This window comes from Hyla sarda, chromosome 12 (genome assembly GCF_029499605.1).
Source record: "Hyla sarda isolate aHylSar1 chromosome 12, aHylSar1.hap1, whole genome shotgun sequence".
NCBI classification, from domain to species: Eukaryota; Metazoa; Chordata; class Amphibia; order Anura; family Hylidae; genus Hyla; species Hyla sarda.
The window spans coordinates 66570955-66693841 of record NC_079200.1 but is presented as its reverse complement, the minus strand read 5'-3'; the positions used below and the strand labels follow the sequence as shown (position 1 = coordinate 66693841).

The window sequence follows — 122887 nt, the reverse complement described above, 5'->3', positions numbered from 1 at the left end:
CTCCTGTCCTGTCCTCATGAGATGTCCTGCTCTTTGCACTGCTGTCCTGTCCTCATGAGATGTTCTGCTCTTTGCACTGCTGTCCTGTCCTCATGAGATGATGTTCTGCTCTTTGCACTGCTGTCCTGTCCTCATGAGATAGTCTGCTTCTTCTCTTACAAATGTCATCTGTTCCTGAGATGCTCTGCAGTTTACAGAAGTGTGATCCTGTGCAGCTGGGTGCGATGCTCTGCTGTCAGAACCTCAGTATTACTCTGGCTGTCACACACTTAGTTGTTTTATGGTGTGGTGTGATGCTTTGTCAGGACATGTTGTGTGTGGGTGACACCTTCCGTCTGTAGACATGTTGTGTCTCCACATAAGGGGCAGTCTCTGTGCTGACAGTGATAGCCAAGTGTCTCCTGAAGAGACATGCTGGATTAGGATCACCAGACTTACTGACGACATGAATTGTCCCTCTTAGCTATGAGCAGTCTCTTCTATAATAGTGCTGTTAGTGGCATGAGTCTCTTTTATAGATGAGACTCCTCTTTTGTTAAAGGGCTATGGGTGGCATGTACTCTCTGAGAGATATGTATATTTGTTTGTACAATAGAACTATTAAAGGGATTTGCTGGTCTAAAAAGGTCCATGACATCTCCACACATTACATGACATCTCCACACATTACATGTCATCTCTATACATTACATGTCATCTCCACACATTACATGTCATCTCCATAGATTACATGACATCTCCACACATTACATGACATCTCCATACATTACATGTCATCTCCATACATTACATGTCATCTCCACACATTACATGTCATCTCCATACATTACAAGACATCTCCACACATTACATGTCATCTCCATACATTACATGTCATCTCCACACATTACACGACATCTCCACACATTACACGACATCTCCATACATTACATGTCATCTCCACACATTACACGACATCTCCACACATTACATGACATCTCCATACATTACATGACATCTCCACACATTACACGACATCTCCACACATTACATGTCATCTCCACACATTACACAACATCTCCACACATTACATGACATCTCCATACATTACATGACATCTCCACACATTACACGACATCTCCACACATTACATGTCATCTCCACACATTACATGTCATCTCCACACATTACATGTCATCTCCACACATTACATGTCAACTCCATACGTTACTTGACATCATCTCCATACATTACATGACATCTCCACACATTACACGACATCTCCACACATTACATGACATCTCCATACATTACATGACATCTCCACACATTACACGACATCTCCACACATTACATGTCATCTCCACACATTACATGTCATCTCCACACATTACATGTCAACTCCATACGTTACTTGACATCATCTCCATACATTACATGTCATCTCCATATATTACATGTCATCTCCATACATTACATGTCATCTCCACACATTACAAGACATCTCCATACATTACATGACATCATCTCCATACATTACACGTCATCTCCATACTTTACATGTCATCTCCATATATTACATGTCATCTCCATACATTACATGTCATCTCCACACATTACAAGACATCTCCATACATTACATGACATCATCTCCATACGTTACATGTCATCTCCATATATTACATGTCATCTCCATACATTACATGTCATCTCCACACATTACAAGACATCTCCATACATTACATGACATCATCTCCATACGTTACATGTCATCTCCATACATTACATGACATCATCTCCTTACATTACGTGTCGTCTCCATAGTCTCCTGCCTTGTTCTGTGACTGGTTTAAAAGCGAATAACCATAAGGAATAGGCCAACTGTTGTGTCAGTCATGACCACCTATCCATTTATCCCAATACATCGGCTTATCCACAGATATCTTCAAACTCTTTGCACCAATATAAACTGGTCTAAATCTGCATTTGTGGCCATCACTAGAATTTCTGTAACTGAAGACCTCTTGTTGGGTTATCCTTTCACATTTTATAGATATTTGTGCCATATTTGCATAAAGGTGACCATACACATTAAATAAAACATGGGTGTTTTTTTCTTCATAATATCCGTCTAATTTTTCCATAAGGTGGTTATACCGTGACTTACATGTGGCCTAAATGTATATATACTTACTCTAGTCTATAGTTTGGCAAGATGGTCAATAAAAAAGGACTGTTTTGTTTTTTTGTCAGAGGGTCATGGTTTGGTGATAACCAAGGTTCAATCATAAGGTCAATGGTATGGTAAGATGGAAACGTGGTGAGAGTGTTTGTGGTTTGGTTAGATGGTTTGCAGTTTAACCCCTTAAGGACCAAGCCCATTTTAACCTTAAGGACCAGGCCAATTTTATTTTTGCGTTTTTGTTTTTTCCTCCTCGCCTTCTAAAATCCATAACTCCTTTATATTTCCATCTAAAGACCCATATAAGGGCTTATTTTTTGCGTGACCAATTGTACTTTGTAATGAAACCTCTCATTTTACCATAAAATGTATGGCGAACCCCCCAAAAAGTTTTTTTAGGGAGGAAATTTAAATGAAAACCACAATTTTGCACATTTTGGAGGGTTTTGTTTTCACACTATACACTTTACGGTAAAAATGACGTGTTCTTTATTCTGTGGGTCAATACGATTAAAATGATAAATGATAAAAAAAAGCTGCATTTTTGGACTTTTTTTTTTTTTTTTACATTTACATCATTCACTGTACGGGATAATTAACATTATATTTTGATAGTACGGACATTTACGCACGCATCGATACCAAATATGTTTATAAAAAAAACGCTTTTTGGGGGTAAATGTCACGATGCCGGCTGGCAGGAGGTGGATCCTCTGTGCCAGAGAGGGATTGGCGTGGACCGTGCTAGTGGACCGGTTCTAGGTCACTACAGGTTTTCACCAGAGCCCGCCGCAAAGCGGGATGGTCTTGCTGCGGCGGTAGTGACCAGGTCGTATCCACTAGCAACGGCTCAACCTCTCTGGCTGCTGAAGATAGGCGCGGTACAAGGGAGTAGACAGAAGCAAGGTCGGACGTAGCAGAAGGTCGGGGCAGGCAGCAAGGATCGTAGTCAGGGGCAACGGCAGGAGGTCAGGAACACGGGCTAGGAACAAACAAGGGAACGCTTTCACTAGGCACAAGGGCAACAAGATCCGGCAAGGGAGTGCATGGGAAGTGAGGTATAAGTAGGGAGTGCACAGGTGGAAACTAATCAAGGTAATTGGAAGATTGGACCAGGCACCATCATTGGTGCACTGGCCCTTTAAATCGCAGAGACCCGGCGCGCGCGCGCCCTAGGGAGCGGGGCCGCGCGTGCCGGGACAGGACCGACGGAGAGCGAGTCAGGTACGGGAGCCGGGGTGCGCATCGCGAGCGGGCGCCACCCGCATCGCGAATCGCATCCCGGCTGGAGGCGGTACCGCAGCGCACCCGGTCAGGAGATCTGACCGGGGCGCTGCAGCAACGAGGATGAGGCGAGCGCTCCGGGGAGGAACGGGGACCCGGAGCGCTCGGCGTAACAGTACCCCCCCCCCTTGGGTCTCCCCCTCTTCTTGGGTCCAAAGAACCTGAAGAACAAAAACTCAATTCTTTCGTGATGAGGTCCGATGCACATTAGGAGGGGTTCCGTGCGGTAACGCACGGCACAGTCCAAACTTTCATTGTTAACACAATTGATGTAGAGGGGTCTGGCGAGACTGGTCACAGGGATGTTGAACCTGTTGATAAGAGAGGCCAAAAAAATTTTTCCTGCAGATCCGGAATCCAAGAAGGCCATAGTAGAGAAGGAGAAGGTAGAGGCAGATATCCGCACAGGCACAGTAAGGCGTGGAGAAGCAGAGTTGACATCAAGAACTGTGTCACCTTTGTGCGGAACCAGCGTACGTCTTTCCAGGCGGGGAGGACGGATAGGACAATCCTTCAGGAAGTGTTCGGTACCGGCATAGTACAGGCAAAGATCCTCCATGCGGCGTCGTGTCCTCTCTTGAGGTGTCAAGCGAGACCGGTCAACTTGCATAGCCTCCACGGCGGGAGGCACAGGAACAGATTGCAGAGGACCAGAGGAGAGAGGAGCCGGGGAGAAAAAACGCCTCGTGCGAACAAAGTCCATATCCAGGCGGAGCTCCAGACGCCATCCGGAAAAACGCATGTCAATGCGAGTGGCAAGATGAATGAGTTCATGTAGGTTAGCAGGAGTTTCTCGTGCGGCCAGAACATCTTTAATGTTGCTGGATAGGCCTTTTTTAAAGGTCGCGCAGAGAGCCTCACTATTCCAGGACAACTCGGAAGCAAGAGCACGGAACTGAATGGCGTACTCGCCAACGGAAGAAACACCCTGGGCCAGGTTCAGCAGGGCAGTCTCGGCAGAAGAAGCTCGGGCAGGCTCCTCGAAGACACCACGGACCTCAACGAAGAAGGACTGGACTGTGGCTGTGGCAGGATCATTGCGGTCCCAGAGTGGTGTGGCCCCAGACAAGGCCTTTCCAGAAAGGAGACCACGGCAGAGTCTAGAGTCCTCATCAAATTTGTCCGGCAGGGACAAGCAGGGGTTAGGAGCGGCCGGTTGCTGCGGAGGAGTTGCAGGAGCCGGCGGAGGAGAAGGTTGTTGCAGCTGCTGTGTCTGTGACTGAAGTTGCTGTATCTGCGGCAGCAGCTGCTGTATCTGTGACTGAAGTTGCAGTGTCACGGAGGTCAAGTATGCCAGCTGGTGATTTCGTTGGGCGATCTTTAGGGCTTGCTGGGCGACCAGTGTGGGGAGGTCGGCGACAGCTGGCAGAGGAACTTCAGCGGGATCCATGGCCGGATCTACTGTCACGATGCCGGCTGGCAGGAGGTGGATCCTCTGTGCCAGAGAGGGATTGGCGTGGACCGTGCTAGTGGACCGGTTCTAGGTCACTACAGGTTTTCACCAGAGCCCGCCGCAAAGCGGGATGGTCTTGCTGCGGCGGTAGTGACCAGGTCGTATCCACTAGCAATGGCTCAACCTCTCTGGCTGCTGAAGATAGGCGCGGTACAAGGGAGTAGACAGAAGCAAGGTCGGACGTAGCAGAAGGTCGGGGCAGGCAGCAAGGATCGTAGTCAGGGGCAACGGCAGGAGGTCAGGAACACGGGCTAGGAACAAACAAGGGAACGCTTTCACTAGGCACAAGGGCAACAAGATCCGGCAAGGGAGTGCATGGGAAGTGAGGTATAAGTAGGGAGTGCACAGGTGGAAACTAATCAAGGTAATTGGAAGATTGGACCAGGCACCATCATTGGTGCACTGGCCCTTTAAATCGCAGAGACCCGGCGCGCGCGCGCCCTAGGGAGCGGGGCCGCGCGTGCCGGGACAGGACCGACGGAGAGCGAGTCAGGTACGGGAGCCGGGGTGCGCATCGCGAGCGGGCGCCACCCGCATCGCGAATCGCATCCCGGCTGGAGGCGGTACCGCAGCGCACCCGGTCAGGAGATCTGACCGGGGCGCTGCAGCAACGAGGATGAGGCGAGCGCTCCGGGGAGGAACGGGGACCCGGAGCGCTCGGCGTAACAGTAAAATGGGAAAAACAGACAATTTTTATTTTTATTGGGGGAGGGGATTTTTCACTTTTTTTTTACTATTTATTTTTACATTTTTCAACTTTTATTTTACACTTTTTATGTCCCCATAGGGTACTATCTATAGCAGGGGTTCTTAACCTGGATTCGATCGAACCCCAGGGGTTTGGTGAGTCAGTCCAGGGGGTTCAGCGGGGGAGGTCGCAACAGGAAAGGCAAACCAAGCAATTGCTTGGGGCCCCAAGCTGGCCCGGGGCCCCGAGCAGAGTCGGTGTTTGCCCATCCTGTAGCGACGGGGCAATTCCCCCCATCACTATTAACTCCCTGCGGCCCCGCATTAAGTTTAAAAACGCAGGGCCGCCGGGACATAGCGCACTCCGGGACGTCACTGACACAGAGGACTGGAGGAAAGAGAAGGAGGAAGACGCGCGCTGGCCAGCTTGGTAAGTGACCAGCGGCACGTCATCTTCGGTGCTCCGACCACCGATCCCGAAACCAGCTGCTAGAGCGTACTGAAGTGGGCAGTACACAGGCATACAGCCTCCAGCCATACACTGTATATGGCTGGAGGCTATATGTCTGTGGGGAACACTGCCTACATCAGTGGTCTTCAACCAGTGGACCTCCAGATGTTGCAAAACTACAACTCCCAGCATGCCTGGACAGCTGTTTGAAGACCACTGGCCTACATAATGTGGGGAAACACTGCCTGCCTAATGTGGGGGAACACTGTCTGCCTTATGTGGGGGAACACTGTCTGCCTAATGTGGGGGAACACTGTCTGCCTAATGTGGGGGAACTCCGTCTGCCTAATGTGGGGGAACACTGTCTGCCTAATGTGGGGGAACACTGCCTGCCTAATGTGGGAGAACTCTGTCTGCCTAATGTGGGGGAACACTGCCTGCCTAATGTGGGGGAACTCTGTCTGCCTAATGTGGGGGAACACTGCCTGCCTAACGTGGGGGAACTCTGCCTGCCTAATGTGGGGGAACTCTGTCTGCCTAATGTGGGGAACTCTGTCTGCCTAATGTGGGGGAACACTGCCTGCCTAATGTGGGGGAACACTGCCTGCCTAATGTGGGGGAACACTGCCTGCCTAATGTGGGGGAACTCTGTCTGCCTAATGTGGGGGAACTCTGTCTGCCTAATATGGGGGTACACTGCCTGCCTAATGTGGGGGAACTCTGTCTGCCTAATGTGGGGGAACACTGCCTGCCTAATGTGGGGGAACACTGCATGCCTAATATGGGGGAACACTGCCTGCCTAATGTGGAGGAACACTGCCTGCCTAATGTGGGGGAACTCTCTCTGCCTAATGTGGGGGAACACTGCCTGCCTAATGTGGGGGAACTCTGCCTGCCTAATGTGGGGGAACACTGCCTGCCTAATGTGGGGGAACACTGCGTGCCTAATGTGGGGGAACACTGCCTGCCTAATGTGGAGGAACACTGCCTGCCTAATGTGGGGGAACTCTCTCTGCCTAATGTGGGGGAACACTGCCTGCCTAATGTGGGGGAACTCGGCCTGCCTAATGTGGGTGAACTCTGCCTGCCTAATGTGGGGAAACTCTGCCTGCCTAATGGGGGGGAACTCTGCAATTTTTTGCGAAAATGACATGAGAGTGGCACTTGCCAAGGTAAAGCCATGCATTTCTGAACTGGTCTCTGAAAGACAACAGCAGAAGTCACACTGATTTGCAGTAAATATTCATTACGTTTTTGTGTGAAAATCATGTTTTCATGGTTTTGTTCTTTGTTCTTAATGGTTTTGTTCATTTTGTGCACCTATGTATAAATATATACTTAAATATATACCTCCTATATTTTGAATTTGCAAAAATCTTATTTTATTTTTCCAATTAAGAAAGGTTCAGTGAATGCACATATGAAACTGGTGGGGTTCAGTACCTCCAACAAGGTTAAGAACCACTGATCTATATCAATCCTTTGATTGCTAATACTGTGCAGTGCTATGCATAGGACACAGCACTGCTCAGTATTATCGGTGATCTTCTGCTCTGGTCTGCTTGATCTCAGACCAGAGCAGAAGACCCCGGGAGACGGCCGGAGCAAGGTGAGGGGGACCTCCGGCCGCCATGCTGGATGAGCGGATCGCCGCGGCAGCGCTGCGAGTGATCCGATCATCCATTCTAAGTGCCGCACTGCCGCAGATGCAGTCATCTGTATTGATCACGGCATCTGAGGGGTTAATGGCGGACATCCGCGTGATCGCGGATGTGGGCCATTACCAGCGGGTCCCCGGCTGCTGCTAGCAGCCGGAACCTGCCGTGTATGACGCTAGCACCATTCCGATGCTCGCAGTCATACACAGGATGTGAATGTACGTCCTGGTGCGGGAAGTCCCGCCAAACCAGGACGTACATGGTCGTCCGTGGTCGTTAAGGGGTTAAGGACATGATGTATAGTTGTTGAGATGATCTATGGTTCTATGAGCAGAAATTGGTCAGAATTTTAAAGGTTTCGTTGGATGATCTTTGATTAGATGATAATTGGTTTGGTTAAAATCTAACCACCTCTTATACCATTCTCATTCATTGTCTTTGCAACCCTCTTATTTCACCCTTCATTTCCAATAAGAAAAAGACCTGGGTATTACTATATAAGAGGATCAGTGGCTTTTTATATTTTCTCAGCCATTTAAAGTACTTTATTGTAGTACTCAGAGTCATCATGTAAATTGCTATATTGTTGGTTTTTCACACAAGCCCACCTGGCTTGTATGTTGCCACTCACTTTACCCACCTGTTGGAGGTGTCATTAACATACGTTAACCTTCCTACACATTTGGTGTGAATCTATACGTTTTGCGAGCAGATTACACTCCGATTACACTGGTTATTAAGTGTACCTTACCATGGGGACCAGCAGTTTCTCTATTATCACTGAACCTTAATACACTACATTCTGATCATATCACAGTAGTGTTTTTTCCCATATTGACCATTGTGCATATTATGATTGCGTTCTTGCAAAGTTGTCCGAGACTCCAGATATTTTTGCTGTCATAGCTGAATGTCGGTAGTGATTTGGTTAGTATAGGCCAACTTTAACAAGGCCCGTGTTACCGGCTGAGTATTACAAATTTTTTGTACTGTGACGTTTATTTGCACCTCTGCTGGTACTACCTGACAAATGTTGCTGTATGTCATGACACTTATGAACACTTATGGTAGCCATGTTTGTTATTCCTTTATTCTTTTTTTATTTTAGTCTGTATTTCTTTAAATGTTTTCATACTTTACGTAAACTGTTTGTATTATATATGCTATTTGAAACTTTTAATTTTAAACTTTTAATAAAAAGACCTGAAAAATGAAAAAAAAAATATATAAAAATATAATCTAACCACTTCTCCATGTATGCCAGTGACTGTACCCAACATGATCAGTGTTTCAGGTCCACGTAGGATTAATCACATATATCTAACTGTGGCCGATGTTCACACTGCTACCATCAATAGAAACAGATCTAAATTTGTGGCCACCTAATATATCTCTAGAGTTTGTTGAATTCTTCTGAAGAGCTCTTGTGATCTTGTGTTGGTTTATTTTTTCAAACTGGTCTACATCTGCATTTGTGGCCATGTAATATATCACTAGTGTTTCTGTAACCGATAACTTCTTTTTTGGATTATCCTTTCCTATTTTATAGATATTCATGCCATGAAAGCTAATATGACCATACACATTAGACAAAACTTGGGCACACCTGCCAGTTTATTGCATGCATGTTTACATGGAAATCAGGAAACATAGCTTCTGGACAAATGATTTCAGGTAAAAATCTCATAGTATATTTGGTAAGAAGGTTCAAAACTTGGTAATCTAACTGTTACATGATTTTGTGGTTAAAGAGTACATGTCACCAAATAAAACTTTTAATATAGTGTTCCTTATGTAACTAGCAGACACTTTCTCATTCTCTTGCTTTTAAAATTATCAACATAGATATGTTTAAAATATAATAGGAAAAAATGGCCTTTTCTGTTCCCTGCCACAATTAATACAGTGAGTTTGGTCTCCTCCAGGCCTGGCAGGAGACCAAATTCAGGAAGTGTTTCTCTGCACTGAGCTTGTGTAACACTCACGTTTCTGAAGACAGGAACACCGGTGGATGTGGATCCGCTGAACCTGTGTGGCAGATAACCCAGATCATACCAGGGAGCAGAGTCTAAGGGATACCAGGTCGCTATCCCTGGCACGGCTCAACCACACATGCGGTGGCACAGGCACAGGAGGGATAGATGCGAGGCACAGGAGGGATAAGGTAACTTGTAGTCTGGATAGCAGAAGGTCAGGGCAGGCAGCACCAGGGCCGGCGTTAGGGTGGGGCAAACCAGGCAATTGCCTAGGGCCCCCATCTCCCAGGGGGCACCCTGCCGGCTGCTCAGTAAAGGGGGCAACTGTTTTAAAGTGGCCGCAGCGTTGGCTGCTTGTTAAAGATTAGCAGCCCGGCCGCGGCCACTTTAAAACAGTGACCAGCTCCAGGCCCCGTGCCCGCAGGGGGCCCCGTCACATTCATTACATCCCTGTGTCCCGAAAAATGTTTTCAGGACACAAGGATGCCCCGTTTACCTCATAGCAGCCCTGCGTTAACTTTAAAAACGCAGGGGCCGCTGGGAGGAAGCGCACGCAGGGATGTCACTGACATCCCGTACGTGTGCCCATTGCAACAGTACAGCGGAGCGGAGCAGTTGGGAGGACGCACGGGTATGGTAAGTGACCAGCGGTCATCTTCAGTGTTCCGACCACCACTCTAGCAGTAGATCGTGGCCCCGGAGCGGAGGTCGTAACACTGAAGTGGTAAACAGGCATACAGCCTGCAGCCATACACTGTATATGGCTGAAGGCTGTATGTCTGTGGGGGAACATACTGCACCTAATGTGGGGGGACTACTGTATACTGCACCTAATGTGGGGAACTACTTTATACTGCACATAATGTGGGGAACTACTTTATACTGCACCTAATGTGGGGGACTACTGTATACTGCACCTAATGTGTGGGGACTACTGTATACTGCACCTAATGTGGGGGGACTACTGCATACTGCACCTAATGTGGGGGGAGTATTGTATACTGCACCTAATGTGGGGGGACTACTGTATACTGCACCTAATGTGGGGGGACTATTGTATACTCCACGTAATGGGGGGGAACTACTGTATACCGCACCTAATGGGGGGGACTACTGTATACTGCACCTAATGGGGGGAACTACTGTATACTGCACCTAATGGGGGGAAATACTGTATATTGCACCTAATGTGGGGGGACTACTGTATACTGCCCCTAATGTGGGGGGACTATACTGCCCCTAATGTGGGGGAACTATACTGCCCCTAATGTGGGGGAACTATACTGCCCCTAATGTGGAGAACTATACTGCCCCTAATGTGGGGAACTATACTGCACCTAATGTGGGGGACTACTGTAAACTGCACCTAATGTGGGGGACTACTGTATACTGCACCTAATGTGGGGAACTATACTGCACCTAATGTGGGGGACTACTGTATACTGCACCTAATGTGGGGGACTACTGTATACTGCACCTAAAGTGGGGAACTATACTGCACCTAATGTGGGGAACTATACTGCACCTAATGTGGGGGACTATACTGCACCTAATGTGGGGGACTATACTGCACCTAATGCGGGGAACTATACTGCACCTAATGTTGGGAGCTATACTGCACCTAATGTGGGGGAACTATACTGCCAACCTAATGTGAGGGAGCTATACTCTTTACCTAATGTGGGGGGTACTATACTGTCTACCTAATGTGGGGGATCATACTGCCTACCTAATGTGGGGGGACTATATAAAAATTTAAAATTGTACTATTCTGATCCCTATAACTCTTTTATCTTTCTGTATATGGGGATGTGAGGGTCATTTTTTGCGCTGTGATTTGTAGTTTTTATCGGTACCATTTTTGTTTTGATGGGACTTTTCAATTGCTTTTTAGATATTTTTTATAGGGGAACTATACTGCCCCTAATGTGGAGAACTATACTGCCCCTAATGTGGGGAACTATACTGCACCTAATGTGGGGGACTACTGTAAACTGCACCTAATGTGGGGGACTACTGTATACTGCACCTAATGTGGGGAACTATACTGCACCTTATGTGGGGGACTACTGTATACTGCACTTAATGTGGGGGACTACTGTATACTGCACCTAAAGTGGGGAACTATACTGCACCTAATGTGGGGAACTATACTGCACCTAATGTGGGGGACTATACTGCACCTAATGTGGGGGACTATACTGCACCTAATGCGGGGAACTATACTGCACCTAATGTTGGGAGCTATACTGCACCTAATGTGGGGGAACTATACTGCCAACCTAATGTGGGGGAGCTATACTCTTTACCTAATGTGGGGGGTACTATACTGTCTACCTAATGTGGGGGATCATACTGCCTACCTAATGTGGGGGGACTATATAAAAATTTAAAATTGTACTATTCTGATCCCTATAACTCTTTTATCTTTCTGTATATGGAGATGTGAGGGTCATTTTTTGCGCTGTGATTTGTAGTTTTTATCGGTACCATTTTTGTTTTGATGGGACTTTTCAATTGCTTTTTAGATATTTTTTTATAGGGGGAACTATACTGCCCCTAATGTGGAGAACTATACTGCCCCTAATGTGGGGAACTATACTGTACCTAATGTGGGGGACTACTGTAAACTGCACCTAATGTGGGGGACTACTGTATACTGCACCTAATGTGGGGGACTACTGTATACTGCACCTAAAGTGGGGAACTATACTGCACCTAATGTGGGGAACTATACTGCACCTAATGTGGGGGACTAAACTGCACCTAATATGGGGAACTATACTGCACCTAATGCGGAGACCTATACTGCACCTAATGTTGGGAGCTAGACTGCACCTAATGTGGGGGAACTATACTGCCAACCTAATGTGGGGGAGCTATACTCTTTACCTAATGTGGGGGGTACTATACTGTCTACCTAATGTGGGGGATCATACTGCCTACCTAATGTGAGGGGACTATATAAAAATTTAAAATTGAACTATTCTGATCCCTATAACTCTTTTATCTTTCTGTATATGGGGATGTGAGGGTCATTTTTTGCACTGTGATTTGTAGTTTTTATCGGTACCATTTTTGTTTTGATGGGACTTTTCAATTGCTTTTTAGATATTTTTTATAGTATTTGAAGTGACCAAAAATTTTCAAATCTGGTTAGTGCACTATTACGACTTTTGGGGCTCCACTTTAGATTTTGCCTAGGGCCACGCTAAGCCTAAAACCGGCCCTGGGCAGCACAGTAGCGTAGTCAAAGCGAAGCAGGAGTTGAGTAGGCAGGCGGCAGAGGAGCAAGGTCAAGTCACAAGAGCAAGAGATCTGATACATGGCAAGGCAATACAGAGGAACGCTTTCTCAAAGGCACAAGGCAACAAAGATCTGGCAGGGAACTGAGGTGGGTGGAGGAATTTATAAATGAGCCACAGGTGGATTACACTAATGAGCGTACTGGCCCTTTAAATCTTAAAGCTCCATAGTGCGCACGCGCTCTAGGGGACGGAGACACGCTCGCCAGAGCAGAGAGGCAGAGGCAGGTGAAACATCTGGAGAGTGATGGACTGGGCCTCGCATGCGGGCGCGTCCCCGTGATGCGAGTCTCAGCCTTGTCAGCAGCAGAAGGTAAGGGGACCATGCGCTCACGGCCAGCGTGTGGCCAGAGCACATAATGTAACAGTACCTCCCCCCCTTTGGTCTCCCTCTCCTTTTACGAGAGAGAAAACTCCTGAAAGGTCATGGTCCAGGATATTCTCCTCAGGCTCCCAAGATCTCTCCTCAGGACCGTAACGCTCCCAGTCGACCAAAAAAAATTGTTTACCTCACAGTTTTTGCAGCAAGAATCTGTTTAACTTTGAATACATCAGATGAGCCGGAGACAAGTGTGGGGACAAGATTCTTCTGAGAGAACCAGTTTAAGACAAGAGGCTTGAGGAGAGAGACGTGGAAGGAATTGGGAATACGTAAAGTAGCAAGTAGGCAGAGTTTGTAAGAGACAGGATTGATATTTTGTAGAATCTGGAAGGGATCAAGGTAGCGGGGACCGAGCTTGTAACAGGTGATCTTGAAGCGGATGTGCTTGAATGAAAGCCATACCATGTCACCAGGAGAGAAGGATGGAGGAGGTCTTCTACCTTTATTCGCTTGCGCCTTCATGCGTGAAGAAGCCTGGGACAACGACTGTCGGGTCTGTTGCCAGATGGTGGAGAAATCACGGACCAGCTCATCAACAGCAGGCACACCAGAGGAGAATGGGAGAGGAAGAGGAGAACGGAGAGGGAGTCCGTAGACAACAAAAAAGGGGGACGACCTTGTGGACTCCGAATCCTTATGATTATATCAGAATTCAACCCAGGGGAGAAGGTCGACCCAATCATCTTGGCGAGCTGAAACAAAATGCCGAAGTCTCAAGGATTTGATTAACCCTCTCTACCTGACCATTGGACTGAGGGTGGTAGGCCAAGGAGAAGTCCAGATTGATGTCCAGATGGTTACAAAGGGCTCGCCAGAACTTAGAGACAAACTGCATACCTTGATCTGAAACGATATGCTGAGGAAAACCATGTAAACGAAAGATATGCAACAAGAAGTACTTCGCCAGCTGCGGGGCAGAAGGAAGACCTGGTAGAGGAATGAAATGAGCCATCTTGGAAAACCGATCTACAACAACCCAGATTACAGTGTTATTATGAGAAGGTGGCAAATCGGTGAGGAAATCCATGGCGATATGGGACCAGGGAGTCTCTGGAATGGGTAAAGGCTGTAAGAGTCCTGCAGGTCTTTGTCGAGGAGTTTTGTCACGGGCGCATGTTACACTGGACCGAAAAAAATCAGAAACATCACGTTCAAGATGGGGCCACCAGTAGTGCCGGGAAATAAGAAGTAGAGTCTTGCGTATTCCAGGATGTCCTGCTGTCATGGAAGAATGACCCCATTTCAGGACCTTGCGTCTCAATCTGGCAGGCACAAAGGATTTTCCTGGAGGAACTTGCTGAATCTCGCCAGGAGTGGCAGGAATCAAACGGTCAGGAGGAATAATATGCCTAGGCGTGGAGTCCAAACCAATGACGTCAGACGACCTGGAGAGGGCATAAGCCCTGATGTTCTTGTCTGCTGGACGGAAGTGGAAGAAGTTGAACCTAGAAAAGAACAGTGACCATTTTGCCTTGCGGGGGTTCAAACGCTGAGCAGACTGAAGGTATAGAAGATTCTTATGATCGGAGTAGATGCCGACCGGACGAGAAGAACCTTCCGATAAATGTCACCATTCCTCCAAAGCTAGCTTGATAGCGAGGAGTTCACAATCTCCAATGGATTAATTCCTCTCAGCAGGAGAAGAACCCACAAGTGACACTCTTGCCTTTGGCGTTTTTCTGAGTGAGAACGGCAACCGCTCCAATAGATAAGGCATCAACCTCCAAAGCAAAGGGCCTCTCCGGATCAGGTCTTGTAAGCACAGGAGCAGAGGCAAATGCAGACTTTAAACGGGAGAAGGCCTCTTCAGCATCTTGAGGCCAAGATTTAGGATTAGATGCCTTTTTAGTGAAGCCACAATAGGATCAAACAAGGATGAAAAATTTGGGATAAACTGGCGATAATAGTTAGTGAATCCCAAAAAGCGTTGAACAGCACATAGGCCCGACGGACGAGGCCAATCCAATACTGCAGACAACTTATTGTCACGAAGTCTCTGAAGAACCATACGGACATGCTGGCGGTGTTCTTCTAGATTGGCAGAAAAAATCAGGATATCGTCCAGATATACAACAACACAGGAGTATAAGAGATCACGAAAAATTTTATTAACAAAGTCTTGGAAGACGGCAGGGGCGTTGCACAGGCCAAAGGGCATGACCAGATACTCAAAGTGTCCATCTCTAGTGTTAAATGCCGTTTTCCATTCATCCCCCTCTCTGATGCGGATGAGATTATAAGCACCTCTTAAGTCCAGTTTGGTAAAGATGTGGGCACCTTGGAGGCGATCAAAGAGTTCAGAGATGAGGGGTAGGGGGTAGCGGTTCTTTACCGTGATTTTATTAAGACCGCGGTAGTCAATGCAAGGACGTAGAGAGCCATCTTTTTTGGACACAAAGAAAAATCCGGCTCCGGCAGGAGAGGAGGATTTACGGATAAAGCCTTTTTTTAAATTTTCCTGGATGTACTCCGACATAGCAAGAGTCTCTAGGGCGGACAGAGGATAGATTCTGCCCCGGGGTGGAGTAGTGCCCGGGAGGAGGTCAATAGGACAATCATAAGGCCTGTGAGGAGGTAGAGTCTCAGCTTGTTTTTTGCAAAAAACATCCGCAAAGTCCATATAGGTGTCACGATGCCGGCTGGCAGGTAGTGGATCCTCTGTGCCAGAGAGGGATTGGCGTGGACCGTGCTAGTGGACCGGTTCTAAGCCACTACTGGTTTTCACCAGAGCCCGCCGCAAAGCGGGATGGTCTTGCTGCGGCGGTAGTGACCAGGTCGTATCCACTAGCAACGGCTCACCTCTCTGGCTGCTGAAGATAGGCGCGGTACAAGGGAGTAGGCAGAAGCAAGGTCGGACGTAGCAGAAGGTCGGGGCAGGCAGCAAGGATCGTAGTCAGGGGCAACGGCAGAAGGTCTGGAAACACAGGCAAGGAACACACAAGGAACGCTTTCACTGGCACTAAGGCAACAAGATCCGGCAAGGGAGTGCAAGGGAAGTGAGGTAATATAGGGAAGTGCACAGGTGATTACCCTAATTGGAACCACTGCGCCAATCAGCGGCGCAGTGGCCCTTTAAATCGCAGAGACCCGGCGCGCGCGCGCCCTAGGGAGCGGGGCCGCGCGCGCCGGGACAGAACAGACGGGGAGCGAGTCAGGTAGGGGAGCCGGGGTGCGCATCGCGAGCGGGCGCTACCCGCATCGCGAATCGCATCCCGGCTGGCAGCGGGATCGCAGCGCCCCGGGTCAGAGGACGTGACCGGAGCGCTGCAGCGGAGAGAGTGAAGCGAGCGCTCCGGGGAGGAGCGGGGACCCGGAGCGCTCGGCGTAACAGTACCCCCCCCCTTGGGTCTCCCCCTCTTCTTGGAGCCTGAGAACCTGAGGAGCAGACTTTTGTCAAGGATGTTGTCCTCAGGTTCCCAGGATCTCTCTTCAGGACCACAACCCTCCCAGTCTACTAAAAAAAAATTTTTCCCTCTGACCTTTTTGGCAGCCAAAATTTCCTTGACCGAGAAGACGTCCGAGGAGCCGGAAACAGGAGTGGGAGGAACAGATTTGGGAGAAAAACGGTTGAGGATGAGTGGTTTGAGAAGAGAGACGTGAAAGGCATTAGGGATACGAAGAGAAGGAGGAAGAAGAAGTTTGTAAGAGACAGGATTAATTTGACACAAAATTTTGAAAGGACCAAGATAGCGTGGTCCCAACTTGTAGCTAGGGACACGGAAGCGGACATATTTAGCGGAGAGCCATACCTTGTCTCCAGGGGAAAAAACGGGGGGAGCTCTTCTTTTCTTATCCGCGAACCTCTTCATGCGTGAAGAAGCCTGTAAGAGAGAATTTTGGGTCTCTCTCCATATAATGGAAAGGTCACGAGAAATTTCATCCACAGCGGGCAGACCAGAGGGCAAGGGGGTAGGGAGGGGGGGAAGAGGGTGACGGCCGTACACCACGAAAAATGGGGATTTAGAGGAAGACTCAGAGACCCTGAAGTTATACGAGAATTCGGCCCATGGAAGGAGATCTGCCCAGTCATCCTGGCGGGAGGAAACAAAATGTCGCAAATAATCACCCAAGATCTGGTTAATTCTTTCTACTTGTCCATTGGACTGGGGATGATATGCAGAGGAAAAATTTAATTTAATCTTGAGTTGTTTACAGAGAGCCCTCCAGAATTTAGACACGAATTGGACACCTCTATCCGAGACAATCTGCGTAGGCAACCCGTGAAGACGAAAAATGTGTACAAAAAATTGTTTAGCCAACTGAGGCGCAGAAGGAAGACCAGGAAGAGGGATGAAATGTGCCATTTTGGAGAATCGATCAACGACCACCCAAATAACAGTGTTGCCACGGGAAGGGGGTAAATCAGTAATAAAATCCATACCAATCAGAGACCAAGGCTGTTCGGGGACAGGCAGAGGATGAAGAAAACCAGCGGGCTTCTGGCGAGGAGTCTTATCCCGGGCACAGATAGTGCAGGCTCGCACAAAGTCCACAACATCCGTCTCCAGAGTCGGCCACCAATAGAAGCGGGAGATGAGTTGCACAGATTTCTTGATGCCCGCATGACCTGCGAGATGGGAGGAGTGACCCCATTTGAGGATTCCGAGGCGTTGGCGTGGAGAAACAAAGGTCTTTCCTGGAGGAGTCTGCCTGATGGAGGCAGGAGAAGTGGAGATCAGGCAGTCAGGTGGAATGATGTGTTGCGGAGGGAGATCAACTTCTGAGGCATCCGAGGAACGAGAGAGAGCATCGGCCCTAATGTTCTTATCGGCAGGACGAAAGTGAATCTCAAAATTAAATCGGGCAAAGAACAGAGACCACCGGGCCTGGCGAGGATTCAGCCGTTGGGCAGACTGGAGGTAGGAGAGGTTCTTGTGGTCGGTGTAGATAATAACAGGAAATCTTGATCCCTCCAGCAGATGCCTCCATTCCTCAAGTGCTAATTTAATGGCTAGAAGCTCTCGATCCCCGATGGAGTAGTTCCTCTCCGCTGGAGAGAAGGTCCTAGAGAAAAAACCACAAGTGACAGCATGCCCGGAAGAATTTTTTTGTAGAAGAACAGCTCCAGCTCCCACTGAGGAGGCGTCAACCTCCAATAGGAAGGGTTTGGAAGGGTCAGGTCTGGAGAGCACGGGAGCCGAAGAAAAGGCAGACTTGAGTCGTTTAAAGGCGTCTTCTGCTTGAGGAGGCCAGGACTTGGGATCAGCATCTTTTTTGGTTAAAGCCACGATAGGAGCCACAATGGTAGAAAAATGTGGAATAAATTGCCTGTAATAATTGGCGAACCCCAAAAAGCGTTGGATAGCACGGAGTCCGGAGGGGCGTGGCCAATCTAAGACGGCAGAGAGTTTGTCTGGATCCATCTGTAGTCCCTGGCCAGAGACCAAATATCCTAGAAAAGGAAGAGATTGGCATTCAAACAGACATTTCTCAATTTTGGCATAGAGTTGGTTGTCACGAAGTCTCTGAAGAACCATACGGACATGCTGGCGGTGTTCTTCTAGATTGGCAGAAAAAATTAGGATATCGTCCAGATATACAATAACACAGGAGTATAACAGATCACGAAAAATTTCATTGACAAAGTCTTGGAAGACGGCAGGGGCATTGCACAGTCCAAAGGGCATGACCAGATACTCAAAGTGTCCATCTCTGGTGTTAAATGCCGTTTTCCACTCGTCCCCCTCTCTGATGCGGATGAGGTTATAGGCGCCTCTTAAGTCCAATTTAGTGAAGATGTGGGCACCTTGGAGGCGATCAAAGAGTTCAGAGATGAGGGGTAAGGGGTAGCGGTTCTTAACCGTGATTTCATTAAGACCGCGGTAGTCAATGCAAGGACGTAGGGAGCCATCTTTTTTGGACACAAAGAAAAATCCGGCTCCGGCAGGAGAGAAGGATTTACGGATAAAGCCCTTTTTTAGATTCTCCTGGACGTATTCGGACATGGCAAGAGTCTCTGGGGCAGAGAGAGGATAAATTCTGCCCCGGGGTGGAGTAGTGCCCGGGAGGAGGTCGATAGGGCAATCATAAGGCCTGTGAGGAGGTAGAGTCTCAGCTTGTTTTTTGCAGAAAACATCCGCGAAGTCCATATAGGCCTTAGGGAGACCGGTTACTGGAGGAACCACAGAGTTACGGCAAGGGTTACTGGGAACCGGTTTTAGACAGTTCTTGGAACAAGAGGACCCCCAACTCTTGATCTCCCCAGTGGACCAATCCAGGGTTGGGGAATGAAGTTGAAGCCAGGGAAGTCCAAGGAGAATTTCTGAGGTGCAATTGGGGAGGACCAAAAGTTCAATCCTCTCATGATGAGATCCGATGCTCATAAGAAGGGGCTCCGTGCAGAAACGTATGGTACAGTCCAATCTTTCATTATTTACACAATTGATGTAGAGGGGTCTGGCGAGACTGGTCACCGGGATGTTGAACCTGTAGACGAGAGAGGCCAAAATAAAATTTCCTGCAGATCCAGAGTCCAAGAAGGCCACCGTAGAGAAGGAGAAGGCAGAGGCAGACATCCGCACAGGCACAGTAAGACGTGGAGAAGCAGAGAAGACATCAAGGACTGTCTCACCTTTGTGCGGAGTTAGCGTACGTCTTTCCAGGCGGGGAGGACGGATAGGACAATCCCTCAGGAAGTGTTCGGTACTAGCACAGTACAGGCAGAGGTTCTCCATACGGCGTCGTGTCCTCTCTTGAGGTGTCAGGCGAGACCGGTCGACCTGCATAGCCTCCACGGCGGGAGGCACAGGAACAGATTGCAGGGGACCAGAGGAGAGAGGAGCCGAGGAGACGAAACGCCTCGTGCGAACAGAGTCCATATCTTGGCGGAGTTCCTGACGCCTTTCAGAAAAACGCATGTCAATGCGAGTGGCTAGGTGAATAAGTTCATGTAGATTAGCAGGAATTTCTCGTGCGGCCAGAACATCTTTAATGTTGCTGGATAGGCCTTTTTTGAAGGTCGCGCAGAGGGCCTCATTATTCCAGGACAATTCTGAAGCAAGTGTACGGAACTGTACGGCATACTCGCCAACGGAAGAATTACCCTGGACCAGGTTCAACAGGGCAGTCTCAGCAGAAGAGGCTCGGGCAGGTTCCTCAAAGACACTTCGGATTTCCGAGAAGAAGGAGTGTACAGAGGCAGTGACGGGGTCATTGCGGTCCCAGAGCGGTGTGGCCCATGACAGGGCTTTTCCGGACAGAAGACTGACTACGAAAGCCACCTTAGACCTTTCAGTAGGAAACAGGTCCGACATCATCTCCAGATGCAGGGAACATTGGGAAAGAAAGCCACGGCAAAACTTAGAGTCCCCATCAAATTTATCCGGTAAGGATAAGCGTATCCCAGGAGCGGCCACTCGCTGCGGAGGAGGTGCAGGAGCTGGCGGAGGAGATGACTGCTGAAGCTGTGGTAGTAACTGTTGTAGCATAACGGTCAGTTGAGACAGCTGTTGGCCTTGTTGCGCTATCTGTTGTGACTGCTGGGCGACCACCGTGGTGAGGTCAGCGACAACTGGCAGAGGAACTTCAGCGGGATCCATGGCCGGATCTACTGTCACGATGCCGGCTGGCAGGTAGTGGATCCTCTGTGCCAGAGAGGGATTGGCGTGGACCGTGCTAGTGGACCGGTTCTAAGCCACTACTGGTTTTCACCAGAGCCCGCCGCAAAGCGGGATGGTCTTGCTGCGGCGGTAGTGACCAGGTCGTATCCACTAGCAACGGCTCACCTCTCTGGCTGCTGAAGATAGGCGCGGTACAAGGGAGTAGGCAGAAGCAAGGTCGGACGTAGCAGAAGGTCGGGGCAGGCAGCAAGGATCGTAGTCAGGGGCAACGGCAGAAGGTCTGGAAACACAGGCAAGGAACACACAAGGAACGCTTTCACTGGCACTAAGGCAACAAGATCCGGCAAGGGAGTGCAAGGGAAGTGAGGTAATATAGGGAAGTGCACAGGTGATTACCCTAATTGGAACCACTGCGCCAATCAGCGGCGCAGTGGCCCTTTAAATCGCAGAGACCCGGCGCGCGCGCGCCCTAGGGAGCGGGGCCGCGCGCGCCGGGACAGAACAGACGGGGAGCGAGTCAGGTAGGGGAGCCGGGGTGCGCATCGCGAGCGGGCGCTACCCGCATCGCGAATCGCATCCCGGCTGGCAGCGGGATCGCAGCGCCCCGGGTCAGAGGACGTGACCGGAGCGCTGCAGCGGAGAGAGTGAAGCGAGCGCTCCGGGGAGGAGCGGGGACCCGGAGCGCTCGGCGTAACAATAGGCCTTAGGGAGACCGGTTACAGGGGGAACCACAGAGTCACGGCAAGGGGTACTGGGAACCGGTTTTAGGCAGTCCTTGAAACAAGAGGGCCCCCAACTCTTGATCTCCCCAGTGGACCAATCCAGGGTTGGGGAATGGAGTTGAAGCCAGGGTAGTCCAAGGAGGATTTCGGAAGTGCAATTGGGGAGGACCAAAAATTCAATCTTCTCGTGATGAGGTCCGATGCACATTAGAAGGGGCTCCGTGCGGAGACGTATGGTACAGTCCAATCTTTCATTGTTTACACAATTGATGTAGAGGGGTCTGGCGAGACTGGTCACTGGGATGTTGAACCTGTTGACGAGAGAGGCCAAAATAAAATTTCCTGCAGATCCGGAATCCAAGAAGGCCATAGTAGAGAAGGAGAAGGCAGAGGCAGATATCCGCACAGGCACAGTAAGACGTGGAGAAGCAGAGTAGACATCAAGGACTGTCTCACCTTTGTGCGGAGTCAGCGTACGTCTTTCCAGGCGGGGAAGACGGATAGGACAATCCTTCAGGAAGTGTTCGGTACTGGCACAGTACAGGCAGAGATTCTCCATGCGGCGTCGTGTCCTCTCTTGAGGTGTCAGGCGAGACCGGTCGACCTGCATAGCCTCCACGGCGGGAGGCACAGGAACGGATTGCAGGGGACCAGAGGAGAGAGGAGCCGGGGAGAAAAAACGCCTTGTGCGAACAAAGTCCATATCCTGGCGGAGCTCCTGACGCCTTTCGGAAAAACGCATGTCAATGCGAGTGGCAAGATGGATGAGTTCATGTAGGTTAGCAGGGATTTCTCGTGCGGCCAGAACATCTTTAATGTTGCTGGATAGGCCTTTTTTAAAGGTCGCGCAGAGGGCCTCATTATTCCAGGATAATTCTGAAGCAAGAGTACGGAATTGTACGGCGTACTCGCCAACGGAAGAATTACCCTGGACCAGGTTCAACAGGGCAGTCTCAGCAGAAGAGGCTCGGGCAGGTTCCTCAAAGACACTTCGAATTTCCGAGAAGAAGGAGTGTATAGAGGCAGTGACGGGGTCATTGCGGTCCCAGAGCGGTGTGGCCCATGACAGAGCTTTTCCAGACAAAAGGCTGACTACGAAAGCCACCTTAGACCTTTCAGTAGGAAACTGGTCCGACATCATCTCCAAGTGCAGGGAACATTGGGAAAGAAAGCCACGGCAGAATTTAGAGTCCCCATCAAATTTATCCGGCAAGGATAGTCGTAGACCAGAAGCGGCCACTCGCTGCGGAGGAGGTGCAGGAGCTGGCGGAGGAGATGATTGCTGAAGCTGTGGTAGTAGCTGCTGTAGCATCACGGTCAGTTGAGACAGCTGTTGGCCTTGTTGCGCTATCTGTTGTGACTGCTGGGCGACCACCGTGGTGAGGTCGGCGACAACTGGCAGAGGAACTTCAGCGGGATCCATGGCCGGATCTACTGTCACGATGCCGGCTGGCAGGTAGTGGATCCTCTGTGCCAGAGAGGGATTGGCGTGGACCGTGCTAGTGGATCGGTTCTAAGTCACTACTGGTTTTCACCAGAGCCCGCCGCAAAGCGGGATGGTCTTGCTGCGGCGGTAGTGACCAGGTCGTATCCACTAGCAACGGCTCAACCTCTCTGACTGCTGAAGATAGGCGCGGTACAAGGGAGTAGACAGAAGCAAGGTCGGACGTAGCAGAAGGTCGGGGCAGGCAGCAAGGATCGTAGTCAGGGGCAACGGCAGGAGGTCTGGAACACAGGCTAGGAACACACAAGGAAACGCTTTCACTGGCACAATGGCAACAAGATCCGGCGAGGGAGTGAAGGGGAAGTGAGGTATAAATAGGGAGTGCACAGGTGAACACACTAATTGGAACCACTGCGCCAATCAGCGGCGCAGTGGCCCTTTAAATCGCAGAGACCCGGCGCGCGCGCGCCCTAGGGAGCGGGGCCACGCGCGCCGGGACAGGACAGACGGAGAGCGAGTCAGGTACGGGAGCCGGGATGCGCATCGCGATGCGGGTAGCGCCCGCTCGCGATGCGCATCCCGGCTCCCGTACCTGACTCGCTCTCCGTCTGTCCTGTCCCGGCGCGCGCGGCCCCGCTCCCTAGGGCGCGCGCGAGCCGGGTCTCTGCGATTTAAAGGGCCACTGCGCCGCTGATTGGCGCAGTGGTTCCAATTAGTGTGTTCACCTGTGCACTCCCTATTTATACCTCACTTCCCCTTCACTCCCTCGCCGGATCTTGTTGCCATTGTGCCAGTGAAAGCGTTTCCTTGTGTGTTCCTAGCCTGTGTTCCAGACCTCCTGCCGTTGCCCCTGACTACGATCCTTGCTGCCTGCCCCGACCTTCTGCTACGTCCGACCTTGCTTCTGTCTACTCCCTTGTACCGCGCCTATCTTCAGCAGTCAGAGAGGTTGAGCCGTTGCTAGTGGATACAACCTGGTCACTACCGCCGCAGCAAGACCATCCCGCTTTGCGGCGGGCTCTGGTGAAAACCAGTAGTGACTTAGAACCGATCCACTAGCACGGTCCACGCCAATCCCTCTCTGGCACAGAGGATCCACTACCTGCCAGCGGGCATCGTGACACTTATCTGGATCCATCAGCAGGCCCTGATGAGAGACAATGTAGCCAAGAAACGGAAGACTAGATTGCTCGAACAGGCATTTCTCCAGTTTGGCGTAGAGATGATTCTTCCGAAGTTGCTAAAGAACCAGATGAACATGAGTACGATGCTCCTCTAGGTTGGAAAAGAAGATCAAGATGTTATCTAGGTATATGACAACACAGGTGTAGAGAAGATCACGGAAGATATCATTGACGAACTCTTGAAAAACGGCTGGAGCATTGCAGAGACCAAAAGGCATTTTACAAGATACTCAAAATGTCCGTCACGAGTATTGAAGGACATTTTCTATTCATCTCCCTTGGGGATACGAATAAGGTTATACGCACCACGTAAGTCCAACTTGGAGAAGACCTTGGCACCACGTAGACGGTCAAAAAGTTCTGAGATAAGAGGTAGAGGGTAACGGTTCTTGACCGTGATTTTGTTAAGTCCCCTGTAGTCAATGCGTGGACGGAGTTAGCCATCCTTCTTTCCTACAAAGAAGAAACCTGCTCCAGCAGGAGAAGAGGACTTATGGATAAATCCCTTTTGGAGATTCTCCGGGATATACTCAGCCATGGCTTTGGTCTCAGGAACTGATAGAGGGTATATCCTCCCATGAGGAGGAGTGGTACCAGGCAGAAGATCAATAAGGCAGTCGTAAGGACGATGTGGATGCAGAGATTCAGCCTGTTTCTTGCAGAAAACGTCAGAGAAATCTTGGTAAGGTGGCGGCAGGCCAGGTAAAGGAGGAAGATGGGAAACAACTTTACGCAGAACAGGTTGGAGGCAAAAAATTTGACAGGATTGTCCCCAGCAAATTATTTCTCCAGTTCTCCAGTCCAGTTGCGGGAAATGGCGTTGCAGCCAAGGAAGGCCAAGAAGAATCACAGAAGTACAGTGTGGCAGAACATAGAATTCAATCTTGTCTTTATGTGATACTCCCACTTGCATGATGAGAGATTCAGTATGGAAGTGAACCTTACAGTCCAGATTTTGTCCATTAACAGAGGAGATGGACAAGGGCTTGGCAAGCTGAGTAAGGGGAAGATGATACTTGTGGACTAAATCCACATCAATAAAGTCACCTGCTGATCCAGAATCCAAAAATGCATTAACGCTGAAGGGAGACCTGGCTGAAGCGAAGACTTGTACAGGAATAGTTAAGTGTGGAGAGGTAGCATTTACACCCAGGGACGCCTCTCCCACGTACCCTAGGTGCGGGCGAACTGTACAGTCATTGAGAAAGTGCTCCGGGCTAGCACAATACAAACACAAATTCTCATTGCGTCATCGTGACCTCTCCTGTTGCGTAAGACGAGAACGATCTCCTTGTATAACCTCTTCGGCAAGAGGCTCAAGAAACTGAAGAGATGGACAATGAAACACAGGTGTCAGGGGGGCAGGTTCCCTCTAGTCGCAATTCCTCCTGTCTCTCGGCAAAGTGCACATCAATGCGTGTGGCCAAGTGGATACGTTCCGTCAAAGAAGATGGAGGATCACGTGCTGCAAGGGCATCTTTAATCCTGCTTGACAGTCCTTTTTTTGAATGTGGCACACAAGGCCTCATCATTCCATGCAAGTTCAGAGGCTAGAATGCAGAACTGAACCGCGTAGTCACCAACAGTAGAATTCCCTTGACAGAGGTTCAGCAACGCCATCACAGCTGAATATGCACGTGCGGATTCTTCAAAGACACTGCGAAATTCTGCCAAGAATGCTGACAAATTGGAGGATACTGGATCACCACGGCCCCAAAGGGGTGTAGCCCAAGCCAGGGCTTTTACGGACAGTAGACTAATGACAAAGGCCACCCTACTACGTTCTGTCAGAAACAGTTCAGACATGAGCTCCAAGTGCATGGAGCACTGTGTAACAAAGCCTCTGCATGACCTGGAATCCCCATCATCATGGAAGGCAAAGGCAGGCTCAGCTGGGAGCCAGAAGACACTGCAGGAGCTGGAGGTGGGAGTGGGACAGATTGTGGAACCTGCTGCTGTTGCAAGGCCAAAAGCTGTTGCATCATTGCTGAAAGTCGGGCAAACTGCTGCGACTGATGTACCACAACGGAGGGAAGATCCGCGACTTCAGGCAGGGGTACCTCAGTGGGATCCGTGGCCGGATCTTACTGAAATACTCACGTTTCTGAAGAAAGGAACCGCGGAGGATGTGGATCAGCTGGACCTGTGTGGCAGATGACTCAGACCATACCAGGGAGCGGAGTTTAAGGTGCCGCTGGTTTTAACCAGAGCCCGCCGCAAAGTGGGATGGACTTGCTGCTGCAGGCGGCACCCAGGTCGCTACCCCTGGTATGGCTCAACCACACAGGCGGCTGAGGAGATGCGAGGCACAGGAGGGATAAGGCAACTCATAGTCTGGATAGCAGAAGGTCAGGGCAGGCAGCACAGTAGCGTAGTCAAAGCGAAGAAGGAGTTCAGTAGGCAGGCGGCAGAGGAGCAAGGTCAAGTCACAAGAGCAAGAGATCTGATACACGGCAAGGCAATACTGAGGAACGCTTTCTCAAACGCACAAGGGAACAAAGATCCGGCAGGGAACTGAGGAGGGTGGAGGAATTTATAAATGAGCCACAGGTGGATTACACTAATGAGCGTACTGGCCATTTAAATCTTAAAACTCCGGGGCGCGTGCGTACCCTAGGGGACGGGGACACGTGTTCCGGAGCAGAGAGGCAGAGGCAGGAGAAACACCCGGAGAGTAACGGACTGAATATTTTTTTAAGGGCTGGAGGGGTGTTAGAGTAGTTAGGGAACATATCCTGAGTTAGTTTAGAACAGTTTGTTTGGTGACAGGTACTTTTTAAGGTACAGTGCATAGTGAAACTTTTCGACCTTTTGCCACATTTCAGGCTTCAAACATAAAGATATAAAACTGTAATTTTTTGAGAAGAATCAACAACAAATGGGATACAATCATAAAGTGGAACGAAATTTATTGGATATTTCAAACTTTTTTAACAAATAAAAAACTGAAAAATTGGGCGTGCAAAATTATTCAGCCACTTTACTTTCAGTGCAGCAAAATCTCCAGAAGTTCAGTGAGGATCTCTGAATGATCCAATATTGACCTAAATGACTAATTATGATAAATAGAATCCACCTGTGTGTAATCAAGTCTCCGTATAAATGCACCTGCACTGTGATCAATGCACCTGTCACAGTCTCAGAGGTCCGTTTTAAAGCGCATCATGAAGAGCATCATGAAGAACAAGGAACACACCAGGCAGGTTCGAGATACTGTTGTGGAGAAGTTTAAAGCCGGATTTGGATAAAAAAAGATTTCCCAAGCTTTAAACATCCCAAGGAGCACTGTGCAAGCGATAATATTGAAATGGAAGACCACTGCAAATCTACGAAGACCTGGCCATCCCTCTAAACTTTACATACAAGGAGAAGACTGATCAGAGATGCAGCCAAGAGGCCCATGATCACTCTGGATGAACTGCAGAGATCTACAGCTGAGGTGGGAGACTCTGTCCATAGGACAACAATCAGGTGCTCTGGTCAGATGAAACCAAAATCGAACTTTTTGGCAACAATACAAAACGTTATGTTTGGCATAAAAGCAACACAGCTCATCACCCTGAACACACCATCCCCACTGTCAAACATGGTGGTGGCAGCATCATGGTTTGGGCCTGCTTTTCTTCAGCAGGGACAGGGAAGATGGTTAAAATTGATGGGAAGATGGATGGAGCCAAATACAGGACCATTCTGGAAGAAAACCTGATGGAGTCTGCAAAAGACCTGAGACTGGGACGGAGATTTGTCTTCCAACAAGACAATGATCCAAAACATAAAGCAAAATCTACAATGGAATGGTTCACAAATAAACATATCCAGGTGTTAGAATGGCCAAGTCAAAGTCCAGACCTGAATCCAATCGAGAATCTGTGGAAAGAACTGAAAACTGCTGTTCAAAAACGCTCTCCATCCAACCTCACTGAGCTCCAGCTGTTTTGCAAGGAGGAATGGACAAAAATTTCTGTCTCTCGATGTGCAAAACTGATAGAGACATAGCCCAAGTGACTTACAGCTGTAATCGCAGCAAAAGGTGGTGCTACAAAGTATTAACTTAACCCCTTAAGGACCACAGGTTTTTCCGTTTTTTGCAGTTTCGTTTTTTCCTTCTTTTAAAAATCATAACCCTTTCAATACTGCACCTAAAAATCCATATGATGGCTTATTTTTTGCGCCACCAATTCTACTTTGCAGTGACATTAGTCATTTTACCCAAAAATCTACGGCGACACGGAAAAAAAAATCATTGTGCGACGAAATTGAAGAAAAAATGCCATTTTGTAAATTTTGGGGGCTTCCGTTTCTACGCAGTACATTTTTTCCTTAAAAATGACACCTTATCTTTATTCTGTAGGTCCATACGGTTAAAATTATACCCTACTTATATAGGTTTGATTTTGTTGTACTTCTGTAAAAAATCATAACTACATGCAGAAAAATGTATACATTTAAAATTGGCATCTTCTGACCCCTATAACTTTTTTATTTTTCCACATATGGGGCGGTATGGGGCTCATATTTTGTGCCGTGATCTGAAGTTTTAGCGGTACCATTTTTGTATTGATCGGACTTTTTGATCGCTTTTTATTCATTTTTTCATGATGTAAAAAGCGACCAAAAATACGTTATTTTGGACTTTGGAATTTTTTTGCGCGCACGCCATTATATATGATATATTTTTATAGTTCTGACATTTACGCACGCGGCGATACCACATATGTTTATATTTATTTTTATTTACATGATGTTTTTTTTATGGGAAAAGGGGGGTGATTTGAACTTTTATTAAGGAAAGGGTTAAATCACATTTATTAACTTTTTTTTACACTTTTTTTTGCAGTGTTATAGGTCCCATAGGGACCTATAACACTGCACACACTGATCTTTTACCCTGATCCCTGCAAAGCCATAGCTTTGCAGTGATCAGGGTTATCGGCGGTCGATTGCTCAAGCCTGAATCTCAGGCTTGGAGCAATCAATCGCCAAGGGGACACGCCGGAGGCAGGTAAGAAGACCTCCGCTCGTGTCCCAGCTGATCAGGACACCGCATTTTCACTGCGGTGGTTCCGATCAGCACCACTGAGCAGCCGGGATGGTTTTACTTTCGGTTTAGACGCGGCATTCAACTTTGAACGCCGCGTCTAAAGGGTTAATAGCGCGCGGCACCGCGTGCCCCGGGTCCCGGCATCAGATACATGCCGGGACCGACGTGATATGACGTGGGGTCACCACGTGACCCTGCGTTATATTGCGGGAGCCGGCCAAGTACGTAAATATACGTCCTTGGTCGTTAAGGGGTTAAGGGGGCTGAATAATTTTGCACGCCCAATTTTTCCGTTTTTTATTTGTTAAAAAAGTTTTAAATATCCAATAAATTTAGTTCCACCTCATGATTGTGTCCCACTTGTTGATTCTTCACAAAATATTACAGTTTTATATCTTTATGTTTGAAGCCTGAAATGTGGCAAAAGGTCAAAATGTTCAAGGGGGCCGAATACTTTCAATATGCACTGTATACGCTCTATAGTTTGCTGTGGAAGTCAAATCATTTCATGTGTTTCTATAAATTGTCTATAGCTTAGTTAGATGTGGATGATCAAATGTTTGGTATAAAGGTCTAGGACATGTTAGATGATTTGTAGCAAGATGATTTATGTCCTTGGTATGGGAATAGATGGAGATTAGCTGTTTGGTGTGAAGGCCTATGGTCTAGTGAAAATGTCTATCTGTATGTTTGAACTGAATAGTTTCATGGTCGCTTTGAACATTTTAACCCCTTAAGGACACATGACGTACTGGAACATCATGTGTCCGCTCCCGATCTATAATGCGGGGCCACGGCGTGGCCCAGCGTCATAGCGGGTCGGGCCTGGCCTCTAACAACAGCTGGGACCCGTGGCTAATAGCGCGCAGCTAAAGTGAAACCATGCCGGTTAGCTCAGGGAGCTGTTTGGCATGAAATCGCGGCATCCCAACAGCTTACAGGACAGCCGGAGGATCCCTACCTGCCTCCTCGCTGTCCGATCGCCAAATGACTGCTCAGTGCCTGAGATCCAGGCATGAGCACTCAACCGGCAGAATTATCGATCACTGGTTTCCTATGAGAAACCAGTGATCAATGTAAAAGATCAGTGTGTGCAGTGTTATAGGTCCCTATGGGAGCTATAACACTGCAAAAAAAAAGTGAAAAAAAAGTGAATAAAGATCATTTAACCCCTTCCCTATTAAAAGTTTGAATCACCCCCCTTTTCCCATAAAAAAAACACAGTGTAAATAAAAATAAACATATATGGTATCGCCGCGTGCGGAAATGTCCGAATTATAAAAATATATCGTTAATTAAACCACACGGTCAATGGCGTACGCGCAAAAAAAATTCCAAAGTCCAAAATAGTGCATTTTTGGTCACTTTTTATATCATGATCAATGTCCTATCAATGCAAAAATGGTACCGTTAAAAACTTCAGATCATGGCGCAAAAAATGAGCCCTCATACCGCCCCATACGCGGAAAAATTAAAAAGTTATAGGGGTCAGAAGATGACAATTTTAAACGTATTAATTTTCCTGCATGTAGTTATGATTTTTTCCAGAAGTACGACAAAATCAAACCTATATAAGTAGGGTATCATTTTCAATTTTGTCTCACAATGATTTTTTTTTCCGTTTCACCATAGATTTTTGGGCAAAATGACTGATGTCATTACAAAGTAGAATTGGTGGCGCAAAAAATAAGCAATAATATGGATTTTTAGGTGCAAAATTGAAAGCGTTATGATTTTTTAAAGGCAAAGAGCAAAAAACGAAAATGCAAAAACGGAAAACCCCCCGGTCCTTCACGGGTTAAAATAATTCTCTAAGGATGAGGAACAATGATTTTTCCTGTCAGTGAGGTCACTAGTAAGCATGTAAACCTGCAGTCGCCTCCCTCTTCACCTCATCTGATCCCCTCCCTTCATCCCTTTCCTTGTCTTTCCAATTGGCTCAGATCCTCAGAATCTTTTGTTCTCTGCGTCCTCATTGATCCTACCATATTCTTCTCTCTGACAGGTAAATCTTACAATGGGCTTCACAAATCTGCTATCACCGAGTATCAATATTCACACAAACCCCAAACACTCATTACCCCTCTAACACCCCCTATACTCATATGAATCACCTTTAACTCACAGCATCATGTAGGGTGTGTTCACATGTTCCGGTTTTTATGGTTTTTATTGCAATTATTGAAAAAAGCAAACAAACAAGGACAGATCATATATGTAGAACTACGTTACAATTAAAGACCAGGGCTTCTCCTCTTCTTAGATCCATTCTTGGCTTTGTATTCAAAAATTGCAATAAAAAACCTGAACGTGTGAATACACCATTTAGACACCAGCTTTCTTCTTCATTTGCGGGATGTGCACACATATAGGGAAGTCAGACCATGTCTATAAATGAGTCACATATCCCACAATATCAAGCAAAATCTGTAGGATTCCTTCGAACCAAAGAGAGGATGTCCTTTTCAGTCTTAAGATAGGCAACTAGGAGCTACAAAAACCGGTCTTTAGGAGGCGCTGCTCGCATAAGTGAAAGAATGGAGAGACTCAGGCCAGCACAGGACAAACTTGTTTATTTGGTAAAAAAGAGGACAACGCATTTTGACACATACAAAGTGCCTTCCTCAGGTCCAAAACGTACAATGCAAACTTCTTGGATAGTATGCAGAGATACTGGAGATGATCCTGTGTGCAGAGGTGCTGGCGTGGCCCTGCCTGATTCTCTACTGGCTTTTGCATAAGAGCCCAGCCCCGGTCTGAGCGCAGCAGCTCCCACTTTACTACTCCAAACTACATTCTGTGAGCAACTAGCAAAATCTGACACAAGATTCAGCATTGCATTCCATTCTGGGAGCGCCCCCTATTTTTGTCCTTCTCTTCATATATCCACTTTTCAGTCTTACAATCTTGCTCTCATGCACCTGCTGCAAAAGAAAAAAAAATGAAAGATTGGATATGGAGGGACTTAGATCTGTTTGGGATTTTAGAAAATTACAGAAACTGTTCAAGATATTATGGGATTCAATCATTTATAATGTCTTTGACAGCTCCTGGACAGGTTTGATCACTGGGTGACCACTCTTCATCTCCATGTTAATGGAGCTGTGGTCTACAGCCAGTGGCCAGGATCACAGTGACGGGATGTAACATGAAATTAGCTCTGTGGGCCCTTTATTCTCAAGATTGGCAGAGGTCCCAGAGCAAGGTCCTAGTAATATGTTATCACTTTCTACAATGGAAAAGTTGAGCTAATAGAGAGAGCACCCCACATCCCTTTATCCCAGTGCAGACTTTGGCTGCAGAGAGAACTGATTTAAAGGGGTACTCCAGTGGAAAACTTTTTTTTTTTGTCAGAAAGTTAAACAGATTTGTAAATTACTTCCATTAAAAAAATCTTAATCCTTCCAGTACTTATTAGCTGCTGAATACTACAGAGGAAATTGTTTTCTTTTTGGAACACAGTGCTCTCTGCTGAATCACGAGTACAGTGCTCTCTGCTGACATCTCTGTCCATTTTAGGAACTGTCCAGAGCAGCATATGTTTGCTATGGGGATTTTCTCCTACTCTGGATAGTTCTTAAAATGGACAGAGATGTCAGCAGAGAGCACTGTTTTCCAAAAAGAAAACCATTTCCTCTGTAGTATTCAGCAGCTAATAAGTACTGGAAGGATTAAGATTTTTTAATAGAAGCAATTTACTAATCTGTTTAATTTTCTGGCACCAGTTGATAAAAAAAAAAAAAAATCCACTGGAGTACCCCTTTAACCCCTTAAGGACGCAGGACGTAAATGTACGTCCTGGTGAGGTGGTACTTAACGCACCAGGACGTACATTTACGTCCTAAGCATAACCGCGGGCATCGGAGCGATGCCCGTGTCGTGCGCGGCTGATCCTGGCTGCTGATCGCAGCCAGGGACCCGCCGGCAATGGCCGACGCCCGCGATCTCGCGGGCGTCCGCCATTAACCCCTCAGGTGCCGGGATCAATACAGATCCCAGCATCTGCGGCAGTTCGCGATTTAAATGAACGATCGGATCGCCCGCAGCGCTGCTGCGGGGATCCGATCATTCATAACGCCGCACGGAGGTCCCCTCTCCTTCCTCCGTGCGGCTCCCGGCATCTCCTGCTCTGGTCTGAGATCGAGCAGACCAGAGCAGGAGATGACCGATAATACTGATCTGTTCTATGTCCTATACATAGAACAGATCAGTATTAGCAATCATGGTATTGCTATGAATAGTCCCCTATGGGGACTATTCAAGTGTAAAAAAAAATGTAAAAAAATGTAAAAGTAAAAGTAAAAAAAAAGGGAAAAATCCCCTCCCCCAATAAAAAAGTAAAACGTCCGTTTTTTCCTATTTTACCCCCAAAAAGCGTAAAAAACATTTTTTTATAGACATATTTGGTATCGCCGCGTGCGTAAATGTCCGAACTATTAAAATAAAATGTTAATGATCCCGTACGGTGAACGGCGTGAACGAAAAAAAAAAAAGTCCAAAATTCCTACTTTTTTAATACATTTTATTTAAAAAAAAATTATAAAAAATGTATTAAAAGTTTTTTATACGCAAATGTGGTATCAAAAAAAAGTACAGATCATGGCGCAAAAAATGAGCCCCCATACCGCCACTTATACAGAAAAATAAAAAAGTTAGAGGTCATCAAAATAAAGGGATTATAAACGTACTAATTTGGTTAAAAAGTTTGTGATTTTTTTTAAGCGCAACAATAATATAAAAGTATGTAATAATGGGTATCATTTTAATCGTATTGACCCTCAGAATAAAGAACACATGTCATTTTTACCATAAATTGTACGGCGTGAAAACAAAACCTTCCAAAATTAGCAAAATTGCGTTTTTCGTTTTAATTTCCCCACAATAAGTGTTTTTTGGTTGCGCCATACATTTTATGATATAATGAGTGATGTCATTACAAAGGACAACTGGTCGCGCAAAAAACAAGCCCTCATACTAGTCTGTGGATGAAAATATAAAAGAGTTATGATTTTTAGAAGGCGAGGAGGAAAAAATGAAAACGTAAAAATTAAATTGTCTGAGTCCTTAAGGCCAAAATGGGCTGAGTCCTTAAGGGGTTAAAACAATAGTCAGCCATTGAATGTATTTGTCTTTGCTGCTGTGTGGCTTCTCAGCAGAATGACCCTCATCATTATATCGTCAGATGGAGAACTACATTCTGAAATGGGGTCGAAACCAGAACTTTAAAAAGGTTTGAATGCACTCTTTAATAAACTGTACATAGTTGCAAGGAACCCCTTTAAAACACAGCATCAGATATATTATTAAGGATTTAATATTTCAGTCTTTATTATTACGTTGTATTCCTTACCCTGCTGGTATAACACAAGCAGCGAGCTGTTCTCCCATTACTATATCACGCTCCATTCCCTTCAGCAGAGGAGGGGGATCAGTTTCTGGAGTGGGGAGGCAGGATTAGCTTGTGAGTGTACAGCTCTGTGCCCTGCAGGCTGAGTGGGGATGTGTGTCAGGGACAAGCTGGGGGATCCTATTGGGATAATGGAAAGAGACAGACATCTAGAGCACTCTATACATATACTTGTATATCAGTATTTACATACAAAACATCTACATAGCTACCTTGCCACAGGTGTATTTAAAGGGACAGGCCCTTTTAAATTAATGTATCTTTAAGACCCCTTAATAAAAAAAAATACTTCACCCACTGAATGGCGCCCAAAGTGGCATCTGAAGACAGGAAGGTTATAAACTAAGCCCAACATGCTAATGTGCTGTGTCTCAATGAGATCTCCTGGCTCTTTAAACTACTTGGAAACCATTAAGGTCCTTTGGTGGCATTTCTCGTAAGCCCCCTTGATGTTGGCAACTCACCACATAAGCTTATATGGTGCAGGATATTAGAGAATTATATGGGGGATTATTGCATGTATTATCCCCTATTCACTAGGGCTTCTTTGCCTCCCCAACTACGTGGTCTTGAAATTGAAATGAAATTGAATCTTTACCAATAGATGGTACTACAGAAGGGTTAAGACGGTCTGGTGCCCAGATCCAACATCTCATTGGTATCTGAATGTGTCTGTGTAGAGAGTGACTTTGTTGCGACTACAGAGCCTGGCAGGAACCCCAAAACCCAGTGACCTCTGATCTGAGCCTTTCAAAGTGAGCACAGTCCTGGCATTGTCTCATTTTCCTGCGCCTGTGTCCTGGGCACATTCTCCAGGCTCATTGCTTGGTGAATTCTAATGCTACAGACATAATGTGAAGCAGGAGGAAGAGATGAGAGCATCATACCCCCCCCCCCCCCCCACACACACACACACTCACTGCATTCTTATGCATGGCAAGTCTCCCATGCTAACCCTTTACTTCTTCTGCCAAGGAGTACAACATGGGGTGAACAAGTTCCTCTTGTGAAGGATCTCGTAGATCTACAGTACATGACTAAACTTCACCTTCCTCGAATCCGAGAACTTGCTCCTAGCAGAGATGTGGCTGCACATGAATAAAATCTTTGGTGGATAATAAAGCAGCACCCAGTTCTTAGGATTTGTGAGGATCCCACTGGTTGGGGAACATGTGATAAAAATCTATGACAGAAATACAGATCTCGTTTTCTAGTTGGTGATGGAAAATTGACAAAGGTGGTTCTGAGCCATGAGTATACTCACCCACTAGATCTCCCAGGCTACATAGAGGATACTAAGAGTCATTGTCATGAATTTAGGAACTATGATGAGAAAACCCTTTAAATGGATGTGCAAACATTATACAATGGTCCCACAACTTACAATGGCCTCAGCACACAATAGTTTCAACATACAATGGTCTTTTCTGGACCATTGTAACTTGAAACCAAACTCAACATACAATACTACGGACAGTCCAGATCTGTGAAACGTGTCACTGGCTGGAAGATGTGACCAATCAGAATGGACATTTCACTGGTAAAACCCCTGTATTACTGAAGAGTATGCGCTGAATTTCTGTCTGGTAGCGCCCCCTACAGTACAGGAAGGTACCACATGTTCAGTACTACTCTTTACCTGTGCCAGGGTTAGCTGCTCCTTTGTACACAGGTAAGGCGGCTCCATTTTACTTTTTTTGGACATTGCATGTACTGTACAGGACCCTGAAGAAGCTCCTGACCTCTACATAGACAGTGATTACAGCGCCCAGCAGCGCTTTCTTACTTTTATATGTAAGGAATTGCTTTATCTGTATTAGTTATCTACTTATTTTTCTTTAATCCTGACTTTTTCCTATTTTTGGATGACATTTTGGTGGCTTTAGAACCAATTACAAGGTTTCCATAGAGTTATGGTCTCAACATACAATGGTTTCAACATAGAATGGTCGTCCTAACTAATTAATATTATAACTTGAGGGACCACTGTAGACAAATGATCTCAGAAGCAAGACCCATCCTGTCATAGCCAAGTATAAAAAAAGGAGGTGTCCTAACTGGATGTATCCATTATGAGCAATGAAGACTCATGCAGGACTAATAATTTGGTTCTTGTGTCTGGAGATAGGGGAGATGGCCAGACGTCAAGCCAGATGCAATGCTAGGTTTTCTCACTAGTACCTAAATACCCTGGGAGAATGTTTTAATGGTTCTCATTTGACATCTGCCAGGGAAGAGTCAGGAGACCACCATACACATTTAGTGAGGGGCTGGTCGTGACTGCTTTGGTCAACAAATATCATAATATGTAAGGATAGCTTTAGATGCACCCCCTCATCTCCAAGGTTAGCTTCTGCCTATTAGATCTCCATAATAATTCTGACTGACAAGTTATAAAAGTCAGATTTTCATTGGTGCGCGGACACAGTAGCAGCTGCTGTTGGATGTACCATACAGGAAGCTCCTCTGCACTGCAGCAATAGTGTAGGACAGATGTCTCTAACAAGGAAATGTATCATAATTGCTCCATTATCTATATTTAGTTCCACTTCAGTACAAGTTCTTTGGCACTACTGTATTATCAGCCTGAAATAGTTGCTTTTTTGCATACGCAGCTGCTCCTCGGGATAATCAGTTGTAGATGGAAATGATTCAGTTGTCCATATTGGTGGCATCTTTGAGGACAGTGAAGTCAATTTAGGTCATTTGAAATGAAAGGGGGATCATATAAACTATGGTGGATTAATGAGAAGTAATACAAGCCTAGTATTACCTGCTTGTTCAGTGTCTGAACAGAGTCTGCTCTTGCAATCTGCATCTGGGAAGTGTCATCTTTATATCAGGATCTGTGAAAAAATTTTTTTTTGCCCATGTAGTGTAAGTAACAGCTCGAGACAGCTGTTGGCCAAACATTCGTTCAGCTAAAAACTATCTTTTCTGATTCCACTATATATATGCACGTTTAGCTTGTCTGAATGGAGAGAAAGCCAAAGTGAAACTCCTCTGGTGGTAGCTTATCTTTCCAAGAACAATGGGATTGGGCATGTTAAAACCCAACATGCCTGGCTGTTTTGGGTGGAGATTTAGAAGGCCCCAATACCCAGTTGATGCCACTAAAATAGGTGGTTTCAGCCGTCTTCAATCTAATGTGTATGACCAACAACTCTTTGCAATCCAGGGAAAACAAGACTATTGTGCAGTATTGGATGGCCATGATTGATTGCTGTAAGGACCTCTTTACCGATTGTCACCTGACTTGATCGAAATGTAAGGTGTGCACATCATAAGATGTCCATGGCAACCAATGACCTAAGACATTTTTGGCTGGTTTCAGGTTATCAGACCTGCAGTCAGGCCAAGACTTGCATCTGTAATAAATTGATAACCGCCAGCAGCGTTGAGATGAACGTCTAGTAGATTCAGGTGGAGATTTCACATTAGTTTCGGTCTACACAAGGGCTGTATTTGCCATAATGCACTCCTGGGCTTGTGCCTAGGGCAGCAGGGTTGAGGGGGGAGCACTTTAATGAGTTAAAACAAATGATAAATACTATTGATGTAGCTGCTGCTGCCATGTTTTGGCTGGGAGAAAGACAAATCAATTTCCCCCTTTGGTTGAGGCCACATGGGTTAGATTTTCAGCCGCAGCGCTTATTCTGTTTGTTACGCCGAGCGCTCCGGGACCCTGCTCCTCCCCGGAGCGCTCGCGGTGTTCTCCTCTCTGCAGCGCCCCGGTCAGACCCGCTGACCGGGAGCGCTGCACTGACATTCACCATGGGGATGCGATTCGCATAGCGGGACGCGCCCGCCCGCGAATCGCAACCCAAGCCACTTACCCGTCCCGGTCCCCGGCTGTCATGTTCTGGCACACGCGGCTCCGCTCTCTAGGGCGCGCGCGCGCCAGCTCTCTAAGATTTAAAGGGCCAGTGCACCAGTGATTGGTGCCTGGCCCAATCAGTCTAATTAGCTTCCACCTGCTCCCTGTCCATATAACCTCACTTCCCCTTCACTTCCTTTCCGGATCTTGTTGCCTTGTGCCAGAGAAAGCGTTTAGTGTTGTCCAAAGCCTGTGTTCCAGACCTTCTGCTTTTGCTATTGACTACGAACCTTGCCGCCTGCCCCCGACCTTCTGCTATGTCTGACCTTGCCTCTGCCTAGTCCTTCTGTCCCACGCCTTCTCAGCAGTCAGCGAGGTTGAGCCATTGCCGGTGGATACGACCTGGTTGCTACCGCCGCAGCAAGACCATCCCGCTTTGCGGCGGGCTCTGGTGAGAACCAGTAGCAACCTAGAACCGGTCCACCGACACGGTCCACGCCAATCCCTCGCTGACACAGAGGATCCACATCCAGCTAGCCAAATCATAACAGTAGATCCGGCCATGGATCCCGCTGAGGTGCCGCTGCCAAGTCTCGCTGATCTTCCCACGGTGGTCGCCGAGCAATCGCAGCAAATTGCCCAACAAGGACAGCAGCTGTCGCAGTTGACCGCCATGTTACAGCAACTTCTGCCACTGCTACAGCAGCAACCATCTCCTCCGCCAGCTCCTGCACCTCCTCCGCAGCGAGTGGCCGCTCCTAGCCTCCCTGCCGGACAAATTTGATGGGGACTCTAGACTCTGCCGTGGCTTCCTGTCTCAATGTTCCCTACATATGGAGATGTTGTCGGACCAATTTCCTACAGAACGGTCTAAGGTGGCGTTCGTAGTTAGTCTTCTGTCTGGAAAGGCCTTGTCTTGGGCCACACCGCTCTGGGACCGCAATGATCCTGCTACAGTCCAGTCCTTCTTCGCTGAAGTGTCTTTGAGGAACCAGCCCGAGCTTCTTCTGCCGAGACTGCCCTGCTGAACCTGGTCCAGGGTAATTCTTCAGTAGGCGAGTACGCCATCCAATTTCGTACTCTCGCCTCCGAATTATCTTGGAATAACGAGGCCCTCTGCGTGACCATTAAAAAAGGCCTATCCACTAACATCAAGGATGTGCTGGCCGCATGAGAGATTCCTGCCAACCTGCATGAACTTCTCCATTTGGCCACCCACATTGACATGCGTTTTTCTGAGAGACACCAGGAGCTCCGCCAGGAAAAAGACCTTGATCTCTGGGCACCTCTCTCACAGTATCCTTTGCAATCTACCCCTGTGCCTCCCGCCGAGGAGGCTATGCAAGTGGATCGGTCTCGCCTGACCCATGAAGAGAGGACTCGCCGTAGGGATAAAAATTGATGTCTGTACTGCGCTAGTACCGAACATTTCTTGGTGGATTGCCCTATTCGTCCTCCACGTCTGGGAAACGCACACACGCACTTAGCTCACGTGGGTGTGGCGTCTCTTGGTACGAAGTCTGCTTCTCCACGTCTCACTGTGCCCATGCAGATTTCTTCTTCTGCCAACTCCTCCTTCTCAGCCGTGGCCTCTTTGGACTCTGGTTCTTCTGGAAATTTTATTCTGGCCTCTTTGGTGAATAGGTTCTGCATCCCGGTGACCCGTCTCGTCAAGCCGCTCTACATTTCTTCGGTCAACGGAGTGAAGTTGGACTGCACTGTGCGTTACCGCACAGAGCCCTTGCTTATGAGCATTGGACTGCATCACGAAAAAATTTAATTTTTCGTCCTGCCCAACTGCACCTCTGAAGTCCTCCTCGGTTTGCCATGGCTCCAGCATCATTCTCCCACCCTTGACTGGACCACCGGGGAGATCAAGAATTGGGGTCCTGCTTGCCGCAAGAAATGCATCACGTCTGCTCCCAGTCCCGTCTGTCGGGCCTCAGTGTCTCCTCCTGTGCCTGGTCTCCCCAAGGCCTATCAGGACTGTGCCGTGCCTCCTCATAGCCCCCATCCTGGTGACACTCTGCCCGGTGACATGCTTCACCCTTTGCCCCCCCTCCCCATTCCTTCTGAACTACCTGCCGCTGGTGTAGCTACCCAGGACTTCTTTTTGTTCCAGAAGGAGACTCAAGAGGCGTCCCCTATGTTCTCGTCTCATTTGAAGGGACAAGGAGACAAAAAGAGGGGGAGATCTAAGGGGGGGGGGGTACTGTTACGCCGAGCGCTCCGGGTCCCTGCTCCTCCCCGGAGCGCTTGCGGCGTTCTCCTCTCTGCAGAGCCCCGGTCAGACCCGCTGACCGGGAGCGCTGCACTGACATTCACGATTGGGATGAGATTCGCATAGCGGGACGCGCCCGCTCGCGAATCGCATCCCAAGCCACTTACCCGTCCCGGTCCCCGGCTGTCATGTTCTGGCACGCGCGGCTCCGCTCTCTAGGGCGCGCGCGCGCCAGCTCTCTAAGATTTAAAGGGCCAGTGCACCAGTGATTGGTGCCTGGCCCAATCAGTCTAATTAGCTTCCACCTGCTCCCTGTTTATATAACCTCACTTCCCCTTCACTTCCTTGCCGGATCTTGTTGCCTTGTGCCAGAGAAAGCGTTTAGTGTTGTCCAAAGCCTGTGTTCCAGACCTTCTGCTTTTGCTATTGACTACGAACCTTGCCGCCTGCCCCCGACCTTCTGCTACGTCTGACCTTGCCTCTGCCTAGTCCTTCTGTCCCATGCCTTCTCAGCAGTCAGCGAGGTTGAGCCATTGCCGGTGGATACGACCTGGTTGCTACCGCCGCAGCAAGACCATCCCGCTTTGCAGCGGGCTCTGGTGAAAACCAGTAGCAACCTAGAACCGGTCCACCGACACGGTCCACGCCGATCCCTCGCTGACACAGAGGATCCACATCCAGCTAGCCGAATCATAACACTGTTGTGGATTTGTGGTTGATTTCACCACTTTTTAAGCCTACGGGTAAGATTCCTGGTGAATGTGCAACAAGATCTGCATGTGATTTTTGCTGCACATTTGTGACAAGATCTACTTTCATCAGCTGCGATACTTGCTTATGACACTTCAGTCTGTCATGGTCAAAGTCATCGTGTAGCCCCAACCTTAGAGGTAGGGGTCACCTTAATCTAATATGGGCCATTCAGAATTGAGCTTGTATTTCCCACTGTAGGTTAGTAAATGATGCCATGGTTTTCATAGATATTCCCAATTGTATATAACAAATAATTTTTATACCAACATTAACACACAAAATACCCATTACATAGCAGAGCTGGGTATGACACTCCTTCTCTGTCCTGTGTTGATGAAGTTTGGGCATCGCTACCCCTTCCCTCTACTAATAATTTTTCACAGCTACACATAATTTGGATTTCCTTAGAAATAATCCTCTCAGTAATCCATGTCAATAGAACTGCAGTTATTTATAGACACTTCAAAGAGATTGCAAAAAAGCGTCTCCACGTGGTAGAGCAAGATAATTCCATAGTTCTTATAGAGGACGCAGGGTCTGGGGTACTGGGAGGGGGGGGGGGGAGAATATAGCAAGAAAGGTGGTCCTGGAATCTTAACACGATATCTAAAGAGCTCTAAGTCTGATTAGCATTATCATGCACTTGATCTGAGCACTATTCCAGTCTTTTGGAGGAGGCTTAAGCAGCCCTTAGGGTAATGGAATCTATTAATACAAAGCTTCCTTCCAGGTCTGGCTTTGTGTATTGTGTCCTCTCAGCCTCAGAGTCCATCGTGTCCTCTCAGCTTTGTGTCCCTCGGGTTAGGACCTGTAGATAACCACAGATAGCAGAGTTTGCTTCCGAATATGGGATGTCTATTTAGCAGTAAAATGCTTCGGCATAGCAGAGCGATGCCCTTATCTTGCCTTTCAAGAGCTGATGGGAATGAACAGGCAGCTGCTAAATATTTATGCATGCAGAAGAGGAGAAAATATTCTAGGGCACTTATTTCAAATGTCACAAAAAAACATCATCTAAAGAGGCAAAACGGGTGTTTTTCTGAGCTGCCATACATTTATCTTCACATACATATTTTTACAAAAATTAACAAGATAGTCAACATGGTGAAAGGGGTCGTGTAGTCATAATAAAAGATTTTTATCTGTCTTAAAAATAAATAAATAAATAAACAAAAAGTTGTAATCACTTTCCCAATCCCCTGTTGTTGACGTTCCAACCCTAAACACGACAAAGGTCCACGTGACCGAAACGCATCAGATCCTACGTGACCTCTAGCTGTGTGGATACTGTTTAATGTCATAATAAAGGATTAGGTTTTATGGGACCAATCAAGCTGGAACTCTTTCTCCATGGTTTTAGTGATTGCGGGACTGTGTTCCAGGTCATACATGCTGGATTTGCTCCAAAATCAAGGTAAGAGCTGTTACTCGTGTGCATTGAGAAATAACTGCTCGGCCAATCAAATGTCAAAATGTTTATTTCCCTAAAGTCAAATATCATAACACTTGATTACCCCCCCCCCCCCCAAAAAAAAGTTAAACCAATGTAGGAATTAGGGTTTGTCACATTAATCTGACTTATTTAAACATTTACCAGTTATTGATTTTGGCTGCAGAAGGTATTAAGGAACAATTCAGACTCTTGGCCCCTCTGGTTCACCCATGTACACTCAAAGTTGAAATACTATAATTTAAGTGGTTATCTAGGCTTTTAAAGTGATATTCACACATTGTAAAATCAAATAAAAGAACTGCCAGAGAATAGGTTAAAAAAAGCAGTTTAAAAAAAAAAAAATCTAATAATGTCTTCTTCTTAAAGGGGAACGCCGGTGGAAACATGTAGAAAACAAATGTTTTCAAATCAATTGGAAAGTTAACCCCTTCATGACCCAGCCCATTTTCACCTTCATGACCTGGGCATTTTTTGAAAATCTTACCACTGTCACTTTAAACATTAATAACTTTGGAATGCTTTTACTTATCATTCTGATTCCGAGATTGTTTTTTCGTGACATATTCTACTTTATGTTATTGGTAAAATTTCACTGATATTTGTATCCTTTCTTGGTAAAAAATTTAAAAATTTCATGAAAATTTTGAAAATTTTGCATTTTTCTAACTTTGAAAGTCTCTGCTTGAAAGGAAAATGGATATTCCAAATAAATTACATATTGATTCACATATACAATATGTCTACTTTGTGTTTGCATAAAAAAATTGACAAGTTTTTAGTTTTGGAAGACACCAGAGGGCTTCAAAGTTCCGTAGCAATTTTCCAATTTTTCTCAAGATTTTCAAAATCGTAATTTTTCAGGGCCCAGTTCAGGTTGGAAGTGGATTTTAAGGGTCTTCATATTAGAAATACCCCATAAATGACCCCATTATAAAAACTGCACCCCCCAAAGTATTCAAAATGACATTCAGTAAGTGTTTTAACCCTTTAGGTGTTTCACAGGAATAGCAGCAAAGTGAAGGAGAAAATTCTAAATCTTAATTTTTTACACTCGCATTTTCTTGTAGACCCAATTTTTGAATTTTTACAAGGGGTAAAAGGAGAGAAATCACCCTAAAATTTGTAACCCAATTTCTCTCGAATAAGGAAATACCTCATATGCGTATGTAAAGTATTCGGCGGGCGCAGTAGAGGGCTCAGAAGGGAAGGAGCGACAATGGGATTTTGGAGAGTGAGTTTTTCTGAAAGGGTTTTTGGGGGGCATGTCCCATTTAGGAAGCCCCTATGGTGCCAGAACAGTGGACCCCCCCACATGTGACCCCATTTTGGAAACTATACCCCTCATGGAATTTAATAAGGGGTGCAGTGAGCATTTACACCCCACTGGCGTTTGACAGATATTTGAAACAGTGGACTGTGCAAATCAAAAATTTTATTTTTCATTTTCACAGACCACTGTTCCAAAAATCTGTCATACACCAGTGGGGTGTAAATGCTCACTGCACCCCTTATTACATTCCGTGAGGGGTGTAGTTTCCAAAATGGGGTCACATATGGATATTTATTGTTTTGCGTTTGTCAGAACTGCTGTAACAATCAGCCACCCCTGTGCAAATCGCCTCAAATGTACATGGCGCACTCTCCCTTCTGGGCCTTGTTGTGCGCCCCCAGAGCACTTTGCGCCCACATATGGGGTATCTCCGTAGTCGGGAGAAATTGCGTTACAAATTTTGGGGGTCTTTTTTCCCTTTTACCTCTTGTGAAAATGAAAAGTATAGGGCAACACCAGCATGTCAGTGTAAAAAATTTATTTTTTTACACTAACATGCTGGTGTAGACCCCAACTTCACCTTTTCATAAGGGGTTAAAGAGGAAAAAGCCCCCCAAAATTTGTAAGGCAATTTCTCCCGAGTACAGCGATACCCCATATGTGTCCCAAAACTGTTGCCCTGAAATACGACAGGGCTCCAAAGTGAGAGAGCGCCATGCGCATTTGAGGCCTGAATTAGGGATTTGCATAGGGGTGGACATAGGGGTATTCTATGCCAATGATTCCCAAACAGGGTGCCTCCAGCTGTTGCAAAACTCTCAGCATGCCTGGACAGTCAATGGCTGTCCGGCAATACTGGGAGTTATTATTTTGCAACAGCTGGAGGCTCCGTTTTGGAAACAGTAGCGTACCAGACGTTTTTCATTTTTGGGGGGGAGGGGGGCTGTGTAGGGGTATGTGTATATGTAGTGTTTTTTACTTTTTATTTTAGGTTAGTGTTAGTGTAGTGTAGTGTTTTTAGGGTACAGTCACATGGGCAGAGGTTTACAGCAAGTTTGCCGCTGGAAGTTTGAGCTGCAGCGCAAAATTTGCGCCATCTCAAACTTGCAGCACTCACTGTAAACCTCCGCCCATGTGAGTGTACCCTGTACATTCACATTGGGGGGAGGGGGCAAACATCCAGCTGTTGCAAACTCCGAGCATGCCCTTTGGCTGTCCGTGCATGCTGGGAGTTGTAGTTTTGCAACAGCTGGAGGAACACTGGTTTGGAAACACTAAGTTAAGTAATAAACTTTCAAGTGTTTTGCAACCAAACTTAGTGTTTCCAAACCAGTGTGCCTCCAGCTGTTGCAAAACTACAACTCCCAGCATGCATGGTCTGTCAGTGCATGCTGGGAGTTATAGTTTTGCAACAATTGCAACAGCTGGAAGCACTGAGGTAGGAAACGGACAATGTTTCCCAACTAGTGTGCCTCCAGTTGTTGCAAAACTACAACTCCCAGCATGCCCAGACTGCCCAGGCATGCTGGAAGTTGTAGTTGTCTGAAGGATCAGATGTTGCCGAACTACAACTTCCAGCATGCTTGGGCAGTCTGGGCATGCTGGGAGTTGTAGTTTTGCAACATCTGGAGGTCCACAGTTTGGAGACCACTGTATAATGGTTTACAATCTGTGCTCTTCCAGATGTTAGAGAACTACAACTCCCAGCATGCCTGGACAGACTGAGCATGCTGAGATTTGTAGTTTTGCAACATCTGGAAGAGCACAGATTGGAGACCATTATACAGTGGTCTCCAAACTGTGGGCCTCCAGATGTTGCAAAACTACAACTCCCAGCATGCCCAGAAAGCCAAAGGCTGTCTGGGCATGCTGGGAGTTGCAGTTTTGAAACTCTCAGAGGCAGCAGTGAGATCGCTTTACGGCGATCTCACTGCTGCCAATGAAGATGCCGCACTGCTGCTGCAAACTCACCTCCGGGACGCAGCGCAGCCGGACCGCATGGAGGACGCCGGGACCGCTCGGGACACCGCTCGGACGGGTAAGTGACGCCGGGGGACGGGTCAGGGACACTTAGCAGAGCGGTGTGTGTCCCGATCCCCGTGATCCGGACTCACACACCGAGCTGCTAAGTATTCTGATAGCGAAACGCTGCTATCAGCTAGTCAGATTTGACTAGCTGATAGCAGCGATCGCTGGGGGGGGGGGGGGTGGGGGATGAAACCCCCCGTGGTTGCACGGTAAGATGGCTGGCTATCAGTGATAGCCACCATCTTTCCGGGCGCTGCGGGATGCCGCGAGTAGCGGCAGTAATGTTCATGACGTACCTGTATGTCATGGGTCGGGAACACCTTGCCACCCATGACGTACAGGTATGTCATAGGTCGGGAAGGGGTTAAACAGATTTGTAAATTACTTCTATTAAAAAATCTTAATCCTTCCAGTACTTTTTAGCTGCTGTATAAAACAAAGAAATTTGTGAATTTCTTTTCTGTCTGACAACAGTGCTCTCTACCGACATATGTGTCTGTGTCAGGAACTGTCCAGATTAGAATCATATCAACATAGAAAACTCTCCTGCTCTGGACAGTTCCTGACACGTACAGAGGTGTCAGTAGAGAGCACTGTGGTCAGACAGAAAAGAACTTCACTAATTTCTCTGTAGTATACAGCAGCTGATAAGTACTAGAAGGGTTAAGATTTTTAAATGGAAAAAAAAGAGAAAAAAAAAGAGAAGCGGCACTCCAATGGCAGAAAAAATGGTGTATTTATTCACCCATCAAGTCAATGCGACGTTTCAGCCTCACAATGAAGCCTTTCTCAAGCGTATATCTATCTATCTATATATATATCTATATATATATATATATATATATATATATATCTTATGTTAAAATGTGTGTGCACAAACTAAAACTGATGGGAAGAATAAGATGGCGAAAGATTTTAGTTTTCAGAGTAGTATAGGCCAGATATTTATATAATTATATTATTATAAGTGTTAACACATCCGCCACTGCTGTTTCTTTGATCTATGATGCTCTTTGTCTCAGCACAAGATATGCCTGTTCTGCCAATCAGGGTGGGTCACCAGTCATTGAGCGAGACGACTTTCTCAGTGTGTCAAGACAGGATCGGGAAGTGCTGATCACCAGGGATCAGGCACTGTTGGAATAGCAGTGGTGGAGGATTGTGCAGGTGAGCTTGGGTACCATCATTCACTATGTTAACTATTTTATTCAGATAATCTGTAGTTTATGGTAGTGAGCATGGAATCATGGAATTTAGAGTGCTGTTGCAAAAACTAGGCTCTTACTCCTTTAAAATATAGATCACGATATGAAGCCATAGAACATTTTAGACTTTCTGGATTATTTCACACTGTATTAACAGTAAAGGACTTTTCTGTTGATTAAAAAAAAATTTCAACAATATTTAATAAATTAATATTTAATAAAATAATATTCCAGAGAAAAAGAACTGGGTCAGTGGATGAAGTCAGGACACAGCAAGAAAATGTCATTCATAGATTTTAAAGTAATATGGTAGAAAGGCAGAAACCAATCCTCTTAATATAAAAGCTGCTCCTCTCCTGCACGGAGATAAGGAGATTTCGATTCTGTACACAATCCAGTGACATGGGGTACGAGGTCAAACATGGATGTAGGAGGGAGAGATCTGCAATCCCTGAACTGTTTTACTTATTACACTGCAGGAGACCCAAGAATTGACAGTCTTGACCAGACCTACAGTATATACTCTGACAATCATTCAGGGCTCCAGGAAATATGAAGGTGCAAATCAGATCCTTGACTCTTTCAGTTCATCCTTGTGCACTCAAAGTAATAAACAAAGAAAATAGCTATAAGGGTTATATATCTAAAAGGTATGTTATACAGACATATACACCCTGTTCCAAATTATTATGCAAATAATTAACCCCTTAAGAACACATTATGACCTTAAGGACTAGAGTATTTACACATCTGACCACTGTCACTTTAAATGGTAACTCTCATTAAAACTATTGCACTCCTTATGGAAAATAAAAAATATTTCTAATATACTTTGTTGAAAAAAAATGAAGTTTTCTATGTTTTATTTGTGCTTAAAAAAGCTCAAGAGCACATTTTACCCCAACTCATCCATAGATTTTGGACCGAAGTCCAAACACAGAAAGCACAGCCTGGAGTGCTGAGGGAGGTGTGTCCAACCAACAGCATATGGCAGTTAAGTGTGAGAGGAGCTATGATTGGGTGAGGCTGGACACACCCCCCTCAGCACTCCAGACTTCTTTCTGTTAGTGGTAAATTTTCGTAGATACAGTGGTCCCTTAACATACGATGGCAATTCGTTCCAAACGACCCATCGTTTGTCGAATCCATCGTATGTTGAGGGATTCGTGCAATGTAAAAAGTGCATTTAATACTCACCTGTCCCCGCCGCTCCGGACCACGTCCTCACCGCTCCCGATGCTGTCCCAGGGGCTCCCGATGCTGTCCCGCTGCTCCGGCGTCTTCTTCGGGATCCTCCGGCTTCTTCCGCATCTTCTCCGGTGTCCGAGCCTCGCTTTCTGGTGACGTTATAACGTTGGTTATACGGCCAGCACGGCATGCGCAGCGACGTAATAACAACGCCGGAAAGCGAGGCCTGGACCCCGAAGAAGATGCAGAAGATACCGGAGGATCGCGAAGTGGACTCGGAGCAGCGGGGATAGGTAAGTGAACCTGTCCGGGATGCTTAAACTGCTATCCAACAGCAGCTTAAGCATTTAGCGCTGTCGGATAGCAGTTAATGCGATGACCCCGACATATAAAAGCATCGTATGTCGATGCTGACATCGACATGCGATGGCCTCTGAGAGGCCATTATATGTCAATTTGATCATATGTCAGGGCATCGCATGTTGAGGGGTTACTGTACTTGCATCCATTTCATGAAAAATTTGAAAATTTTGCATTTTTCTAACTTTGCAGCTCTCTGCATGTAAGGAAAATAGACATTCCAAATAAATGTTATATTGATTCACATATACAATATGTCTACTTTATGTTGGCATTATAAAGTTGACATGTTTTTACTTTTGGAAGACATCAGAGGGCTTCAAAGCTCAGAAGCAATTTTACAATTTTTCACGAAATTTTAAAAATCTGAATTTTTCAGGGAGCAGTTCAGTTTTGAAGTGGATTTGTAGGGCCTTCATATTAGAAATATCCCACAAATTACCCCATTATAGAAGCTGCACCCCTCAAAGTATTCAAAATGACATTCTGAAAGTGTGTTAACCCTTTAGGTGTTTCATAGGAATAGCAGCAAAGTGAAGGAGAAAATACAAAATCTTCATTTTTTACACTCGCATGTTCTTATTCACCAAAAAGCGGAAAACAAGTAGGAAACACCTACCAACCAACACCCAGAGGTTTAGTGTTACAAAATAGATATACCCCAAAATATGGACACTAACACCAAAACATTTGTATATTAAAGTATATAAATCTTTATTAGTCACAAATAAAATAAACCGGTCAAAAAAATAAAGGGAACACAAACAACACAATGTAACTCCAAGTCAAATCACACTTCTGTGAAATTACACTGTCCACTCAGGAAGCAACACTGATTGACAATCAATTTCACATGCTGTTGTGCAAATGGAACAGACAACAGGTGGAAATTATAGGCAATTAGCAAGACACCCCCAATAAAGGAGTGGTTCTGCAGGTGGTAACTACAGACCAATTCTCAGTTTCTATGCTTCCTGGCTGATGTTTTGGTCACTTTTGAATGCTGGCGGTGCTTTCACTCTAGTAGTAGCATGAGACAGAGTCTACAACCCACAGTGCAGCTCATCCAGGATGACATATCAATGCGAGCTGTGGCAAGAAGATTTTCTGTGTCTGTCAGCATAGTGTCCAGAGCATGGAGGCGCTACCAGGAGGCCGGCCAGTACATCAGGAGACGTGGAGGAGGCCGTAGGAGGGCAACAACACAGCAGCAGGACAGCTACCTTTGCCTTTGTGCAAGGAGGAGCAGGAGGAGCACGGCCAGAGCCCTGCAAAATCACCTCCAGCAGGCACCAAATGTGCATGTGCCCAAAACGCCCAAATGAATGCCCGGCGGGGACCAAAATTCCCATGGGCGTATAGGTACGCCCTGGGTCCTTAGACTGGTTAAGTATCACAAAGAATAAATATTATGTTTTTCAGTATAACTCATGGATGGCATTTTGTCTCAGGGCTCTTTTGATCACTGAAAACAATCTCGGACACCTGTGATTGCCAGGTGAACCCAATTTAAGGAAAAACCACTAAAGGTGGGTGTTCCACATTATGAAGCAGAGCACTATTTTCAAGCAATATGGGGAAGAAAAAGGATATCTCTGCTGCCAAAAAGAGTGAAATAGTTCAATGCCTTGGATGAGGTATGAAAACATTAGATATCTCACAAAAACTTAAGCATGATCATCGCACTATTAAGAGATTTGTGGCTGATTCAGAGCACAGACGGGTTTGTGCAGATAAATGCAAATTAAGGAAGATTTCTGCCAGATCCATGCATCGGATCAAGAGAGCAGCTGCTAAAATACCATTACATAGCAGCAAACAGATATTTGAATCTGCTGGTGCCTCTGGAGTCCCATGGACATCAAGGTGTGGAGTCCTTCAGAGTCTTGCAGCTGTGCATAAACCTTCTATTCGGCCACCACTAAACAATGCTCACAAGTAGAGATGAGTCAAGTTACAGTGATTCGATTTGTCATGAACCTCGCAGCTCGGCATTTGCGAACTTTAGCCTGCATAAATAAGTTCAGCTTTCTGGTGCTCCGGTGGGCTGGAAAAGGTGGATACAGTCCTAGGAGACTCTCTCCTAGGACTGTATCCACCTATTCCAGCCCACCGGAACACCTGAAAGCTGAACTAATTTATGCAGGCTAAAGTCAGCAATTGCCGAGTCTAGAAGTTTGTGACGAATCGAATTACTGTAACTTCTCTCATCTCTACTCACAAGCAGAAACAGCTGCATTGGGCAGAAAAATACATGAAGACTAATATTCAAACAGTCCTGTTGACTGCTGAGTGCTGTGCAAACCTGGATGGTCCAGATGGATGGAGCAGTGGATGGTTGGTGGACAGCCACCCTGTTCCAACAAGGCTTTGACGTCAACGTCAGCAAGGCGGTGGTGGAGTCATGTTTTGGGCCAGAATCATGGGAAGAGAGCTGGTCGGCCCCTTTAGGGTCCCCGAAGGTGTAAAGATGGCCTCTGAAAAGTATGTGGAGTTTCTGACTGACCACTTTATTCCCTGGTACAGAAGGAAGAACTTTGTTTTCTTTAGTAAAATCATCTTCATGCATGACAATGCACCATCTCATGCTGCAAAGAATATCTCTGCATCAATGGCTGCTATGGGGTTAAAAGGAGAGAAAGTCATGGTGTGGCCTCCATCCTCCCCTGACTTCAATCCTATCGAGAACCTTTAGCACATCCTCAAGCAAAAAATCTATGAGGGTAGGAGGCAGTTTACATTCAAACAGCAGCTCTGGGAGGCTATTCTGACATCTTGCAAACAAATTCAAGCAGAAACTGTCCATAAACTTGCAAGTTCAATGGATGCAAGACTTGTGAGGGTGCTATCAAATAACGGGTTCTATGTTCAAATGTAACGTGACCTGTTAAAATGTTCAAAAAGTTAAATTGTTGTTAAAAGTTTGATTGAAATAGCTTTTGATTTCAGTAAATATGCTGCAAACACAACAAATTACAAATTTGACAACAGTGCATTGTAAGTTTTTTATATTTAATAAAAATACTGTTATCATTAGGAGGTTTGTTCAATAAAATTTGAATTGTACTATTAATAGTTGATAACATGAGAATTATGCTGACTATTATTTACATCAATTATTTAGGTAAATGAGAAAAATATAATTTGCATAATAATTTGGAACAGACTGTGCTGTATAGTTTTCACAGAATATTATGGGCCAGATGTATGCCAAAACGCTCAACAAATTCCCCTGGAACTCAACTCTTGGACTGCATTGCACCAGGGTGTCAGCAGATAAATGTGCACTAGTTAATAAATCCAGAAAAGCCTTTTTTTTTTACACCTTGAAGGTTGGGTCCCACACAGCGCATACAAAGCATATTTGATACTGCGAGAAATCTGCCGGGCAGCAGAAAATATACTGCATATGCGCTATGATCAGGCAGACAGGGCTTTTTTTAACAACAGCCCTGTGTGCACAATAAGGTTTAGCCTCCAAATCTCACTGCACACACATGCCTGGGGTGCGGAAAGCCACAGAATTGCAATTTTTATAATATCCCAGAAAAAAAAGAGTTAAAACGATTAAAAAGTCAGATCAATACCAAAATGGTACCGATACAAAAAACAGATTGTGGCGCAAAAAAATTAGCCCTCATAGAGGCTGGTATGCGGAAAAAAAAAAAGGCTACAGGGGTCAGAAAATCCCACGTACAGGTTATATAATGGCCAGAAATAGTGCTGCTTATCATGTACACACACAGAAAAAACTTTTCCAGAAAAGTCACCTGAACTGGTATGTTCTAAATGATAGAAATTCACATTTCTAATCCCTAATAAAGTCTACTGAGAAGAAAGAGACGCCTCTCGTCACTTGACAAAAGGGGTACTCCCCCCACCCCCCATCTCGGCTGCAGCAGCCCAGACATCCGGTGCATGGAGCAAACTTCGCTCCGTGTCGGATGACTGACGATGCAAGGCGGAGGCTTGTGACATCACGGCCACGCCTGCTCGTGAGGTCACGGCCACACCACCTCAATGCAAGTCTATGGGAGGGGGCGTGACAACACCCCCTCCTATAGACTTGCATTGAGGGGGCGTGGCCATGTTGTCACGAGCCTCCAGCGCTCTAAACGAACGCCGAGTGCAGCAGGGAGATTGAAGGGGTCCCCAGCCGTGGGACCCCCGCGATCAGACATCTTATGCCCTATCCTTTGTATAGGGGATGAGATGTCTAGGCGCAGAGTACCCCTTTAACCCCTTAAGGACCAAGGGCGTACAAGTACGTATTTACTCCCTGGTACTCAAGGACACTGTACGCCCGTGGTAATTTGAGTCCACACCGCGTGCAGGGCGGGGACCGGACCAAAGTGACTGCTGATATCTATGTATCCTGAGACCCCCCCCCCCCCATGTGTCATTCACACCGCCAATTTGTGGCGATTCCGGGTCATACGGGTCTCCGGTGACCCGCAAAATAAGAGGGATCGGGGTTGTACGAGACATCCACGATCCCCCTGAAGGGATAGGAGTGAGGTGGCAGGGGTGCCACCCCTCCTATCCTTGCTATTGGTTGTTCAGAAGCGACGACCAATAGCAGATCGGGGGTTAACATTCGGTTCTCCCGTTCTGCCCACCCACAGTAGGCCGTGCAGAATGGGGAAACCGACGGGTACCGGTGCCGAAGTCCTCTTACCCATCGGCTGCGGCAGCGTGCGGCGATCGGCAGCAGAAGAGGATGGCGATGCGGCTCCATGGATCCTACGGAAGCTGGTGAGCTGCCAAGCAACATCTGGAGGGCTACAGTTTGGAGACCACTATACAGTGGTCTCTAAACTGTAGCCCTCCAGATGTTGCAAAACTATAACTCCCAGCATGCCCAAACAGCAAAATGACCCGCAAAATAAGAGGGATCGGGGTTGTACGAGACATCCACGATCCCCCTGAAGGGATAGGAGTGAGGTGGCAGGGGTGCCACCCCTCCTATCCTTGCTATTGGTTGTTCAGAAGCGACGACCAATAGCAGATCGGGGGTTAACATTCGGTTCTCCCGTTCTGCCCACCCACAGTAGGCCGTGCAGAATGGGGAAACCGACGGGTACCGGTGCCGAAGTCCTCTTACCCATCGGCTGCGGCAGCGTGCGGCGATCGGCAGCAGAAGAGGATGGCGATGCGGCTCCATGGATCCTACGGAAGCTGGTGAGCTGCCAAGCAACATCTGGAGGGCTACAGTTTGGAGACCACTATACAGTGGTCTCTAAACTGTAGCCCTCCAGATGTTGCAAAACTACAACTCCCAGCATGCCCAAACAGCAAACAGCTGTCTCAGCATGTCGGGAGTTGTAGTTGCGTACCTCCAGCTGTTGCATAACTACATCTCTCAGCATGCCCTTCACCGATCAGTACATGCTGTGAGTTGTAGTTATGCAACAGCTGGAGGCACACTGGTGGGAAAATACTGAGTTAGGTAACAGAACCTAACTGAAGGTTTTCCAACCAGTGCGCCTCCAGCTGTAGCAAGAATACAACTCCCAGCATGCACGGTCTGTCAGTAATGCTGGGAGTTGTAGTTTTGAAACAGCTGGAGGTTTGCCCCCCCCAATGTGAATGTACAGGGTACATTCACACGGGCAGGTTTACAGGGAGTTTCCTGTTTCAAGTTTGAGCTGCGGCAAATTTTTCACCACAGCACAAACTCCTAGAGGGAAATTCACCGTAAATGCCTGCCAGTGCGAATGTACCCTAAAAACACAACTATACACTACACTAACACATAATAAAGGGTATCTCACGGCAGTGTTTCCAAAACAGAGCCTCCAGCTGTTGCAAAACAACAACTCTCAGCATTTCCGGACAGCCACTGACTGTCCAGGCATGCTGGGAGTTTAGCAACAGCTGGAGGCACTCTGTTTGGGAATCACTGGCGTAGAATACCCCTATGTCCACCCCTATGCAAACCCTAATTTAGCTCTCAAATGCGCATGGCGCTCTCTCATTTCGGAGCCCTGTCGTATTTCAAGGAAACAGTTTAGGGCCACATATGGGGTATTTCTGTACTCGGAAGAAATTGCACTAAAAATTTTGGGGGGCTTTTTCTCCTTTTACCCCTTATGAAAAAGGAAAAGTTGGGGGCTACACCAGCCTGTTACTGTAAAAAAATAAGAAATTTTACACTAACATGCTGGTGTTGCCCCATACTTTTTATTTTCACAAGTGGTAAAAGGAAAAAAAGACCCCCCAAATTTTTTATTTCTCCTGAGTATGCAAATACCCCATATGTGGGCGTAAAATGCTCTGCGGACGCACAACAAAGCTCAGGAGTGGGAGCGCACTATGTACATTTAAGGCCTAAAGTGGTGATTTGCACAGGGGTGGCTGATTTTACAGCGGTTCTGACAAAAATGCAAAAAAATATATACCCACATGTGACCCCCATTTTGGAAACTACACCCCTCATGGAACGTAACAAGGGGTATAGTGAGCTTTAACAGTCCACAGGTGTTTGAAGAATTTTCATTAAAGTTGGATGGGAAAATGAAAAAAAAAATGTTTTTTCACTAAAATGCTGGTGTGACCCTAAATTTTTCATTTTCACAAGGGAAAATAGGAAAAAGACCCACAAAATTTGTAACCCCATTTCTTCTGAGTAAGAATATACCCCATATGGGGATGTAAAGTGCTCTGCGGGCGAACTACAATGCTCAGAAGAGAAGGAGCGCCATTGGGCTTTTGGAGAGAAAATTTGTCCGGAATTGAAGGCCACGTGTGTTTACAAAGCCCCCATAGTGCCAGAACAATGGACTCCCCCACATATGGCCCCATTTTGGAAACGACACCCCTCATGTAATGTAATAAGGGGTATAGTGAGAATTTACGCCACACAGGTGTCTGAAAGATTTTTGTAACAGTGGTTCGTGAAAATGAAAAATGTAATTTTTCATTTGCACAGCCCACTGTTCCAAAGATCTGTCAAACGCTAGTGTGGGGTCTAAATACTCACGGCACCCCTTATTAAATTCTGTGAGGGGTGTAGTTTCCAAAATGGGGTCATATGTGGGGGAGGGGCTGTGCACCACGGGGGGGGGGGGGGGGGGCGCTTTGTAAACACATATGGCCCCTGACTTTCATTCCAAACAAATTCTCTTTCCAAAAGCTCAATGGCGCTCCTCCTCTTCTGAGCATTGTAGTGCACCAGCAGAGCACTTGACGTCCATACTCAGAAGAAGTGGGGTTACAAATTTTGGGGGTAATTTTCTCCTATTGCATTTTAGTGAAAACTACATTTTAGTGGGAAAAAAAATATTTTTTTCCTTTACACATCCTACTTTAACAAAAAGTCGTCAAACACCTGTGAGGTGTTAAGGCTCACTGTACCCCTTGTTACGTTCCTTGAGGGGTTTAGTTTCCAAAATAGTATGCCATGTGTTTTTTTGTTTGCTGTTCTGGCACCATAGGTGCTTCCTAAATGTGACATGCCCCCTAAAAATCATTTCAGCAAAATTTGCTTTCCAAAAGCCAAAATGTGACTCGTTTTCTTCTGAGCATTGTAGTTCGCCCACAGAGCATCTTACATCCTAAAATGGGGTTACAAATTTTGGGGGGCATTTTCTCCCAGTACCCTTTGTAAAAATGGTAAATTTGGGAAAAAACGGCACTTTAGTGAAATTTTTTTTTCATTTACACATCCGACATTAACGAAAAGCCGTCAAACACCTGTGGGGTGTTAAGGCTCACTGGAACCCTTGTTATGTGCCTTGAGGGGTGTAGTTTCCAAAATGATATGCCATGTGGGGTTTTCTGCTGTTCTGGCACCATAGGGGCTTCCTAAATGTCCCTCCAAAAACCATTTCAGCAAAATTCACTCTCCAAAATCCCATTGCTGCTCCTTCCCTTCTGAGCCCTCTACTGTGCCTGCCGAACACTTGACATACACATATGAGGTATTTCCTTACTCGATAAAAATTGGGTTACAAATTCTGGGGGGGGGGGGGGGGAAGGGGTTCTCCTATTACCCCTTGTAGAAAGTCAAGAACTGGTTCTACAAGAACATGCAAGTGTAAAAAATGTAGATTTTGAATTTTTGCCTTCACTTTGCTGCTATTCCTGTGAAACACCTAAAGGGTTAACAAACTTTCTGAATGTCATTTTGAATACTTTGAGGGGTGCAGTTTTTATAATGGGGTCATTTATGGGGTATTTCTAATATGAAGGCCCTTCAACTCCACTTCAAAACTGAACTGGTCCCTGAAAAATTCAGATTTTGAAAATTTGGTGAAAAATGTAAAAATTGCTGCTGAACTTTGAAGCCCTCTGGTGTTTTCCAATAGTAAAAACATGTCAACTTTATGATGAAAATATAAAGTAGTCATATTGTATATGTGAATCAATATATCATTTATTTGGAATGTCTATTTTCCTTACAAGCAGAGAGCTTCAAAGTTAGAAAAATGCTAAATTTTCATTTTTTCCATAAAATTTTGGAATTTTTCACCAAGAAATTATGCAAGTATTGACAAAAATTTACCACTAACATAAAGTAGAATATGTCACGAAAAAAAAAATCTCAGAATCAGAATGAAAAGTAAGCATCCCAGAGTTATTAATGCTTAAAGTGACAGTGGTCAGATGTTCAAAAAACACTCTAGTCCTTATGGTGAAAATGGGCTTGGTCCTTACAGGGTTAACATCTAGTTTATTAGCCAGAAAAGACTGTTAGCATCAAAGCTGTAATGTGAAGCTCCAGGGCCCAAAGCAAAAACTATACCATGGCCAACACCTATAATGTTCCATTTTTGTAATACTGTTGTCTTCTTATGCATCAGAGAGGGCTCTGAGAATCAGGGTGCAATTGCTGCCTTTGCCCCCTCCCCAGGTTCTTCCCTCACTGGGTCAGAGGGACCCTGTCACTTCATTCTAGAAATTGTCATTGAGGTCCTAGCTCTGTGACCCCAGCCAGCAATGTGTGTAATAGGATTTTATATCCATGACCTTCTCCCCACATCCTCCACCATTGTAAGTAAGCCGTATATAGACAATATAGTTAACATCCTCAATATTTTCACACTAAATCAGGCGCTGTTTCCCAGGAGCTATTTTTCCACACTTTTTTTTTAATTCTATAAATATTCAATGAAACAGTAGTCAGGAAGAATAACAGATTTGCATAAATTAGCATGAAAGATTATTCAGCGCCAACATAACAACAGTGCCCCAAGTGGCTGAAGAACGATCGAACAGCTAATGTAATTTTTGAATACAGCATCCAGATCTGTCGTCTCCAACCACCAACTGTAGTGAGACTACAACTACCAGCATGCTTTGAGTCTGGCATGTGGCAACAATAATCCCATGCTTACATACATCTTGAATAGCAGCGGATTCTATCATGTTATACACTTACCGGTTTCCCAAGATCACTTTGCAGACCTGGATGGGACATGTAATATATATCAGAGTTTCCAAACAGTGTGGGCCCCCAGCTGTTGCTAAACGTCATTGCCTATCATTCAATGACAGAATGTTTGTCCTGACAGTTCACCTGATGCAAAACTACATCTCCCATCATGCCTTGACACCTTTCATGCAATGATAGCTCTTTAGCTGTTGAAAAACTGTGACTTTTGAAATGAATGCGAAAGGATACATACGTATACCACACTGAGCTATGTGACCTTAGGCCAAACATTAATACATGCAACAAAAGACCATCGTACACGGGTTCTTAGCTTTAACCCCTTAAAGGACAAGTCTCATGTCTGACAGTACAGAAAACCTATTACCTAGCCAAGTTTTAGATCCCAGGGCGGCATCTAAAAGTCCCGAAATAAGCTTTCTGGTTGCTGATTGGGACCACTGTGGTGAAATTGCAGGGTCCAAATCAGCTCAATGGACGGGTAGAGGTCTCTTACCTTTCTCCATTCGGACCAATTGACACTCCAGGCAGCCTCAAGTAATAAAGCACCGATAAGGGTGCATTCACACCACATTTCAGCCATACGGCCGCCGGATCCGGTGTATCCCCTTCATTTAAATGAGCCGGCCCGGAATCAGATTGTCACTCTGGTCGTCTCCTTTTTGCACCATATCAGTTTTATTGCCGGACTGAAAACCGCGGCGTACCATGATTTTCAGTCTGGCAACAAAACCGGCTCATTTGAATTAATGGGATGTGTCGCTGTCCCATGGGGATACGGGATGTATGGCTGCCGGATCAATGCTGATCAATGCTGTGCAATGGGACAGCATTGTCAAGTGTATGGAATTGAAAGATTGCAGGTAAAATCCCTCATAAAGATTAAAAAATGGTGAATAAATGTAAAATAAATGTGAATAAGCCCCTTCCCTAAAAAAAGTGTTAATCACCCCCTATTCCCAATTTTCAAATAAAAATAGACATAAACATATTTGGTATCACTGTGTGTAAATGTCCGAAATATTCAAATATAACATTAAAGGGGTATTCCAGGCAAAAACTATTTTATATATCAACTGGCTCCGGAAAGTTAAACAGATTTGTAAATTACTTCTATTAAAAAATCTTAATCCTTCCAATAGTTATTAGCTTCTGAAGTTTTCTGTCTAACTGCTCAATGATGATTTCACGTCCCGGGAGCTGTGCATGATGGGAGAATATCCCCATAGGAACTGCACAGCTCCTGGGACGTGAGTCATCAGAAAGCAGACAGAAAAAAACAACTCAACTTCAGAAGCTAATAACTATTGCAAGGATTAAGATTTTTTAATGGAAGTAATTTACAAATCTGTTTAACTTTCCGGAGACAGTTGATATATAAAAAAAAGTTTTGGCCTGGAATACCCCTTTAAAAAAAAACGCACAGGCAATAACAGAAAAGTAAATAATAAAATACGAAAGTCCAGCAATACATATTTTTGGTGACTTCAGATATCATAAAAAATTATTAAAAAGTGATCAAAAGTCACATCAAAACAGAAATCACTGGGGGTCCCAGCGTGTACCTTTAAAGCAGTGGTCTCCAAATGGTGGTCTCGGTTTGCAGCAGAACTACAATTCCCAGTTTTGCTGTATCTGGAGGGTGCACAGTTTGGAGACCACCGCTTTAAAGGTACATTACTTGGCTCTGCTACGTTTGTGCGTAAACAGTATATAGGGATATAGCGCCATCTATAGACAACTATAGGATAATACATCATTTCAAAAAAAATTCATTATTTGACAAAAATAGAATAAAATCCTTTAACTTATTTTCTGTGACTGAAAGTGCCTAGCTATTTTCTTACTAAGACTCCATGCTGTTCTTTTCATACACAAACAAAAAAAACACACGCTAGAGGCCAAAATTCTATTATGGTTTCTATCTATTTCTGTAAATAGATAAAGCACTGGTAAAAGCACTGGTAATAAAACCGATGTCCACTGCATTCAGCCATAGTAATGGACGCCATTTTTAAGAAGTCTCCATTCATTCCTTAGATTGACTCCGCTAAGATGGCTCCGTCTTCCCCCTAGTGCTCACCTCTATGGTTTACCCTATGACAGCCACGCAGGAAGTTGCGTCACGTAGAGCGCAGTGCATTGTGGGATACGTTGTGGTGTCGCTTCTCAGCAGCGCTGGAAAGTAAAAGATGGCGGCCTCCTCGTCTTCGGGAAGCGGCCCTGGACCCTCAGGATCCGGTAACCCCGGTGGAGCCTCAGGACTAACTGCGTCCATTACCGGCACCATGAACAAGAAGAAGAAGCCGTTCCTGGGCATGCCGGCCCCGCTGGGTTATGTGCCGGGTCTGGGCAGAGGGTGAGAGCCTGGACTGGGGCTGTGTGAGCTTTTCTGTGAGGGCATCTGGACTCATTGGTGTTGTGAGTAGAGGAAGGGTTTGGCACCAGTGGTATGGTGTATTGGGGGGGGGCTGCAGAGGACAGCACTGGTCATGGTGAGGGGCTGCAGAGGATAGCACTGGTCACGGTGAGGGGCTGCAGAGGATAGCACTGGTCACGGTGAGGGGCTGCAGAGGATAGCACTGGTCAGGGTGAGGGGCTGCAGAGCATAGCACAGGTCAGGGTGAGGGGCTGCAGAGGAAAGCACCGGTCACGGTGAGGGGCTGCAGAGGATAGCTCTGGTCACGGTGAGGGGCTGCAGAGGACAGCTCTGGTCACGGTGAGGGGCTGCAGAGGACAGCACCGGTCACGGTGAGGGGCTGCAGAGGATAGCACTGGTCACGGTGAGGGGCTGCAGAGGATAGCACTGGTCACGGTGAGGGGCTGCAGAGGATATTACCGGTCACGGTGAGGGGCTGCAGAGGATAGCACCGGTCACGGTGAGGGGCTGCAGAGGACAGCACCGGTCACGGTGAGGGGCTGCAGAGGACAGCTCTGGTCACGGCGAGGGGCTGCAGAGGACAGCTCTGGTCACGGTGAGGGGCTGCAGAGGACAGCACCGGTCACGGCGAGGGGCTGCAGAGGATATTACTGGTCACGGTGAGGGGCTGCAGAGGATAGCACCGGTCACGGTGAGGGGCTGCAGAGGACGGCACCGGTCACGGTGAGGGGCTGCAGAGGACAGCACCGGTCACGGTGAGGGGCTGCAGAGGATAAGGTTTATGCAGAGATAGAAACACAGTGATAACTTCTTACAAAAAAAACAGCACCTCCTCTGTTCTCAGGTTGTGTGTGGTATTGTCACTCAGTTCTATTTAGGTGAATGGAGCCAAGGTGTAAGAGAACACAAAACCTGAGGACAGGGATGGTGCTGTTTTTGGAAGAAATTAGCTCTGTGTTTCTATCCCTGAATAACCCCTTTAATAGACAGCGTACTGACTTTTTCCCCTCTTGTCTCCCTTTAGTGCTACAGGTTTCACCACTCGTTCTGATATTGGTCCTGCTCGTGATGCCAATGATCCGGTGGATGACCGCCATGCCCCACCAGGGAAGAGAACAGTGGGCGACCAGATGAAAAAGAATCAGGCAGATGATGATGATGAAGATCTGAACGACACAAATTATGATGAGGTGATTATAGCAGGCCGCGTACACTCCAGAGGCCGCGCACACTCCAGGCTGCCCTGATGAAGTGTCCCCCTGATATCTAGAGAGATTAAATATGTCTCTTCATTGTTATAACTGTCTCTCTTCTTCTGTTTTGTCTCAACCTTCAGTTTAATGGTTATGCCGGAAGCTTGTTCTCCAGTGGCCCCTATGAGAAGGATGATGAGGAAGCTGATGCCATTTATGCTGCCCTGGACAAGAGGATGGATGAGAGGAGAAAAGAAAGAAGGTGAGGTATCTATAATATCGGGCGCTGATGTGATTTGCCCTGTGCTTATTTCATCACCATGTAATATGTCAGAGACAAATAGATGAGACCTTTCAGAATGGAAAGCCCTGTGTACAGAACTGCTTATAGGGGAGATTTCCTTAAAGTGGCTGCCCCCTATGATGTATGTTTTACCAGGTTAAAAGAATATGGAACGAGAAGCTCATCACCATCATTGTGCAGATCAATGGGGAACCCATGGTCAGGCCTGCATGTCCTCAAACACTTGTGGTTGGGGGCTTAAAGGGGTTATCCAGGAAAAAAACTTTTTTTTTTATATATCAACTGGCTCCAGAAAGTTAAACAGATTTGTAAATTACTTCTATTAAAAAATCTTACTCCTTCCAATAATTATCAGCTGCTGAAGTTGAGTTGTTCTTTTCTGTCTGGCAACAGTGCGCTCTGCTGACATCTCTGCTTGTCTCAGGAACTGCACAGAGTAGAAGAGGTTTGCTATGGGGATTTGCTTCTACTCTGGACAGTTCCCGAGACACGTGTCATCAGAAAGCACTTAGACAAAAAAGAACAACTCAACTTCAGAAGCTCATAAGTACTGAAAGGATTAAGATTTTTTAATAGAAGTAATTTACAAATCTGTTTAACTTTCTGGAGCCAGTTGAGATAGAGATATATAATATACATTTTTTCCTGGATAACCCCTTTAATTGTGAATTTTTTCATAAACTTTTTTTTTAGCTTCCCTTTCTTCCTTGGCTATTTTCATTAATGTCTTGTATGCAGTTTTAGATTACTCGGCTTAGTTTGTTTCCATTAATAAGACATTGATATAATAACATCTGTCTTTTTTTTTTTTTTGCCAACAGAGAGCAGAGAGAGAAAGAGGAAATTGAGAAGTACCGTATGGAAAGGCCCAAAATCCAGCAGCAGTTTTCTGATTTAAAGGTAAGCAAATCTGGATGCCGATATGGTAATTGTAAGAACGTCTGTCTCATGGAAACACAGTGGTTCATTTTCTCGGACAGGAAGTAGATGATAACTTCCACTGTCGGCCATATTGTGAGGGTCTTTCCTCTCAACACTAAAGGTAGCTATGTTCACATAACACAGTGGTGAACAACTTATCCCCTATCTTAAGGATAGGGGATAAGTTGCAGATCGCGGGGGGTTCGACCGCTGGGGCCCCCTGCGATCTCTTGTACGGAGCCCCGACAGCCCGCATGAAGGGGGCGTGTCGACCTCCGCACGAGGCGGCGGCCGACACGCCCCCTCAATACAACTCTATGGCAGAGCCGAAGCGCTGCCTTCGGCAATCTCCGGCTCTGCCATTGAGATGTATTGAGGGGGCGTGTCGGCCGCCGCTTCGTGCGCGGGTCGACACCCGCTATCTGGCTGGAGAGCCGGGGCCCCTGTACAGAGAGATCGCAGGGGGCCCCAGCGGTCGGACCCCCCGCGATCTCAAACTTATCCCCTATCCTTAGGATAGGGGATACGTTTTTCACCACTGGACTACCCCTTTAATATTCAACACGCCTAATGCTTCTCTCCCCTACATTATCTGTTAGGGGAATGTTAGGAGGCTCCAATACATTTTAGATCAGTGTTTCCCAAGCACGGTCCTCAAGACCCCTCAACAGGTGAGGTTTTCAGGATTTCCTTAGTCTTTTACAGATGATATAACTATGGTCAGTGAATCAGGTATCACCATAGTTATATCATTTGTAAAAGACCAAGGATATCCAGAAAACATAACCTGTTGGGGAGGGGTCTTGAGGACACGGCTTGAGAAACACTGTTATAGATGGTTTTCTGGTCTTGTCAAAATCAGTAGGTTTAGCCAACACATATCTGGTATGTATGGGGCTCTAAGACCTGCTGATTAATAAACACAGTTTTCAGAAATCTATGACCTGCAAACTGCCTTTGTTCTAAGGAATATGTCAGCCTCCCAGCAAAAGCTTATGGGCTCTGATAAATTGGGATGAAAAGTGTCAAGTCATGCTAACTTTACTCCTAACAACCACAAAGATACATTTAAAAAATGGATCAATTTCCCATGTAGATGTATATTTTGGGACTGAGTCAAGCTGCTACTACACCTTTTATTAGTCTCCGATATATTCTGTTCACCATTAAATATGGGACTTGAATATTTAGGGGCGAACCTAGTGTTTTAACTACTTAAGGACACACGCTGTGAATGTACAGCACTGCAGTGAGTTATTGCACAGTGCCATACATTTGAAAGGGTCTTTGTAAAGTACAATTGGTCCTGTAAGAAACAAGCCCTCAGTTATGGTTCTAAAAGATGAGGTGGAAAAACAAAAATGCAAAAATTAAACGGGACTGTGTCCTGAAGGCAAAAAGAGGTTTGTCCTTAACCCCTTGGGCGCGGAGCCCATTATAACCCTAAGGACGGGAGAATTTTTTGCACATCTGACCACTGTCACTTTAAACATTAATAACTCTGGGATGCTTTTACTTTTCATTCCGATTCCGAGGTTGTTTTTTCGTGACATATTCTACTTTATTAAACATACATGATTAAAAACATTAAAACAAGGGACAGCAACAGAACAGACAAATCATGGCTGGTCTCCCTGAGGAAGCCTTCACGGCGAAACGGCGTTGGGGTTTGGCGTGCTGCATAGGGGTATGTGTTTACTACATTCTGATCCGTCGCTTTGCTGTGGTAATTCATGTTCAGGTTACTATCTGACACCGCTCTTGATGTGGTGGGCTTTCTTTCCTTTGCCTCACCAACATCTCTCTTACCCAGCTCAGTGACGGATCAGATTAGTGCAGGCCTTTTGTTAAAGTCCTGCTTTTTTCCACTGTATCACTTTTGTTATGTGCAATAGTATCTGGATGTGGCCAGAACACCTACTGTTTACATATTGAAGTGGTTATATTGTTTATATCTATTATATGCTGCATTTTTTGCAGCCTTATAGATTGCACAAGTCACCTTAATACAGTATTTATTTGCACAAAAATGTATTTGCACATTTTCCATGTACCTACCTATATAGCAGCCATGATTTGTCTGTTCTGTTGCTGTCCCTTGTTTTTTTTTTTTTTTTGTAAATAACTCTTGTTGAAGTTTTATGAAATGTATAAACAAATTACATCTGCATATGCATCCGCATTGAAAGAGCGAGCAGTAGTTGCCAAACATAGAGCATTGAGAGGCAATACAATCCATATATCAGCGTAACCAAACAAGGTAACTAAGGAACATACAAACTTGGGTACACAGTGGTGCCAGATTTATGAATTATGATATATAAGCTATTCTAGGTATTGTAAGTAGTCTGTGATGTTGTGTAAAATATGGAAGAAAAAATGGAGTTGTACTCAGTAGGATAGGAATGTAAGTAAGGTCGCTATTCTCAGATGCACAGTGAGCGGTTATAGTACATTGCCTATGTGCCTTACTCGAGCCAAAGTTTGTCTATACAGTGAGACGACGCTCTCAAACGTCCCCATCTTTTCTCAAAACGTTGTGTGTTATGGGAGCCTAGCGCAATGATTTCTTTCATAAGAATAAGTAGTATTTATTTTTGCAACAAGAGAGTCAATCGTAGGAGTGTTGGCAGTTTTCCAGTGACTCACTAGGGCTGTTTTCGCTACCGTACATATAATGCAATATATATCTCGGTCCACCACAGGCAGGGAAGATAAGTGTACAAATAGCAAAACTGATTGCGGTGACCAGGGGGCATTCATCCCCAGGATATTCTTTACTAGGTTCGCACAGGCTGCCCAAAACTGCTGAACAGAGGTGCAGGTCCATAGTATGTGATATAGTGTTCCCCTACAGCCACATCCCCGCCAGCATTTATCGGACGTTTGTGGGTATATCAAGGCCAGCTTATCTGGAGTGTAATACCATCATAAGATTGATTTAAAAGCAGACTCCACATGGGAGGAGCATTGTAGGGCTTTGTGAATGTGATGAAATGTTTGTTGCCACTCTGACATAGAGAGGGATATGTGGAGGTCCCTTTCCCACAATCTCAAGGGGTATGGTTTAGATTCTAGCTGGGTTTGCGATAGGGCAGTATATATCGGTCTCAGTCCCTTGCGGGGAGACGCTAGGAGATGTATAGCGGAACCATCTGGATCCCCTTGTGCAGGGGCTAAGCAATAGAAAAAATGTCTGAGTTGAAGAAATTTTATAAAATTCCCGTTTGGGGAGACCGTATTGCTGAGTCAACTCAGAGTAGGGCTTTAACACCCCATCTTTCAGTAGATGCTTGATCTGGGTCTCTCCCTTCAAAATCCAAAGGGATAAATCCATATTGGGGATCTGAGCCTGTATAAATGTAAGCGGAAGGTCTTGTTTTAGCATTGGTATTAAGTTGGTCGTGTGGTTGATGAAAAACACCCATGCCATATAGGACGCCTTAACCATAGGGTTCGTTAGTAGGGGTGCCGGCGTGTTCCAAAACGGGGCATACAACAAATCTCTTACCGTAAACGGAGCCACTGAAAATTTTTCGATGCCTATCCAGGGGAGAGAGTGTCTGTTGCACCACCAGCACTTAACCATAGAGACCAAGGTAGCTATGTAGTAGAAATGTAGGTTGGGGACACCCAGCCCCCCTGCCAATTTGGGGCGAGATAAAATAGTTGAGGACAGCCTGGGTTTCCGGCCTGCCCACACGAAAAAAGACGGGGCTTTTTGTGCACAAGAGAGAAAGTGTGCAGGAAGAATGATGGGGAGTGTGCGAAACAGAGGAGTTTTGGTAGTAAGAACATTTTGTAAGTCGCCACCCTTCCTACCCATGAGATCTCCGACTTAGCTAGCCTATCCATTTCTAATTGCATGGAGGACAGTTGCTTTTCGTAGTTATCCGTGTATAGTAGCTTGATAGGAGAGGTGTATGCCTTAGTATTGAAGGTTGGATGTGCGCCAGTCAAATGGGTATTTGTCATTAAGTGCAGATAACTTCATCAAAGGGAGATTGATAGAAAGGGCCTGAGTTTTGGTGTCATTAAGATGGAAATACGATAAAGTGCCATAAAAAGCTGTCCCTTGTTTTAATCATGTATGTTTAATAAAGATTAACATTTATTTGGACTTATTGTCCTGGTGTGTTTATGGGAATGTGTCTATTGTAGCAACACACCAGCTGTTGAGTTACGTTTACATAGCCCTATCTTTTGTATCATATTCTACTGTTAGTTGTAAATTTTTGTTGATACTTGCATAATTTCTTGGTGAAAAATTCCAAAATTTGAAGAAAAAAATAGAAAATTTAGCATTTTTCTAATTTTGAAGCTCTCTGCTTGTAAGGAAAACAGACATCCCAAATAAATTTTATATATTGATTTCACATATACAATATGTCTACTTTATATTTTCATCATAAAGTTGACATGTTTTTAGTTTTGGAGGACATCAGAGGGCTTTAAACTTCACCAGCAAATTTTCCAATTTTTCCCAACATTTTCAAAATCGGAATTTTTCAGTGACCAGTTCAGTTTTGAAGTGGATTTGAAGGGTCTTCATATTAGAAATACCCCACAAATTACCCCATTATAAAAACTGAACCCCTCAAAGTTTTCGAAATGACATTCAGAAAGTTTGTTAACCCTTTAGGTGTTTCACAGGAATAGCAGCAAAGTGAATCAGAAAATTCAAAATCTTCATTCTTTACACTCACATGTTCTTGTGGACCCAGTTTTAGAATTTAACCCAATTACTCTCGAGTAAGGAAATACCTCATATGTGTATGTCAAGTGTTCGGCGGGCGCAGTAGAGGGCTCAGAAGGGAAGGAGCAACAATGGGATTTTGGAGAGTGAATTTTTCTGAAATGGTTTTTGAGGGGCACGTCACATTTAGGAAGCCCCTATGGTGCCAGAACAGCAAAAAAAAAAACACATGGCACACTATTTTGGAAACTACACCCCTCAAGGCAAGTAACAATGGGCCCAGTGAGCCTTAACACTCCACAGGTGTTTGATGACTTTTTGTTAAAGTCGGATATGTAAATGATTAAAAATAAAATTTCACTAAACTGCTGTTTCCCCCCCCCCCCCCCCAAATTTTTCATTTTTACAAAGGGTAATGGGAGAAAATGCCCCCCAAAATTTGTAACCACATCTCTTGAGTAAGGAAATACCCCATGTTACGGTGTAAAATGCTCAGTGGGCGAACTACAATGCTCAGAAGAGAAGGAGTCACATTTGGCTTTTGGAAAGCAAATTTTGCTGAAATGGTTTTTGTGGGGCATGTCGCATTTAGGAAGCCCCTATGGTGCCAGAACAGCACAAAAAAAAAAAACGCATGGCATGCTATTTTGGAAACTACACCCCTCAAGGAACATAAGGGTTACAGTGAGCCTTAACACCCCACAGGTGATTGACGAACTTTCGTTAAAGTGGGACATGAAAATGAAAATGTTTATTTTTGACATTAAAATGCTGGCGTTACCCCAAACTTTTCATTTTCATATGGAGTTATAGGAGAAAATGTCCCACAAAATGTGTAATCCCATTTCTCTCGAGTAAGGAAATACCTCATATGGTTATGTCAAGTGCTCATATGGTTATGTGGGTGCACTAGAGGGCTCAGAAGGGAAGGAGCGACATTGGGCTTTTGGAGAGCAAATTTAGCTGAAATGGTTTTTGGGGGCATGCCATGTGGGTATGCCATGTGTTTTTTTTTTTTTTTTTTCACTGTTCTATTTAACTTTTTTTTTTACTAAATGTGACATTTAGCAAAAAAAAAAAAAGTTAAATAGAACAGTGAAAAAAAAAAAAAACCCACATGGCATACTATTCCAGCCTAATTCTCTCTCAAAAAGCCCAATGGCGCTCCTTCTCTTCTGAGCATTGTAGTTCGCCCACAGAGCACTTTACATCCACATATGGGGTATTTATATACTCAGAAGAAATGGGGTTACAAATTTTGGGGGCTTCTTTTCCTATTACCCCTTGTGAAAATGAAAAATTTGGGGTAACACCAGCATTTCAGGGGAAAAAAACAAATTTTAAATTTTCGTGTCCAACTTTAACTCCTTAACTCCGTAAACCCGTGCATGCGCACTTGTAAAAACTTTAGATCACAGGAAACTTTACATCAATGGCCGGCCGAGTCCCGCTTCAGAGTCCCGCTGACGTAACTGAGCCAAAAGCCTGTGATTGACAGGTAAGTAAATATAAAGATTTCTAAACATCCACTGCTCGGTTTTTAATAAGGTACATAGCGTTTTAATCAGCATCACCCGCACTACAAGCCTGTGTAACAGGCTTAGTGCGGGTGATGCAGATTACAGATTTCCTTTAAATCAACTGGTGCCAGAAAGTTAAACAGATTTGTAAATTACTTCTATTAAAAAAATCTTAATCCTTCCTGTACTTATTAGCTGCTGAATACTACAGCGGAAATTCTTTTCTTTTTGAAACACAGAGCTGTCTGCTGACATCATGAGCACAGTGCTCTCTGCTGACATCTCTGTCCATTTTAGGAACTGACCAGAACAACATATATTTGCTATGGGGATTTCCTTTTACTCTGGCAGTTCCTAAAATGGACAGAGATGTCAGCAGAGAGCACTGTGCTCATGATGTCAGCAGACAGCTGTGTTTCAAACGGAAAATAATTTCCACTGTAGTATTAAGCAGCTAATAAGTACAGGAAGGATTAAGATTTTTTTAATAGAAGTAATTTACAAATCTGTTTAACTTTCTGGCACCAGTTGATAAAAAAAATAAATAAAATAAAATTCACCGGAGTACCCCTTTAACGACGAAGGACGTATATTTACGTCCTGCGCTGGGTGCCGCGGGGGTCACGCGGTGACCCCCGCGTCATATGGGGTCGGTCCCGGCGGCCATCAACCGTCGTGACCCGCGGCTAATACAGGACATCACTGATCGTAGTGATGCCCTGTATTAACCCTTCAGAAACAGCGATCAAAGCTGACCACTGCGTCTAAAGTGAAACTATCTTGGCTGCTCAGTCGGGCTGTTCGGGACCGCCGCTGTGAAATTGTGGTGTCCCGAACAGCTTACAGGACACCGGGAGGGACCTTACCTGCCTCCTCGGTGTACGATTGGCGAATGACTGCTCCGTGCCTGAGATCCAGGCAGGAGCAGTCAAGCGCCGATAACACTGATCACAGGTGTGTTAATACACGCCAGTGATCTGTGTAAAAGATCAGTGTGTGCAGTGTTATAGGTCCCTATGGGAGCTATAACATTGCAAAAAAAAGGTGAATAAAGATCATTTAACCCCTTCCCTAATAAAATTTTGAATCTCCCCCCTTTTCCTGTTAAAAAAATAAGTGTAAATAAAAATAAACGTGCGTAAATGTCTGAACTATAAAAATATATTGTTAATTAAACCGCATGGTCTATGGCGTACGCGCAAAAAAATTCCAAAGTCCCAAAAATACCGCCTTGTACGTGGAAAAATAAAAAAGTAATAGGGGTCAGAAGATGACAATTTTAAACGTATACATTTTCCTGCATGTAGTTATGATTTTTTTCCAGAAGTACGACAAAATCAAACCTATATAAGTAGGGTATCATTTTAACCGTATGGACCTACAGAATAATAAGGTGTCATTTTTACCGAAATATGCACTGCGTAGAAACGGAAGCCCCCAAAAGTTACAAAATTGCATTTTTTTTCTTCGATTTTGTCCCACTATGATTTTTTTTTTTTCCGTTTTGCCGTGGATTTTTGGGTAAAATGACTAATGTCACTGCAACGTAGAATTGGTGACACAAAAAATAAGCCATAATGTGGATTTTTAGGTGGAAAATTGAAAGGGCTATGATTTTTAAAAGGTAAGGAGGAAAAAACGAAAATGCAAAAGCTGAAAAACCCTGCGTCCTTAAGGGGTTAATGAAAATTTATCAAAGACCTGTGGGGTGTTAAGGCTCACTATACCCCTTGTTACGTTCCGAGAGGGGTGTAGTTTCCAAAATGGGGTCACATGTGGATGTTTTTTAACATTTTTTGCGTTCATGTCAGAACCGATGTAAAATCAGCCACCCCTGTGCAAATCACCAATTTAGGCCTTAAATGTACATAGTGCACTCTCACTCCTGAGCCACGTAGTTTGCCCGCAGAGTACACCCACATATTGGGTATTTCCGTTTTTTTGGGGGTCTTTTTCTCCTTTTGCCTCTTGTCAAAATAAAACGTAAGGGGCAACACCAGCATGTTAGTGTAAAAATGTTAATTTTTTTACACTAACATGCGGGTGTAGCCCCCAATTTTACCTTTTCATAAGTGGTAAAAGGAGAAAAATCCAACCGCCCCCCACCCCCAAAAAAATTTGTAACGCAATTTCTCTCGAGTACAGAAATACCCCTTATGTGGCCCTAAACTGCTCCTTGAAATACGACAGGGCTCTGAAGTGAGAGAGCGCCATGCGCATTTTAGGCCTAAATGAGGAATTTGCAATAGGGACGAACAAGCATGGGGCTTTTCGCCACCAAAACCCTACAGCAGTGTTTCCCAAACAGGGTGCCTCCAGCTGTTGCAAGACTCTCAGCCTGCCAGGACAGTGTATGGCTGTGTGGCAATACTGGGAGTTATTTTGCTCTGTTTAGGAAACACTGCCATTTGAGACTTTTTTTTTTTTATTGGGGGGGTGGACGTGTAAGGGGGTGTATATGTAGTGTTTTACTTATTTGTTAGTGTAGTGTTTTTAGGGTACATTCACACAGGCAGGGTTCACAGTAAGTTTTCCGCTGGGAGTTTGAGCTGCGGTAAATTTGCCGCAGCTCAAACTTGTAGAAGGAAACCCACTGTAAACCCGCCCGTGTAAATGTACCCTGTACTTTCAGCTGTGGCAAAATGACTACTCCCAGAATGCACTGACAGACCGTACATGCTGGGAGTTGTAATTTTGCAACAGCTGTATGCACCCTGTTGGGGAACCACTGAGTTAGAAAACAGTGATTCCAACCTGAGTGCCTCCAGCTCCAACTACAACTCCCAGCATGTACAGTCTGTCAGTGCATTCTGGGAGTTGTAGTTTTGCAGCAGCTTGAGGCACACGGGTTGGAATCACTGAGTTAGGAAACGGACTCTAGCTCAGTGTTTCCCAACCAATGTGCTTACAGCAGTTGCAAATGTACAATTCCCAGCATGGCCTGACAGTCGGGGATGCTGGGTGTGTAGTATTCATATACCCTCCGTCCCCAAGGAGTTAAAGGGTTACTCCGGCCCTGAGACATCTTATCCCCTATCCAAAGAACCCCGGCAAATTTGCATTCGCCATCCACCTGTTTGAGCTGCACGCCGCGGAGCCAGCTCACAATCGGCCGGGTGGCAACCATGGGGTCAGAGTATCGTGACGTCGTGACTCTGCCCCCGTGTGACGTCACCCCCCAGCCCCCACTATGCAAGTCTATGGGAGGGGGCGTGACGGCCCCTATAACTTTTTTTTATTTTTCCATTTACAGGATGGTATGAGGGCTCATTTTTTGCTCCGTGATCAGAGTTTTTTTTATCGGTACCATGAATGTTTTGATCGGACATTTTGATCACCTTTTTATACCTTTTTATTTTTTTTTAAATTTCGGGAATACAGAGTGACCAAAAATACAAAATTTTGGACTTTAGTTTTTTTTTTTTTTTACGTGTAAGCCATTGACCGCGCAGTTTAATTAACCTTCTATTTTGTTTTTATAGTTCAGACATTTATGCACGATACCACATATATTTCATTTTTATTATGTTTATATATTTTTTATATGGAATTTGGGGAAAGGGGGGGGGGTGATTAAAACTTTTAATAAGGGGTTAATGTGTGTTTTGAAACTTTAACACTTTGTTCCCTTAGGGGACTTTTAGGAGGAATCACTTGATTCCACATACAGATATAACCACATTGATCTGTGTGCTCTGCGCGTTTGATTGATAAAGCCTGGTCCTGCCAGGCTTTATCATTCTCAGTGCGGCAGCCAGCAGAGGAACAGAGTTGAGCCCTCTGGCTACCTCTACAGTGGATGCCCCCCCCCCCTGCGATCGGTGTGTGTGTGTGTGTGGGTGGGGGGGGGGGGGGGGGTCGCGATCCACCCCACTGGACCAACAGGGAGCATTTACAGGCACCTAAAGGATTAATAGCCGGCCGCATGTCTATTAACGCCGGCTCTCATCTACAAGAATCAGCTTAGAGTCGGGAGCCTGCGCCATACTCTGTTAATGGCACAAGGACGTGTATACATGTCCTTGGTCGTTAACAGTTAAGAGTTTAACCTCTTCAGGACATCGGGCATTCCCGTACGCCCTAGTCCCGCTCCCATTGTATGAAGCACTCTTCATACCTTGTAGGTCCCTATGGGCAGCCATGACCCACGGCTAATGCCGGGCAGTGCCAATCAGGCCAATTTCTGGCATTAACCCTTAAGACACCAAAATCAAAGTTGGTTGCGGCATCTAAAAAAGAAAAAAACAATCTTCCGTAGCTCAGAGGAGCTGATCGGAACACCTGCGGCAAAATTGCGAGGTCCTGATCAGCTGAGAGGAGGTTGGGAGGGCCTTTACTTGCCTCCTTGCTGTCCGATAGGTGCTCCTATGCTCCAGTCTGGCTGGAGCAATGCAGCACTGATAACACTTATCGATGTGGCTCTATGGAGTAGCATTGATCAGTATATGCATTTAGAAGATTGTATGTAATAGTTCCCTATGTGCATTAACTCCTTCCCTAATAAAAGTTTGAATCACCCCCCCTTTCCCATTTAAAAAAAATAAAACTATAAAAAAATTTGTGATATCACCATGTGCGTAAATGTCTGAACTATTAAAAAAAAATTTAATAAAACTGCACATTCACATAAAAGACCAAATTTCAAAATTGTGTATTTTTTGTCACTTTTTAGACAAGAAAAAAATGTATAAAAAGCAAAGTTCTATTAAAACAAAAGTGGTATCGATAAATACTGATCATGGTGCAAATTAAGAGCGCTGTTTTGGACTTTGGATTTTTTTTACGTGTACGCCCTTGACTGTGCGGTTTAATTAATAATAGTTTTTATAGGTCAAACTTTTTTTTAGGGAAGGGATTAAATTAGGGAAGGGATTAAATCACATTTATTAACTCTTTATTTCACAAATTTGATCGCCGCGTCGCTGGTGATATCCGGTATTAACCACAGGTCCCGGCCGTTTCTAGGTACTGGGACCCACCCGATATTATTACTGATTCTCTTGGACCTGTCTGTGGCTTTTGACACTGTTGGTCTCAAGGACTCTGCTCTCGCCTGGTTTTCCTCGCGGTGGCACCGTTGGTGAACAGGGGGAGCACAGCCGGGTCCTGCCGCCGATCTCCTGTTCTGCCCGCGGCAGTGCAGGAAATCACTAGGACGTATGCATACGTCCCAGTGCGCGAACATGTCGGGTGCTGGGACGTATGCATACGTTCTATAAACGGGAAGGGGTTAAGAGGTGTTAGAAGCTATACCAGACTGAAATTTTGTTAGGTGTTCCAGTGCTGACCACAAATCAGGAGGTTCATTCTTACATTCTCTCATGTTGTAATCTCCATTTCTTGAAATTGGATATAATCAATTTGTATCTTGAGCTTGTTCTAGGTCTTAGAGACCAATTGATGAAGTAATTTGTTTTTTATGTTTTCTCTGGGTACGTGAACAACTTATCATGGCTGTTACGCATGTTGGTTTTGGACGGTCCAAAAAGATCCTTTAGACCCGGAAAACATTGTCATTCCTAACGGTATCTTTATTTCTATGAGCGTCATGTGCAGCATGGAAAACCACTGCCTGAAAGCACTCCTGCCAGTTTCCTACTTAGAGCTGTGCCTTCAGTGCTGTGCTCACAGCTGCTACAGATTCTTTTCTTCCTTGCCTGCTCCCATTCCTACAGATTTTCTCTAACTTTTACGGTGTAAAAGGCAAAGTTTTGTGGCTTGTTTCTTGATAGGAGCCTCAGTGGATTTCCTTATTACTGTCCACTTTAGTCTTTTTTTTTTTTTCTTTTTTTTTTTCTTTTTTTTTATAAAAGTGTCCACAACACTGGAGGTACATGTTAAGATGTCACTTGAGATAACAACAATAAGTATTGTCCACTCTAAGACACAGGTGAGCAGTTCTTGTTCGTCTCTGGGTGACTTTTCTATGGAATCGCTAAATCTGTTGACATCACATGAAGAAATTATTTTCTCTTCCATCCATATTACGGGTAATACCTACTATATCCTTTGGTTATCCCACTGATTTGAGTCAACTGCTCTAAAACATATCCAAAATTGCTATAAAGCTGTCTAATATGTCAGCTGTCTAGTGGCATGTTGTTTTCTGCAAAGCTGTCTTCTCTCTGAATCTTTTGTTGCAACAATATTATTTTCCATCACCAGAGGAAACTAGCTGAAGTGACAGAAGAAGAGTGGCTAAGCATCCCAGAGGTCGGAGATGCCCGCAATAAGCGCCAGAGAAATCCTCGCCATGAGAAATTGACTCCAGTTCCTGACAGCTTCTTTGCCAAACATTTACAGACAGGAGAGAATCATACATCTGTTGATCCCCGGCAGACGGTAAGTGCTTCTGGTCTTTCTGTTCATGATTTTCTCTTATTTAATGCTGCAAGCTTGAATTTTGTTCATTTTTTACTCTTTAGCAATTTGGAGGTTTAAATACTCCCTTCCCTGGAGGACTAAACACTCCATATCCTGGAGGTATGACCCCTGGGCTAATGACGCCTGGGTCTGGAGATCTGGATATGAGGAAAATTGGTCAGGCCAGAAATACTCTTATGGACATGAGGCTGAGCCAGGTAAGATGCTTCTTAGGAGAACTATACATTATTAGGAGTCGTAGGTAAGTACTACATTTATAATTCAATCTTGACGCTTATAGGTTTCAGATTCTGTCAGTGGTCAGACAGTGGTGGATCCTAAAGGTTACCTGACTGACTTGAACTCCATGATCCCAACACATGGGGGAGACATCAAGTAAGTATTGATGTGGTATAACATACATGTAAATCCCATAAAGTGTATAGGTCATGATACATTTTAAGGGTCATGACAATTTTTTTTCCACCAGTGATATTAAGAAAGCCCGTCTGCTACTAAAGTCTGTACGGGAGACTAACCCTCATCATCCACCTGCCTGGATTGCCTCTGCTCGTCTTGAAGAAGTTACAGGCAAACTACAAGTGGCCAGAAACCTCATTATGAAAGGCACAGAGATGTGTCCGAAGGTGAGCAGCATAGAGACATAGCAGTTTTCTGCCCTAGCATATTAACATGGATGCCTCCTTATAAAACCCTTATGTCATAAATTGGGTATATGAATAGGAACCCCTTTTGAATAGTCTTGTTTTTATTACGGTAATTGTCACCTAAAATAAATTAAAGCTGTTTTAAAGGGGATGTCCCATCTTATACAATTATGGCAATCGCTTTACTTGTTGATTGCAAACAGCTGGCAGCACAGGAGTGTGGAAAAATAGTTTTTTGTAAAAGTAATCATAAGTCAGAACCCCCCCAAGGGTTTTGTGAAATAGTGTATATTATGCCTGCTTTCCTCTACATTTATGCCCACCCTGACTACTGTATATGCAGTTGGAATGGCTAGTACACCGCTAAGAGAGCAAAGTTACCAAGGAGGTGACCCTGAATGCAGCCGAAGATTTCAGAGAGGTAAGTATTCTAGTATACACTAAGGAGATCCATGGGATAGGCCTTTTTTCTCCCACCTTGTTCCCTGTGTGAGCTTTTTATCCCCAGCATTTCTGTTGCCCTCTTACTGTTTAGCGACTACCCCCAGCTCCAAGATGTCTGCCGCACCTCCAGCCGCCATGTCTTTGGTTTTCATCCCTGCACAGCATTGATGTGACTACAGTACCTGGGTACAGCATCTGTGTTGCCTTCTCCTAGGTACCCCCATCTCCTGGTCACCTCACCACCATCTTCTCTTGCTGGGAAGACACCTCTAGGTAACACTAGGTAAAACATTTTGCTATTGCTCACTGTAAAAAAAATAAAAAATTGCCAGCTAGCCAGTCTGGTGTGCTTTACTTGTGCCTCACTCCCTTCTTCCCAGGGCCCCGCTTCTCCAGGTCAAGAGGTGGTCCCTCTCGAATATAGGCTAGGTCCCTTTCCCTGGCCCGGTGGTGACCTTTCCAAGCTGTTCAAATCCATTGCAGCTTTGCTCCCAGGTGGCCTCTTCTGCTGTACCCTCTACAGACAGCCTTTTCGCTTTCCACCTAGGGATAGACCCCTTGAAAGAGCCAGACTTTTTACAGATAGTAGTGGATGTGGACTTCCAAAGGATGGTGGGTTACCGCGGCGCTGACCAGGGATAGGCACGTCAGGTGAGTAGAAAGAAGGATTTTATTTAAAACAATGCAATGCGTTTCACCGCGCTTGCGAGGCTTCATCAGGTGAATGCCTGATGAAGCCGCGCAAGCGTGGTGAAATGCGTTGCATTGTTTTAAATAAAATCCTTTCTACTCACCTGACGTGCCTATCCCTGGTCAGTGCCACAGTAACCCACTGTCCTTTGGAAGTCCACATCCACTACTGCTTGTTTGGTTGGGAGGCTGCAGACCGGGCCCTACTACTCACTCACACTAACCATTGTTGTGTGTGAGTTCACACAACCGCCTGCGGTAAGGGTCTTTTCCAGTTAATTGTTAACCTCACCCGGGCAGTGTTGCGCTATGGAGCACTCTTTTCTTTTTATAGTTTTTTTTTTACAGATAGGGAACTTTGTGTCTTCCTCAAACGTTTCACCTGACACAGCCAGTAAGGGCGTCCCCAGCAAGTCCCTCCGATTAGAAACCAGACTTCAACAGGGAGCATCAGCTGGCATCTGCCATTCAATCGCTGATCTGGACAGTGATTCTGACAGTTCTCTCTAGACGTTCCTGATCTTTACTTGGAAGGTTGCCTTTTTTTGTTGCTGTTACTGCCATCTGCCAGGTTTCTGAACTGGTGGCTTTTTCCTGTAGATCCCCCTTCTTGGTCATTCACAAGGACAAGGTTGTCTTACGTCTCATTCCCTGCTTTATTCTGAAGGTGTCTGCCTTTTACATGAATGAGGACATTGTCCTCTCTTCCATCTGCCCATCTCCTTGCCATCCTTGCGAACAGGCTCTTTGTTATCTGAACCTTGTCTGGACCATTTGTGTCCATCTTGTTTCAACAATATCCTTTAAATGCTCTGACTTTGTTCATGGCCCCATTAAGCTTTTGCAGGGGTCTTTCTACTGTAAAGGGCACCATCACTTGTTGGATTTGTTATCCATCTTGGAGGCCTACCCTTCAAGCTGTCATGTGCAAGGGGGTCGCATGGTAATGTTATCTATGATTTAACATAAAAAGGAAAAACAGAAGGAACAAACGCTCCAATAGCAGCCTACATGGAGTGGGCAGTTATGGTCACAAATAACAGGTGGGTATACAATACTGATACCAAACCCTGGTGACCCGGATAGCGGAAAATCCCATTTAAATGGAAGGAGGAATTGAAAGTATTTTGCGTTTGTAAAATACCACAAACTTCGCCTTCAACTGTGCAAAAGAAAAGGGAAAACATTCTGGTCATAGAGATTACCCATAGTGTGTACATGGTTAATCAACCAAGAAAAGGGGTCCTTATGTAGAAGCACATTAGAGAAATGAGGATTATTTTGCAATAAAATATTTTTGTGTTTAGCTTCTGAAAAACTGCAAGCAAGTGGTTTGAACTGCATGTCAGGTGACTTTTAGAGTTAGATGCAGATTGTATTCAGAAGTATAACGGGCGAAGCTATCCAGCTAAATAATATAAGAAACAAAATCTGTTCAAATCGCCCCTGTCTCTGTAGTGCTTGTAATTTCTTTGTTCGTTTTCCCGTTATTAGGGACTGCTTTTGGACATCTTGTGGTGCTGTATCTCCCATTGCGATCAGTGAGAAATATGGATTTTTGTACTTACCGTAAAATCCTTTTCTTGTTGAATTCATTGGGAACACAGCTCTCAGTTTTTTTCGTTCTCTCTGAAACCAGTGCCCTTATTTTGTGGTGTTACTAGTTTCTGCTCCTGGGCTCAGGCTGTTGAGTTTTTTTTATTTTTATTTATTTTATTTTTTATTTTTTTATTGCACCTGCCTAGATCGAGCCAACACTTTTTGTGCCTAGTATCGCCTCCTAGTGGCAAAATCTATTTTGCTCACACCCCTGCCAGCTCAGCTTATACACCTTTACCATACTTAGGACTACTTTCTAGCTGCCCAATTAAGGTAATCTGCCTAAAACATTACCACTATATGTAAACAGCACAGTGGTTTATCTTCGTGATTTGATTCAATAAAATACTTTCCATTATATGAATGTAGTGCACTTTCAATTGTTGGATTATGTATGTGAATCTGTGGCTTGGAGTGTGATATCTGCATTTCCTCGCAGAGTTGTTCTACTTTGGCATTATTTTATTAGTGGTTATTCAATCTCGGGAGCTTCCGCTGATCATGAGAATGAATGGGTTTCAGTACTGAAGTAGCCCTGTATCCCTTCTAAGGTTTTCCTGCACAACTTTGCTCCTGGCCACACAGTTTTACAGGAAACTTGCAGCCAACCCTATTCACTTGAATGGGTCCATGCCAGAGTTCAATGCGCAGTGGCTAGACAGTGGCTAAATGCAAGGAAAAATGACTGGGATCCTCGGTCCCCTACCAAGATAAAGTGATACCATATCCTAGCAATATAAAATGAGATTACCCCTTAATGTAATGTGTGTGTTTTTTTTTTTTAATCCTTTGTAGAGTGAAGATGTTTGGTTGGAGGCCGCTCGGCTGCAGCCTGGAGACACAGCAAAAGCTGTGGTGGCTCAGGCTATTTGTCACCTCCCACAGTCTGTACGGATCTATATCCGAGCTGCGGAGTTGGAAACTGATCTCCGAGCCAAAAAACGTGTCTTACGGAAGGGTCAGTAGTGTAATATAAGCAATTTTTTAGGATGTCTTTGAGTTTGTTGCTTGTTATACTGATTTCGGCTTGTTAATCTGCACAGCTCTTGAACATGTTCCAAATTCTGTGCGTCTGTGGAAGGCCGCGGTGGAGCTGGAGGAACCAGAGGATGCCCGTATCATGTTGAGCCGTGCTGTGGAGTGCTGTCCCACCAGTGTGGAGGTAAGTGTACTCCAGGCTGGAAACTTAAAACTGATGAAAGATGACAATGATTTGGTGCTGCTTTTCAGCTTTAGTTTCTGTGGTATCTCCTCCTGAAGTTGATGTCCTGCTAGTATGATGTGTCAGAGCCCTTAGTTATAGTTAACTAGACAGAGCTCAAACACTATTACATTCTGTTGCTGTCATGCTACCTCTTGTATTTTATAGCTGTGGTTGGCCCTTGCCCGGCTTGAGACTTACGAGAATGCCCGAAAAGTCTTGAATAAAGCACGTGAAAATATTCCCACCGACAGACATATTTGGATTACAGCTGCCAAACTGGAAGAAGCCAATGGGAACACTCAGATGGTGGAGAAGATCGTAGACAGAGCTATCACCTCCCTGAGAGCCAATGGAGTAGAAATCAATCGAGAGCAGTGGATACAGGTTGGCAATAGAGCGATGGTCACAATTATTTAGATCGATTTATTGAGATTATAGTGAATGTTTTAGTGTAAGTCTACTGTTCATTACTAGTTTCTCCATTTTTCTTGCGGTAAAGATCTTCAATTGAGTTTTTGTCATACTATAGGATGCGGAGGAGTGTGATAAAGCTGGCAGTGTTGTGACGTGCCAGGCGGTAGTGAGAGCAGTCATTGGAATTGGCATAGAAGAGGAGGACCGAAAGCACACATGGATGGAGGATGCTGATAGTGTAAGTCTTTTACATTATAGAGATTCTTGTAAACCAATAGTATAGGCCAAAATCCAATAACCATAAGAACCTAAAGTGCACCAAACTGACAGTCATGAAAAATATATGCCTTTATTATTAGCAATTAGAATAAAACATTAAAAAATCAGCAGCAGTCAGAAGAAAAAAATGCTCTAGACAATAAGTACATAGGAAAACATAGAAATAATAAACATATGGTACTTTGTTTGAGGTGGACTAAGAAAGACCACAATACATATATATGAATATACACTCATAGAAAAAACTGTAAACCCAGTACACTAGTGTAAACACAAAAAGGACATATATTGTAGTATAGCAGTTATGTCACCTGCCTAATGCCCAGGGCAGTATATAAAGGGAACCAAGGATGCAACTATGCAGGTTTGAGGAGCAGAGCTACCTCCATAGTCCCTGAGGAAGCGAGTGAGCGAAAAGATGTAGAGGTAGGCTCCTGACTACTTGTAAGTATGGCACTGTGTCAGATGGCTATATGCATGGACAGTTTTGTATTATCATTGCTTTAGGGACAATTGATGCTCCAGCCTTTATGGAGGTAGCTCTGCCCCTCAAACATGCATAGTTGCATCCTTGGTTCCCTTATATACTGCCCTGGGCATTAGGCAGGTGACATAAGTGCTATACTACAATATATATCCTTTTTGTGTTTACACTAGTATACAGAGTTTACAGTTTTTTCTATGGGTGTATATTCATACATATGTATTGTGGTCTTTTTTTTTTTTTTTTTTAGTCGACCCTACCATATGTTTATTATTTCTATGTTTTCCTATTTACTTTTTTTGGACATCTTGTACTTTTTGTCTAGAGCCTTTTTTCTTCTGACTGCTGCTGATTTTTTAATGTTGTTTTATTCTAATTACTAATAATAAAGGTAAATATTTTTCATGACTCAGGGTTATTATAGAGATTCTGATAGTATCTGTGTTCATTGCATGTATCATGGATTTATTCTTATTTTACAGTGTGTCTCTCATGGCGCCCTGGAGTGTGCCAGAGCCATTTATGCACATGCCCTTCAGGTTTTCCCCAGCAAGAAAAGTGTGTGGCTTAGAGCAGCATATTTTGAAAAGAACCACGGTACAAGGTATGCAGAATTATCTTATGCTCTCCTTTTAGAGGGGTGTTCCTATTTCAAACAGTCATGACTGATATGGGAAGAGATGGCCAGGATTATGGAAGTAGCTGAGTAGACTAGTTCTATGTTGTTTCTGTCATGTTACAGTAAACGAGTTACTAATATGGCATAGGGCTGGGCAGTATACTGGTTCATACCTAATACCGACATTTTTGTGCTGCACGATATGAATTTTAACCCATACTGCAATACCGGTTGGGCCCCTCCCCCTCGAGAATGAATGAATGAACGAGCCCAGCACTGCGCTTTCCACACATCGGGAAACTTAATCACAAGTCACCCGCATGCGCTGCCCTCCTCATCCTCTTGTTTGATGCGGCCGCCGGCGTTGGCACTCTATACCAGTGGTCTTCAACCTGCCGACCTCCAGATGTTGCAAAACTACAACTCTCAGCATGCCCGGACAGCCGTTGGCTGTCCGGGCATGCTGGGAGTTGTAGTTTTGCAACATCTGGAGGTCGGCAGGTTGAAGACCACTGCTCTATATTGTGTGGTATCCCTATGCCTGGGCTGCAAAAAATAAACAAAATAAACTTTAACTCACCTCCCGTTGGTCCGGTACCGGCCTCATCTGCTTCCTAGGGAATGGAATGTCGAACAGCAGTCAGCCTATCACCGGCCGCAGCGATGTTCTGCCTCGGCCACTGATAGGCTGAGCCAACTGTCATGTAAGAAGCCGCCCAGAGCTTCTTACATGACAGTGGGCTCAGCCTATCAGCGGCCAAGGCGGAACATCACTGCGGCCGGTGATAGGCTGATGGCTGTCCGACGTTCCCGTCCCCAGCGTAAGGCCGACGTTGGAACATGCATGAGTTTATTTTGTTTACCTTATGTCTGTGCCGGCGGCGGCAACAAACAGCACGAGGAGGGCAGCGGATGACAGTTGAGTATTTACCCCGATGGGGGCAGCGCTGGGCTGATTAATTTTGTTGGGGGGGGGGGGGGGGCAGAATAGCGCAGCGCTGGGCTGATAATTAATTTGGCGGGGGAGGGGGAGTTAATACCGTTATATAACGTGGAACCGCCGAAAGTTACAAAAATACCGTGATACGCAGATTTGGTCATACCGCCCAGCCCTAATATGGCATAATGTTTCTGTAATGCCACCTCTGACTTTGATTTGGACGGGGGGGGGGAGACATTTTAAACATAGATGTGAGTGTGGTCAGAGGTAGACCCCATATCCATCAAACACTGGATATGCCATAAATGTGTTTGAGCATACCTTTTTATAACCTAAAACTAATAAAGATGCCTGATGAAGCATTGGTACTGTGAAACGTGTTGCATCATGGGTGATTAAACGTATCCTGTCCCTTGCTGTGTGTCCAGAACGTCTTACTCCCGTCGCAAGTTTGGAGGAATTTAGCATTGTGTTTTTAAAACCTGTTGCTAGGTGTTTGTGCTGTAGGAGCGGGATTGTCTAACAAGCTTGTTGACTGTTTCTAACAGCAACCAGCAAAATTGTGAATTCAGCTCTGGCCAAACTGGAATTCTGGTTTATTGGACAATTAACTCAATAGGATTCCCAATTTAATAACTGATGGGGCTCAATCATATGGCATATTTTGCATTTTATTTCCCAGGGAGTCACTGGAAACCCTCCTGCAGAGAGCTGTTGCCCACTGTCCTAAGGCTGAAGTTTTATGGTTGATGGGTGCAAAGTCCAAGTGGCTTGCAGGTGATGTGCCAGCTGCTAGAAGTATTCTTGCACTTGCGTTCCAGGTTAGTGTTATCATTACTATTCATCCAGATGATACTTATCTGAATGAGGGCTTGTCTTTTGATAACAATTTATTCTTTCTCTCTTAGGCTAACCCCAATAGTGAAGAGATCTGGTTGGCAGCCGTCAAGTTGGAGTCTGAAAATAATGAGTATGAGAGAGCTCGAAGGCTGCTAGCAAAGGCTAGGAGCAGTGCTGCTACTGCTAGGGTAAGCGGCTCCTTTCGGCAATGCTCTTTGGTTTGGATGTACCCCTTGTGTTTAATTACTGCATTACTGTAACCCTACAGGTGTTCATGAAATCAGTGAAGCTGGAGTGGGTGTTGGGGAACATTGAAGCTGCTCTGGAGCTGTGTGGGGAGGCCCTCAGCCACTATGAAGATTTCCCCAAACTCTGGATGATGAAAGGCCAGATTGAAGAGCAACGGCAGCAGATTGAAAATGCCAGAGAGGCTTATAACCTAGGGGTATGGGATTGTGCATTTCTTTACTATTTTATTAAATTATTCATACCATCTTTCTGTGTTTTATGATAAAGGGGTTATCATGTGGTCCTGTCTGCGGCCGCTAACACTCGGCTTTTTGTAGCTGCAGAATGGAGCACATAGCGCCTTTCCATTAATCACTGGCCACAGCGGTTTCCTGCTCAGGCAATGATTGGCAGCAGCACTGTGTGCTATGTCATCTGCAGACTCTACAATCTGCAGCAATAAGAAGCAGAGTCCTTAGGTTAAAAAAAACTGTTTTGACCGGTTAACCCCTTAAATTATTTAGTATTCTTTCTAGTTTAATCCTTGTTTTTTTTTTTTTTCCTATTGCAGCTGAAGAAATGCCCTCACTCAGTCTCCCTTTGGCTATTGCTTTCCAGACTGGAGGAAAATGTGGGGCAATTGACAAGGGCAAGAGCTATCCTGGAGAAGTCGCGTCTAAAAAACCCTAAGGTTCCTGAATTATGGTAGGTTATCTGTTTTTTTTTTTTCTTTTTCTTTTTTTTTTAGCATTAATAAGGATGTTAACTCAGTTAAGTAGATTGTCTAAAAAAATAAAAAACAACCCCTTTTAAAATGCAGCTTTTGGGGCCTTGGGTCCCACTTTCCCTGGGCAGATGATTGACACAGCCAGCCTGGCATTTTGCCTGCAGCTACTTCTGCAGGGGAGATTATGTATTGTATCCAGGGGCCATGAATGACTGTTCTCATTATACATGGATGGTCAAAATCTTCTAGAACAGAAGCTGCTTGTACAGACATATTTAAGTCTTCCAGCTTTATTGTATTAAATATCCGTTTAAGTCCTTAAGGATCAAGCCCATTTTGACCTTAAGGACCAGGCCAATTTTATTTTTGCATTTGTTTTTTACTTCTCCTTTTCTAAAAATCATAACTCTTTCATATTTTCATCCACAGACTAGTATGAGGGCTTGTTTTTTGTGTGACCAGTTGTCCTGCGTAATGGCATCACTCATTTTACCATAAAATGTATGGCGCAACCAAAAAAAATACTATTTTTGTGATGAAATTAAAAAGAAAACCGCAATTTTGCTAATTTTGGAAGGTTTTGTTTTCACTCCGTACAATTTACGGTAAAAATGACGTGTGTTCTTTATTCTGTGGGTCAATACGATTAAAATGATACCCATGATTACATACTTTTCTATTGTTGCGCTTAAAAAAAAAAATCGCAAACTTTTTAACCAAATGAGTATGTTTTAAATCCTTCTATTTTGATGACCTATAGCTTTTAAATTTTTCCATATAAGCGGTGGTATGAGGTCTCATTTTTTTTTTGCTCCATGATCTGTACTTTTTATTGATTCCACATTTGTGTTTATAAACCTTTTTATACATTTTTTAAAATTTTTACAAAATGTGACAAAGTATCAAAATTTTTTTTATGTTCACGCCGTTCACTGTACGGGATCAATAACATAATATTTTAATAGTTCGGACATTTACACACGCAGCGATACCAAATGTGTGTATACATTTTTTTTTTTTTTTACACTTTATGGGGGTAAATGGGGAAAAAGGACATTTTACTTTTTATTGGGGTGAGGGGATTTTTCACTTTTTTTTTTTTTGTTACTTTCTTTTTACTTTCATTTTTACACTTTAATAGTCCCCATAGTGGACTAGCTATAGCAATCATTTGATTGCTAATACTGTTCAGTGCTATGCATAGGGCATAGCACTGATCAGTGTTATCGGTCATCTTCTGCTCTGGTCTGCTCGATCTCAGACCAGAGCATAATACCCCGGGAGACGGCCAGAGCAAGGTGAAGGGACCTCCGGCCGTCATGCTGGATGAACGGATCGCCGCGGCAGCGTGCAGGCGAGCTGATCATCCATTTAAAGTACCGCACTGCTGCAGATGCCGTGATCTGTATTGATCACGGCATCTGAGGGGTTAATGGCGGACATCTGCGCGATCACGGATGTCCGTCATTACCGGCGGGTCCCTGGCTGATAGCAGCCGGGACCTGCTGCGCATGATGCGAACCCCGGTCCGGTGCTCGCAGTCATGGCGGTGCATAAATGTACGCCATGGTGCGTTAAGTACCACGGCACCATGACGTACATTTACGTCCATTGTCGTTAAGGGGTTAAAAAGGGGATTCCTATGGGTTTAAATTATTTTTGAACACGTATGTTACAAGAATATTGTGCTAGTCATTGTGTTATATAGTTGGGTTTATTACCTTCATGGTTTTGCCTGTTTTATTTTTCTCTGCAGGTTGGAGTCTGTGCGACTGGAGTTCAGAGCTGGTTTAAAAAATATTGCGAATACCCTGATGGCAAAAGCTTTACAGGAATGTCCGAATTCAGGTGAGAGTCAAGATATCCAATACTGTGTATTGCTGGGTCAGATAGTATTAAATGGGGTTATAAAACTGTTCAAGAGCACCAGAAGAAAGTACGTTGTCTGAGAACAAGAAATATACTATGCGTCAAACGTATATGAAGTTACTAGAGCTACACGATTCATCAATAAAAAGCCAGAATTGCGTTATTACATGGCTGTGAAATCCTGCGATTATTACTTTGCATTTGAATTTCAGCGGGACCGCATGTGTACTATGGTACCGGGGTGTGCAGAAGACATTAACCAGTTAAGGACCCAGGGCGTATGGGTACGTCCTGACACCCTGGTACTTAAGGACCCAGGACGTACCTGTACGCCCGTGGGAATTTCAGTCCCCGCCGTGCATCGGGTGGGGAACGGACTGGGGTGACTGCTGATAGCCATCGCCCAGTTCAATTTTTGGGGGTCATTTTCTCCTATTACTCCTTGAAAAAATGAAAAATTTGGGGAAAAAACAGCATTTTAGTGAATTTTTTTTTCATTTACACATCTAACTTTAACAAAAAATGGTCAAACACCTGTGGGGTGTTAAGGCTCACTGTACCCCTTGTTACATTCCTTGAGGGGTGTAGTTTCCAAATTACTATGCCATGTGTTTTTTTTTTTTTTTTTTTTTTTTTTTTTTTTTTACTGTTCTGGCACCATATGGGCTTCCTAAATGCGACATGCCCCCCAAAAACCATTTCAGCAAAATAAATATTATGTAAAAATAAAAAATTGGGGGGAAAACTAGCATTTTAGTGAAAAAAATTAAATAAATCCTTTACACATCCAACTTTAACGAAAAGTTGTCAAAAACACCTGTTGGGTCCCTGTACCCCTTGTCACGTTCCTTGAGGGGTGTAGTTTCCAAAATAGTATGCCATGTATTTTTATTTTTTTACTGTTCTGGCGCCATAGGGGCTTCTTAAATGTGACATGTCCCCCCAAAAACCATTTCCGAAAAACTCACTCTCCAAAATCCAACTGTCGCTCCTTCCCTTCTGAGCCCTCTACTGCGCCCGGCGAAAACTTGACATACACATATGAGGTATTTCCTTACTCGAGAGAAATTGGGTTACACATTTTATGAAGATTTCTCTCCTTTTACCCCTTGTAAAAATTCAAAAACTGGGTCTACAAGGACATGCAAGTGTAAAGAATTAAGATTTTGAAATTTCTCCTTCAATTTGCTGCTATTCCTTTGAAACACCTAAAGGGTTAGTTAACAAATCTTTTGAATGTCATTTCGAATACTTTGAGGGGTGCAGTTTTTATAATGGGGTAGTTTATGGGGTATTTCTAACATGAAGGCCCTTCAAAACTGAAATGTAAAAGCATCCCAGAGTTATTAATGCTTAAAGTGACAGTGGTCAGATGTGCAAAAAAATGGCCAGGTCCTACACTGAAAATTGGCTGGGTCGTTGGGGTACTCCGTTTTCCGTTTTTGACTTACCCTATTTGTTTCATTACTATTCTTGTTGTTTAGGCTAATCTATTTCCATCCTTTGTTGTCTTTTTATCCTCCACTTTGTTTTCCTATCTTTGCTTCTATTTCCTTTTTGTTCTTGCTGTACTGAAAACAACAAATCCCAGCATGCCACATGCCTTGCTGGTTTGGGGCGGCTCCTTTAAAACATTTTTTTTTAGTTCCGCCCTTTACCCATCCTACTATTTTCCCGGGTTGGCCCCCTTATACACAGCACACTAATATAATCAGCCCTGGTTGGGATACACTGGCATACACACACAAAAGGGACTACAACTCCCAGCATATATCATTCAGGAGTCTTCAGTCTGTGATATAACACCAGCATGCTGCCTCTGTAGTCTCCTGGGGGTTGTAGTTCACCACACCTCTATAGGGCATACAACAGTGTTTCCCACCCAGGGTGCCTCCAGGTGTTGCAAAACTACTTTGGATGTCCAAACTATCCAAAAATATTTTTAATAGATCTTGTACAGTGAACGGCATAAACGTCAAAATATTATTTAAAGCCATTAAAAAGTTAAATATAAGCAAAAGTGGTACCAATAAAAACTACATATCACGGTGCAAAAGATGAGCCCTTTAAACAGCCCTGTATATGGTAAAATTAGAAAGTTATAGGTGGTCAAAATAGTGCGATTTTTAAACATACTAATTCTGTTTAAAACGTTTTTTTTTTTTTTTTAAAGCGGTACAGTAATAAAAAAGCACGTAACCATTTTAACTTATTGACCCAAGAAAACATGTCATATTCACCGTAAAGTGTACAGATGGAAAAAACAAAACCTTCCAAAATTTGCTAAATTGGGGTTTTCTTTTCACTTTCCCCACATAAAAGTAGATTTTTATGCTTGGCGTAAAATCTTTCTCGGAGGATCCATTAGGGGACACAGAGACCGTGGGTATATGCTGCTGCCACTAGGAGGCTTGACACTAGGCAACAAAAGAAAGTCTTCTCTTCCCAGCAGGCTATACCCAGCCTACAGACTCTGAGCTATCAGTTTAGTCCCAAAGCAGTAGGAGAGGACAGACCGACAGGTAAAGGAAAACAGTAATTGTCCGAGAAAACCACAGACAAAAATTAACCGAACCAACCCTCGGACAGGTAACCAAACCAAGGACACCAGAACAAATGGGTGGGTTCTGTGTCCCCCAATGGATCCTCAGAGAGAGAGATTTTACGAGAAGCATAAAAATATACTTTTCTCGTTCGACTCCATTGGGGGACAAAGCAGTCCCCGGGGTGGGAAAAAACTCAAGTAACTCAGGTGGAAGGCTGGGTCACAGCTGCCTGCAACACCTTGCGACCCAAACCAGCATCAGTGGATGCCAAGGTATGCACCTGGAAAAATTTCGTAAATGTGTGCAAGGACGACCAGGTGGCCGCTTTACAGATTTGAAAGGCCGAAGCCCTGTTGCGGAGATCCCATGAAGCCCCGACGGAACGAGCAGAATGAGCTGAAACCCGGAAGGGATGAGTCTTCCCCCTTGCAGCGGTAAGCTTTCGAGATGGCAGAACGGATCCACTGTTAAATGGTCGCCTTCGAAGCAGGAAGTCCCTTACGACGACCCTCCGTAAGCACAAAGAAAGTGTCACACTGGCGAAAGGAAGAGGTGACTGAAAGGCAAATCCGAACGGCCCGTACCACATCAAGACAATGAAACAACCGTTCCCTGGGATGGGACGGAGCTGGACAGAAGGACGATATCTTAGTTGAGGTGATAGGCGGAGACCACCTTAGGCAAAAAGGACGGAACCGGACTGAAAAACTTGTCCTGGTGTAAAACCAGGTAGGGGGAATGGCAGGAGAGAGCCGCCAGCTCCCAAACTCTCTTAATGGAAGTGACCGCAATGAGGAAGGCCACCTTCCAGGAAAGGATACGCAGAGAAACATCCCGGAGTGGTTCAAAGGGAGTACCCTGCAAGGGACCCTGAGAGAGCAGGTCTGGACCAACTGGGAGGAGCAGTGGTATGTCGTCCACTAGTCAACCCACGTCAGCATACCACGCTCGCCTGGGCCAGTCCGGAGACACGAGAATGGCAGGGACGCCCTCCGCTTCTAGCTTCATCAGGACCATGGGAAGGAGAGGAAGAGATAGGAAAGGACGAAGTGCGACCAGGGAATCACTAGGGATACCGCGTCCATTGCTGCAGGACTGCGAGTGCCGCCCTGGCGATTTACATATGCCACAGCCGCGGAGTTATCCGACTGGACATGAACAGGACGGTCCTGGAGAAGACTCCCAATGAAGGCGGCAAATTGCCGAAGTTCCAGGATGTTGATGGGAAGGAGAGCTTCCTGGGAGGACCAACAGCCGTGGACTGTCCGGTCCCTGAAAACCATGCAGAACCTGATGGAAATTGGAAAAGAACGCCGGAGAAGACTAACTCCTGATGACAGAGCACGGTGCTTGTCCGGCGGAAGCCGAATTCTGGCGGTCTGTCGAACTGGAGTCGCCGAGTCGAATTGGAGTCCCAAGAACATCAGAGATGGGTGGGAATAAGGTTGGACTTGTCCTGGTTGACCACCCAGCTGAAACGGGAAAAGGTTTGAAGATTGAGACAGAGTCTCTAGATTCTGGGCCTTGGTTGGAGCCTTGACCAGAGGTCGTCCAGGTAGGGGATCACGGTCACACCCCAGGCTAGCAGGATGACGGTCACTGCCGGCAGGATCTTGGTGAAGGCCCTTGGGTCCATGGCTAGGCCAAAAGGAAGGGCCACAATCTGAAAATGGCCCTCCGGAACTGCGAAGCAAAGAGAGCGCTGATGTGCCGGAAAAATGGGGATGTGAAGGTAAGCGTCTCAGAGATCCACCGAGGATAGAAACTCAGACTGATCCATGGATGCCACTACAGAACGAAGAGACTCCATATGGAAATGTCGCAGGAGTAGATGATGACTGAGGAGCTTTAGATCCAGGATTGGGCGGACGGCGCTAGGGATCGACCGATATTGTTTTTTTTTTTTTAGGGGGATACCGATAATGCTGCGTCTTTTGCGGGGCCAGAGGCTGCCGCCGCCACTCGCTTTACTCCCTCCCTCTGCCTGTCCTGGGGTCGGGGATGGGGGAGGCAATGGGGCAGCGACGGTCTCGGGCCGAAGGATGCAATGGGGTAATTGCAGATACCGATAATGTCCAAAATCTTGAATATCGGACGATAATATCGGCCAAACCAATAATCGGTCGATCCCTAGACTGCGCTCACTTTCTTGGGGACGACAAACAGGTTGGGATAGAACCCTAAAAAACACTCCTTGGGAGGAACTGGGACGATCTCTCCGAGCGAGAAGGGTCAGAAGCACGACCCGAAAGGTCACCGCTAAAGAAGGTGAGTGAGGAGGGTGGGATCGAATAAAGCGATCCCTTGGGAAGGAAGTAAACTCGATCCGATAGCCGTTGTAAATGACATCTCGGACCCAAGAGTCCTGCACGTGGGCAGACCAAACCCGGAACAGGCACAGAATACCTCCCACACAGAAAATGTTTGGGTGCGGGCGTCCCTTCAGGCGGAGGGAGGCTTATGGGTGCCCAACTTGGCTGGAATGGTTATCTGACTTCCAGAAGGGTGAAGGCACCTGTCTGGTTGCCCGACCCGAGCCAAAGGACCAAAAAGAGGTTGATTTTCGTCTGGAATCGGTACAACGAGACTTGTTCTGCGGTAATAAGGACCTCTTAACTCCAGTAGCCTCGGAAATAATTTCATCCAGGCGTTTCCTGAAGAGTCTGGTCCCAGAGAAGGGAAGCTCAGTGACAGATTTCTTGGAAGCAGCATCGGCATCCCAAGCCTTGAGCCACATGGAGCAACGAATCGCCACCAGGTTACCTGTGGCAAAAGCCGTACAAGAGGCCGACTGCAGAGAAGCAGAGCACAAGTAGTCCCCAGCATTGAAGAGTTGAAGTGCAAGATCCGCCAAATCTTCCGAAGGGGTCCCAGACAAAATGCCCTGGCGGAGCTGGGAAGCCCAGACAGAAAGGGCTTTAGACACCCAAGCAGTGGCCAAGGCAGGAAGCAAAGATGAACCCGCTTCTTCATAGGTGAATTTGGCCAGATTTTCAATCTTTTTGTCCGACCGGGTCCTTAACCTTAAGGACTGAGGGGTTTTCGGTTTTTGCACTTTCGTTTTTTCCTCCTCATCTTTTCAAAATCATAACCCTTTCAATTTTGCACCTAAAAATCCATATGATGGCTTATTTTTTGCGCCACCAATTCTACTTTGCAGTGACATCAGTCATTTTACCCAAACATCTACAGCGAAACGGAAAAAAAAAATCATTGTGCGACGAAATTGAAGAAAAAACGCCATTTTGTAACTTTTGGGGGCTTCTGTTTCTATGCAGTACATTTTCAGTAAAAATTACACCTGTTCTTTATTCTGTAGGTCCATACGATTAAAATGATACCCTACTTATATCGGTTTGATTTTGTCGTACTTCTGGAAAAAATCATAACTACATGCATGGAAATTTTGTATACTTTAATAAACAAAAAGAGCTTATACCAATATTCAGAGTGTAATAAAATCATATACTTTATTTACTTTCTATTAAAAACATATATAACGCATAATATGAGTCTCTTAACAACTTTCAATACAAAAGTGCATGGAGGGGTGGGTACCAGTTGCTGGACCATACATTATGTACTTAGTAAATATCTTGCAGGCATGTAATAGGTTAACCAGAAAAACTCCATATAATAGTCGATTTGGAAATGGAATACAGGTAACTCCTTATAGAGACCCAAAAAAACATCAATACTGTATATTGCTCTATCACAATTGCATATGCATAAGTACAGCATTACGCTCACCCATTATGTCGCTGTCCTGCTCCGGCACGTACCCCGACCTCAACGCACGTTTCGCTATCTTTTTCAAGAGGCCATCCTTGAATGGAAATTTATACGTTTTAAAATTGTCATCTTCTGACCCCTTTTTTTTTTTTTCTGCGTATGGGTCTGTATGAGAGCTAATTTTTTGCGCCGTGATCTGACGTTTTTAGCGGTACAATTTTTGTATTGATCGGACTTATTGATCGCTTTTTATTCATTTTTTCATGATCTAAAAAGCGTCCAAAAATACGTTATTTTGGACTTTGGAATTTTTTTGCGCGTACGCCATTGACCATATGGTTTAATTAATGATATATTTTTATAGTTCGGACATTTATGCACGCGGCGATACCACATGTTTATTTTTATTTACACAGTTTTGTTTTTTTTTTATGGGAAGGGGGGTGATTTGAACTTTTATTAGGGAAGGGGTTAAATGACCTTTGTTAACTTATTTAATTTTTATTTATTTTTATTTTTTTGCAGTGCTATAGCTCCCATAGGGAGCTATAGCACTGCACACACTGATCTCCTATGCTGATCCCTGCAGAGCCATAGCTCTGCACGGATCGGCGAGATAGGGGCTCGATTGCTCAAGCCTGTAGTTCAGACCTCCGCCTGCGTCCCAGCTGATGGGAACATCGCGATTTTATTGCGATGTCCCGATCAGCCCGACTGAGCTGCTGGGAAGCGTTTACTTTAGTTTTCAGACTTGGTGGTCAACTTTGAACTTTGTTAGCCCAGGGTCCCGGCTATGATTAGCAGCCGGGACCGACCCGGTGTGATGCGTGACCCCGTTAACACCGGGAGCGGGCTTAGGACGTACAGGTACGTCCTAAGTCCTTAAGGGGTTAAAGGATGCAGCATCCACCAAAGGTAGAGTAGACAATTTCGACAGGCAGGAAACCGGAGGATCCACAGCCGGCGGAGAAGTCCATTTTGCAATGAGGTCCTCGGCAAAGGGAAACTGTGCCCAAACTTTTAGTCCCCTGAAAGAGTTTGGATGCTTCCATGCTGTTTCCAGTAAGTTGTCAAGTTCAGCATGAGAGCTGAATACCTTTTGTGAGTGACAAACTGTGAAAGGAACCTTCTGAAGTTGGGTGCGAAGTTTTGGGGTCCTCCTAGGTCAGTGGTCTCAAACTCCCGGCCCGCGGGCCCTTTGCACCAGGTATGTGTAATTTGTATTGCCTGGCGCCCGGGACATGCAGTTCCAGGCGCCAGGCAGGTAACTTCTTCAGGCATTTAGCCCTGCTTCGGGCAAGCAGCGCTAAATGCCGGAAGGCTTCTCATCTTGCCGCCCTCCTGGTCTCCGGTTGGCCGGCCGGCCCAAGTCTGATGAGGGACGTCGCGCATGTGATGTCCCTTCACAGACCTGCACAGGAGGACGTCAGTGACGTCACTTGTCAGGCCGCTGCCGGAGAGAAGCACCGCGCAGGACAGGTAACTGTGTCTGTGCGCATGTGTGGGTGTCTGTGTGTGAGAGTCATGGGGGGAAAACAATGCTACCCAATGTGGGGAACCTGCTACTACCCAATGTGGGGAACCTGCTACTACCCAATGTGGGGAACCTGCTACTACCCAATGTGGGGAACCTGCTACTACCCAATGTGGGGAACCTGCTACTACCCAATGTGGGGAACCTGCTACTACCCAATGTGGGGAACCTGCTACTACCCAATGTGGGGAACCTGCTACTACCCAATGTGGGGAACCTGCTACTACCCAATGTGGGGAACCTGCTACTACCCAATGTGGGGAACCTGCTACTACCCAATGTGGGGAACCTGCTACTACCCAATGTGGGGAACCTGCTACTACCCAATGTGGGGAACCTGCTACTACCCAATGTGGGGAACCTGCTACTACCCAATGTGGGGAACCTGCTACTACCCAATGTGGGGAACCTGCTACTACCCAATGTGGGGAACCTGCTACTACCCAATGTGGGGAACCTGCTACTACCCAATGTGGGGAACCTGCTACTACCCAATGTGGGGAACCTGCTACTACCCAATGTGGGGAACCTGCTACTACCCAATGTGGGGAACCTGCTACTACCCAATGTGGGGAACCTGCTACTACCCAATGTGGGGAACCTGCTACTACCCAATGTGGGGAACCTGCTACTACCCAATGTGGGGAACCTGCTACTACCCAATGTGGGGAACCTGCTACTACCCAATGTGGGGAACCTGCTACTACCCAATGTGGGGAACCTGCTACTACCCAATGTGGGGAACCTGCTACTACCCAATGTGGGGAACCTGCTACTACCCAATGTGGGGAACCTGCTACTACCCAATGTGGGGAACCTGCTACTACCCAATGTGGGGAACCTGCTTCTACCCAATGTGAGGAACCTGCTTCTACCTACCTAATGTGGGAAGACTTGCCTATTAAAGTCTATAGCCAGCTATTATACACCTGCATCATGCTGGGCTGAAACAGTGAGACGAGCAGGGAAGGTAGGGGGACCAAGACCCAAAGGTACAACCCCAGGTGCTGACTGGTGGCGAGAAAGGGTTGACAGTGCCTAACCCAATGCCTGTGCCCCTTCTTTGCCAATGGGGAAGCAGTGAGCACTATGCTCCTGAGACCCCACCTAAAAAGAGAGAAATGAAAGGGGGAGAAAATCGAAATACACGTCCCTAAACTAAAAAAAAAAATAAGAAAGTAAACGATCAGGTCTGGAGAACTCCAGACGTGTCTGCTTCCTACGGACAGGAAGCTAAATCTGATAGCTCAAAGTCTGTAGATGTATATCCTGCTGAGAGGGGCTGACTTTCTTTTGTTGCCAGTGGCAGCAGCATATACCCACGCTCTCTGTGTCCCCCAAGGGAGCTGAAAGAGAAATATTTTTTTGGTTTTGCCATATTTTGACAATTTATGGTAAAATTTTGTTTCAAAGTACAATTGGTCAAGCCAAAAAAAAAAAAAAAAAAAGTCCTCATATGGGTCTGTGGATGGAAATATAAGGGTTATGATTTTTAGAAGGTGAGGAGGAAAAACGAAAATGCAAAAATTTAATTGGCTGTGCCCTTAACGCCTTTGGCCTTAAGGACTTATAAAAGTTATGATTTTTAGAAAAATAACATTTGCTAATTTCATCCACAGACGAGAATGAGGGCTTGTTTTTTGCGCGGCAAGTTGTCCTTTGTAAGACATTACTAATTTTACCATAAAAAGTTTTTTAAATTTTTTTGGTTGCATCATAAAATTTGTGTGGGGAATTTTGGAAGGTTTAGTTTTCACGCTGTACAATTTACGGTAAAAATTGCATGTTTTCTTTATTCTGTGGGTCAATACGTTTAAAATGATACTCATGATTACATACTTTTCTATTGTACCGCTTAAAAAAAAAAGGCAAACTTTTTAATCAAATTAGTACGTTTAAAATCCCTCTATTTTGCTGACCTATAACCTTTTAATTTTTCCTTATAAGCAGCGGTATGAGGGCTCATTTTCTTGTGCCGTGATCTGTATTTTTTATTGATACATTTGCATATATAAAACTTTTAATACATTTTTTAAATTAATTTTTTATCTATCAATTTCTTTGGTACGGGGACGGGAGGAATGTTACCAAAAAAGCATCAATTTTGGATTTATTTATTATTTTTTTTACGTTCACTCCATTCACCATACGGGATCATTAACATTATATTTTAATAGTTTGGATATTTACGTACTCGGCCATACCAAATACAGTAATGGCCGTAAATATTGGCACCCCTGAAATTTTTCAAGAAAATGAAGTATTTCTCACAGAAAAGGATTGCAGTAACACGTTTTGCTATACACATGTTTATTCCCTTTGTGTGTATTGGAACTAAACCAAAAGAGGGAGGAAAAAAGCAAATTGGACATAATGTCACACCAAACTCCAAAAATGGGCTAGACAAAATTATTGGCACCCTATCAAAATTGAGGAAAAATAAGATAGTTTCAAGCATATGATGCTCTTTTAAACTCACCTGGTGCAAGTAACAGGTATGGGCAATATAAAATTCACACCTGAAAGCAGATAAAAAGGAGAGAAGTTCACTTAGTATTTGCATTTTGTGTCTGTGTGTGCCACACTAAGCATGGACAACAGAAAGAGAAGAGAACTGTCTGAGGACTCAAGAACCCAAATTGTGGAAAAATACCAACAATCTTATCAACAAGGTTTTAAGCACTGCGGAATCTGTAGGCGCTATGTAAATAAATTAAAATAAAAATACAAATCTCCAGAGATCTAGATTTGCCTTTGTCCACAGTGCGCAACATTATCAAGAAGTTTTGCAACCCATGACACTGTAGCTAATCTTCCTGGGCACGGACAGAAGAGAAAAATTGCTGAAAGGTGTCAACGCAGGATAGTCCGGATGGTGGATAAGCAGCCCCAAACAAGTTCCAAAGATATTCAAGCTGTCCTGCAGGCTCAGGGAGCATCTGTGTCAGTGCGAGCTATCCGTCGACATTTAAATAAAATGAAACGCTATGGCAGGAGACCCAGGAGGACTCCACTGCTGACATAGAGACATAAAAAAGCAAGACAACATTTTGCCAAAATCCTTCTGGGAAAACGTCTTGCGGACAGATGAGAGCTTTTTGGTAAAGCACATCATTCTAATGTTTACCGAAAATGAAATGAGGCCTACCAAGAAAAGAACACAGTACCTACAGTGAAATATGGTGGAGATTTAATGATGATTTGGGGTTGTTTTTCTGCCTCTGGCACTTGGTGCCTTGAATGTGTACAAGGCATCATGAAATCAGAGGATTACCAACGGATTATGGTTCGCACTGTACAGCCCAGTGTCAGAAAACTGGGATTGCGTCCGAGATCCTGGGTCTTCCAGCAGGACAATGACCCCAAACATACGTCAAAAATCACACCGAAATGGATGGCAACAAAGTGCTGGAGAGTTCTGAAGTAGCCAGCAATGAGTCCAGATCTAAATCCCATTGAACACCTGTGGAGAGATCTTAAAATTGCTGTTGGGAAAAGGCGCCATTCCAATAAGAGAGACAATATTGACCCAGAAAATAAAGAACACGTTATTTTTACTGTAAAGTGTACAGTGTGAAAATGAAACCCTCCAAGTGTGCAAAATTGTGGTTTTCATTAAAAATTTCCTCCCTAAAAAAATTATTCTTTGGGGTCACCATAAATTTTTGGGTAAAATGAGGTTTATTTACAAAGTACAGTTGGTCACGCAAAAAACAAGCCCTTATATGGGTCTGTAGATGGAAATATAAGAGTTCTATGGATTTTAGAAGGCGAGGAGGAAAAAACAAAAATGCAAAAATCAAATTGGCCTGGTCCTTAAGGTCAAAATGGGATTAGTCCTTAAGGGGTACTCCGGTGGAAAACATTATTATTATTATTATTATTATTATTTTTTTTTTTTTTAAATGAACTGGTGCCAGAACGTTAAACAGATTTGTAAATTACTTCTATTTAAAAAATCTTACTCCTTCCAGTACTTATCAGCTGCTGTATGCTCCACAGGAAGTTGTTTTCTTTTTGAATTTCTTTTGTCTGACCACAGTGCCCTCTGCTGACACCTCTGTCCATTTTAGGAACTGTCCAGAGTAGGAGCAAATTCCCATAGCAAACCTTTTCTGCTCTTGACAGTTCCTGAGACAGACGGGTGTCAGCAGAGAGCACTGCGGTCAGACAGAAAAGAAATTGAAAAAGAAAATAACTTCCTTTGGAGCATACTGTAGCTAATTACTGGAAGGATTACGATTTAAAGGAAGTCATTTACAAATATGTCTAACTTTCTGGCACCAGTTGATTTAAAAAAAAAAAAATTTTTTTTTTTTTATTAGAGTACCCCTTTAAGTTGTGTAATTCTGAAGAGGTCTTGTATGTTGTGGGATAAACAATTGAATCAACAACTTGCTTCATTCTGAGAAGACTGTCTGTCTGATTTTCTGTACACAGGGCAGGTGGGCTACCTAGCCCATCTGTCTACAGCTACCCCCAGCCCCCTAGTGTGTGAGGGCTTCTTCCTATTAAGATTATAGACTAGTTGCTAAAAGTTATTAGAATTATCATAAACATTGAGGATTCTAATTTTTACTTTCTTCTTGCGTAAGTATGTGTCTCCTAGAAGAAACCAAATAAGGAAGTTTTGTCGAGAGTGTAAATGCCGCTCTAAAGTCTAAGGCTGCTGGTGTTAGGAAGTCAATTGTAGCTGGGCTGCAGTAATTCCGCATGGCCAATACATAATGTATAGAGCCATGACTTGTATGACTGTGTGCGTACTGGCACTTAAAACGTCTCACATTGTTCCTGTACCATACCTGCTTTTAAAGGATAAAGAATTTCTATATTGCTTGCACTGTATCTGCGCTGGATTCCTTCAGTTTCTACCAATGCCAAGTACAAAAAAGATACAACTAGTATTATACGTTAGAGCTTTAGAACTGAGATCCCTTTACAAATATGGTTGCTAGTGCAAAATGAACAGCAACCTTGTCAACAGCCCCTCACCTACTTAGTGCTGTTTCTGTAATGCAGGAAAAATAGTTAGGTCAAATGTTACGAATTGTTGTGCATTCTATTCTTTGCTAAAAAAAAAAAAAATAATTACTTTTAGTCAGTATTTGTGTAATCTTATTTTTCTTTGGAATTTCATAACTTTTATTTTTATTTATTTTATTTTTTTTAAGGTATCCTGTGGGCAGAAGCAATATTCTTAGAGGCCAGGCCTCAAAGGAAAACCAAGAGTGTAGATGCCCTCAAGAAATGCGAGCATGACCCACATGTGCTTCTAGCGGTTGCCAAGTAAGTGCACTCCTCTTGAATGTATCCTCTTTTATGGAACCGTGCATCACTGCTGTAGTGCAAATGCCACCTATTTCAAAATGTCTGCAAGAGAACCAGAAACTCTTAATTTGTAGGAAGAATTAACTACAGTTTTAAGAGTGCAGCCGCCCTGAAATTTAGTTAATTTCTGTTGGTCTGTCTTAACCCGCCATCAAAAAAAAATAAAATCTTCAAGTCCACAAAAAAAAATGCTTTTTGAAAAATGGGTTGTCCATATAGGACACCTTTTTTAAATGTTCAGGTTGTCATTCTTGAATTTTGAGTTCTAAAAAAGTTGTTGTTTTATGGTTCCTTTTGGTAATCTCTCTCCCTCACTTTGCTTTCAGACTGTTCTGGAGTGAACGCAAAATATCTAAGGCTCGCGACTGGTTCCACCGCACTGTAAAGATTGATTCTGATCTTGGTGATGCCTGGGCGACTTTCTACAAATTTGAGCTGCAGCATGGTACAGAGGTAGGTGCTTTCTTTGGATGCAGGTTTTTTGTTTCTCCTTGTACCCCCTTTCTCATATGGTTGCTAATTATGACAGATCTTTCTGACAATGCTAAGCCTCATATAAACTTCATAGCATGAATTGATAGAATACAACCATTCAGGCTTTTTTGCCTTTGCTCTACCCTTGGTTCAGTGCCCAATTATCCTTAAGTCCTGATGAATATAGCAAAACCATGTGCTGGAGGCTGTTCCAAGGTTCATACACAGTGCCTGTTTGATTTGGGAGCATAAATCTCACCCCTCTTATTAACCTCACAGGACACAGACAATTCTTAATTGTTTTCTTCTCTCCTTCTAAAAGTCATAACTTATTTTTCCATCTACAGGGCAATATGAGGGTTTATATTTTGTTGGACCAATTCCACCAAACTTGTAATGTCTGAGGCACACCTTAACTAATCAGCCCATGGCCAGCACAGAGGCCTTCTGTAGGCCTCCGGCTGCTATAAAATCTAATCAGTGATATGACTGCATGGGGCCAAACGGACAGAAGATAGGCAGTGCTACTGCCACAGAACCTCTGGAATGCTGCGATCATGCTTATGTCAGTTATCGACTGAGTGCGGGCTGCCAGCTATCCCTCAGTCAATGAAGCAAGAGCAGCTCCTGTATTCGCATCATAGACTCCTGAGAGTCTGTGCCATAAATATATAGTGCTGACTGTTTAGGCTGTAAAGCAGTTAAAAGTTAGCAAACAGTAAAGGTTTGTTTTTTTTCACTATTAAAACATTTGAATGATATTTCAATTATGAATGCATAACGAAAATATAAAAAAAATCAACAAATATTATCCCAAAAAGATCACAAGCCCTCCCAAGGTATCTGCCGCAGCAGTCTCCTTAAAAAAGGGCAAACCCTTTAGGGTTAGGAACCTCTCACCCTTTGATAATTGTCCCTAAAGAGGTGTAATGGTACCTTAGTACTTTCTCGTTCGGCTTCATTGGGGGACACAGGAACCGTGGGTATATCTTGCAACCACTATGAGGCTGACTCTAGGCATTAACAAAAAAGAAGCCTGTACCTCCTGGCCTGATATACCCCGCCCACTGACACTGAGCTAATCAGTTTTAGCTTAGTGTCAGTAGGAGGTAGACACAGGTCTGGAGCTCTAGAGTTTAGAGTTTTCTCTCCTTTATTATTTTCCTTAGGTTGGGGCTACTGGAGCATGGCGCTGCCGGATTCCCCACTTGCGAGGAAGGGGCACAGTACATAAAGTATGCACCGTTAACCCCTTCTCGCCCCCAACCAGCTCTAGGGATGTGCCCTGGGTTCGGGTCCCTTTCTTGCCTTCTCGCCCCACTATGACAGCCTGGTATGATGCAGTGTGGCACTAAGCTGGTTGAAGACTTTGGTGGGTGAGTATGTAAGGAACTTTTACCTTGAGCTACACCCCCTCCACCCTCCGTTCCCCTTACTCCCCCCCTCAGTTAAAAGTTGCTATTCTTTTATTTGTGGTTTAGGGGTTAAAAACTTATAGGTCCCTGTACCTCACTTCCTAACATACCTTCTGTATATTTGCGACAGTATTCTGTCCCACGGGTCCCTGCACTGTCTATTGGGACAATATTCTGTTGCACGGCATCCCTGCGCTGCACACGTGTGGTGCCTTCCCTATTCTTGCACACCTTGTATATTAGCACGGCCATTCTGTTCTTCGGCCGTGGCAGTCTGTACTCCGGCCGCACGGCTCTTTTCTAGCTCTCCACTGCGACAGTCTCAACGGGGATGGGGGCTCTCTCCGCTTCCTTTCTTGGTAGATGTCTTTTCTCATTGCTGTAACCTCCATCTGGCGGGTGTCGAAATTGACGGCTCTATCCTTCCGACTCCCCTTTCTTGTCCTTCACCAGGACAAGGCTGTGCTTCAGCCGGTACAGTCTTTTCTGACAAAGGTGGTCTCCTCTTTTCATCTGAACGAGAATATCGTCCCTTCCTCCTTCTGCCCGACTCAGTCTCGCCCTAAGGAGCGTTCTCTTCATAACTTGGACGTGATCAGAGCTCTGCGTATCTATCTCTTGGCCACCCCTTCTTTTTGGCGCTCTGATTCGCTGTTTGTCGGTTTTGGGCGTAAAGTGTTGCAGGCAGCGGTGGCGTTGCCATCTGCCTGAGTCTCTTTAGGACTACTTTAGTACGTCCCACGGTTCCTGTGTCCCCCAATGAAGTCGAACGAGAAAGTAGATTTTTGTTTTTTTTATACTTACTGTAAAATTTAGGGACACAGCGCTCACCCGTTGGTTATTAGTTTGTTGACCTGAGAGTCGATTTCCTGTCTGTGGGTTTGTTCAGTTGATTTTTTTGTTTGGGCCTTCTTCAGACTCTGTAGTGATTTGTCGGTTTCCTCCTACTGCCTTGGGACTAAACTGATTAGCTCAGAGTCAGTGGGCGGGGTATATCCTGCCAGGAGGGGCCAACTTCTTTTTTGTTAATGCCTAGTGTCAGCCTCCTAGTGGCAGCAAGATATACCCATGGTTCCTGTGTCCCCCAATGGATCCTCAGAGAAAGATTTTACAGTAAGTATAAAAAAATCTTTTTTTCCCTACGTGTTTCAACAACTTGGCTCTTCTGTAAAAACATATGGTGACTTTCCTGCAGTATAAGGTTGTCTTTAGGGTAAGTACTCTGACAAATACCTTGTGAAGGCTTATTCCTGCTGATAATTGGTAATTTATTCGTGTAACTACTTTGATGATTCTCTGGCCGAAAGCTAAAAAGCCTCTTCAGAAGGCTTAGAGAGCACCCTGCTAACTACTCCCTGGTGGTAAACTTTATTTATACTTCACTTTTGACCTTTTTAGGATAATAATTTGTTGATTTGTGTTTTTTTTTTTGTGTGGTGTTTTTGATTTTTATTTTTTGCATACCACTGTGCTCCTGGGATGGAGACTTAACCCGTTCTGACTGCTTTAGTAGATTACATGTGTGGAGATATATAATTATTTTTGATCCTGACAGATGTAAACCTGCCAGTGATGTGAACTTGTCTAGCAATATAAAAGGAGTTTCTAACCTTATTTTTGTGAAAGGGAATGTTTGGTTCAGAAACAGACAGCCATAAAGGAAATACTGGTTTATTATTATTATTATTATTATTATTTTTTTTATTTTTTTTTTAATTAGGAGCAACAAGAGGAGATCAGGAAGCGATGTGAGAACGCTGAGCCACGGCACGGAGAGCTATGGTGTGCCGTATCCAAAGACATCATGTATTGGCAGAACAAACTTGGAGAAATTCTCACCTTGGTGGCATCAAAAATCAAGAACACCTTTTAAGCCAATATCAATATGCTGTACATAACCTCTCTGCTACCCCCACCTTACCCTCAATATATTATATTTTAGATTGTGTTATTTTCATCACATTTGGTGAAGCATAATAGCCCATTCTTGTTTCCAGGCTTGTGAGCAGAGGTCAGTGATAATTGTTGCAGTGCGTAGACCTCTGTTTACAGTACATACAAAGAAAGTCGGGTCTTTCTAAGACCAAGCGATGGATTTTCTATGAAAATTCGATTATGAGGATCTGTTTTTTGCTCTGTGGTGGATCATGAACTGTGTCAATCCTGAAATGCAATTATTATAATTTTTTTTTTTTTAAATGAAGCTCTATTATGGCCACTTGGGGCAGCAGTACCCACCTTTGCTATACATAGGATTTTAAGGCTAGTTAACCATGTGTTATGTCAAGTTGCTGTGCTGTATAGCTTGTTTTATGCTTCCCTTGTGCTGTCTAAAAAAAATGCCCTTTCAGTGGGTATTCTGTGTCTTGGCATCTTAATGTGAGGATGTATAAAGTGGTAGTTGTCAATACAGATCTTTTAATATAACTTATCTTGTGTTTATTGTATTGCTATTGAGTTTCCATAGGTAGAGACACACTTTGAAACAAAACTCAACATAATATTATCTACTTATATTGAGATTTAACACTGATGCATACTCAATGGTCCTTCATAGTGGTATGTAGAACCTCCATTGGCTGCGGTGATATTCGCAGTGGCATAGGTTGGACTAGGTGATTTAAATTGTTCTTAAGCTACATTGTCCCATGTGGACGGGATCACTTCTTGATGTTCTCACCAGACATTAGTTGCAGGTAGTGACATGCACTGACCAGCCCATTCTACCGTATCCCAGAGATGGTTAAAGAACTAAGATCTGGGGACTGTGAAGGCCAGGGAAGTAAGGAAAACTCACTGTCCTGCTCCTGAAACAAATCCATGACTATACAGTCCTCTTGAATGGTGCATCATACTGTGCTAAGAAAGAATAAGTTGTGGAGTCCATCATGTGTGTAGGACAGCTGTATTGAATTTGGCTGAAGCTTAACTGCTCCCCCCGTTTATTGAAATGATTCCTGACGTTATCATCTGACCCCTTTTTATGATGACTGGTTTCTGTTCATAGGTCTCCCATTTGCTGGATTTTGCCTTGATCACCCTATTGACAGTATACTCTCCACACCAGTGAAATCTTGGCGCTGGGTAATCTAACCTTGATAGCCAGGTCTTCCTCCAGGTCGCTTACTAGATTCTCCCATCTTCTATGCATTCACACTAAAACCCATCATTGAATTTTATTCTGTACTCTGGGGTCACAAGTCTAAACTCCGTACAGAGAAGATCCAATCATCAGAGGGCAGCGGGTTCTAATAAAGAGGACCATTCATTGCTAGTACCTTGTATGGTATGAATAGAAAGCACTCAGTGACATTTTTGTTGTCACTGGTGTTTAAGATGTGAACATTGTGTAGTATCTCTCCTCCACCACTATGTGGCACACTCCCCCCTTAGCCTTTAACTGTCATGCTAGCTATGTGCCAGGCATGCAGCACTGGTTAAGCGTCTGACATGCTGTAATTGTGGCTTTATTTGTGAGCCTGGGGACAGCTGTATGTTACTGATCAGGGGGGCTAGGAGCGACACAGGCGCAGGAATGTCTATAAATTTATATTCTGTCTCCATGTCACCCCCTTTTCTTTTTATTCCTGTCAGAGCAGCTCTTCTATATATGGAGTATTGGAACTGGATTGTTAGCCTTGCATAACTCTGTGTCATGCAGAGTGTTAACCCTTTCAGTCTAGGCAATGGAACTACGAGGATATGTTTGCAACTAGACACCACTATTACAAACTCAACTCTGCTATATCTCCCCTGCTTTAATACATGGTGTTGTAATTGCTGTTTTTGTACTTTCCGGATTGCCCTCTTTGTTTGTAGTATTGCAGAAGGGGCCCACAATTTTAGGGGCCCAATTGCAGTTTCAACATGAGCTACTGTTGGCATTGTCTTATAACAATGTAGAAAAATGGAATTTGTCATTTAGACACGAGCTGATCGCTAGTTGTTAGATGAGAGCTGCAGACACTTGTCTATATATGTATTATCATACAGCACCCAGTTAGAGACTTTTTATACACCACTTCCTGGGGATAGGTGGTAGTGCTTTGCCTATAATGCCCTTGTAGAGTTTATGTATAGGGGTTTGTTGGCTGGGACAACTATCACTGAGTGTTAACGTGCAGTCCTATAAAACTGCAAATGCTGCATAATGGAAGACTGCACCAAATAACAAACTCAACTCTGCCGCAAATGTCTTCCTATATTTAATTTTAGTGTAATGATTATTCTATATCTCATTGCATCTTCCATTACACTGTTTCAGAGTGGCCGCACTAGTATGGGACCATCATTGAAGCAGCTACACTTTTTTTTGTCTATTGCTAGAGTGCAAATGATACCAATCTCTAGTCTGCATCATGTAGTTGCCATTGTTTGATTTAAGAATTACTCCCCTGTGGTAGTGGGGGGAGCTTATGGACGTGTTTTCGCTCCCTTCCTAAAGGTTTTTATAGGAGATAAATCTATTGGTGGTCAGTGAGCAAATGTGGAAGATATGATGCAGGAGGGGAGGGAAGGAAGGAGGAAATGTAGAGAGCGGGAGAGGAGGTGGTGAGGTCATAAACCTGCCTGAAATTTGAGAAAAACAAGCGGAAAAATAAAGGACTATAAATAGTTGACTGGGGTCAGCAAGGGAGACTCAAAGGGAGGGGAGTCTGGGAAGACAAGGGAAAGCTGGGTGGCTTGGAATAGTATAGGGTTGAGTGGAAGGGTTTAAAGGTTGGGGCACTCATTAAAGGTCCAAGATCCAGATTTAAAGGAGTTTTTTGGCATGTTGCAAAAATGTATATCCTGCTGGGAAAAAATTTTTGGGGAAAAAAATATATAATTACCTGCCTTGGTCCCCCCAAAGCTCCAGTTCTCTTCCATCCAGTCCCCCAATGTTCTGTCTTTGTTTCCAAAGACTAGTGTTTGGCTGAGCCAGCAGGTCCTGCTCCAATCACTGGCTGCATCGGTGTCCTGTTAGAGCCAGTGGACTCTTCCTGCGACAAATGGGAAGAAGGCATTTGTGGACCGGACTGAGACCATGATTCTGATAAGAATCCATGTAATAAAAAACGGTGAACAAGGCGCTTTGTGCAGAGAGAACACTGCAGATAGTCCACTGAAATTCTCCACTACAGATTTGCAGTGTGAATTATGTAAATTAAATTTTTTAACACAAATCTGTGTTTATGGAAAATAAATTGCAGATCTGCATAAAAATTTGCAATGGAGTCAATGAGGAAAATCTACAATAAAGTGGCTGAAATGTTCAAGCTACTGTAAATGCTGTGTTTTTTCACACACAATTTTCAGTTGAGAAAAATATGCAGAAACTACCTTAAAGGAGCACTCCGGGATATAAAAATGTATCTCCTATCCTGAGCATAGAGGATAAGTTTCAGCATCCCGTACAGGGCCCTGGTTCTCAGGCCAAATAGCGCGTGTTGACAACCACACAAAGTGGTGGCAGACCCCCCCCCCCTCAATGCAACGCTATGGCAGAGCCGAAGAATGCTGAATGCAGAGATCTGGCTCTACCATAGAGTTGTATTGAGGTGGTGTGCTAGCTGCTGCTTTGTGTGGTGGTCAGACACGCCCCCTTCTTACGGGCGATCGCGGGGGATCCCAGCGGTCGAACCTTCTGCGATCTGACACTTATCCACTATACTAAGGATAGGGTGATATACCTTTTTATGTTCTGGAATACTCCTTTTAAACCTAACTGCATTTTCTTTTTAATTTGTTTTATTAAAAGAAAACAACCATCAGCAGTATATACATAAGAGCATCTGTATACATTACATTACAAGATAACATGAAGAGTTTGAGTCGTACAGATAACTATGTTCTATTGGTAATCGCAATACTAGGCTTGCACCAGCTGATATCAATATAGAGAAATGTGAAAGGAAAAGCAAAAGGGGGGGGGGATGGATTTAGTCCTTCTAGATGAAGTTTAATTAATGACAACCGTTCTGTCTGGCAGCGGCGTCCGACAACTACCACCATGGGTTGAGCAGTTGTTCCTCGGGTAGCAGCTAGTGGGTTAGGTTTTCTAGTTATATTATTGTTTGCAATAAGGTAACATAACATAGAAAACATAACCCAGCACTAGCTCCTACCCAAAGATCACCTGCTCAACCCATGGTGGTAGGTGGAGGAAGCTACTGCCAGACAGAAAGATTATTATTAACTAAACTTTATCAAGTAGGGCTTAACCTCTTGGGGATGCAGGGCGTATGCATACGCCCTGCATCCCCGATCCTTAAGGACTCGGGCGTACCTGTACGCCCTGAGCCTGGTCCCGGTGTTTAAAACGGGGTCACGGCGTGGTCGGTCCCGGCTGCTATTCATAGCCGGGACCCTGCGCTAACAGCACGCGGCACCGATCGTTGTGCCTCGCGCTTTGACCGCCGCGTCTGAAAGTGAAAGTAAACGCTTCCCGGCAGCTCAGACGGGCTGATCAGGACATCGCGATAAAATCGCGATGTTCCGATCAGCTAGAACGCAAGCGGAGGTCTCCATACCTGTCTCTGCGGCGTCCGATTTGGGTTTGATTGCTCCAAGCCTGATTGCTCCAGGCTTGAGCAATCGAGCCCCTATCTGACTGATCCGTTCAAAGCTATGGCTTTGCAGGGATCAGCATAGGAGATCAGTGTGTGCAGTGTTATAGGTCCCTATGGGAGCTATAACACTGCAAAAAAAAGTGAAAAAAAGTTAACGAAGGTCATTTAACCCCTTCCCTAATAAAAGTTTGAATCACCCCCCTTTTCCCATAAAAAAAAAATAATTAAAATAAACATATGTGGTATCGCCGTGTGCGGAAATGTCCGAGCTATAAAAATATATTGTTAATTAAATCGCATGGTCAATGGCGTACACGCAAAAATTTCCAAAGTTCAAAATGGTGTATTTTTGTCACTTTTTATATCCTGAAAAAAATGAATAAAAAGCGATTAAAAAGTCTGATCAATACAAAAATGTCACCGATAAAAACTTCAGAACACGGCGCAAAAAATGAGCCCTCATACCGGCCCGTATGCGGAAAAGTAAAAAAGTTATAGGGGTCAGAAGATAATTTTTTACATAGAAATTTTCCTGCATGTAGTTGATTTTTTTCCGAAGTACGACAAAATCAAACCTATATAAGTAGGGTATCATTTTAACAGTCTGGACCTACAGAATAAATATATGGGGTTATTTTTACCGAAAAATACACTGCGTAGAAACGGAAGCCCCCAAAAGTTACAATATTTAATTTTTTTCTTTTCAATTTTGTCGCACAATGAATTTTGTTTTTTCGTTTCGCCGTGGATTTTTGGGTAAAATAACTAATGTCACTGCAAAGTAGAATTGGTGGCGCAAAAAATAAACAATCATATGGAATTTTATGTGCAAAATTGAAAGCGTTTTGATTTTTAGAAGGTGATGAGGAAAAACTGAAAATGGAAAAGAGTCCTTAAGGTGAAAATAGGCTACCTAAAGGGTTAATCAGGGCATAGTGGGAGGCATGGGATTAGCTATGTTGTATGAACATTGGGTCAGGAGGGAGGAACACCAGGGCCCCCCATTAAAGGGGTAATTTTTTTTTTTTTTTTTAATCAACTGGTGCCAGAAAGTTAGATTTGTAAATTACATTTATTTAAAAATCTTAATCCTTCCATTACTTATTAGCTGCTGAATACTACAGAGGAAATTCTTTTATTTTTTGAACACAGAGCTCTCTGGACAGTTCTTAAAATTGACAGAGATGTCAGCAGAGAGCACTGTGGTCATGATGTCATCAGAGTAGGAGAAAATCCCCATAGCAAACATATGCTGCTCTGGTCAGTTCCTAAAATGGACAGAGGTGTCAGAAGAGAGCACTGTGTTCAAAAAAGAAAAGATTTTCCTCTGTAGTATTCAGCAGCTAATAAGTACTGGAAGGATTAAGATTTTTTTTTAAATAGAAATAATTTACAAATCCGCTTATCTTTCTGGCACCAAATGATAAAAAAAAATAATAATAAAAAAAAAAAAAAGGTTTCAACCAGAGTACCCCTTTAATCAAATTTAGCTAAGCTGGGCATTTCCTATGTTTGTAAACTAGCAAAGAGAAGGGTGCCACAGAATTCACCAGCTTCTTCTACTTAGTTAGGGTCGGGGGCAAATTGTCTTCCTGGCGAGGTAAAAAGTCTCCCGCAGGAAGGTACGGACTTGGTGGGGCCATATCTCCTCATCCATCACTCCAAACCAACAATTTCAATACATCGGTCCAAAAGAGCACTATATAGGGACGAGCCCAAATGAGGTGCCAGAAGTTGGCTCAGGGGGCATACCAATGGTAACAGGCATCGGATGCAGAGCGCCCCGTTCTACATAATCGGATATGGGTATTATAGCAATTAGGGATCGACCGATTATCGGTTTGGCCAATATTATCGGCCGATAATCACGATTTTGGGCATTATCAGTATCTGCAATTATCTTGCCTATAAGCCGATAATGCACCGCCCGCACCGCGACTGCCCCCCCCCCCCACCAGCCGCCGCACCGCGTCGCACCCCCCAACGCTCCGCCCCGGCCCCATTGCCTCCCCCATCCCCGGTTTTATTATTACCTGTTCCCGGGGCCCACGCTACTTCTGGCTCCTGCTGCGTCCTGCGTTACGCTGTGCGCAATGACGAGTGACGTGACGTGCGCAACGTGATGTCACCGTCAGTGCGCACAGTGACAGCTCAGGGGGATGCCACCGGAGCCAGATGTAGAGTGGACCCTGGGCCCAGGTAATTATAAAACCGGGGATGGGGGGGGGGGGGGGGGTGCGGGGGTGGCGGTGATAGGACTCAGAACCCCCGGACAGGCAGGGGGAGAGTAGCGCCGGCGGTGGCGGTCTATGGCACCGCAAAAGCCACTGCAGTGCATTGATTTAAAGCGCCCGCTTTAAATCAATGATCTGCAGCGGTGTTGCGGGGGGATAAAAAGCCGATAACTTATACCGGAATATCGGTATGTTATCGGCTATCGGCCCTAACCTCTACTGATTATCGGTATCGGCCCTAAAAAACCGATGTCGGTCGATCCCTAATAGCAATAATGATGATGTATAATTGAATTAATTTGTTATTGGCAGCCGGGGAGACCAAAGTTTGAGAGGAAAGACTCTCCTCCCACCTCCTCCTTAGTGAGTGAAGGAATGTAAGACTGCCAATAGTGTTAGACGTGCTATGGTGAATGGGAAATGTAGGCCTGGATAAGGTACCTGTAAAGGATGGACACAAGACCCCCAGGACTCACCAGAAGGGAACTGTCCATATAGTCCATAAGTATCTAAAACAGCCTTAGTTGTAGATACTTAAAAATGGTCTCTGTGGGATACCCAAATTTTGTCTGGAGTTGGAGATAAGTTTTCATGACTTTGGCAGTGATTTACTTTTGTAAACCTGACATATTTTGTCAAGTTGTGCTCCAAAATGTGTCACATTGCGCCACAAATTGTGTCTGCGCCAGAATTTGCGCCCAAAATTCAATAAATCCAACCAAGTCTCCATTTTACTTAGAAAACAAGAAAAATGGGGTGTGTTCACGTCATTTTCAAAAATCCCAACGTATTTACTAAGGTTTCCACAGAAAATGTGGTGTATTTGAGCTGAGGAAACCCGACAGATTAGAGCATGTGTAAAAATGTAAAAAATTAAAACGTATGGAAAAGTGCAAAACGTAGGGAAACATTATTAATTACTGTGAAAAAATACCAGGAAACTAAACCCACAATGAAAGCTCCACTCCACTTAATCAGGGCCATTGCCTGTTTAGACCCCCTCTAGAGTCAATACTCACCTAACTGCCTTTTTTAAAGTTTTTAAAAATTCTATCCAACCTCTTTTTGCATCTGTTTCCAGGTGAATTGAGTGACAACCAATATGGCTTCATAACTAGGGGCATTGGCCTTTTTGGATATACGTAAAGCTGGGTTACCCAGGTTTTCCAGAAACTAATAGTTAGGAAATTCCTTCAGTAGAGAAAACACATAGGTATAAGGAATGTTTTTTGGAATTGTCTCTTTAGGATTGAATAGCTGCAGCATTACTGCCACTATACAGAACGCACCTTGTAAAGTGTACCTGACATTTTAAAATGTATTTAAAAACCTGTGATTTTAGTCGTCCTCCTGCTGTTTGAGCCTCTTCCATGGTGAGCTGGGCTGTTCCACCAAGCACAGCACCTACTCCTTACTGCTATACCATGAAATTATGCTGGTAAGCACTGGAGTCATCAGGCTGTACTGTGCTAGGGGAAAAGTTACAGTATACCCCTATAGATAACATGTGGATGGAGAAGTTACTGAGTTTCTATGTGAGCAGAAATAAAAACAGCAGCATACCAAGAAAGTGGTTACACTAAGCACTGGGATGCTGCTACTGCTTAGAGGAGAGGGAAGCCATGATTTACCTTTTTAGGGACAGTTTAGATACTGTGAATGAGGCAGACAGGCTCACAGATTGCAGGTACACAGCCTAGACTCGTTCCCCTCCCCTACACATAGCACTAGCATACCATTTCTCCAACGCGCATGATAAATTCCTGACCAGGCCATAGCGAAATTACATAGGGTGGCGTAAGCAACCTTCGGCACTGCAGATGTTTTGGACTGCATCTCCTGACTACTGTCGCAAAGTACTTTGAAATGACAGTGATGTACCCAGACAAAATAACCACTTGTTGGGTAAAAGTTAACAACAATCTATCTACTATTATTTATTTTTATATTATAATATTATTATTATATACACAGAAAGATGGATGAAGCACTCACTGTAGAAAACTTCAGGCTTTTATTCGTGGTATCGAAATACAAACGAACAGGGAGCAGGAGGTGGAGCAGGTGAAGCTGAGGGCGTTCACTGGGGTGGCAACATGTTTTGCGCTCTGCGATGCTTCATCTGACCCGTACGAGCCAGACAAAGCGCTGCAGAGCGTAAAACATGTCGCTGCCCCTGTGAACGCCTCCAGGCTCACCTGCTCCCTGTCTCTGTTCGTTTGTATTTTGATACCACAAATAAAAGCCTGAAGTTTTCTACGGTGAATGCTTCATTAATCTTTCTTGTGTATATAATTCATGGATTTTCTGGGTTCTAGTGATGTGTGACACCGGACTGTAAAGTCTAATATGGGCAGGTACATGTGCTGCCAGCTGGATGCATTGAAGGGACTTCTCTAGCTATAGACTAGCGGTGCCAGATCTTTATTCTCTAGGAAAGTGAATCTATTGTTATAGCCAACCAATGGCAAAATGTTACTGCCATGTTATCAGCCGTGTTCAAAATATTTGGGGGGGGGGGGGGGGGGGGCGATAGTTGGATAAAAGATCATTCGTCCACAATCGTTTGGAAAAAAAATATTCTCGTTACGTTTCCAGAAAGATTGTTCACTCTCCCGGTGTCATTGATCATGCATGGGGAATTTGACCAATTATATTGACCAATGGTCTTAAAGGGGTAATGAGGTGGAAAACCATTTTTTTAATCAACTGGTGCTAGGAAGTTAAACAGATTTTTAAATTACTTCTATTTGAAATATTAATCCTTCCAGTACTTATCAGCTGCTATATACTACAGAGGAAGTTGAGTTGTTATTTTCTGTCTGACCACAGTGCTCTCTGCTGACACCTCTGTCCATGTCAGGGACTGTCCAGAGCAGGAGCAAATCCCCATAGCAAACCTCTCCTGCTCTGGACATTTCCCGATACAGACAGAGGTGTCAGCAGAGAGCACTGTGGTCAGACAGAAAAGAACCATACAACTTCCTCTGGAGCATACAACAGCTGATAAGTACTGGATGGGTTGACATTTTTTAATAGAAGTAATTTGCAAATCTGTTTAACTTTCTGGCACCAGTTGATTTAAAAAAAATAAAGGGGTACTCCGGTGGAATTTTATTTATTAAAGTGTGTATGGTTGTGTCTGTGAAGCAGTCATTCAACACATTGTTTGTACAACAACACTCTCTCTGGTAATAGTGCCCTTATCTCCAGCATCATAAAGTTGCAAGATTGAGGTAGATGTGTTTAGATAAGCGGCTACAGTGCAAGTTAATCTGTAACCACAAAGCAGCGTGGAAAAAAACAAGGGTCTATGCAATGTGCACCAATTTCTGTAGACCATGAATGTCCTCTGACTTTCTCTAAATTACCATGAATCAGACACAACAAAGTCTTATTTGGCATTCAGAGACAGTAGAAAGCTGGGTGACTCCCCCTATTGTTCACACAAATGCGGGGGGTGTTGGAGATTACTTTTCCAGCCAGGTCATCCAGGTATTGTGTTTGAGATCGAATACATGGAAATTTATAAAAGACCGTTCCAAAGGTAAATGTGTGGAAAGTGGCAATGTTTCTGAGGTGGCTATAGCAGACTTCATCTTTGGAGAAGAAAAAAGCCGAGGAGGATTATTACAAGATCTCAGCTGTATGTAATAGTCACCTATTATATTACGTTATAGAAGATTACACTACAATTACTTGGTGTATTTCACTGTTATATAGGTGCTAGCTAGAGATGAGCGAACTTACAGTAAATTCGATTCGTCACGAACTTCTCGGCTCGGCAGTTGAGGACTTTTCCTGCATAAATTAGTTCAGCCTTCAGGTGCTCCCGTGGGCTGGAAAAGGTGGCTACAGTCCTAGGAGACTTTCCTAGGACTGTATCCACCTTTTCCAGCCCACCGAAGCACCTGAAGGGTGAACTAATTTACGCAGGATAAGTCATCAACTGCCGAGCCGAGAAGTTCGTAACGAATCGAATTTACTGTAAGTTCGCTCATCTCTAGTGCTAGCAGAGGTGTATATTAGAATATGTCGAAAGTGAATTACATGCTGCTTATTTGCCCAGTATAAAGATTGGACTCCTATGATGGCAGAGAAGTCTCTATCGCTGCCAGGAACGGAGACTAGGTCTCATGGGGGTACAATGGATGGTTGTCAATATGGGACACTACCTGTATTAATATCAATATTATAATGATGCTGTGACTGTTATTGGGCCCCTATAGATTTGGTTGCTATAGGGACGAGGTGGCTGTCACTGTTATTGGAGCAAACTGAAAAGCTATGGATTATGGGAGACAAAGACGGAGTCACTGTGGTTACCAGTCTGTTTGGGACACTGTGGCTGTCATTGTTAAAGGGGTACTCTGGTGAATTTTTATTTTAAACTGGTGCCAAAACATTAAACAAATTTGTAAATTACTTCTATTAAAACATTTTAATCCTACCAGTACTCATCAGCTGCTGTATGCTCCACAGGAAGTTCTTTTCTTTTAGAATTTCCTTTCTGTCTGACCACAGTGCTCTCTGTTGAGACCTTTGTCCATGTCAGGAACTGTCCAGAGCAGGAGCAAATCCCCATAGCAATCTTCTCCTGCTCTGGATAGTTCCTCAAATGGACAGAGGTGTCAGCAGAGAGCATTGTGGTCAGACAGAAAAAAAATCTGGAAAGTACTGGAAGGATTAAGATTTTTAAATAGAAGTAATTTACAAATCTGTTTAACGTTCTGACGCCAGTTGATTTAAAAAAATAGTTTTTCACCAGAGTACCCCTTTAAGGGAAACTGCAAGCAGCAGGCCATGGGTTGTAAAGAAACTGTGGGTGTTTCTGTCACTGTTATGGGGCCCCATGCGTGGAAAGCTATGGGTAATGGGATACTTTTTCTGTCATTGTTTTAGAGGCCCTGTTTTTACCAGTCATATGGAGGATTCTATTATGCTACTGTTATTGGGACTGTAAATGGCATGGGTACTGGTTATAAGGACACTGTGATTGTCACAGTAATGGAGGCAATGTGGAAAACTGAGTTTTGGAAATGAATTTGTTGTTCCTGTTATAAAAACTCTGTGGTTGCCACTATTATTGGGACTCTGGCTTTTGGCTTCTACTATTAAGGGGGAACTGCAAAAAATGATACGTACATGATTTTATGAAGATTGTAGTTGTCACTGCTATGTAGGCACTCCAGGTGGGATGGCTATGGGTCATAGGAACACTATGGTTGCCACTGCTATGGGGACACTGGCAGACTGGGACACTGCAAATGGCATTGCTTGGGATATAAATACATGGGATTGATAAAGGTTATGGAGGCACTATGGAAAGCTATGGGGTATTGAGACACTTAGTTTAGACTGTTGCTGGATACTTGTTGTTTAGTCTTAATGGGGAACTGTGGAGGGGGCAGGTGCTAACAAGCAAGGGATACATCAAGGTGGCACCAATGTGTGGGCACTGCTGTGAACTCTGCCTACTATATGAAGCCTTTCTTATTGGCATGTAACATGGCCACCAGCTGACCTATGCTTTTAGGATAATTATCTATGTATGTTGTTGAATGGGCCTAGCCAGGTAATATGGAGCAGGTCAGTGTTTTTGAGAGTTGGGCTTATGGGTGGGAAAATGTGGCAAGGGATTCATGTGTTATCATTTCTTAAAGGGGTTGTCCAGTTTTGAAACTCTCCTTCATACACTCTGTTTGGAAGTCCTGACTTAATAGAGTGGGAACCTATGTTCAGGACCCTCATCTCTTGCCTGGTTACAATGTGTCTCTGTCTGGAGGACCTGTCCTGTCATTTACTACCCAGATAATCCACTGATATCAGTAGGCACTGTGTAATGCTTTATTTCCCCTTTGGTGGTTGGGGGTCCCAGAAGGAGGACACTTTGTCACCAGTTTACCTTTATCATGTAGATGATGTTGTCATTATGCTTTCTGCTGTGGAATATGTTGGGGTTTTAATAATATAAGTAATGAATAACAATTTAACGCACACATATTATACATTAGTAGTATATACTGTGTACACATGCTGCCTTTTCCTATTTGAAGACCAGCATTGGTGTCTGTATGAAGTATAGGAACTAAATCTGTAGCTGCATGTAAACTATCAACAAGCATGCTAACTGCTGCTGATGTATACAGCCGGCATCAGCTTGATCAGTTTTCTAGGTAGATTTTTCTAAAAGTTATAGAATAAAAAGGAAATGAAACAGCAGAAATTGCAAGGATGCTGTTATGTACATTTGCTTACTTTATACCAAAATGATACGCATCTGTATTCAGAGTCAAAAGACATAAGCGACCAAAGCTTAAGTAAAACAATATCATCTCCACTTATTTGTCATACCTGCAAAATTCCAAGAGCTGAAATATATGATGCTAGATATGAGATAATACTATCAGATCTGAGGCGGAAGCTCAGACCCAGGAGTCCCTAATAATTTAATATAAGCAAAATATAAGATGTTGTGGTCAATATTTATGAAAGGGGTTGTCCAGTATTAAAAGCAAAAAAACTGCAATACCAGATACAACATGTGGACAGGAGTGATGATGTTTTTACAAAAAAGCTGCATTTTTGTAAGACTGGACAATCCATTTAACTATAAAGGGGGCCTGAATGATTCCAGGGATGAGCAGGATGTCAGTAGATGTGATCTGGATATCACATATGCTTAAGTTGGACCAGTAAGTGCTTCTGAAGTTCTTCATGTGAAATCTGTTTGTTTCCTGTTTCTTCAGGAACTTGGAAATACAACTGGTCATCAAACAAATTGTCTTTAGAAGGATGCACAAAACAAGGCAATCTCAACAATAATCCAGTTATATAGCCTCCAAATAATGACACTCCAAATGTTACTCCAAGGGCTGCAGCCTGCTGCAGAGCCTGACTCTGTGCCGTCCAAGTCTCCCCATTTTTGACAACTCCCAAAATAGGTTGTTGTTCATCCAAACCATTGCTGTAGAAAGTATCATGTAGACTTAAGCCATAAGTATCAACAGGTCCAAGTAATATGACCACAATGCTGCCGACTGTCCCAATGATTCCTGGCAGGCCATGCAGGTTATGGATTCCACATTGGTCTTGCAGCTTGATCTTCTGGGCCAAAAAAGGGCTTAGGTATCGAAAGCCAAGGGTGCAGGCCATGGAGGCTAAACACCCAATGCTAAATGCACCTCCCGGGCTTATAAGGTCTGCTGAAATTCCAACAGCAACACCTCCTGCTAAGGTAGCATTCTGGAGATGTACCAGGTTTATCCGGCCCTGTTTGTCCATCAGGCTAGACATTGCAAATGTAGTGATTGTCCCTGAACTCAATGCCAGGAATGTATTCACAATGGCCCTGTGTTGAGCTTCTCCAGTCTTTGCCAGTACAGAATTGAAGCTTGGCCAGAAAATCCACAAAAAGATAGTCCCCAGAAGGGACAATAGATCAGAATTCGAGGTTGTAGCTTCTTTTACATGTCCTTTACAAAGGTATGGTTGGTACAGTATTTGAGATATTCCTAAACCAAAATAACATGAGAAGATGTGGATGGCCACTGTGCCTCCTACATCAATAACATGGAAATAGTAGTTGACCAACCAATCATTGACCACAAAAAGTGGGATTTCCATAGCTGAAAGGAGAAGCAACTGAACAGGACTGGTCCTTCCTAATACAGCACCGGCTGAAATAAGAGCAGTGACAGCAGCAAACTCTGCCTCAAGGAGGTTACTTAGCCTTAGGATTATCATCCCATGCCTGAAACGGTAGAAGAAGCCTTGAACAACCATGGACCACTGAATGGCAAAGTTGGCAATCAAAAAGTTGAAGGCGATACCACCAAAGCCATAGAGTTTCAGAAAGGACAGCATAAGACCAAGCCCGCCAAACAACATGACATGGACATCCTTAAAGAAAGGGAAGATTGTGTCCAGTTTGTGTCCACCTTCTGTTGTGGTCACATTTGAAGAACTGAAGTGATGGGAAGGGTCTTCAAAGCGGAAAAATAATATGAAGACAACAGTGAAGGCTCCTTGGAGAAGGATAAGGAGGACGGGCAGCTGGCATCGTAGACTCGGTGAAAAGATAATGGACATTATGCGTACAACAGATCTTGACGTGCTCCTCTTTCATCAGCAACTTTGTAGGTTTAATTCTCTCGCATAACAACCCAGAGGTTCTTGCCGCTCACCAGCTGCTTGTCCTGTCCAATCACATGGTTACGATTTTAAGTGTGGTAACCTTTGTGCAGCAGTAATATACACTGCTTAAATATTACCTTTTATTAGCATGTTACAGGCTGTGTTTACATTCAGACCTTGGCTTTGAATGCACTGCTGAGCAGCGGAGCCTCGGGCTGTATCCAAGCATTGCTTCATCATAAATACACAAGAACAGCAAAGTAATTAAATTAGAATTGGACTTTTCTGGGGCTTAGATATCCAATACTTTATCACAGCTCTTAAAGGGGTCGTATAGGATTAGAAAAATGTCTGCTATCGTCTAAAAAAACAGCGCCACACCTATTTACAGGTTGCATCTGGTATTGCAGTGTAGCTCCATTAAAGGGGTACTCCGCCCCTAGACATCTTATCCCCTATCCAAAGGATAGGGGATAAGATGTCAGATCACCGGGGACCCGCTGCTGGGGACCCCCCGCATCTACCAGCACCCACCTTTAGCGGCCTCCGGAACCGCTGTAGGTCCTCAGGCTGAGTCCATCTCGACCACGAGGACGGAGCCTAATGACGTCACGGCCTCGCCCCCCGTGTGACGTCACGCTCCGCCCCTTCAATGCATGTCTATTGGAGGGGCGTGACAGCTGTCACGCCCCCTCCCATAGGCTTGCATTGAGGGGGCGGAGCGTGACATCACACGGGGGCGGAGCCGTGACGTCACTATGCTCCGTCCCCGTGATCGCCAGTAATCAGACCCTGAGCGAACACGCTCTGGGGACTGATTCTAACGGGGTGCGGCGTGGAAGATCACGGGGTCTCCAGCGGCAGGACCCCCGCGATCAGGCATCTTATCCCCTATCCTTTGGATAGGGGATAAGATGTCTTAGCGCCGGAGTGCCCCTTTAAATGAAATGCCACAAGTGCAATACCAAACACAAACTGAGGAAAAGTGTAGTGCTGTTTTGCTACCCTGTTCAGTTCACATGACAGATTTCTACATTGGAAAAGCGCTGCGCTCACGTGACCTGCGACTCGCGTCACTAGGACGTTGAGTCGCTGAATATGATAATAGAGGGGCCAGTGTGATGTGCAGAAGAGGAGGCTGAAAGAAGTAGGGGGGACCCCACCTCCTGCGCGCAACTAACTCCATTGAGCAATGGAACTTCTCCGGGAAATATCTAAGGAATCACTTGACTAATTTTGGTAAGTGACACCTCCTTGGACTCCTGGTCACCCACCCTATAAACCAGTATATTGGGTTTTGTGTGTGTGATCGGGATGACAGTTTTCCTTTAACCCGTTAATGACCATAGACGTCTATGCTCGTCCATGTGCCGTGTAACGGTGTATGACCTGGGCTCCCGACTCGAGCCCGCGTCATACCGGCTGGCCCCCAGCTGATTCTTGTAGCTGGGGGCCAGCGTTAATAGCCGACATGCGACGATCGCCGTGGCTGGCTATTAACCCTTTAGATCGCCGCTGTCAAAGCTGACAGCCGTGTCTAAAGGTACCTTTATCTCGTCCCTGGTGGTCCAGTGGGGTGGATCCACTATGGAGGTACCCGGTGGGCTTACCTCTGCTCCTATGCTGGCTCCGTTGCTCAGAATGATAAAGCCTGGCAGGACCAGGCTTTATCAATCGAGCGCAGAGCACACAGATCAATGTGGTTCTATCGAACCACATTGATCTGTATGAGGAATCAAATTATTCCTCCTAAAAGTCCCCTAAGGGGACTAAAAGTGTAAAAAAATAAATAAAAAAAGTTTAAAGCCACACATATTAACCCCTTCCTTATTAAAAGTTTAAATCACCCCCCCCCCCTTTTCCCAAATTCCATATAAAAAATATATAAGCATAATAAAAATAAACATGTGGTATCGCCGCGTTCATAAATGTTTGAACTATAAAAATATATAGTTAATTAAACCGCACAGTCAATGGCGTACACGCCAAAAAATTCCAAAGTCCAAAATAGCGTATTTTTGGTCACTTTTTATACCATATAAAAAGCGATTAAAACCTCAGATCCCGGCACAAAAAATGAGCCCTCATTCCACCCCGTACGTGCAAAAATAAAGTTCTAGGGGTCCGAAGAGGATAATTTAAAAGGTATTAATTTTCGTGCATGTAGTTATGATTTTTTCCAAAAGTACGACAAAACCAAACCTATATAAGTAGGGTATCATTTTAATCGTATGGACCTACAGAATAAAGATAGTATAATTTTTACCAAAAAATGTACTGCGTAGAAACGAAAGCCTCCAAAATTTACTAAATGGTGTTTATTCTTCAATTTTGTCGCACAATGATTTTTTTTCCTGTTTTGCCGTAGATTTTGGGGTAACATGACTGATATTATTACAAAGTAGAATTGGTGGTGCAAAAAATTGTGGATTTTTAGGTGCAAATTTGAAAGGGTTAGGTAAGGAGGAAAAAAACGAAAGTGTAAAAACAGAAAAACGCTTGGTACTTAAGGGGTGAAAGGAAATCTCTGTTTCAAAATGACAAAACTTCAAGTCAAATGGTCACAGTATGGTATCAATGGATTTTGCTCTGCTGCTTTGACTGAGAATGATCATATACTAGAGTTCTCACAGTCATGTGACAACCAAGCCTTTGAAAAGAAAGGAAAACTACAGTCTCCATCATGATGGATGTTGTAATTTTTCAACAGCTGGGAGTCCGTGGGTTAAGGAATATCATAGAGAGATGCATTAGGTAGGGGCAGGAGATCTTAAATAACAGTCGATCTGGATGAATAAAACTGATCTATCGGCCCTTGGGTTACATTTTCTGTTCTCGGAGAATGTAGAATTTCCTGTTTGCCTGCTCTTTGTAGTAAGTGCTGCCTCGTGTTCTCTTCCAAGTCTGGGCTGCATGACCGCACCTTGTGTGTCACCATACTGGGATAAATTGTATGACACTATTGTTTCTATAGGGACACCCAGATTATGTATCTCATAAGTGTAGTAGACAGCTCATCTCATAGAATGTCTCCTGCACTAGATGATCCAGTTGCTCTAAACTAATAAACTAATACTGAAAAGTGAATTTTTTTATTTGAGCATTTTTTTCTAAATTTTTTTAACTGTAATTTTACAAATTGTAACACCGTGATCAAAATTCTACCCAACAGACAAAAAAGTTGGGTAATGGAGTGGACTTTTCACTTTAGTCGACAGTTGACTTTAAAAACTGCTTAAAAAACATGCAAAACATGAATGTTTTTCTTACATTTAAATTCAGTGTAATTTGACATCAGTAATTGTTATGGATGTAAAAGATAATGCATGGGACAACTTTTGGCAGATTGCGCTCTCCTTCGCAAAAAGCCATTTTTTTTTTTTGCTTGAGCCCAAACAATGTAAAAAAAATAAATGGGGGAAAAAAAGTTCAAAAAAGCCTCAAAGAAACAGCGAAGGCTGTATTCACATCACGATTTCTCCAATTTCTCCATCCGACCTGAGTACACGATTTTTATAACTTAAAATCGTATGAAATCGTATATAAAGTCTGATCCATTGACCTCCATTAAAAAATCGGAACCATTACACACATCCGATTTGATCCGCATCCAATTTCACACTATTTTTGTTCAGGTCTGAAATCGTGGTCAACCCCGATTTCATTCCCGAACAAAAATCGTGTGAAATCGGATGCGGATCAAATCGGATGTGTGTAATGGTTCCGATTTTTTAATGGAGGTCAATGGATCAGACTTTATATACGATTTCATACGATTTTAAGTTATAAAAATTGTGTACTCAGGTCGGATGGAGAAATCGTGATGTCAATGCAGCCTAAGAAGAAACAAAGGCTTTAGCCTTATAAATTACCAAATAAAATATCTGAAAAGTTTCAGACTTCTATTTTATTTTTGCCTCAAAATACAGTCCAAACAAAACATGTATGCACATTGCCTAAGAAGGCAGCCATAGTATTGCTATGTTGACTTCTTACTGTATTTTTGTTTTCCTTTTTGTATATTTGTGTTCTGCGCTATGACCAAGGTTATAATAAGTCGGATGTAAGTAGTTGGGTCAGCATCAAGAATGACCTCATTGTAAGATCAGGTGCTCCCGGGGGCTCCGCACAGTGAAGGGGCAGGATGTGGGG

The 122887-nt window shown here is 44.6% G+C and overlaps 2 protein-coding genes and 1 long non-coding RNA gene across 3 annotated transcripts; 1 reads left to right on the top strand and 2 right to left on the bottom strand.

Annotated features, from left to right (window-relative positions):
* Nucleotides 1–31771: 31771 nt before the first annotated feature.
* Nucleotides 31772–60275, bottom strand: LOC130297110 (uncharacterized). The gene is made up of 3 exons (XR_008849397.1): nt 60251–60275; nt 34658–34834; nt 31772–32231 (listed from the first exon to the last, which is right to left on the bottom strand). It is a non-coding gene; the product is annotated as an uncharacterized LOC130297110 (long non-coding RNA).
* A 233-nt stretch (nt 60276–60508) lies between these two features.
* Nucleotides 60509–104222, top strand: PRPF6 (pre-mRNA processing factor 6). Its single transcript, XM_056549370.1, has 21 exons — nt 60509–60762; nt 61808–61973; nt 62120–62238; nt 63102–63180; nt 75583–75759; nt 75843–75998; nt 76082–76176; nt 76271–76427; nt 79977–80139; nt 80225–80343; nt 80551–80769; nt 80915–81037; nt 82045–82166; nt 83804–83942; nt 84030–84149; nt 84230–84406; nt 84761–84894; nt 86673–86764; nt 99769–99883; nt 100252–100378; nt 103535–104222. The coding sequence occupies exons 1-21, from the start codon at nt 60596–60598 to the stop codon at nt 103685–103687; spliced, it is 2919 nt and encodes a 972-aa protein (XP_056405345.1). The 5' UTR covers nt 60509–60595; the 3' UTR covers nt 103688–104222.
* A 12491-nt stretch (nt 104223–116713) lies between these two features.
* Nucleotides 116714–118747, bottom strand: LOC130297108 (ammonium transporter Rh type A-like). Its single transcript, XM_056549371.1, has one exon. The coding sequence runs from the start codon at nt 118688–118690 to the stop codon at nt 117272–117274; it is 1419 nt and encodes a 472-aa protein (XP_056405346.1). The 5' UTR covers nt 118691–118747; the 3' UTR covers nt 116714–117271.
* Nucleotides 118748–122887: the final 4140 nt, after the last annotated feature.

Bases quoted from the DNA above. Each gene is read 5' to 3' on its own strand.
- PRPF6 (XM_056549370.1), top strand. From the start codon at position 60,596: ATGGCGGCCTCCTCGTCTTCGGGAAGCGGCCCTGGACCCTCAGGATCC. The intron at 63,181-75,582 runs GTAAGCAAATCT...TTCCATCACCAG, and splicing joins AGCAGTTTTCTGATTTAAAG to AGGAAACTAGCTGAAGTGAC. The intron at 75,999-76,081 runs GTAAGATGCTTC...TGACGCTTATAG, and splicing joins TGGACATGAGGCTGAGCCAG to GTTTCAGATTCTGTCAGTGG.
- LOC130297108 (XM_056549371.1), bottom strand. From the start codon at position 118,690: ATGTCCATTATCTTTTCACCGAGTCTACGATGCCAGCTGCCCGTCCTC.